This window comes from Leptonychotes weddellii, chromosome 4, assembly GCF_054177405.1.
Source record: "Leptonychotes weddellii isolate Sample4059 chromosome 4, ASM5417740v2, whole genome shotgun sequence".
Lineage (NCBI taxonomy): Eukaryota > Metazoa > Chordata > Mammalia > Carnivora > Phocidae > Leptonychotes > Leptonychotes weddellii.
The window spans coordinates 120,042,042-120,148,866 of record NC_138372.1 but is presented as its reverse complement, the minus strand read 5'-3'; the positions used below and the strand labels follow the sequence as shown (position 1 = coordinate 120,148,866).

At 34.9% G+C, this 106,825-nt stretch overlaps 1 long non-coding RNA gene and 1 pseudogene across 1 annotated transcript; one reads left to right on the top strand and one right to left on the bottom strand.

Moving 5' to 3' along the window:
• Positions 1-6,387: 6,387 nt before the first annotated feature.
• LOC102735820 (centromere protein K pseudogene) lies at positions 6,388-7,274 on the top strand (annotated as a pseudogene).
• Positions 7,275-17,983: 10,709 nt separating this feature from the next.
• LOC145721136 (uncharacterized) lies at positions 17,984-99,504 on the bottom strand. The gene is made up of 3 exons (XR_014144598.1): positions 99,315-99,504; positions 85,400-85,539; positions 17,984-18,312 (listed from the first exon to the last, which is right to left on the bottom strand). It is a non-coding gene; the product is annotated as an uncharacterized LOC145721136 (long non-coding RNA).
• Between the last annotated feature and the right edge of the window lie 7,321 nt (positions 99,505-106,825).

Genomic DNA, 106,825 nt, shown 5'->3' with positions numbered 1-106,825 from the left:
ACTGAGGGTTGCTGGAGTGGTGGGGGGTGGGAGGGATGGGGTGGCTGCGTGATAGACATTGGGGAGGGTATGTGCTATGGTGAGCACTGTGAATTGTGTAAGACTGTTGAATCACAGACCTGTACCTCTGAAACAAATAATACATTATATGTTAAAAAAAAAAAAAAAGAAGAAGATAGCAGGAAGGGAAAATTGAAGGGGGGGAATTGGAGAAGGAGATGAACCATGAGAGACTATGGACTCTTGAGAAACAAACTGAGGGTTCTAGAGGGGAGGAGGTGGAGGGATGGGTTAGCCTGTGATGGGTATTAAAGAGGGCATGTATTGAATAAAAAAAAAAAAAGAGAGAGAGAGTAACATATAGAACTCAAGAGTTGATTGGATTAGCTTTCAATGTTATTTTAATTGACAATAGAATATAGTACTGAGAGGAGGAATTCAACCTTTTTGCTAAGTTCTTCACAGTACTTTCTATTTACTTATAAAAGTATTATTTTCTATAAACTGTACATTAACATGTCCCACAAAAACTAAGATTATTTACTTTCAAAAAGTTTAAACACTGCTTTAAATGCATAGAGTTCTCCACAAAAATGAGATTAGCAGCTTCAGTATTGCAGTGTAGCCATATTATAAAAATTATTACAATAATCAATATTGCTTTCATTTCCAGAACTAATCTGATGGTAAGATCTTGTTTATATAGATATTAAACAAATGCATTATTCACATTTTGTAATGATTTTCTAGAGAAAAAAAAGACTTTTTTAATTATCATATGGAAGTGGTGTAATAAATGAGTATAATCTTTATTAACAGGTTAATTTACATAAAACAAATGCTCATTGAATTATTGAATATGATAATATCTACATGCCTACTCCTGTTTGTCATATTTTGTGCCTTTTGGCGACATCAGAATTATAACAATCTGATTTATGCATTAAATTTAATGCATAATACGACAACGTACAGATATGTATGCCTTATAATGTATAATTTAAACATGATTGCTATATATTTCACCCATTCTTTCATGGCTTTACCGATTTTCTCATGCAGCCAGAAATCGCGATTAAAATGCAGGTTGCCAGATATGAATGTCTGTTTGAATTAATGAATATTTTCATAAAAATACTCCAACTATGAATGTTTTAAAAACCTTGTCATAACATTCACCAAACTTACACATGACAGCAAGCATGTGTTACTGCATTTTCATCTTAAATATTTGATGATTGCCTCTTTAAATCCAAGATTCATAACCCAAAGGCTTTCATTTTCTTACACCATGTGTAATTCAAAAGACATTTATTAGTACAGTCCTCGTTTTATGCATCAACAAAACATACATGAAAAAAAGCAATATATGAACTTCCCAGAATTTTGGACATATTTTAAGGTATTAATTATACATAACAATATTCTATAATTTGTATACACTATTTATACTTTTTCTCTCCCTCCCAGTAGAATAAAGATAGGATTTACAATAAAGATGATTCTGGCTAAACATTAAAAACTACAATACCACTGGAATCTTTTTCAACCTACATTAAAAACATGTAAACATTTCCTAATCTACCCACATTTTCAGGAAATGATTGCAGTGCACAGCTGCAATTTATGAGATTCTGAAAAACACCAGTGTTCTCCTAACAATTTCTTAACAATAATGTCAGTTTTTAAATTGCAGATTTAAATTTAGCATAGGTAAATAACCGTAACAGGTCTGTTACAGTCATCCTAATTACTTAAGAAGGAAACCAACTAACAATTGTAAGAGCAATTCCATACCAGGTTTCAACTGAAGGTTGCCCATTGATGGGTCACTCTCACTTGACCTTGAGTCTGCAGAAAGGTAGTTCACCATGGTAACCTTAGTCTTGATGCTTTCCATACAGTAAATCATTTCAGTCTCTTCATGTAATTCTTTTATTGGCTGTGCAACTGAAATGTCATGCTTCATGAACAAAGAAGCTAGTAATTTCTTATGGGTGATTAAACCACCTTTCTAATGTCTGAGCATGGATAAAGTTGTATGCAACATTTTAAGACACACTTAGTTCATGTTAATGTTTTCTCTGTTTTTTAAAAAAATATTCTGGTAGACATATTTTACCCTAATATATTTTCTTAATCTTTAAATGCATGCAGTCTATCAGTATACTATCAAATATCTGGTATCATCTGATAAGTTATATGGTGGTGTTTCTACCTACAGAAAGAATGTGTATGTGTGTGTGTGTGTGTGTGTATTTATGTTTATAAATAAAACAAAGCTCTTTAAATAATACTGAAGTTTCCAAAAGCAGACAAGTTTCAAAAGGACATTTTAGGCCCTATGCCAAAACTGACATTCCACCTTAAATTATGTGAAAATTTAAAAAAAAAAGTATTTTAATGACAAATTAGGAGAAAATCATGAAAACCATGATTTCTTTAAAAAGTTACAAAATTGCTTTTTCCTTTATGAACTGTTCATATTCATATCTCTAGACAATCATTCCCTTATGCTTTTATAATAAAACTCTGCTTTTTTGAAGCTCATTCCAATCTACTATATTGCTCTCATAATCACATCTGTCAAGATCCCAGCCCCACCCCCATCCCCACCCAGTCCTCCCATTTGTTGAAATCTTGGCATTTAACTCAGTTTCTCTACTCATGACAATTTCTGCTATTACCCTGGGAGATTTTAAAAGTCACATGGGCAACTTATTCCAAAACCTGGCCTCTTAGTTCCTTCAAATCCTCATCACCAATGACTCTCTTTGGTCACCCACTTTCCTGGACAGACATTAAAACTGGTCATCCCTAAAACTCTCCTAATTTTAATATTGGCATTTTAAGAATTCTCTCCTACACTACCAGTTTTTGTTTTATTTTTTAAAAATTATTATTTAACTACACTAACTGCAACCCTAAAAACTCATTACGACTGAAAACTTCAATTTGTCAGTCCCTCTAATATCTCCCTATCAATAGTCCCTTTATGACATCACCTACCTCCATACTAAGCTAAAATCTTGTGGAACATGATTCTAACCATTACATTTATAATACCTAATTCCTCTATTCCTCTGTCTCTGCATTTTACTTATTTGAAAGACCTCAAATTTTGGTGACCCCAATAGTGTTCTTTCTTCGGTCTAACCTCAGGCATGTGAGCCCTGCTAGAGAAAACCAAACAACAGGGAATGTTGACTCCTTTCCATAAATTAATAAATCACCAATCTTAACTGAACACTCAAGACTTCCTGGTAACTGTACCACATTCATTGATCAAGCCACTTTCCTGTTCTCCACACAAAGATTTCAGACCTTCTGCATTATCCTCAAACTACCAGTACTCTCACAAAAACCTCATTCTCAGCAGAGAGCGTCACCTTCTACCACACAGAGTAAATAGATGCAATGAGAAGAAAACTCCCTGCCATGAAACCTATGAACTTGCCTGCATTTGTCCCAGTTTCTTATTATTTTCTTGTTTATTTATTTTTATTTTTTATTTTTTAAGATTTTATTTATTTATTTGACACAGCAAGAGAGGGAACACAAGCTGGGGGAATCAGAGAGGGAGAAGCAGGCTTCCTGCCGAGCAGGGAGCCCGAAGTGGGGCTCAATCCCTGGACCCTGGGACCATGACCTGAGCCGAAGGCAGACACATAAGGACTGAGCCACCCAGGCGCCCTATTTTCTTGCTTAAATAGGTGCTTTTCTTCTGCTGCTATTAGACTCACTTCCCTTCCATTCTCATACTTTAGTATCAATGATCCCTTCTCTAATTTTGTCAAGTTTTTTTCTAGAACACTCTTCCCACTCCTAAATCAATGAACTCTCATAATCCTTTAGATCTCCATTCAAATGTTTCTTCTTCACTGAAGACTTACATTCCCTCCAAAATAAATCAGATTCCCTTGTTTTTCGGTCTTATTTTCCACCAACTATATTTCCTACTTTCCTGCATTTTAATTGACATTTTTATCACAATTTGAAATTCTATTTAAGTGATCATTGAATTAATATTTGCCCTTCAATATTTTTTAGCATTACAAGATCACCATTAAGGCACATAGTAAGAGCTCAAGAAATCTTTCATAATGAATGAATAACAATAGAAGAAAACACTGTCATAGCATGTACTATGTGCCAAGCCCTAAATTTATAAACTCATTTAATATGGCAACCCTATCTTCATGTTATAAATGAGAAATCTCAGGTACAGGCAGGACTTGACAGACACAGAAGAGTTTGGCTCCAGAGTTTATGACTTAAAACGTACTCAACTGCTCATGAATGAATGAAATAAAATTATTACAGTATGCCTACACAAAAAGGCAAAAATAATATAACTGTGATGAGATTTAGTCCATATTTTTATGATATGCAGTGTAACTATGAAGTGGCAAAGTTGAAGTGTAAGTTAGGATTTTTCCAATCCTTTGACATTTTGAATTGAAGAGTATGGAAAAAGTATTCATGTTTTCATATACATCTTTGGTGCTTTAATTACATCCTATTTTTTCTTAGTAAATTAACAACATTCTAAGGTCAAGTTAATAGTAATAGTGACTAAAAAAATGGAAGAAAAAATAAAAATCTACAATATAGGACATTGGTCTGTTTGGGAATAACAGCAAACTACCTTTGGTCACATGAATCCTCTGGATTGGAGCAAATGGGTCTACTCAAAATGTATATACTAAGGGCTGTCTATGGCTGTTGAGATACAAAGAAAATGCTAGACATGAAGAGTATCATAATGGTGGAGCAGGGATGTGAGGGGAGCGGTTACAGAGAAAGAGAAAAGTCAGTTAAATAATATCCCTCTTCCAATACAGGCTTCACCCCACTAAATTCTTTAGAGCTGAATCTACATAGCCTTCAAAATATAGGGAAGAATCACACTCATTATATTTCATTTTTCACCAACATTCTATAAAGTATTGGAGAACTGAATATAATATCTGATTCAATAATCAAGAGAAGAGGGAGCAATTTTCAACAAAGCCATCCTCCATGAGAAAAGAAACACACTTGAGAGAATATAAGAAGGCTTTCAACTCAGTGGGAAGGGAATGTGAAAGCACTTCATTGAAGCTCATTGTAGCTTGTGCACAGTTTGCCTGCCAAGAAATGCTCATTCGATATGGGGAAATACATTCCCATTCACTAATAAACACAGTCAAATGCAAAGTTGCTTTACAAAGTCAAAGTCTATAAATATCTCATAACTGGTTTATGCCTTAACATAGTTCCCTCAAATTATATTTTATCACCAGGCTTTTTTTTAGTTATTCTATTCTTTGCTTTGACTTCAATTGTTCATGGCACAATCATATGTTCCTTAAAATTATTCATATTTCCATGGGAGAAGATCATAATTCTCCAAATACTGGAATCATGCAGTGTGGGGATATTTAATTTTTCAGGCTTGTACATATGAATAAACAGGAAGCAAGAAGATCAATGACTAGTAGTGTTAACCATCAGCACCCAAACCCCCTGTCAGCCAAGGCTCAAGTGTTATCTCTTGATGTGAACATTGACCCAGGAGTCAGGAAAATAGCCCAGGGGTTGTATTTTCCAATAATGTACTGGAGACCTATGACAAGCTCACAGCCAAGTAGTAAAGCACTTCTTAACTCACAAGACCATCAAACTGGATTAAGTGCTTTGAAATCCATGGATAACAGGTGCTCTAAGGACTGAAGAGCTCACCAGGTCACCTCTTTCCCTCTGGGTCATTCACCTCCTTGTGCCTCATGTTAGGAGAATATTGATGAGAAGAGTGACAGAAGATGCCCATGGCAGCAGAAAGTAATGTAAGGGAAACCCATTAATTTCTCATATACAGATTTTATGCTGCAGTGCTAAAAATTCTATAATGATCTTTAAAAACATTGATGCAATTTCCAGAATCCTTAGAAAAGTCTCATCAAATGATTAAAACTTGGTTTTACAGACAGTTACAGATTTGCTTTCATATTAAAATTGTTCCTAATAACATATTATTAGCCAATTTTAGGAAGATTTTTTGAAAAAAAGTTTAATGAAGCATAATCATCCAACAAGATAGCAGTACATCCAAATAAGGATTTAAAAATACTGAAGATGATCTAAAAATAGTATCTCAATGAGGAAATCAATTTATAACTCAGAAAATGGTTTAACATTAGTCAGTAAAAGTTCACCGATTTACAAAACTTAATTACTTGAAAAGCCATAAAAAGTTTTTATGAAAAAATCTATTCTTTAATTTTAAGAAAAAGACTATCAAAGACTTCCTTGAAACGAAATATGGAAGGAAAATATAATTCAATTTGAAAAAATTACTTCACTAATTTTAGAAATTCATACATATTTGGTTTACGCCCAGCCGAGATGACCTGAAGTCCATGGCACTGTGGTGATAAGGAAACTGTGGCACAGACAGTTTAAGTGACTTGCCCAAGGTCACACAGCTTTTTTTCTTATAAGGCTAATTATGACAAGGCACATGTCAGTGAATCAGCAAGATCTAGATCCAGACAGTACTACAGATATGGAAGATGTTACAAATGCTGAAGAAGAACTTATTAAAGAATGTGAAGAAATGTGGAAAGATATGGAAGAACTGTCATTATTAATTATGCAAGTGAAATGTTTGACTGCTGAACTCAATCAGTGGCAGAAAGAACGTCCTGGAATAATTCCACTGAATGAAGAAGTTCTAGTAACATTAGGAAAAGAAGAGTTCCAAAAATTGAGACATGATCGTGAATTGGTACTCTCTACTATTCAGTCAAAGAATGAAAAGCTAAAGGAAGACTTGGAAAGGGAGCAACAGTGGTTGGATGAACAGCAACAGCTACTGGAATCTCTTAATGTACTACACAATGATTGAAGCATCAGGTTGTGACATTTTCTGAATCAAGAATCTTTGATGAGCTGAAAACTAAAATGCATGATGTAAAAGAATATAAGGAGAAACTCTTGATTACCTTGGGTGAGTTTCCGGAAGATCATTTTCCTCTGCCTGGTAGAAATGTTAAAAAGAAAAGGAAAAAAAAAAAAAAAAAAAACATTCAAGAATCAACTGCACAGCTGATAACACTGCATGAAATGTTAGAGATTCTTTTAAATAGATTATTTGATGTTCCACATGATCCATATGTCAAAATTAGTGATTCTTTTTGGCCACCTTATACTGAGCTGCTCCTTTGTAATGGAATTGCCTTGAGACATCCAGAAGATCCAACGGAATAAGATTAGAAGCCTTCCATCAGTAAAAGGATGGTCTCTTTTTTCACGCAGTACTTAATGGATCTTGTCATTCAAAGATAATAGAAATACTGAGGATTTACTTGGATAAAGAACGTTATTTGCAAATCAAAGTACATAGTCCCTCTTCCTTTTATCCATAAAATGACCTGTGCCATCTTCTATTCATTTATAAAAGGTTTCTTTCAGTTCATTCAGTGCTTTGGTGTGTTCAACTGGATGGAAAAGAATGCAAGTAAAAATATTCTAGACTTAATCATTATAAAAGTTTTGATATACCTTCTGCAGTATTCTTTGGAAAATTCTTTGTTAATTTATAATATCGCTTATGTAATTTTTTCCTTTTGAAATTTATGACAGTTTATTTTATGCATTTTGAGTTCCATTTGGTGCTTATGTCTTTACATTTAGGAATTATAATGGAAAGGCCATTTAATTTGCAGGTGGTCTTTAAATTAACAGTATCTGATGTAGATGGAATACACAATTTGAAATTTAAAATCTGTTCCATGTATACTGCCTTATTTCTAGATTTGTTAAAAATTGGAACAGAAACTAATGGATAAGGGTAGCATGAAAACTATATTTTAGTATGTATTATATACCAAGTGATATTATATATTAATTCTTGATTGTTAGTTATTGTTAACAAAATTGTGTTCATAAAATTTTGTTAATTCTCCATGACCTTTCGGTAAATAAAATTCTCTTATCTAAAAAAAAAGAAAGAAAGAAAGAAAGAAATTCACACGTATTTGGCATTGTAAAACAAGGTATCCCTGCACTGTAGTCTATTCATCCCCTAGGTATACAGTCTACTAAATCAATGACCTCCAAATTGTATATTTAATCTTTTAAAATTTTAAAAGAATTGTAGAATTCTTTTGCAATGGATTTAGACTCCTCTCTTTCTCCATGAAAATCTGAAGAGGTCTCTAAAGCTCGATTTCAGACTCTGTTGGACTATCCAGCACTCCAACTGACTTGGATTTTGGTGAAATAATGGTTCATTGGATATTCATTTTCCTCATCGCTATTATAAGAAAAAAGGAAAAAAATGAAAAGATTGTGATATAGTAAAATAGTTTTTGTACTGTTAGCTCATTTTTCCTTAAAACAAAATATAAAAATAATGTGGTATAGTAAAATAGTTTGCACATTGTTGGATTTTTTTTTTTTGAGCACTTCAAAAGGCATAACAAGCCTTTGCAAAAAAAGACATATGACCTTTCCATCTCATTATAAAATTAATATGTATTGTTTATAGGAAGGGAAAATACAGGGCAGAAATCACCTAAGAAAAATATCTAAATGTAGGAAAATAAATGTCTTTTAATGTTAGCCCAACTAATTTACATATTTTTCTCTAAATTTAGCTGAAAGGAAAGTATATAATTCCAACTTGGCCTTGAAGCACAAATATAACGTGCGATAGATGGCAAAAACAACTGAGAAATTCTGACCTAAAAGGAATGGAAAGGCTATACCACCCAGCCAGAGTGATGGAGAATGCTGTGGGAACTGCCTGGTCCTGACAGCACAAATCTGTATGTTGCTGGCATTCCTTCTCTCCGGATACCACCTGGATTCTAGGCAGCATCCAGGGCGGGTCAAACATTGTCATCAATCTCCACTCCTCAAGTTGTAGAAGAGAAAGATGAAAGCTCAGGTTTATTTCGCATCTCCATCAAATCTCTGTTTACGGTATGATAATTGAAGACTTTTGGAGATACAGTTTATAAAACAAACAATATTTTTATTGCAATCAATGAGTGTTTGAAAAAATGTAAAGTACATTGATAAGCTAATATTTAACTGTGGAAATCAATTTTTTTAATGTTTGCCAAACTGATTTACATATTTTTCTCAGAATGTATCTTAAAAAAATGTGTATTCATTCATCTTGGCTATAAAACTCAGATATTGTACAATGGGTAGAAAGAATAAATTGAGAATCTGGCGGCAAGTAATCAAAAGGAAAAAAAGGTCTATGAAATGTTCAGATATTTGCTAACAGGTAAGAAAAATAAAGATATCTTTGCTTTACTTTGACCAGAATTATTTACTTTATACTCAGATTTTGTTATCCTGATAAACAAAACTCTTGAATTTTTTTGTAGCTATCTTCTGTTTGTTTACTATATATTTAAATAACTTATATTGCTTTATTATATTTTAATAGATCTTGTACATGACTAGGAGAATGAACTCATCTTTACCAAACATTTATTAAGAATGCCCTCAGTGGTACCCATTACAGTACACCCCACAGGTATATTTTGTTTTGTGCAATGAAGCCTTCCTGGAAAGCACCGTGTCAGGTCATAAATTTCTTCCTCCAATCCTTTCCCACCTACTGCCAGCCAAAAACATTGCAGCCAAATGTATCCATCTAAGGTATACTTCTGGTCCTGTTCTTCCCTGCCTCAATGTCATTTACTGACTCCTCATTGCCTGTTTACCAAATGCTAGGTATTATGCTTATTACTTTGAATATATGTTTCTTTAATCTTTATAACAACTGCAGCTGGTTATACTAATATTATCTCCACTTTATAGGAGAATATAAATAATTTGCCTAAAGTCATAGAGCCAGTAAGAGGCAGATAGATTCCTAGACAAGACTAGCAGACTCCAATGACCATGTATTTAATTATCATTACAACACTTTTTCAACATGCCAGAAAGTACTCTAAATTTATCTCCCAAGATGCCTTTACATAAGTCCTATGATCCAGCAAGAATGATTTGTCTGTTGTATAACTCATAGCCCAGGACTACACTAGATGCCCCTCAATTAATGTTGCTAGCATTCATAGAATAACATTTGTGACTAGAAAATGCCATCATGCTAAAGCTTTAAAAACTTGTCATTCATGCGTGAAACTTGAACCAAGAAACAAAATGAACCAAGGCAAGAGACAAACAAACAAACAAAAAACAGACTTAAATACAGAGAACAAACTGGTGGTTGCCAGAGGGGAGGTGGGGAGGGGCGGAGGGGTGAAATGGAGAGAGGATTAAGAGTATGCTTATCATGATGAGAACTGAGTACCGTATAGAAATGTTGAATCACTATATTGTACACCTGATATTACTATAACACTGTATGTTAATTATACTTCAATTAAAAAAGATTTTTTAAAAACTCCAAAATTTCTTATTACAATGTGCCAGTTAAACGAGAAAAGAAAATTTTCTTCTTGGTAATACTTTCATTGCTTCTTGTAACATTCTTAAAGATTATCTTAAAATCATAGACCTCCCTAAAAATGGAAAAGCTATTCTTTTGCTCAATATTATAGAGCTCCCTCAAGAAATAGTTATTTTTTGGAATACTTATTTAGCATTTTTCTGTTCCCTACAATGTTATGTTATACATTCAACAGAATAAGAGGATATTAATCAGAAAATTAAATATTTTAGAGATTTTCCTTAAAAGCTAGCCCATCACTGGGGTACCTGGGTGGCTCAGTCGTTAAGCGTCTACCTTCGGCTCAGATCATGATCCCAGTATCCTGAGATCGAGCCCCACATCAGGCTCCTTGCTTAGCAGGGAGCCTGCTTCTCCCTCTCCTTCTGCGTGCAGCTCCCCCTGCTCGTGCTCTCTCTCTCTGTCAAATAAATAAATAAAATCTTTAAAACAAAAAAAGTTAGCCCATCATAGGTTTTGATCTGAATTTATCTCTAGATAAGAAAACATGGCATTTTTATATCAAAATGGTTCAAGTTAAACATTATAAATTTAGACAAATTGTGACCTGATATCATCTTTGTAAGTGTTATCATTATCTTTTGTTGAAGAATTCAAGGAATTCTTTAGGAAAAAGTGACTCCAAACACCATAGTACAAAATATTTAAATACTGAGTGATATTCCTTTTAACAAGCAATTAACAAACTGAATGCAAATGAAGGCATATGGTTGAGGGAGTGCAATCTGAGAAAACAATGTTCAGCCTCTACATGTTGGGACTCTATACTGATATTAGCTAACGTTTACCATGCACTTACAATGCACTCAGTTTATATGGATTATTTCAACTCTAATCCTCGTAACACCTTCTACAAGAGATGTTATTGCAACTATTACTGTATTGCATGGGTGTACCTGTTATTATCTCCATTTTATATATGAATACAGTAAGATAGAAGGAGTTAAATAGCCTACCCTAAGTGACAAAACTCCTAGATATCCTGAACACAGAGCCATTGCCCTTAACAACCATGCTCAGTTGACTGCCCTATCCTGCATGTGCTTTTAATTATATGGCTGCATTCAAAGATATTAGGCATGAAATGAAGACAATCTCTATTTGCTATCTAAATTTGAAGAAAGGCAGTCAGGTTAACTCCCTGCATTAGTCTTTTGTGGCTGCTGGAAAAAATTACCACAGATTTGGTGGCTGAAAAGAAGACATTTATTATCTCATGGTTCTGGAGGCTTGGAAATCCAAAACCGGTATCACTGGTCTGAAATCAAGGTGTCACCAAGGCCATGGAGGTTCTAGGGGAAGAGTCTATTCTCGCCTCCTCAGCTTCTGGTGGTTACCAGCATTTCTTGGCTTGCGGCTGCATCACTTCAATCTTCAAGGCCAGCATCCTCACATCTCTCTCCGCTCCATCTTCACAACAGCTTCTCCTCTGTCTCTGTCAAATCTCCCTCTGCTTCTCTCTTATCAAGGTACTTGTGATTGAATTCAGGACCCAGCCAGTAATTCAGGATAACCTTCTCATCTCAAGGTCTTTTCCAAATAGGATAGCATTTACAGGTTTCAGGGGTTAGGACCTGATGTCTTTGGGACCATTATTCAGCCTACTATACTACGCATCTATAAATGTCATGCCACCTGTATGAGAGAAATATGTGGCTGAAAGCAAAATATCAAGACATTTTTTCAAGTAAGAAAGTTTGAAGAATTTTTGTAAGGTCAGTGCTCCTTGAGCAGTTTTTCCCATGCCTTCTACATCTGCATTCTTATCTCCTATAAGTAGACCTGAAGCTCATTACAATAACATGCCCATTTGGGTGGCCAAATCGAACAGTAATCACTTTTTCCATGATACTATGTAAGTAAAGAGTAATACTTCTAGGTAAAATTGTGCCATAAAAAAACAGGTCACTTATTGCCTTTTTCAACAATATGGGTGGACCTGAGGCCATCATACTTAGTGAAATAAATCAGAAAGAGAAAGACAAACAGTATATGATCTCACTTCTATGTAGAATCTAAAAAGCAAAGCAAAGCAAAACAAAACAAAAATGCAAGTTCATAGATACAGAGAATAGATTGGTGGTTGCCAGGGGTGGGAACTGGAGGGTTGGGCAAAACAGGTGAAAGGAGTCACAATGTATAAACTTTCAGTTATAAAATAAAATGTCATGGGAATATAATATATAGCACAGTGACCATAGTTAATAATACTGCACTACGTATTTGAAAATTGCTAAAAGAATAGATCTTAAAAGTTCTCATCACAATAAAAATTTTTTTTTGCTTACTACGGTGGCAGATATTAACTAGACTTAATTTTAATTAATTAATATAATGTATGTCAATTATACTTCAATTTTTAAAATTATCCAAAAAAAAAGACATTCAAAAGATGAACAATAAGCATGCCAACACATTTGGCTGGAAAAAAAACAGGTCACTTAGTACATGACTTCCTACTCAATCTATGCCAGGTTACTGGGGCAGAGGCCTTGTCAATATAATAAGTTTGGCATTTAGATAGAGTGGCCACATGGTGAAAAGGAAGAAAACTTAGGATCCTGACAAATATGGAGTTGGGATATATTAAGCTTGGACTCTGAGCATACCACATCGTCACTGAAGAAGTAATCTAGAAAAAAATTACCTAATAACACAAGAATATAACAAAGAAAATTAATCTTAATAATTCTAATCATAAGCTTGCAACTTAAATGACTTTGGGATTTAAATTCACGTGAATGGCATGGCATGGGAATTCCCACTCAGGCTACTGTTACTTCTGGGATGTATGACAGAAACAAAACCAGCCATACCACAGAAATACATGCTCAGGATAACTACACACACACACACACACACACACACACACACACTCACAGTCTCGCTGAAGATAAGGAAGCTAAAATAACAAAACACAATAGGAAATAATAACAAAAAATAGTTAGATGCAATCAACAGTAGGATTAGACTCTAAGAATTGCAGAAAATAAACCAGTATGATAGAGATTGAATAAAATGAAAAACTTTAAAGTGATTAAAATATAAAGAGTAAACATTGTATGACATGTAAAGAACAAGTGTATTTTAAAAGGAATGAAACACAATTGTACTGTTTTTCAAACACTGAAACATGCAGTTGTTTGAATTTAAAAAATTATGGTCAATTAGAAGCAATTAGAAGCAGCTGAAGTGAAAGTTAGTTACCTGGAAAATAAATCTGTGAAAATTACCTGGAATGAACAAAGATAGCAAAAGAAATTTTAAAAAAGAGAACAGTGAAGTTAAAAGGCCTAGAGAATAGAATTATTAGTTCTAACATATCTTTAATATTAGAGTTTCAGTATAAAAGAATAAGGAAAATGGAAAGAAGCATATTAAAGTAATAAAGAATAAAGCCTTGAATTTTTGCATCTAACTCCAAAAGCAAAGGGAACAAAAGCAAAAATAAACAAGTGTGACTACATCAAACTAAAAAGCATCTGCACAGCAGAGGAAACCATCAACAAACTAAAAAGGCAACCTACTGAATGGAAGAAAATATTTACATATCATATATCTGATAAGGGTTTAATATCCAAAATACATAAAGAACTCAACTCAACAGCAATCATCAACATCATCATCATCTGATTAAAAATGGGCAGAGGATCTAAATAGACATTTTTCCAAAGAAGACATACAGATGGCCAAAAGGTACATGAAAGAAGGCTCAACATCACTAATTATTAGGGAAATGCAAATCAAAACCACAATGATACATCATCTCACACCTGTTAGGTTAGTCATTATCAAAAAGACAAAAATTAGCAAGTCTGGAGAGGGTATGGAGAAAAGGGAATATTCACTCACAGTTAATGGGAATGTTAATTGATACAGTCACTATGGAAAATAGTATGGAGGCTCCTCAAATGCTACTCAGTCATAAAAAAGAAAATCTTGCTATTTGTGGCATGAATGACCTTGAGGGCACTATGCTAAGTCAGACAGAGAAAGACAAATGCTGTATGATTTTGCTTATATTTGGAATCTAAAAAATATCCACAAACAAACAAAGCAAAACACATAGATACAGAGAACAGATTAGTGACTATTAGAGGGGAAGGGAGTTAGGGTGGACAAAATGTGTGAAGTGGGTCAATTATATGGTGACAGATGGTAACGAGACTTACTGTGGCATTTGTTTTGCAGTGTATACAAATATAAAATTATTATGTTTTTCACCTTTAACTATTATAATGTTATATACAATTTCACCCCAAATTAAAAAAAGATAAGTCAAAGAAAGTGAAAGAAATAAAAACATAAGACATAAACACTGATGAAATGAAAAGAGAAAAAATAGAGAAGTTAAAATCTATGGGCAGTTCTTTAAGGAAAAACCCCATATTTAACTGGAAGAAGGTATTTGCAATTCATATCAATGACAACAAATCAGAATCTGAGTATGTTCTAAATATACTGCAAATCAATAAGAAAATGAACAAAACATATGTACAGACAAATCACAAAGGAGAAATCTAGACCAACTAACAAAATACACACATGGCTAAAAAAAAAAGAAGAAGAAGAAGAAAAATTTGTTCACACCTCATTTATAATTTAAAAAGAAATTCTAAAAATAAGAGAATCAAAATGCCACATTTAGCAAAGAGATCCAGGAAGACCGGGCTAAAAAAGATTAACCATTGGATCTGAGAATCTAGAAGTCAAGGATGATCTTTATCAGAGTATCAACAAGAGTGAAATCAGTTTGCAATACCTTGAGAAACAAATGTAAAGAAAGGAAATGGAAACAGAATAATAACTTTCTTTAAAAAGTTAGATGATCCAGGAGCACCTGGGTGGCTCAGTCACTTAAGCATCTGCCTTTGGCTCAGGTCGTGATCCTGGTGTCCTGGGGTCCTGGGGTCCTGGAGTGGAGCCGTGCTCGGTGGGGAGTCTGCTTCTTCCTCTCCCTCTGCCCCTCTCCCTCTGTGCTCAGTGGGGAGTCTGCTCCATGCTCAGTTGGGAGTCTGCTTCTCCCTTTCCCTCTGCCCCTCTTCCTCCGTCCCACTCCCTATCCCTACCCCCACTCGTGCTCACTTTCTCTCTCTCTCAAATTAATGAATAAAATCCTTAAAAAGAAATTTAGATGATCCAGGAAGAGGAGAGATGTAGTAATAGATGAAGCTAAGACACCTGCTCAAAGTAGTCAGATATATTAATTTTTTCACTTGATTGTTTCATTATGGCTGCACCACAAGCTTATTATTAAGCTCAAAAGTAGCCACAAGAGAGGGAAAAGTCCTTAAAGTAAGAGAGAAAATAAATGATAGAGCAATGTTCTGGAGAAAACAATCAATTGCACCAATGCAAAGTTTAGCCTTGAGCAAAAGAGTAAAAAGAATGCCTTAATTTTTAAATTGATGTGTATAGGAGATGGACCTGCATGAGGTTGAGGATATTCAGTAATATAAGAGAGCAAAGTAAGAGGAAGTGAGTCTAACATTAGGTGAAGTAGAAATTATTTAGATATGACATTGTAGAGATCTAAGCAGATGTCAGCCCACAGCCATATTTTATTCATGAAAAAAATATATTATACAAAGCTAAATTAAACATGGGCCATCATGCCCTTAAGGAACTCAGTCTACCAGGAAAAGTGAGACCTGTTCAAACAAAACCAAGATAACTAAAATGCCATTCATTCCTCCTTTCTCACTGTATACATATTATTTTGTTCTTTTCTCTTTCATTTTATAAGATCACATAGCATTCTGTGTTCCTTTTTCTTCCCAATTCTCTAAAGGGATATATGAAAGGGGAAATGTTTACTATAGTGCCAACATTAAGCTCAAGCTCCCTTCCACAGCTTAGCACTGTGGTCTCTATATTAACTCATCCAGAGCACTGGAATGATTTGTGCTAAATGCATGAAAGAGATGAGGAGTAAGAGAAGTCATTAAAATTATTCTATTTCTTCTCCTCCCATACCCAAATAGACTTCACCTTAGGAAAAGCATTACCCGCACTTCCTAATATGAAACTGACTTTTGTCACACAGTCAAAATATTTTAAAGATAGACAAAATCAATCTTATTGACCATTTCTCAAAATTCTGTCCTCGAATATTAAAAGTTATGTTTCAGGAAAGTAAAAGTTTCAAATTTATGTTCTTGAACTTCATTGAGGATCACTTTGATACGGATTAAAATTTTCATCTTTTAGGTTTATTTGAAAATATTGTACCAAACAAGAAAAGACTATCAACATTCATTTTATTTTTTTCAACATTCATTTTAATGAAATTTATACTAGCCTTTGGTTTTCAGCAATAAATGTAAAGACAAATGAAATTATTACCATTATGAGAATACTATGTGTTTTTTAAGACAGCAATGTTTTTCCATGCACGTTACTAAAGAAAGCAAATTTATCATGTCTTTTAATTTCTCAGAATTAAAATCATTTACTCAAACTCCAAAGAAATTGTAATATATCTAAAGTTAATTACAACTTTCTTTTCTATATTCAATTATGTTTTCTTCTAAAGAATAAGCACCATTCATCAATTAACTTCATTTTATGGTTGGCATATTACATGGAAGCACTGAAGCAGAAGAAAATGTATAGAGAGGAGAAAAAAAAAAAAACTCAGAGCATGCAGTCCTCAGACATGCCAACTCATTTGCTCCTTTTTACTTTTAAAAATCTCTTCAACATTTCATTAGTATTCTTCTTTTTAAGCACTGTAGAAAATACAAAGTGATTATCTGATACACTATTTCTGTACTATACAGTAACAAAGTGTATAAATTCACTTGGCTACTCAGAGTGACAACTTGAATTTCCTTAATATATAGTTACTTTCTCTGAAATTAAACAATTAATAAGCCAGCAGCTATGTGAATCATAAATTATTCATACTTAGTCTACCAATGAACATTAATCAATTATAAAGAGACACAGAAATTAAGACCAAGAGAAAGAGTCAACCATAGCCTTTTAATATTGAGACTCTGTTAACCCAGTCTCTTTAAACATATTTGATTTGTATAATAGCATCAATATGCACAGCTATGCTTGCTGCTCAAGTTTCCAACAAAATAACCAATTTATGAGTATACATATGCTGTCAACCAGGAACAAGAAATACTCATCACAATTCTGTAGTCTTTGACTAAAAGGGCTTATTAGAGTTCTTTCGAATTATTGTACCTCATCAAATATTTAGTTTTAACTCTCCTGGCTTCCCAAAGAATTTGAAGCATACTGAGAAACATCTTTAGAATTCTTTCATAGTTTGAATACCAATAACTTTATACCAATACATATAAAATTATAATGATCACAAAAGCAAAACATCCACCTGGACAATGGCCCAAGTCAGTCAGTTGTGAAGCATTACATCATTAATGGACATGGGTTCAGCAGCAAACTTATGACTTATGATCATCTAATGAGAAGTTTCAACATGCTTATCCCCAACACATATGATTTCTAGATTATGCAAGTACCCATTCTAATTAATTTATTTAAAATCAGTCAAGGAAAGAGTTATAGTTCCTAATGTTCATTTTACCAAGAGTAAAGCATTAAAATAATGAGAGTATATAGATGGTGAATAGGGATTTAAATGGAGAAACAGAATTAATCAGGATAAAAAAATTGGAATAGCCATTTAGTTAGAACTATCAATCAAATGTTAATGCCAAATATTACCTAGAAACAGGCTTGAAACTACTCTTTGGTTGATGCTCTGTAGACAAAATGTGTTTGCTTCTCACCAAAAACAGGAATGGGCCATTGACAGGTATCGCTGGATGTATTGTTTCACTGTTCTTTGGAAGCTAGAGGAAATAGAGAAGCTAGGTTTACAATATGGGAAATTAAGAACATCTGAGTCTTTAGTTGCATTTTTTTTAAATTTTCTGTGCCCTTGAGCATTTGTAAAGACATGGCAACTTTTTTCCTGATCTGATGTGATGGTCAGCTTGGGGTGGGGAGGAGCAGAATTAGGATAGCTTTACAGGTCCTCAGAAAAAGTCATTGCCAGTAGTCCTCATTCAGCAGGCGTAACATTACAAAACCCTGAACACTCACGTGCTCAGCTTGAAAAATCATTAACTACCTGTTAGTCCTTTCTTTCAAAATCAATCAACAGATATATAGAGTCCTTAATAAACACTAGCACTATGCTAAGTGCTGTGAGAAATACATATGTATCAGATGCAATTGCTATGACATAAATTAACTTATACTAATGCAAAATAAAAACACTCTAAAAAAAAAGGATAAGTTATATGCAATAAAAGATGCTATAGATAAAAGTACTACTAAAGTACAGACAAGGTAGATTTCTTCAGTGACTACCAGCATGGTTACTTTGTCAGAAATGCAGACCCAGACTCTACTCCAGACCTACTGAATCAGAATCTGCATTTAGCAGATGCCCAGAGCTTGTGATTTTTAAGTGCATTCAAGTTTGAGAAGCCTATCTTAGGTGTCTTCATAAGCAAAATGGTACTTAAATCAATTGTTAAACTAATGAGTTGGCCAAAAAAGGTGAAGAAAAGCAGTCCAGGAAATTTCAGGCAAGTGGTCAGAAGAGAACAAAAGCATAGCAGGAGAGGGTGTGAGACATGCTCCAGGAAGATTTTAGCTTGCCAATTTTGCTAGGGCAAAAGATTTTATTCAGAGAGCACCAAAAGATAAGTCTTGAAACGTGGAATGGGTCTGTGTAAGAGATGATCTGAAAGTTAGATTAAGGGAAACATTTAGTATTTTTAAACTGGTCTGTGTTTTTGGAATAAATGTGATTCACTATTCAGAATTCACCCTTCAAAATGAAGAATTCACTCTGATAGCTGCCTTGAGTATTGGCTGCTGGAGTCGCAAAGTTGAGACCTCCCTTGAGAGTTGTCCTTAGCCAAAGGGGGTTGCTTTACCCATGTTTACACCCTCTTCCTAGAGGCAGCTCACCATCCAGTACTGGCTGATGGAGGGGAACTAAGGCTTGTCCCGGCCTCAGTTGGGGACATCATTGAAGGACTGTCTTAACATCAGAGTTCCCTGTGGAGTGAGATGAGTTATCTGGTACGAATGAATCTCATTATGATAACTCCCTCTGCTCAGTCCTGCTTTTCTCATTCCCTCACAGATATTGTTCCCAAGAGAGCTTCTCAATAAATCTCCTGAACACAATTCTCCATATCAAAAAAACCTGATCACTTTTCTCAAAAATTTATATCATCACTAAAAAATGTACAATTAGGTCCATATAATTTTATCTCAGTATTATCCTTTTTGTTATTTTATTAATATGCTTTAACAATCCATCTAAAATGTACATTTCTTAAAGGCAGGAAATGTTTTATATCCCCTTAAAAAATAATTTCACTAAGATAAATACAGATTTGGGTACACAATAAACATTTAACTGTCATTTTATTAATTTTTAAAAAAATTTCTTCGGGTTATTTTATGTTAAAATTTCTGTGTTATGCCTAAAATAAACAAATAAATAATTTTAGAAAAGTATTTATGAACTGAGAAGAATCTACTTCCAAGACTGATTTCAACCCTGCACATCATCCACGTCAGCTCTTTTGCGTATCCCTATTACCACACTTGGAACATAATAGGTACTCAGTGAATATTGGTTAACTTAATGAATAAATGAGTAACATTTATACAGTGCATTGCAGTCTACCTAAGTGTCTTTATTTAACCCTCTGGGTAACTTTTAGGTAATGGGCTCAGTTACAGCAGGGAGCTAAACAGACATAGAAACATTCAACTTTAAAAAAAAAAAAATTCCCAGACTCAACTCAGACTTTCTGTATTAGACTCTCTATGGGTTTCCATTACTTCTCAAACTTAAATGTGTATGAATTCCTAGCAAGTTCCCAAGTGATGCTGATGGTCAGTGCCTCAAAACTAGGATTAAGTTCAAGTTAAACCAGGGATGGTATAGGCTGAGCTGTAGTTATTCAGACTTTTTTTTCAAGTCATGCTCAAGCTCTTCTCCTGGAGATTCTGTTTTAATTGGTCCAGGATGGAGTCTGGGTACTGACATTTTCTCCTAATATGCAGCCAAAGTTGAGAACCACAGCTGTAGCTTTTGCTCAAGAATACTTATTTTCTAGGATGTGGTAGAAGCAGGACTACAGCTGGGTCTCAATCTACACTACCTCCTTGGACACTAAATAAAATTTCTGAATTGCCCCATTCACTATCCAAATTAGGTCTGACTCTGAAATATATTTCAGAAATATAATTATATATCTGAAATGTAAAATAACCACTATTACGTAAGTTTCTAAAAATCACAAAGGACAAATACATGATCAGAAAACTAAAGTGGGGGGCGCCTGGGTGGCTCAGTTGGTTAAGCAACTGCCTTCGGCTCAGGTCATGATCCTGGAGTCCCAGGATCGAGTTCCGCATTGGACTCCCTGCCCAGCAGGGAGTCTGCTTCTCTCTCTGACCCTCCGCCTTCTCATGTGCTCTCTCTCATTCTCTCTCTCAAATAAATAAATAAAATCTTTAAAAAAAAAAAAAAAGAAAACTAAAGTGGGTAAACATGATTTAATTACTCTCAGAATTCATTAATAAACTCTTTGAATCTTTAACATATCTAAGGGTCTCAGAGAGTAGTCCTATACATTCTCTGAGCAGTCATTTCATGATCTCAGGACACTGTACCTTTCCAACTTCCTTCTATATTTGGATTCAGAATGCACAATGCCTCTACATTCCCCAATTCCCCCACAAAATTCTTTACAATAGGAGTATCAGTAAAAATAATTTCCTTTTGCTTACATTTTCAACCTTCTTTGTAGGCAACCCACAAATGTTTCTCTGAAAAATTCTAGTCACCCATCATGATGAATGAAAAGTAAAAGCATGGTCAGCCACATGCCATCAGGTTTTCAGTGTGACATAGCAAGCGCAAGCATTTCAGCTGAGGTCTCAGCCACTAGATGCCGCTGATGTGTCTGGAGGTCTAGGAAGTGAATTCTACAGAACTATAAAGGCTTACATCTTGGAAAATAAAATGCTGTTACTATGGTGACCAGCTGAGATTATGGATAATGAGAGTACCATGTTTTCCACTCTCTAAGGAGCTATTGTTCTCCGCATACTGCTCTATGCTGAACATTACTGACCTTCAAAATGTATCAAAATCATTGGTACTTTCCTTTCTTAAAAAAAGAGGTATTTCATTCAGTACTTTTGTGTGAGTGAGAGCTATACACATCAGTTATTCACACACACACACACACGCTCACACACACACACACACGGAAAGGAACCATTATTCATTATTTTCTTATTTACGTACAGAAGAGAGATCAATGGTCTTATAGTACGTGATGTCATAGTTTCTACAACTTACGTATTTCCAAATTCTTTAAAATTCTCTATCTACAAAGATAGAGGAATTGAAGAAACTAGCTCAATATTTATCATCTCTGTAACAGCATCAAATATCAAGCTAGAGATAATTGTAGGCAAGAACATGTTTTCAGAAGAACAAGGATATACAAAATTTCCAGTTTTGTCTGAGAAAACCTTGAAATACAGTTATTTTTCTTCTAAAACTAGCAATGGACAGGAAGAGAGAGTCATGGAGGAAACAGAAATCTTTTATATGAAACAGTTTGAAACAGATATTAAAAGATGTTAAAGGGATAAATGACATTTATTATTTACTAACTCATTGTTGATTGATGAGTCTTTAATAATACTCTCCAATAGGAAATTTGTGAAATTAAGGTTCATGTCCATATATTTCTAGAAAAATAAAATGTAAGGGGAATGTTCAGTGGATATTGGGATTGGCTATAAGAATATCATACAAAAAAAAATTTCCCCAAAATAATTATTTAACGTGCATAGCCCAAGGAAATCAAAATTAATTAATATATCTCAAAATTCAAGAAAGGGAAGTATTAATGACCAAATTTTTCATGTCAAAAGATTTTACATAATAACTAATGAGTATGAAAAGTAATAAATATGTCATTTTTCATAATATATGATGGATTCTCATTATCGCAGAAAACTCCACCCAATCATTCCTTTCAAAAACTATTGCCAAGCTGCTTAAACCTAAAATGAATTTGATATGCCATCTCCTTAGGCCTAGTCTCCAATGGCATTAAATGATTCATAGGAAATAACTTGGTACGTAGTTCTTAACAGCAGCTGCACCTTTCAAAAACAAATAGAAGACAGAGTTGACAAGAAATATCTGGAAATAAATGTCAAGGGACATTGTTAGAATACTAACCTGGTATTTGGGTCATAGTTTCCCAAAATACAGGAAATTCTGAAAGTACAAGTTTGTGGCCACCCATATGCAGCTGTCACTTCCATGAAAACGTAATATAGACATTCAAGTCACTAAAAACAATGACGTGATATACCCCACAATGTCTTTTACTCTTTATATTAGTTTCCTGGGGCTTCCATAACAAAGCACCATAAACCAGGTACCTTAAAACACAGACTTGTATTGTCTTCCAGTTCTGGAGGCTAGAAGTCCAAGATCAAGGTGTGAGCAAAGCCACACTCTCTCGGAAACCTGCAAGGGAAACTTTTCTTGCCACATACGAGCTTCTGCTGGTTTGCCAGCAATCTTTGGCATTCCTTGGCTTTCAGCTGCACATCCCCAATCTCTGCTTTTATCATCACATGACATTCTTCTTGTGTGCCTCTGTCTTCATACAGCTTTCTTCTTATAAGGACACCAGTCCTACTGGATTAGGAGTCCTCCCTATTCCAGTGTCTCCTCATTTTAACTAATTACATCTGCAGTGACCTTACTTCCCAATAAGGCCACATTCTGACATACTGGGGGTTAGGAATTCAGCATAACCTTTTATGTGGGAGGAGGGAGGACACAATTCAACCCATAATACTCTCACAATTCTAGATAGTATTTTGGTACAGCATCAGACCTTATAAATTACTACCATTTCTGTCTCTTGACTTGCAACTGCTTTGTAGGAGATCATGAGATTTACTATCAGCTCTATGATGCCATACTCAAGCATTAAAAATGGACTCCAATGACTGCAAAGCAGGATGGACTGGAGACCCAAAAAATATAAAGGACTCACTACAGTCTCTTCTGACTTCTTCCCGAAATCAGGCAGAAATGTATATAAATCATACACTCTTAAAAAACATATTGACTTTTTTTTCCAGTTGTCATTGGTAACTAAATAATTACCTACATAAATGACATTGGCAATTATTCTGGGGAAATGTTTAATTCTAAAATAATTATGGCTTCATATTTTATTAAAGAATATATAACTTATACTCTTCATTCCCTTTATATTTTATATAGTTATGTAAATAAAGAAATGAAAAAACACTGCAGCTTCATAAATCTGTGGATCAACCTTAAATGCCTTCTGTGCTTCAATCTGCCTAACCAAGGGTATTCTAGTTATATTTAAGCAATGTAAATTTTTTTCAAACTTTCATCATTTATTCCCATCAGATTCTCTTCTAACACTACACCAAAAGAGGAAACACAAACGACTTCCAAAGATCTAAAAAATCAAAAATGTGCTCATTGACCCATTGATCCTTTCATCCTTACCCATGAGGACCTACCATATTCCAGGCATTGTGGTTGGTCCTGGATTTAAGTAGTCCCCCGGCCTGGCAATGGAACTAAGTTGTGGTGGTATATATGCTGGATCCCAACTAACCCCTCGAGCTTACCCGAATGCTTATTGAATATACAGTGAGTCCCTTATATTAGAATTTCATGAAGAATGCAAGGTGTACTGTAAAATGCATATTTTGTAAATGACATTTTGATTGGGTTTCCCAACAGTGATGCTAAGATAATTTACTCTTAGATTTTAAGAGAAGCTTTGGATTGCTTTTGCAAGTGTTCACTTGAAGAAACAAATATGCAGTCACATTTTCAACAGCTTAATGGCAATTACCTGTACATCCTGCCAATATCACAAATTAAACTTGTTTAACGCTGAGCCCATCATCTTCATTCTCTAACTATACTTATTTGTGTGCTACTGATTTCTCTTGTTGACACCATCACCTTCCCATTACCCCGGCTCAAAAATCAATCTTTTTCCTTTTTAAATATTCTCTTTATGAAGCCTCTCATTCACGTTCTCATTTTAACACCACAATATTTTTCTATCTATCCTCTCTTCTTTATTTCCACAAACACCCCTCTCTTTACCTCTCATAGAACGCTGGTTTTCTAAATGGTCTCTTAACTTCCTTTTCCAACATATTTATCTCATTGAATAACAAATTTGATCATGATATCCTCTTAAACAAAAAACCTTTTATTCTCCCCTTCGTCCATGGAATAAAGGCCAAAGCCCCTTGTCTAACATTCAAGGTCTTCCATAATCAGTCTCCTATCTCTGATTCTTATCTTCCTATTGCTCATCATATCAAGAACACTATTTTCAAACTAAAATAACTGCTGTTAACTTGAGCATTCCAAATTCAGGACATTAATCACACTATTTCCTATAAGAACAACTTCATATCATATCCAAATTCTGTTAGTCAATCCTAATAATTACTATTTTTATTTAACTGTATGAAATGAAGGACTGAGCCAGCTTATTGCAACCAAATGATATACTTCCAAATCCTTCAAAACCTATAGCTCCAATATGTATCAGAAATATAATATTTTTAAAAATCCACAAACTGAATGATTATTTGAAAATTCTGTTTCCACTATTAATAGGAGAAAAGCACGAATGTGGGTTTTACTATTAAAAACTAGTATGTTCCTCTTTGTATAACATAATTATTCAAATTCATAATCACTTTACTCTTAAGTATTCCATAACAAAATTCTTCAAGTATAGCAAAGGGTAAAGCACAATTTGTTAACCATTAGATTTCTCACTATTATTTTGTTCAGGTGATTCTATGTTCATTAGTCCACATACTTTCATATTTAATATGCTTAATATGATCATAGAAGAAATGCATGCTTATGTGAAGTAAGAGAAGTTAAATTTCTAATTATATGCTGGTAAGAAAATTTATAATTTAGCTTTGCAACAATCAGAATTATTGTTATTCCAAAAAAATTTTTTTACAATGCAAACTAAATATATGAATGAAAATGGTCAAAGTGAAATTTATTTCCATTTTAGTATAATTCTTTCAAATTAATAATGTTTTTCTAAAAATTTTATTTCATTTTTTAAAGACATTAGAACCTCTAAGTAATTTTTGTTAATTAAAGGTGATTTGGTAAGTAATTTGGTGATGAACTTATATTAATTTATAAAAGAGATGTTTTATTCTTTGGCATTTTTGATATTACAGAATGTAAAAAAAATAAGGATTTTTGCTGAAAAAGAATCTCTAAGAGTTCTACTCAAGATGGCAAATAAATGTACTTTGACACTTGCACTATGCCCCAAATACATAACAGTGATTGATAAAATATAAAAAGAGAAAATCAAAAATTCACCTGGGATCAAAACCAAGATAGACATGTCCATAAAACCAGAGTCCCAACAGGAACCAGGACAGAAGCTCCTGGACTGAACACACACAGTATCAGCTTGTTTGGGCCATCAGCTCAGGCAACAGTCCGGAAGGGAATGTGAAGATCAGAAACAAAGCCATGCATATAGAGGAACTCAATATATGATGTGTTGATCAGACATGCCAGTTTGGTCAGGAATTAAAGTCCCAGCTTACACTTATTATCCTGGTGCTTGTCTGCTTTAGGAAGTATCTTTTTTGTTTCAGGTTTTTCAATGATTTCCAATAGTTGCATTAAATTAAATACAATATCTCTCATACTTCCAGAAACTTCCATGGTCTGTCCAGTGTTATGTGAGATGCATATGCAATGAATTTAGTTATATTAGCTTTGCCTGACCCTTCCCAGATTCAATGTAACTAATAATACACATTCTAGGAAAACATGCAGGGTATTTACTGATAAACATGCTCTGAGGGGAGTAGCTGAAGGCTCTTTCAAGGGTCCATGGGTGAAGAGAGAAGTATTTGATGCTGGGTTCTTTTGCACACCATTTACATACCAGCCCAGTTTTGCTTTGTCTCATGTTTTGGCCTACAAGATATACCACATTGCCAGGCCACCAGTTGGCGGACCATGCCTGGCCTGAAATTTGTGCAAAGCTGCCAGTTGACGTGGTCTTTGGATACTGAAGGAAATCATGGGATGTGTTTGTAAGATATAGAGGCAGAGTACTATAGTACATATATTATACATACATATATATATACTATGTGTATACACACTATATATTATACTACAGACTCTATAGACATTGGTTGGAATGCACCTACTTCAATAATTCTGTCATTTATTGTATGGTAGAAATGCATAACTTTTATTTTTTGCAAATAAACCCTTTTGACAATGAAATAAAAAACATGAATGCTTATGCTTAATGAAGAGTTAAATACAGAATTTATGTGTCTCAAAAGGTTGATGATGGGCATATAACTTTCACGAAATGTTTATGGATACATGCTATTCACTATAGCGTCCTAAGGTTATCATGACTACATGAAAACCAAAACACACAAATTTACCAAACAACCATTAGCATCTTGTTCCAAGTTGAAAGAAAATCTACAGCAATGGAATATAAAAAAATGCTGAAAACCATAACTCAAGAAAAATTCCCAGAAATGAAAGACCTAAAACTACTTACCTGGAAATTGACCTAAAAAGCCCAACACCAAGATATATTCTCATAAAACTATTACACTTCAAAGATCTTTTTTGTTTCCCAGCAAAAAGATCATCTCTTAAAAGGAAAGGAAATCAGACTGCTATTAGACTTTTCAAAAGCAATACTTTATGCTAGAAGTCAATGGAGTAACACATTTTAAATACTAAAGAAAATAAAATAGGATCCACAAATTTTATATTCAAGCCAAACCCATCTTTAAACATGAAAACCTCAGATGACCTGTTTTGAAATGCAAGGATTTGTGGGATATTGTTCCCATGAGTCCTTCCAGGGAATACAAAGAGAATGAGCTTCAGATAACCAGAAAGTCTGGAGATCATGATGAAGATTATTGGAGCATTGGGGCTTCGTCCTACCATTAACATGGTCAGCATCTGGGAGAGGTTCAAACTTCATCATCAAACTTATGACCTCAAACCAGACCAAACTGAGCACTCACTTGTTCCTAGTTTTGAGCTTTAAAATCTTGAGCGGCTGGAAACCAATCCTTGTGGAGGTTCTGATCAAACTTACTCATTCAGTGCCTACTATCCTTTATATTCAGTGGCTCTCATGGAAAAGTTCTGGAAGCTGTGTGGTGGATCTTAATTTTGTCCCCTGGCCCTTTGCAGAAAGTAACTGTGTTATAAACATTTATGCCACCGTACTTACATCTCAAAAAATATCAAATCGCTTTCTGTCTTTTTCAATACATTTATTTTTTATAGTTGACATGACTTCCTGATTGTATCCTTTCTCTTTCCCTCATTAAGACCAGTTTTCAAAAAGAGAAATGAAAGTGAGGAGAAGGAAGAGAAGAATAAAGAAATTGGGGGGTGGGGGGGTAGGGAGGTGGGGGGAGGTGGAGGAAGTAGGAAGGGTAGGGAGGGAGATTAAGAGGGAGTGAAGGAGGGGGAGGCAGAGGAGGAGAAAAAGAAAATGGGTAGGAGGGAGGACAGCAGGAAAGAGGGAGGATGTGAGGGAAAGGAAGGAGAAGGAGGAGGAAGTAGAAGAGAAAAAAAGAGGAGGAGGAAGGGTAAGAGGAAGAGAAAGGAAGACAAGAAGGAGAAGGAGGAAGAAGAGGAGAAGGAGGGGCAGAAGAGCTAATTGCAGGAGGAACTATGAATTCAAAGGGAGTAACTTGGACAGTGACAGCGAGGTCAGCCCCAAGGGCAACGCTGCAGTCAGACACCCGCAGTGTAAGTGACAGGGACAACAAGATTGCAGATTAGAGTGACCAGGTTACAAAGCAAAGATCAACATCAAGGTAATTTTTGCATCCACCAGGAGGCTTTGTGAATCTACTGGGATTCTGTCAGGGGAACAACAGAGACTTGGAAGGCCCGGAATCTCAATGTTTCAGCCTGTTGGGGCTCAAAAATGATTATTTTTGCAATTATGTCTGTCTCTTCCATGTTCCTTCAGGTTGATTGGGCTTTGAGAACTAGGGATTACCTTAGATTGAAAACCACAGCAACAAAAATGTTGTTTATACTATACCATGAAAAAGTTAACTGAAGATATTAATAATGTGCTAAATAAATAGCTTCATGCATGGGGTCACTAAATTTAATCCTATTTTTGGAATTGTAAGGAATATCTTTGTGAATTAACATTTAATTGGTACAGACAGAACTTACTCTGGTAATCTCTTTGCTTGTTTGTAGAGTACAGGGTACTTAAAATTAACAAATAGCATTTTAGTGATGTCATGAGTCTTGTGAAACGCATTTCCTTCCATACTTCCACACCATAGGCACAATTCCCATCTGCTTAAATTTGCCTTTCCATGTACCAAACATGAATTAAGGCACTGTTTGATAGAAAGAATTCTGTCTTTTTAGAATGTCATTAGATAGTCAAAATCTTTTGAAAGCTCAAGTGAAGCCACAAAAAAAAAGCATGCAATTACTCTAAAACTGAAAATAACTAAGTAAAATATGCACTCACAATAAGACTCACCTGTATGTATGTTTATTACCAACTGAAAGTATCATTATAAACATAACTAACATATACATAAAAGTAATCATAAATTCTTGATAACACTTCCTTTTTCCTGGAACTAAAATACTTACAATAAGAAACACATTTAGTGAGCATTAGATATTATCTGTTAAATTAACTTGGCAGAAAAAAAAATTTGCTAAATTCAGAAAATACTTGAGAACTGAGAGGTATATGCTCTAATTTTTCATTTTAAATACATATAAATGTCTTCTACAAGGAGAACATGTCTCCTTGTAGAATTAGATAGGCTTAAATTTCCATATATAGAAACTAGAAATTTAAGCATAGTTTCTCAAAGACAACAGAAATGTTTGACTAATATACAAATAAGAATGATTGTATGCGTATATGTATCTGTATATATAATATACTTTGTTCAAAGATATTTTCTAAACTCTTGAAATTTTAGAATGAAAGGAAATAATCACACAATGATGCCCTTTCTGAAGGCCAGATATCACTCCAAACTGACACATGTAAGTGCCATTTATTGAATGCCTTATTTATATTTGTGAGTGCTTTTTTACCCAGCTTACCTCAAATCCAAATAGGACTTCTCATTCCAATTTTTTAGATAGAGCAATTAAGGTCATATCTTTAAATAACATGTCCATGTTCACATAGAACTGGAATTCCAGTGAAAATCTATCAAAGAATAACCCACTCTTGGGATGCCTGGGTGGCTCAGTTGGTTAAGCGTCTGCCTTCAGCTCAGGTCATGATCTCAGTCTGCTGGGATCAAGCTCAGCATCAGGCTCCCTGCTCAGCAGGGAGTCTGCTTCTCCCTCTCCCTCTGCCCCACTCTCTCTCATGCTCTCTCTTTAATAAATAAATAAATCTTAAGAAAAAAAAAAGAATAACTCACTCTTCTGTTACACATCTGTCATGATGTACTTCTTAATAAAATTTGATTTTTAAAATTAAAAAAAAGAAAAATCAATCAATCAATAAAAATTCCAGTTACTTTTGCCTATCAGAGGCTGTCCTATCAATTTTTTAGATAGAACTTATAGAGTTAATCCCAGATAAATTTAGCTGGAAAATTGTTGAAGACAAAGACAATACTTGTTATGGAAATGAAGCAGTCAAGACAATGATGATAGAATGACGTTTGGTTTCCCAGAAAGAGATTTCTGTATAAGAGCACTATCATTATCAATGGCCCTTATCAATGAACATATCAGCTATTTTGTCAGTTATTTACCTTTCACTGTAAAAGAGCATTTCTACCTTGGGTTGGATAGTAATCATATTATTAATCATTGATTTAAGCTGTTTTACTTGTCTGTTATATAGTGTCCTGATCTTAGCAATGAGGGTTGTAGAATCAGACTTAGATTCGACCCTGGTTCCTTTCCTTACCAGGTGGAACACAGGACATCAGAGCTATTATTGATTCATTCCCTTCTTCACCTCATCATTTAAAATGGGGAAATTGATAGTTACCACATAGAGTTATGGTGAGGATTAAAATGGCTAATATATGAAAAGGGTTTAGCCAATTCTGGACTCATAACAGGCACTCAGTAAAATTTAGTCACCTCAATTTCTGTCTTTCTGTTTGTTAACCTCATAATGCTTACCAAAGTATATGTATATGCATATGTGTATATATAATATGTATATATAGAGGCTACATATACAATAATGTGTGTGTGTGTGTGTCTGTGTGTGTATATATGTGAAGGCAAGAATACTGAAATGAATTTGCTAATGGATACAAAACTTGTTAATATAAAATGAAAAAAATGTGATGTTTCTAATGTTTGACAATAAAATGTAACACTTGGAGTTATATTTTGTGGGGCAAAAAACAATTGTCTCTCTACTGGAAAAAATATGCGTTGCTATGGACAAAAATCATGTGCATCCCTATTGGCTTTCTACAGCTCACCAAATGTGCACACCCTTTTACAATAAAATAATCCCCATAGGTACCGTTAGGCAATGCTTACTCCTCCACTGAAAGCACACCCAGTTATCTCTTTTGTGAAATTCCCAAATCTGGACATGCTACAAAGTATAAAGCTTTGGTTTATGTCCTCTGAACAATTTCTGAATTTCCATTCTCTCTACAATAAACCTGCTTTTAACATTTTAAGTAAACTATATACGTTTCTGAAAGTGTTCCTCATGTATTTATACTTTCCTCTTTCTATGCCTTACCTACCTGTTTAGATAGTGTATCTATTGCAGTGATTCAGAAAACTTGTTCCAAAGGTAGTTGTGACTCCTCACTAACTACCTGTCTGATTCTGGGCAAGTCATTACTGCTCTCCAAGTTTGCTTTCTTCTCTGAAAAGTGGCAAAAGCAAAAGTACCTATGTTATTGTGTTGTTGTCAGGCTTAAATGGAAAAACACAAAATTTTAGAATCACTTCTGGCACATGGTAGTCATTCAGTAAATGTTGCTTTTATTCCATTGTTATTTCCTAGAGAGAAGGGGGGAACATTCATTGAGACTTCAGTTATACAGTAGCCACCAGAAGAAAATGAGAACAGAAACAAGTAATAAAAACTTCTGGACATTGATAATAATGATAAATGTGACAATGAGGTAAACTTTAGGAACTGGATCAAGATTGTGGTTCAAAAAGCAAAATAAGGCACATTTATTGGTTTTAGGGTGACCGTTTTCTTTATTCTGTTAAATGGCTCCATGCATTTGCACTCAGAAAATTTAATTTTAAAACAGAGGTAAAGAGGGCGCCTGAGTGGCTCAGTCAGTCAAGCATCTGCCTTTGGCTCAGGTCATGATCTCAGGGTCCTGGGATTGAGCCCCACGTCGGGCTCTCTGCCGCTTCAGGGTCCTGGGATTGAGCCCCACGTCGGGCTCTCTGCCCAGCAGCGAGTCTGCTTGTCCCTCTCATTATCCCTCTATGCTCTCCCTTCTTCCTCCCTCTCTCTCGCTCTCTCTCTCAAATAAATAAATAAAATCTTTTAAAAAAGCAGAGATAAAAATACACAAAGTGAAGACTTTGCTTCACAAATAATACTCCTCAAATATTATTGGCTATGTTATATTGTTGATTTGAAAATTTAACTATATAGGTTATGTTTGAAGTTTACTAATTTATGGAATGAAAAATAATTCTAATTCAAGTACCTTCCTTTTACTTTTAGAGTAAAACATATTAAATATCTCATTCCCTTATAGTTAAGGATGTCCAAACATGAAATAGTCTAATAGTCTAATTTGGAAGGTATGAGCCTCCAGTCCCTTAGGTGAGAATGGTGCAGAAAAAATATGCTAAAATACTACAAGGTTACTTCTATTTCTGTGATCATGAAACATCATCTGCTGTAGTATAGAACCCCTGCTTCATACAAGTCAAACTCTGGGGGTGGGGGTTGGGGGGAGTTGTTTTTATTTTTATTTTTGTTTTATTTGATAATGTTCTGCTTTTCATCCTTCAAAAGTTAGGTAGAAAAAAAAAAACAGTCTGATGCAACATGATGTCTTTGGGGCAACAGTTAGACTTATATTCTATGAAATCTTATTAGGCTTAGATTTCAACTGAAATGTTCTATAATTGCCCAAATTTAGATGATATATTAGAATAAGATTCTAAAATGATACATTAGCTTTCACTTTTTTAAAAAGTATTTATAAAACTGACAAAAACACACTGAGGGTAAAGAGTATATTCTTGGCTGAGAGATGACTCATGTATTTAGAAAAGTTTCTATTTACCCTCGAACTCAGAAATGTACAAATATAGAACACATCTTATGTGGGGGACTAAATTTCTATGTCCAAAGCCATAAAAGCACCAACCAATAGCCAAAATTTAGGGCCTCATAGATTAACTAAGCCATATCATATACTGTTTGAATTACAGTCCTCTAATATTTTACTACATAATTAAGCTGCAAATATGTAGTATTTATAAAATTCCATGGTTTGAAATTTAAATACAAGTTAGGACAGATTTTATACTATATATTATCTAACTAACCACATATATTCTGGAAAATAGTTGTGTTTTCAGTAAACACATACACACACACAGCAAACTAACAAGTGGCAAAGTTTTGACTTACTTTGAACACTCCATACAATACAAGTTTAGAATAAATTATGAACTAATTATGTTAGAAGTTGAAAAAGTAGAAATTATAAGAAAAGAATTTAAACCTTTTCGTGTACTATAATTTAGCCAGAAAAGCTACTGAAACTTTTTTCTCAATTCATTAACTTGATCTAAAACTTTTTTGGACTCTTAGAGCGGGCAATACAAATGACAGCTGGCTTATCATTTGAAATGAATGGATATTCGAATATCAGATTGGGGCAACTTGGGGATACAAGTATGGTCTTACAAATCTAAAAGAATTAAAATTAGAATGAAGATAGATCTTACCAGTTTTTAAATGTAGATTTCTAAAGCTACATTTTCCAATTCTTTGTCTTCTCTGAGTTTCCATAAAAAGATTTCAAAAGGCATTGTGGGCTAACATAAAAAATGTACTACTGTGCTTGAGATTTCTTAAGAATATCTGCTTAGAAGACAGAATCAGATACTAAGTTCAGTGAATCTGTACATAGTCACTTTTCTAAAACAGCAGACTTTTGGCTGGCTCTGTACCACCTGACAATTTCTTTGTCCAAGCCACACTAAAAATAGGTCTTTATAAAATGGAAATGTTGAGACATTAACTATAGCAATGTGAATGAGCACCACTATAATAAGGATTTCTCATCAACTCTTGGTTTATGTTGTATTAACATATGAAAAAGCTATTTAAACATTAAAATTAATACATCATAAAACAATGGTAATGCTTCATACAAAATATAGTTTTATTTGAATCACAACTACTCACAATAGCTATGAATATCCCCATTCAAATTGCTATCATGAATATTGTATAAAATGAGAAGAATAAACTAAAAGTAAAATTAGAATACCACTTTATAAATTATAATATGTCAAGCTAACAAATGGTAGACTTGTCATATTGAGCAACTAAATGTCTAAATGATCATTCAGCACTCATAGTGTAGGAAGAAAAAAACATTGGCTTTGTTGCCTCTAAAGCAGTTGCTCGATTTTTCATACTGTCATTCTGCTCTATTAGCAAAGCCTAACACAATTAGGTATGAATATGCAGTAATAACATGCAAATTGTTCCCTCACAATTGCCCTAAGGCAGCAGCCTCAGCCTTTCTAAGCTTGATTCCTTCTACATCATTACAGGCTTGGCATAATTCATCAGAATAAAAAACACCTCCACCTTATTGCATGTGGCCAGCTAGTAAAATCATCGGTAGCTGCTAACCACTCTCCCTCGACGGGTTTGTTCGCGATGCCGTCCCCAGCTCCCTGCCACTCCCGCGCTTGTACCTGTTTCCCTTGGGTGATGTTAGACACTGCATTTGAGCCTGCCAGAACAATTAACCCTACTGTTAATTAGAATGAAATGTCAGGCGCGCAGATGGTACGAGCTGGCACCCTGCCATCTCGCCAACTGCTGCTCAAAGCGGATGCCCCACTGCTGACAGCTGCTCGGCCGTGTCCCCAACCAGCAGATGTCAAAACTTCCCAGCTGAGGAAGGTTAAAAAAAGCAAAGAGGAGGGGTTTCTCATCCCAGCAGCGATGATGACTGTTTTACTGCCGTTGTGTCTATTACCTGTTGTCACACTGTACCAGTCAAGAGGAAGTCTGCAAGCAGTGAGGCACAAATTTAAAGTAATGATACTAGTAATCATAACATAAATAAACACAATATGGCTATAATTCGAGAGAAGTATGGGGATGGCACAGGCAACAAACGAAGTCACTGAACTTTCCACGAAGTTCTCCTTAAGGTGAGAGGCCTATTTTAACCCGTGCTTTCAAAAAGGGGAAAAAAAAAAAAAATCTTTTAGCATTCCCAAATCAGGTAATTTAAAAGGCCACCAGATCTGGCCTAATTTTCAGGCAAAAGTACACGTCGTTTTCAGAATTCATACCTAGTGACGAAATGGTTCCTTTTTTTCCCCTGGTATCTTTTCTGTTCACAATTCATTAGCATAATTTGTGAGACGATAATTTTTGTTTCCCTTTATCCTCATATACACACAGAATAGAATACAAATAGAATAGAACGTTATCCATGAAAAATATCAAAAACTAAAATACACTCTAACTAGACAATGAAATCCCAACTGGATACCATTTTGATCAGAAAACAGCTTCAGAATTCTGACCTAAATACTGTGTTAATTTTGTGGCCTAAAAAAAGTTAAAAAATAGTGATGTTACTTCTTGGAAATTTAAGTTATTTCTGAACTCAAGAGGACTGGATCGTAAACCTCTAATACTTATTTTGACTTTAGGAAACCATAATTTTGTGTCTGATTGTTATTAAACATGGAAAGTGTGGAAGTGTGAAAGTAATTTCCTCTCAATTATGCTACTTTGAGTCATTCTCTTTAACAGCGTGAATGCAGGTGGATATTATAATTTAAATGCCACAGGAAATATGCCATAAAACTTAAAGTTCATGTTCCTGCTATTTCTACTTCAATCAGTCATCATTTATTGATAAATTATGCATTCAGCATTACATAAGTACACATATATACAAAAGAAAACACAATGGGAAAGCATTTTGAGTATTCAAAAGGAGTTAAAAATTACACTCCTGCCAACCATTCCCTCTAATTAGGGAAAAATAATCATAATACTAACAGATACACGGACCTAGTATCAGTTAGGGATTTCGCTCATTTATAACAAAAATTAACATATCAAGAGGAGGTTTATCAGAAAAGGTATGGAGTGGTTCCCAGTACGTTAAAAAGATTTTTAAAAAGCTACAGAACTGAATTAGAAAGCACACAGTTTAGGGAACTAGGTGGCAGGAACAATGGCCAATCTAAGACACTAAGGTGAATCAGCTCAAATCATTTCTTCTAAGAAGAAATGGCCTACTTTGGTTCACATGCCCAAGCGAGGTATGTGCAGTGCAACTTAGCAATTCCTACAACACTGAAACAAACGTTTAGGTTGTTACTATCAGAAAAAGGGCAAACATGGATTCTATGGGTCAAACACAATAGTGACAAAGATGACCCATACCCTGTGAAGTCAGTGCTAACAAATTCCATAAAGGGATTTTAGGCAAACTTCATTAAAACTACAAAGATCAGTATAAGCAAGGGAATGAGTGGGTATTCCAGATATGAAACTGAGAATAAATATGATTTTGCACTTGATGATAAGAAGCCTGGCTGATTTGAGCACTGAGCATCTCACTAGAATAAACCAATAATAATAACGACAGTGATAACTCACTGATATTACTTCTACTAATTTCTTCTATTATGTACTACATGTCTATAGCATTTTACAGATTATAAAATTCTTTCTCAGCTAAATTTTTCTTCAATTCTTACAATAACCCTGGGAAATATATGTTACACATATTCAGTGACTTTTATATATAAAAAGTCAGGTGGCATGTTATATTATAGAGTCAATACATGAAAAGACTTCGTTGCTAGCACACATGAAGAATTTGGTATTTGTTAGACACAGGCTTTTACACATAGCATTTTATGTCATCCCTACAATGCTACAGCATAGAAGATGCTATCATCCTTACTTTTCAATGAACTTCTCTGGATCACACAACTAATCATTAGCAGAGCCAAGACCAACCCAAGGTCACGACCTAAGTGCAATGGTCTATCCAGTTTAACATCTACACGCAGCCTGCCTCTGGCCTGCCACAGGACAAGGAATGGATGCAAAAGTCAATCAGCATACAGTGACAGTATTACTGCTGTTTTGTTAATTAAGCCTATTTTCATTTATTGGAATCAAATAACAGAGACTGGCCCTGAAGCAAAATACCCAGCCACTCTATTTTTCTCAGCAACCACAATTAAAGTCAAAGACCTCTGGGATAGCCTGGAAAAACAAACCAGGGACATTTAGTAAACAACTGTGAAAAAATCCTATCACAGATATTAAGTAGTTAAACACACAAAAAAATGTAGCTTCTGTTCCTTGAAGACTTAATAGTGCAAATAAGTGATAAATTCTCTATCAGAATAAATACATTTAGATTGAAAGGTATGCCTATTTAGAAACACTTTTTTAAAGTATTGTCAGATGAAGTAAAGCATCTTGCTTACACAATCTTTCCTCTCCAGCCAAGGGATCTGTTGAGAGGCAGGAGAAGGGCAAGAGACAAACAGATACAGAGAAACAGATATATAGACACACAGGAACAGGAGGAGAGGCAATTTAGGGAACTGGTGCAGGTTATTAATTAACATTAAAAAACCAAGAATGCAGTAAGAACATTAGTTCTGACTGTAAGAAGAAAGATTCTAGGCAGACCTTGTCTATGTAGCAGTCTCCCTACCCAAAACATTATTACCCCAAAATATCCAAATTTCATTTATATTTTATCTTACGAATACATTGTTTTAATATATCACATTCTTTTAATTCAACTAGAGGATTATTCTCTAAAAAAATGGTGTTTTTAAAAAATTCGATTATCTCCATAAGAATTAAAATACTATGATCACTAGTGGAATCGTAGAACAATATAAATGGGAAGAAAAATCTCTCAGCTATTGCTTAGCTCAAAACCTCCATTTTAAACATGTTGCTGAGACTTTGAAAGTTGAAGCTATTTGCTTAAATCACAAAAGCCAACAATGTCACAACTGAGTATTCAAAGTCTTCTCCTAGGCCCCCATGTAAAGATAACAGCAACAACAATCATCATAAACATTTTTGAGTGGTCACCTGGAGCTGCCAGTGCTCTGCGCTAATTCCACGTATCATAACATTAAACAGTACAACCTGTACACGTTTTTTCCTCCTGTGTTGAGCAGAAGAGTAAGTAGCCTTTAGAATCTGTTTCTGGAAATGAGAAGCAAGACAAGAGAATGGATTGGTTCTAGTTTCAATGAGAGGAGATCCATGCTTGCCTATGTTAGATATTGAAGATTTGCCTAAGATTTAAGAGCATCCCTTACAAGTCTCCTTTTAATGTATTGCCGATACCATTTATCCCTAACTTCCACCACCAAGGAAATCTAGTGAACTGCACTTTTCTTATGTGATAAAATATTATCAGAATCCATGGCTTGAAATCAGTGTTCCATAAGATTCTCATTATATTTTAGAACTTCTCAACAACCTATAATATTACTTACACTTACACTTCATTTTTAAAAAAATTACTTAGAATCTCAATTGGATATCAATTTATGAAATTCACAATTATTCAAATATTCAAAAGCAATAGAAAGGAATAATCTATAATTCATATTTGTGCTAATTTAAACTACTGCCTCCATCTATCTAGGTAGTCTGGATTCTAACAGTTCACCTCATTTTGGAATAGGCAGATTGTTATGCTTTTCATTCTCTCTAGCACAGTCACTTCCTATCCCAACCTGACAAAATTCTTTCCAGTCATCAAAGTTCAGTTTGAATGCTACCTCCATTACAAAGCCTTCCCAAATAACCTGCTAGAAGTCATTGGCCCCTCTTTGAGTTTTACTTGCAATTTATTTGAGACTCTCAAAGATTTATTATGTATCATTTTAGATTAGAACTATGTATGTACATATCTTTCTTCCTAGATGAGAAATAGTTTTGGACCGGTAGCCCCATATTCTTTATCAGAGAACCAAGATAGTACCTTGGATGAAGTCTCAATAAATATGTGGGGGTTTTTTTTGAATGAATGAATGAATGAATGAATGAATAAATAAATGATTAGTGAAAGCCATTGGAAATGTGTAGAAAAAAGAAATAGGAGAAGCAGGTTCTGAATGGGCTGGAGAAAATGCCTTGAGATTCTCTTTTATGTTGCCTCACAGTCAAATCACTAAAGATTATTCCCAACGTGAAACTTCACGTGAAGTGCCTACATAATTTAGATCATCAGAGGCACAGGTAAAACAAACCTAGCAAGAAAGGCTTTAAAGAAAATATCCAAAGATATTACATACTGATTCCACTTACTGGTGATAGCTATAAACCCTTATGTCAAGTAAAAGGGAAAAAGTGAGTAACTATTGATCTGGCATAGAATGAATAAGCCCAAAGTTTCACATTCCAATTCAGCGTCCTTTTGTATTTTCAACTTCTACCGGCCATCAAAGGAAACAAACATGGAAGGCATGTGCCAGGCTCTGGGGAGAAAGTGTGGCTATCTGATCTAAAAAAAAGAAAAAAAAATTGCAAGTACCTATTGAATAATGGGGTATGATATTTAGCTTCCATTAAAATAATCTAAAATTTACTCGAATTTAGAAGTAGCAAATAAATTTATGGATTTTTAAAAGAAAATTAAAGAAACAGATTTTGCTTTTCATGAGTAAGGCACAGTGTTAGACCTACTTAGAGAAGATTCAGAAATATGGTCCCATCCTTATGAAGTTTACAGTCCAGAAGTTTAACTATTATTAATCAATCAATCATAAAGTTAAAAATTTGGTAAATAAAGAAAAAAGAAGAAGAAACATTCTGGTTAGCATTTAAGTGAGGGACATATTATAATGTTGAGAATCAGGAAAGAATTCCTCAAAGAAATGACATAGGAGCTTAATTTTGAAGAATTTATCTATAGGTTCTCTAAAGTTATCATTTACAATTTCTATAGATTTCTGAATGAATAATAGATGATTTAAGGTTGTAGAGTTACACATTGATTTTTATTTAACCTCTGCTTTAGAATGCACATCTTTCACTCTGACAGAAAATAAATCAATTGTTGAAAAACATATTTCAAACTAAATATGTATATTTTCATTAGGTATTTTACTAATTACCTAATCGGGATGCTTGTATTTTTGCAATGTTATTTATGAACAAGTGCAGAGTAATCGTACTGGCATTTAAACTAAATAATTTTGCTGAAATGTTCTGATATATTAAGATGAGGTTTAAGGTGCCATATAACTACATGTGTAAGTACACCCTTATTGCTGACCTTACAATGCACTTAGTATCTTATACTTCACTAATGTTGTCTCTACTACCACAAGCAATTTATTCTGCCTCATGTTCCTCAAGTGCTCATAAATCAGCATTAGATCCTTTTTACTGAGTTGCTGATTTTAAGCCAGCACAGTAAGAAAGAGCACTTGGATTCAAAGTATAATATTGGCACACATATTGATTTTAATTAGTCTAATTAGTTCATTACACTAAAAATCACACAGATCATTTATTACATCAAACCTAATGGCATATGATCAAGGATTTAATATGATAATGAAGTAGATCAATTATCACTCATAAAGGAAGTCATTAACAAGTGTAAACATTGTCAAGCTGAATACCATTACAAGTTCTGAAGTCATAGCTAAGAGAATTTGCATATACACATTAATATTATTTTATAGTCAATCTTCCTCTCTAAAAATGAATACATCTTTGCTTTTAAATTCACTTTCACATATCTATTATTACTGTTTTAAACTACGCACAAACTGGTTAACATAGGTTGGAGATTTAAATACTTCAGACTCTGGAGAGTTCCAAAGGCAAAAATGTTGCAAAAAATTACTATCATTGGCTGAAAGTCAAGTTCATTTGAATTTCTCTTCTCTCGTCGACTTGAAAACTAAAAATTTGTTCACTTTGGCAGTTGAATGGTCCTGGCTTGTATAACAATAAACAGACAACCAATGATAGTTCTTGAGATATTTGTGATACTTTAGATATCATGTAGGTTAATTGATGTAATTTTTTATCTTTAATTAAATAATAATAGCAATATATAATTACATTGAGCAAGAACCAAGATATCTGCAAAAAAATTTCAGATTGCAGTGCTACATACTCATTTATTAATGCTTTTTGCAGCTTTAACATTACCAAGACATCTTAAATAAAAGCAGCCAACTGTGCACCCTGATCCTAACCCAATGCATTGCCATCTATCATTATTATTGCTATCATTACCCTTTGCTTAGGGTCCCTTCACTGTTTTAAATCCACTTGACAGTAGTGCACATTCAAGCCATTCAGAATTTATTTTTCTGGTGAGAACTCGTAAGGTAGTGTATAAGATATTTCCTTGATATCCAGATACAATATGATCTAATTGTCATTCTTCAAATGTTAAACTTCTCCCTAAAAATGCAGTTTACAGAATTCTATACCTCTTCAGAGAGTTCCCAGACAAAATATGACATCTTGTTGACAATGAGAGATATACAATCTAAATTCGCATTATATTACTGGGTAGTAAACTAAAGTAGTTAATGAATAAAATGAAATAAAGTAAAAGATCTATCTGAAATACTACCTTATTCTGTTGTCAAAACAGCAAATCTGGAAGCCCTCTATGAAGTCATCACGTGTACTCCCACTTCCTTTTGTCTACCTCACAGGCTTCCTGTGAAGACTAAGTGAACAAACACCTATAAAGAACTTGCGTCTGGCATGCACTAGTCACTCCGATGCTAGCTATTATTATCATTATGAGGCAATAATAATATTGTAGGTCCAGATGTCTGACATTTTCTTGGTCGAGCAGCTTCCCAGAGCAGATCCTAGTGTGATGAGTGTACATTGCTCACCTTGTGCTTTGCTTTCTGCACCCAGTAAGGAGTATACCTCAATGGTACAACTTCTGAATGGTATTCTCTTACCAGACACTCTCACTTTAATGCATCCTCCTTATTGCCATTATCTTCTAAAAACTAAACTGATTGTGTCTTTCCACCAGTTCCTCTTTGTAAGGAGAATAAAGTCAAGTTCACACTCCTTATCATGCCATGTCTCAATACTCCCACATCCCACCTCCCTACTCAAGATACGTGTGCTGCAGCTGCAAGGTTTTATTGTTTCCTAACAGCCATTGTTCCTGTAAGGCTCTGGGTTGGCCACATCCCTGGTTTGTTTCCTCATGGCTTCTCCTTCTCCTCTAATAAATCCCTAATGTGTCTTCAATATTTATTTTCTCTAAATGAATTACATTCTTCATTGCGAGCTACATAACTTCGGGCAAGTTATTTACTCCCTCTAAACTTTAACTTCTATGAATTGGATTAATAAAGAGATTATGAGATTATGTACATAATGTATTTAAAATCCTGCACATAATAGGTGCTCAATTAATTGTAATTATTATTGTAGTTGTTGTTAACATTGGTATTATTCCATTAAAAAAAATAAATGGAAGCCTGAAATTTTCATCCAAAATACAATGGAGTATACTCTAGGATCAAAGCATTTGAGTCCCTGGGGAATAGGTCCCCAAGTCCTGAACAATGTGTTAACAGATAGGACACTACTAGAGAGCAACATGGGGGCAGTAGCTTAAGACTCTGTAGCTGAAAGATACACAGATAACCTTGAGAGAAGGAGCTTAACCAATAATAAAGAGGCAACTCTTGTGGGGAGGAGGGGGACAGTTCTAGAGGCCCCAACAGTGTTATCAACGAAGTCATCCTGCAAAAACACATGCCCCCAAAAATGTTTATAGGAAACCTTTAAATACTTCAAAATCCTATTATCTTATGAGCTAAGAATATCATAACAGGTCACTGGGTTATGAAGCATAAGCAATGCACCTATAGCTTAGTCTACTCCGCAAAAGTAAGGAGGAAAAGAACACCTCCACCTCCTTTTGTGATCTGTCAAATCAGTGCTGTTCTTTCTCTGTCAAGATCACGAGCTTTGATGAATTAGTCATGGGGCTCTTTGTTTTTAATTCAAATAAGCTGATTGTTTGCTTTTGACGTGGAGTGTACAGACCTGTTGGCAAGGAGAGAGGAAGCCCCCAAGGAATACACTGAAGACTACCATAGAACCCCAGCCAAAAGCAGTGCACGAACTGCTCACCAGATTCCATTGCATGCACACACACACCGCCTTAATTAATCCATCATTAACATCATAGCACAGCGCTGAGCCTACCACACCTGGTTTGACAGCTGGATTGAAAGCACCGTTGACAGCTGGTGCTTATGCACTTGCTTGAAGTGCGGGGGCTGATAATGGGCATGCCTAGGGAGCTAGAGCCCTGCCGAGAGGTTACATGTTTGATGAAGGTAATAGCAGTTAATGAGAATATTTTTTGCTAGAGTTTGGGGACTGGTGTAACAACATTACAATAAAATCTACGTATTTGGCAATTCAAAACCTAACTCTGCTGAACATTGTAAAGTCATGTAAACATTTGAAAAAAAAATTCCCATGTGTTAAGAAATAAGCTCCCACAGAGCAGTATTTTTAACATTATTAAATGGCAAAATAGAACTAATGCAGGTCCTCATGACCTGGTGAGGGGTGGGTGGGCGGGTGGATGGATGGGTAAAATTTCCCATACATCAAAGCAGTTCTCTTCTTTTTTTTTTTATCTTTTAAATCCCCAAATTTATTGTTTCTTTCTGACTATGTAAGCAATATATGTTCATTGCTAAAAATGTGAAAAAGAAGTAAAGAAGAAATTACAAGTCACCTATATTCCTACCACTGGCAATGACTACAATTTGCATTTTTTGAAAAGATGTTATTTATTTATTTATTTATTTATTTATTTATTTATTTGAGAGAAAGAGAGAGTGAGCAGGAGGGAGAGGGAGAGAGAATCTGAAACAGACTCCATGCTGAGTGCAGAGCCTGGTGCGGGGCTCAATCCTACAACCATGAGATCATGACCTGAGCTGAAACCAAGAATTAGATGCTTAACCAACTGAGCTACTCAGATGACCCTACAATTTGCATTTTGATCTCTGAGACTGATGACCAGAGACTGGAAAAGACATCAAAAGCAGTTCTCTTCTAATCCTTGGCCACACCCTCTATGCTCACCACTGAGCTCCTGAAGGATAGCGTATGAGTTTAACCCCCAGTACTTGTCTTTTCCCAACTCAATGGTCAGCATTTATGTTTGAGAGCTTATTCAGGTACTTAAAGCCCATGACTACTGAAGATGATGATGGGGCTTGGTGTGAGCTAGTGCTTATTAAGTTCAGAGCACTTCCTTTTACTTGCTAATATAATACAATACAAAATGGTTGGGTTGGTTTTGTCTCCAGGATCATCAGGCTGAGAATGTGACTTTTCTCTAAGTATCCTGTTCTTGCCCTAGTTTTGCTCTGCAGCAGGAACAGGAAGATCATTAATAGCTTCACAAGGCCTGTGGAATTAAGGCTAACCCTTCAATGCAGTCAGATCCTTCACCACATGGCTTCCACGGAATCAATCCAACCTGTCCCGCAGACTCTAAGTGGGCCACACTGAACTTTTTAAGTGTTCTCTCAGAACACACTGCATTTGTTTTGTTTTGTTTTGTTTTGTTTGTCTCTGTACCTTTGTTCACATTGTCCTGATTCCTCTTCCATGGCTCAGGTCAAATGTGACCTCCTGATCACCTTTGCTTCCTCCAGGATACATAAAAGAAAACAAGTGGCTTGAGCCACTATTGTGAGTTTTTTAAAAACAAGGCACTCTGTCATATTTATTGCCAAACACTGTCAGTCAATATATTTTGTGAATAAGTTAATTAATAACAGGTCTCAACTTCTATAATGTTGCTTTCTCTCCTCCCCACCCCCACCCTGCACCTGCTGCATTATTCTACCAGCTGTGAATCAGAAGAAATTTAAAGGGTAGAAAGAAAAAAGCCAGATCTATCCCTTGAATTATATGTAGTAATATCCCTTTATTAATAGCAGCTACCAGGTTTAAGTCTTCATTAAGCATATTCATATATTTTTAATTTATGACTCAAGAGTCCACTAATTAGATATTATCACTCCTGTTTTATAAGTGAGAAAAATATGACTCAGAAAGCAAGTTAAGTAATTTTTTTAGGATTACAATGATAAAAAATGATAGAAGTTAGATTTTACAGAGCTAACATATTTTGAACTGACAGCATGTTTTAGAAACTGTTCTGGCTCTTCCCCATAGTAAGTCATTTAATCTCCCCAACTACCCTATGAGGTAGGTACTAATATAAATTTTACCAATGAAGAAACTGAAGAGAAGGGTGGGTAAATACTGCATGCAAGAGGGTAATGGTGGGACTTAAGTTTAAACTCAAGCAGTTCAGCCTCAAACCTTACCTACTATGCTATAGTGATTCCAGCATCTCTGACATCAAGCTCCAACTTTTTAAGTTCTATTGTGAATTGCCCCAGACGGAGCACTTACACGACAACAGAAAGCCATCGAGAGAAAATTCACCATGAGTATTTCATGTTTCTGCACTTCTTTAAGAAACACTGACTAGTACTTATTACAGACACTCTTTTTGTATGTGTTTGTGTAGCAAAAAGCCTTGAAAGACAAAGATAGTATCTTTCTCTGGAGTAAAGTGGCAGTGTGCTTTCAGTCCTAGAGGTTAGAGGTAGTGTCTCCTCCAGAGCAAAGAACAGGTCTGTGTACTGCCCATTATAAAACCAGGTTCCCTCTCCTGTAATACAACCCATTGCTTATGCAAACATCCATCTGGGCCCTTTGTGGGTCCTGGGGATAAGAACTCATACAAATAGTCTCATGCTACTTGCTAGCCATAAGTAATAAAGTTTTTTGTCTCTAATGGAGGAATCTGGGGTCTTCTGCCAGCATCCTAGCAACTGTGTCAGGTGACTTATTTTGCTTGCAAGTAGGGTAAGATCTCAGACTTTTCACAGTTCTTGACAAAAACAGCCAAGGTCATGAAAACAACTTTCCATTGGTCTCCATGAGTAATCAACAAGTTATTTCTAAAGTGGAAATTCAAAATTTTGAAAAAATGAAATTGTTGATTCACATGTATTTATCCCTAGTGAAGAAATATACTCCCCAAAAAGTCTGTATAATGTTTATCTTAAAAGACCTTATGAACTTCTAGGATATCATTGATAAATCATAATTTAGTAAAACTGGGAAAACAGAAGTTCAATTATAATTGATTAGTCACTATAGCTAATGTTTTAGCCATATCATGATATATCTCGAAGGCTATGATTCAGTTGATAAATGTTTGTCTGAATTCCCTGTTTTGTTTCTTCAAACAGAGAAAACTCTGGCTTTCTTCTTTCTTGCTCATAGGAACAGTGACATAATATCAAAAGACTTAGGTTAATAACAAATCAGTAGTAGAACCATGCCTCTTCATTTATTTGTTCATTCATTTAACAAATAGAGTGCCAGGTACTGTACCAGGCTCTAGGACTCTGAAAATGAGTAAGACTTCATTTAGGAGAGAAGTCATTATGCATGTCTTCAGCCAAGACTTCTAAATTTTATGAAAGTTAAATTCCTTATCTATAAAAGTATTTAGTTATGTTTTATAGTCTTCCCACCTTTAAAATCATACAACTTTTTTAAAAAAGAAGATAGAAGTTTACTGAATATACTACAAGGGAGCAGCAGGTAGGACAGCAGAAGAGAGACTTTCTGCCTAAATCATACAATTTGGGGGGGGGAGGGGTAAAGGGAGGGGGAGAGAGAGAATCTTAAGCAGGCTTTATGCCCAGAGTAGGCCCAAGTGGGCTCGATCTCACAACCCTGAGATCATGGCCTGAGACGAAATCAAGAGTCAAACACTTAACTGACTGAGCCACCCAAGCACCCCAATCATGCAATTTTTTAATAAAAATGTGAAAGATAACATTTGAACAATGGACCCAAAACCATGTAGCACAACTGTAGATACCCCCAAATTAGGAGTGTTTAAATATACCGACAGTTTTCAAATAAAAATCCATTATACGTTACTTCAAGAACATGCAGACGGTGAATGGATATCCTGTGTGATGGTGTTAGAAGGAATTATTTTTCCCCTCTTCCTCAAGTTTTTTCAGAAGATAGAGCTATTTTACTTCCTTTCTAACAGAGCAGGGGCTACTTCACTAATTAGTGGATTTAGAAGGAACAGAGTTGGGGCACCTGGGTGGCTCAGTTGGTTAAGCGACTGCCTTCGGCTCAGGTCATGATCCTGGAGTCCCGGGATCGAGTCCCGCATCGGGCTCCCTGCTCGGCAGGGAGTCTGCTTCTCCCTCTGACCCTCCCCCCTCTCATGTGCTCTCTCATTCTCTCTCTGTCAAATAAATAAATAAAATCTTAAAAAAAAAAAAAAGAAGAAGGAACAGAGTTGCCTGATTCTGTCCCTTCTACATTTTTCCCCTTCTGAGAACCTGTCCTCAGGAAGCTCTCATATCTGTTTCTTCATTGTAGTAGGTCTACAATGGCACAATTTACCCCTAGGGGACTTGTAATGGAACCAGAGGGGCCAAAGGTTCTGGGTGACTACGTGCAAATGGGGAAATGTTAGGAAACATAATTGACTGCAGATTTAAGCCATATTCTTTTTTTTTTAAGATTTTATTTATTTATTTGACAGAAAGAGACACAGCGAGAGAGGGAACACAAGCAGGGGGAGTGGGAGAGGGAGAAGCAGGCTTCTTGCCGAGCAGGGAGCTTGATGTGGGGCTTGATCCCAGGACCCTGGGATCATGACCTGAGCCAAAGGCAGATGCTTAATGACTGAGCCACCCAGGCACCCCAGATTTAAGCCATATTCGCCCAACAACTTTTGAATAATAAAGTTGATATACTGATCTTCATCTATATGATTCTTATGTCTTATTTTTCAATTGCATGACAACTCATTCAAAAGTAAAGGGTGAGTTTTATCAGTCTCAAACCGCAACAGAAATGTTTTTGAAAAGTGTACATAATTTTGTCTTATACTGTGAAAAAAAAAAAATGAGAGTTCAGAAACAATTGTTACCAATTGTCTAAGTGGAATGTCTCTACTGCAAATTTACCAGAAAGGCATTTATTGCATTTTATCTTAATGCTCGTATTTCCATAACTATTGTTTTATAATTGCTTACCTGTAGTAAAAAGCATATTTTAGACAAAAGTACTGAACTTAAGCCCTCAAGGGCATGACAGACAAATGCTGAATGAGAAAAGGTGACTGGTGAATTAATGATTCAAACAACTAACGAATGATGAGTAATTTATGGGATTGCACATTTCCGGAAGATGAGAACCCACCTGTTTAAGAAGATCTCATATTCTACACATCACTCAGTACAGAATACTTTATGCAAAATGATAAGTGTTCAATAAATGTTTGCTGAATATGCATTGAAGTAGGTAAAATACTGCGTAAACTCATTCTGTCATTGTTTTCCCCAATGAGTCACTTTTTTTTAATTATGTTATGTTAATCACCATACATTACATCATTAGTTTTTGATGTAGTGTTCCATGATTCATTGTTTGCGTATAATGAGTCACTTTTTAATGGAACTTACTGTAAGTTTTGGACTACATGTCCTCAAGTCTATAAATTCTCAATTTAATTTTTAAAAATATATGTTAGAAGAACACAAATGTGTACCTATGAATTCATTAGGAATAACAAGCTACAATTTGGTAATACTACTGTAATGGGCACAATAAAAATAAAAAAGATTAAATTGCATAGTATTTCACTGTTAAAAACATCGTATTTAAATAAGCTGTGAAATGTCTATTTCACAGATGAAAAAACTGAGGTTCAGATAGATTAAATGTGCACTAGAATCTGGCAAGTTGATTCTTAAGTCTAGTTCATTTGATGTCAAATTCTCATTATTCAACACTGTGACTGCCTAGAAATAGGTTTGTAATTAAGAAACTTCTATAACTGCAAATTATCTATCACTTGCCTGTCATCTCTTAGATTTTGCATTTGTTGAACTTTTATGCTAGAGTGGGAGAACAAGGGTCACTGAAGGTGACGTCTGCTGTGCAGTGCAAATTAAAAGGACCAGGAAGAATCCTGCTGACAAAAAGTCAGTAAGAATAAAATGGGACCAATTCAGAAAAATAAAAGAATCATTTTCAACAATGTTTTAAAAAAATAATAAACCACCCTTCAGGATGTTGTTTGATCTTTAGAACTAAAGTTCTCAATTGTGGAAACTATTTTTAGAATGCAATTAACATGTCGTCAGGATGTTTAGATTATGCACATGAGTTCATTGTATACAGAGAACAGACAAGAGAAATTTGGATCTTTCTTTTTTCCTTCAACAAAAAACATAGATCATCTATTTGATTAAAAGTTTTAAGAAAGAAAAAAACATTAGCAAATAAATAGAACACATCCTGAATCATTTAAAACAATGCCTCACCTAGTTTACCATCTGAGTGGTTTCCATCAGTACAATAACATCTCATTCCCTGGACACTTAAGTATATGATAAATTAATTAAGAATGTTCATTGCAAACTATGCCCAAATTACATACTATTCTCAATATTTGGATACATTTATTCTATATTTTTTAATGTTGAAATTTTAATGAAAATTTTCATACACAGAAACAAATTAATGTAATTCTATCCAATAAGAAAAGAAAAAAGTTACACAAGGTTGGGCAAGATGAATTGATCTTTTCTTTGCAGGGAGGAATTTACCATCTATCACAAATGTATTTACTTACAATTGGATAGTCTTTTTGCAATTTACATTTCTTTCCACTTTCCTTTATTTACTCATATCAAACCGGCACTTACTGAAGATCTACTAGTGAATAGTAATGAATAAAAGGGAAGAGGCAATGTAGAAAAAGAAGAGATAGTTTGAGACCCTCAAAAATGTAACATGCTAGAGGAGGGAAAAAGACCTAAGTAAATAATGGAGATTAGAAAAGCGGCCTTACTAATATTATTTTAAAACTTGAGAAAGTACCTGACTACTCAGGACATTTGAACTACGTCTTTATGACTAGGCATGACTTAACCAGACAGGGAATAGGGATAGATAAACCACAGTCAGAGAAAGACCACATATAAGGCACCACGCAAGTTTAGGGAAGGAGAAGTAAATCAATGTTGCCACGGGTATATATTGTGTGAAGTCCAAGTTAGGGAGCGTGAAAGTAGGTAAAGATGGAAAAGGACATCTATACATAGAGCCTCATATTGATTGCATACTCTATCAAGCTGAAAATCACTGGAAGTTTTTGGAGTAAAGAAACCATAGAATGAAACTGGGTGGGTGGAGATTATAGCAGAGACCAGTTGGGAAGTTATCTGTTCCTATAAAATGAGAGAGGATGTTGACCCAAATTAAGATACTGGCCTAGAGGTGGAGACAGACTTTGAGATAAATTTAAAAGGAGAATAGAGTTGGGGTGTGATGGATAAGGTAATGGAGGAATAGAGAGGGATCTGAGATAATGCCAAGCTTCTGAATTTACATGATTATGTGGTACCATTATCAACATTAGGAAATATAGAATGCCAAAGAACAGTGTTAAACTGGTAATGAGTTTCATTTGAAGTATGTTAAGTTTAACATGCCCATGGAATATGCAGAAAGATATATGAAGAAGGCAGGTAGGAATATGGGAGAGTTGAGCTAGAACTATGTACCTCCAGGGCATCTTATATGAGTGGAATTGATGGTAGTCTCTGAGATCACAGAGAGCAAGTATCCAGAAAGATGATTACTTAATCCAGCAGCACCTCAATTTTTAAGGCATGTATGGAAGAAGAGCCGGTGAGAGAAACAGAAGGAACCTCAGAAGGAAGCAGAATCCAAGGAAGGAGAGAAGTTCAAACAAGTAATGATCAAGAGTGTCCAATGATGGGCGCCTGGGTGGCTCAGTCGTTAAGCGTCTGCCTTCGGCTCAGGTCATGATCCCAGGGTCTTGGGATCGAGTCCCACATCGGGTTCCCTCCTCGGCGGGAAGCCTGCTCTCCCTCTCCCTCTCCCACTCCCACTGCTTGTGTTCCTGCTCTCGCTATCTCTGTCTCTGTCAAATAAATAAATAAAATCTTTAAAAAAAAAAAAAAGAGTGTCCAATGTTGCAAAACAGTGAAGAAGAAAAGAACTGAAGAACATCCATTTAATTTCCATTCCAAAAAAATGCCATTGATGGAAATTTGGGAGTAGGAGGAAAAAAAAAAACTTGCTTAAAATTAAAATAGGCCACAGATAATGAAACAGAATAGGTAATTAACATATATTTTTACTCTATTAAAATATTCAGAACTGCCAAAAGAAGTATTTTCTCTTAATGTATTCTTAAGCAGAGCAAGGTTTTATGAGTCATAAAAGATTCTACTGTAAGTGAAATCTTCTGTCATCATTTAAGCATATAGATCCCAAAGTGGCCCTGAAAATATAGACAGGCCATAGAACATCTTTTGAAATACAAATAGAAACTCTTCCAACATTTTAGTTTCTTTTACATTCATTGACTTTTAAGCACAGTTCCTGATGAGGGAAATAAATAAGAACCACATTTTTATTTTCCACGTTTGTGTTGACACCCCGAGCTGTTTTCTCCCAAGTCCCAACATGATATTTTTATGTCATTTCCTAATAAAAGTGATATTGCTTATCCTAAAATCAATTTTAAAAACTTTTTTTCTAAGGGCGCCTAGGTGGCTCAGATGGCTAAGCGTCTGCCTTCGGCTCAGGTCATGATCCCAGGGTCCTGGGATTGAGCCCCGTATTGGGCTCCCTGCTTGGCGGGGAGCCTGCTTCTCCCTCACCCTCTACTGTTCCCCCAGCTTGTGCTCTCTTGCTCTCTCTGTCAAATAAATAAATAGAATCTTAAAAAAAAGAAAAGGACTTTCTTTCTAAAAAAAAAAAAAAAAACTTTTTTACAAATCAACAGGAATATGTAATTTTTTTCTAATGGCATAAAAAATATTAGTAATAATACAAACTTACATTTTATATGGTATCACAATTTATAAAATTTTCATGAGCCATCTCATCTGATATCCTCAATAACTTATGAAAGTCAATACAGCAGATACATTTATCTTGCAGGTAAAAAGTCTGACTTCAATGTTTACGTTACTTGTCAAAAATCACATAGCTGAGAAGAACCTGGACTTTTTCTCTATAACACTGCCTCATAGTTATCTTTAGCCCAGAAAATAAAACTCTACAGCAAATGATAACTTTTGGATTTTTATTAAAAAATACTCTTAATTTTATGTTTTCAAAGAGCAAACACACTGGCTGTTCTTCTTTTTAATTGTTAATATGTTAAACTATGCTAATAGATGTTAGGTATATGAAAAGTGTAAAACTTCTTTACATAAGCAAATTTATTTTATTGTGAAAAACACATGGCAGTGAATTAAGACTTTGGACTCAGAGCCACACTAGGCTTAGATCCTAGCTGTGCTCTTTATTAACTGTATAATTTTGGTCATGTCCCTTAATCCCTATATGCCTCAGTGTTCTCATTTGTAAAATACATATGATAACAATAAGAACAGTACCTACTTCATAAGTTTGTTGCATGAGTTATTACATCTAAAACACTATGTAGATGTTAGCTATTGCTGTTACGTTCTATAACGTAGTCACACCTTTCTTAATGAAGCAAAAGGAATTAACAAAAAGAATATTTTTTTTGCCTTGTGGCAATTTTAGGCTCTAACATGTCTCTACACATCTATTGAGCAGACCTAAGGAAATGGAACTATTAGAACAAGTTTCTACTATCATAATCACCATATTCAAAAGGATTTGAAAGTAATGGTGGTGGATGACTAGGAGATATAAACCTAAATCCCCAATTTTTGTTTGCTTCTGTTCTTACAAATTATATGCATGTTTAAAGGCAAACATAATTTTACATGAGCAAAGAATATGAATAAACATTGTGCAGAAGAATAAAAAGAAAAGAATATAAACAACTATCGAAATAATGTTGAACCATGCTTTGGTGACCATGGGAACCCAGGCAGGCCTTGGGGTCTTGTTGGAAGGATCCCAAGGACCTTTCTATTTAGTGTTGCTTTTTTTTTTTTCTTAAGATTTTATTTATTTATTTGAGAGAGAGAGAATGAGAGACAGAAGGGTCAGAGGGAGAAGCAGACTCCCTGCCGAGCAGGGAGCCCGATGCGGGACTCGATCCAGGGACTCCAGGATCATGACCTGAGCCGAAGGCAGTCGCTTAACCAACTGAGCCACCCAGGCGCCCCTATTTAGTGTTGCTTTTAATACAATTCTGCTGCCAACCGTGCCAGCTACCACTCCTTTCAATAGTGCAAATCCTTGGGAAATCTCTGAGCCAGTGTTCACTAGATGTCCACCTTGGGCAACTAAGCTACATAGTAGAGGCAAGGTGGTGTAGACATTTTCAGGATGCTAAAAACTCCCCTATGGGCAGTTGATGAATGCTCACTACTAAATGAAGAGAGGCAGAATGGACAGGGCTAGACAGACAACTCTCCCAAAAAATTCACTATAATTTGTTATACAGAAATATTTGAGTCCATCTATCTCCTTCCATAGAGTAGACAAATAACACAAAATTACTTGGTCAAAGAATGTTATTGTTGAAATCTTTTCCAAGTATTGCCAATTTGCTTTACAGAAAACCTGTTTTATTAGCACCCCTCCCCCACCCCAACACTGGCTGAGGTTGTCTCTTTCATCACACCCTTGCCAACATTAAATATTATAATTTAGGAGAAGAAGCGATTTCAACTAGACAGGTTAAAAAATGATAGCCATTATTTTAACTTTAATTTTGTGAATGTGAGATACCACACAATCTTCCAATAAATTCTTCTACTACCATTCTCCCTCCCTCTTTGTCCTGAGGCAAACTCAAGTTGGTTTCTCAGACTTGCAGACAAAATTTCAAAAAGGAAGCTAAAAATGTAAAGACATCAATCTCAGTGTTATTTTAAACAGTGAAAATTTGGAAACAATAAGTATGCATCAATAGGAAAATGGCTAAACATGTTTTGTTAAATGCATACAAAGAAATAATCTATTTAAAAAATACATTTTCAGGGGTGCCTGAGTGGCTCAGTCGGTTAAGCATCCGACTCTTGATTTTAGCTCAGGTCATGATGTCAGAGTCCTGGGGTGGAGGCCCACATCAGGCTCTACACTCAGTGGGGAGTCTGCTTGTCCCTTTTCCTCTCCCTCTGCCCATCCCCCTGCTCATACTCTCTCTCTCTCTCAAATAAATAAAATCTTTTTTAAAATGCATTTTCAAATAGTATTTAATGATATGAAATATGCTCATAGTGCAATACTAGTTGTGAATAATTTATTTCAAAAGACTTTCTATGCATCACCATATAAAATGTATGAAACAAATAGAAAAAACTGAGAAGGTAATTGATTAAAATGCTAACAATATTCCTTTCTACATAGTGGGATAAGTGACTTTGTTTATTTTCTTCTTTTTACTTGTCTTTCATATTTTCTAAGCATGTATTATGGATATATTACACCAAGAACCCAAAGCTTGCCTGATTCCCAGGTCCGCAGAGCTTAACTGAGGTTCAACATCGTTTCATTAGCGTTTACATTCTTTTCTTTTTATTCTTCTGCCCAATGTTTATGCATGACCTTTGCTCATTTAAAAACAATGTATCTTCCTTCAGGGGTGCCTGGGTGGCTCAGTCAGTTAAGCCTTGGACTCTTGATTTCAGCTCAGGTCATGATCTCAGGGTCATGAGATTGAGCCCCAGGTTGGGCTCTACTCAGCCTGGAGTCCGCTTGGTATTCTCTCTCTTCCTCTCCTTCTGCCCCGCCACCCCCACCCTGCCCCCTGCTCACTCACTCTCTCTTGCTCTCTCTCTCTCTCTAAAATAAATAAATCTTTAAAAAGCATGTATCTGCCTTCAAAACACATGTATTTAATTTGTTAGAACAGAAGCAAACAAATAATTTGAGGTTTAGGTTTATATCTCCAAGCCATCTGCAGCCATGTACTTTCAAATCCTTTTGAATATGGTCATTATAATGGTTGACACTTGTTATCCTGACTCTTTCATTTCCTTACATCTGCTCCATAGATGTGTAGAGTTCTGTTGGAATAAAAAACTGTCACAAGCTAAAAAAAAAAAAAGTGTTCTTTTTATTAATTCTTTTTGCTTCATTAAGAAAGGTGTGACTACATTATAGAAAATAACAGCAACAGCTAATGCCTACATAGTGCTTTACATGTAGTAACTCAGACAACAAACTTTTGAAGAATGTACTATTCTTACAATTATCACATCCATTCACAAATGAGAACACTGAGGCACAGAGGGATTAAGGGATATGACTAAAGTCACACAGTTAATAAGTAGCACAGCTAGGATTTGAGCCTAGTCAGTGTGGCTCCAGAGTCCAAATATAGCACCCTAATATGTAACTGTCTCTCCACTCACTACTCTAACCTGTTGCCTCCCTCAGCCAAAGCCAAAGGGCTGCTAGAATCCTTATGGTCACTGATGGAGCACATGGAGAGTTCCAGATGCAGTTCTCTGTGCAGAGATCTGGACAAGTGCAGGACAGGCAGTGCTAAAATTTGGAAGGCAATTCTGGGAGTAACAGATCCTGGAGACAGTTTGGCTCTTGGAGATCTGTGGATGCCTGGAACAAGGTGACAGAGGCCCCATGCTAAGTAACCCAGAACACAAAAGTTGATTGAGAACTGAATGGATGTACTGACATTTCCTTTCCTCTGAGACTCGGAGACAAACGGGTGCCTTGGCAGGAGACAGACGGACAAGCTAATGTTACCAACAACACAGACATATCTACCACATGTGGTATACTGTAACAGCTAGATCTATTTTAAAATATCATGTATCAATAGCAAATTTGAGGTATAGTAAGGCCAACAGAGCAAGAAATTATTGCTACTTCCCAAAAGGAAAAGGCATACCCTGAGGAGTTCCCAAGAGGAGGAGATCACACAAGGAAGCACTGGGGTCAGGAGGCAGAAAGAGAGGGGGTACAGTGGGCAAGCACCTTTATTATAGTTTCCTTGGGAAGGAATGGATGAGGCAGGGTGAGCAGGCTTAAGATTGGATAGTTTGAATGATTTCAGTGGGCTCTGGGGCATAGGGCTCTCCCTAGTTGTCAGGTACCAGGGTTTGGGGTGGTTAAGACATGTGTATAGAGGTACAAGTATGAGACCCTAATAAAGAAGTAGAACGCTGGACTGGGTGGTTTGTATGGGAAAAGCATGCCTGGGAGTGGGACTCCTCCCAAGTGGGAGGGGTGACAAAGCAGGCAGGAAGCCAAGGAACAGTGACTCAGGCATATTACTGGGTTGTCCAGAGCAGGCATGTCTGGCACATGCACTTAGGGCAGATGTTAAAACATCAAGTTCACAGAAGCTAGAAGCATGGTTAATACAACCTGAGCATTGGTAAGCCAAAAAATAAAAATAGCAATTCATCTAAGGGGCACCAACAACTGAAGAGAGGGAAAACAATCAGAACAAACATCCAGTGAAACAGATGATGGAGGATTTAATGAAAATATGAATAAAAGTAATGAAATCATTTAAATTAACTCAACAAATGACTTGAAAAAAATGATCATTTATGAGTTCTCCTCCATGTGATAAACCTCCCAATGCTCAGAGAAAAATTATAAAAGGATAAAAATCATGAGAGAAAAGGTAAGAGATTTGAAAGATCCCGGAAGCCTGTAATATAAGTGACTGACATTAAGCTTTTTGACTGTAGAGGCATCCATTTCAAAGACATCCATGTTGGATAAACATATCACCAACTGTATGACAGAGCTACTAGCTACATAATTATATAAGAAGCCAGGCCTGGGTGCCTAGGTGGCTCACTCAGCTGGTTAAGTGACTGACTTCAGCTCAGGTCATGATCCTGGGGTCCTGGGATCGAGTCTGCTCCTACTTTGCGGAGAGCCTTCTTCTCCCTCTCCTCCACTCCCCCATCCCACCTGTGTTCTCTCTCTCTCTCAAATAAATAAATAAATAAATAAATAAATAAATAAATAAAATCTTAAAAAAAAAAAAAAAAAGGAAGCCAGGCCTCCCTCTTCCATGAAGTTCCTCCCTTAGGAAGCCCTGGGTGACCCAGATAACTGACTCCTTGGGTGAGCCCCCCTTCCCTTGCCCTAATTCCCATTATTATATTTTAAATTCATCAGTATAGAGTGAGACTTTAAATCCCTAGGCACCCACCCATCCAATAAAGGCACAGCCCCAGTGTCCACACCCTCTTTCTACCTGAAACCCCCCTGTGTAGCCCTTGAGTGTGCTGTATTATCCTCCAGAACCTGTGACTAATAAGTCTTTTTTTCTCTCTCTTTTTTTTTTTTTTTCAAACTTCCCTTGTGTTTGTTGCTGAGGTGCATCCCGCAATCATAGTAAGAAGCACAAGGGCAGCCCAGCCACATTGACTCAGGGCTCGCCACAAGTTGTAGGGGCCCAGATGAGTGCCCTAGGCAATCCTAGACCTACACAAAAGAAGACCATACACTAGAACAACAGGAATTCAGAGAGAAAAAAGAAGAAAAGATAATGAAAAAAAAAGAGAGAGAGAGAGAGATAATGAAAAACTTAGAATAGTTTCTGAAGACAGTTTTCCTCAGATGAAGAATGTCCTTGAGTCTTCAGATTGATGGGCTCACTAACTTCTAGATTGTATTAAGGAGAACAGGTAATCTCACAGGCATATAGTAGACAATAGTCCCAAACTCTAAGGATAGAGAGAGAATCATACAAGCTGCCAAGAAGAAAATCTAGATGCATACGACATATATATATATAATTATTTCTATATTATTATATATTATTTATATATTATTTATATATTATATATTTATTATTTGTAATAATAAATAATTATTTATATATTATTTATATAAGTATACAGGGAGAAGGCTATGTGAAGAGGAAGGCAGACACTGGAGTGATGCATCTACAAGTCAAGGAATGCCAAAGACTGCCGGCAACCTGCAGAAGGTAGCCCTAAGGAATGGAATAGATTCTCCCTCACAACCACAACTCTGCTGACATCTTGATTTCAGGATTTTAGCCTCCAAAACTGTGGGTTAATAAATTTCTGTTGTTTAAGTAATCCAGTTTGTGACACTTTGTTACAGCAGCTCTGGCAAACTAATACAGCAGGACCAACTCTGTGGACAAACAAGTTGGTATCTTTTTCCAGATATCAGCAGAAAAACATGTTTCTGATTATATATAAAAACAGAGAAAGGAAAAAAAGATTTATGAAATGTGAAGAAACAAAAGAAAGGAAAAAGGAACAAAAGTAAGTAAAAAAAAAAGGCAACTTGATCAAGAAGAAATAAGGAAAATGGAACACAAATGTATATAAAATCAAGCATATCATTCACTTTACTAAGTGTGAAGAAAATGAACTTTCATGAAAGATATTCTATTCAACTTTTTTTTTTAAAAATAGCTGTATTTTATCTGTAAGAAACACATTGTGATAGACATTAAAAGTATTCAGCATTATTAGATTCTTCTCTTTTTGGGGGGGTGTCTGGAAGACTACATTTCCAGGTCTCTTGCTGTTCAGTGGGTCACATAACTAGTTTCAGCCAATGGGCTGTGGGCCAAATGATTTAAGAGGAAAGCACGGGCACTAACTTTTTCTCCTCCTGCCACAGTGAATACTGACTCCTCAAGTTGAGAGGTAGAACCACAGGATTGAAACAGCCTGGATTATTGAGTTGACAGATGGAAAGCAACTGAGTGGGAAAGTAAAATAAATAAATAAATAAAAATCTTTATTGAGTGTAGTGAAAGCCAAAAATATACTTTCCTTTTTTTTAGTCTCTGAAATGTCAGGATTAATTTGTTACTGAAACACAGTTTATTTGTTTTTTTCTATCTAGACTGATACACATAAATAAAATTCAGCAATTAAAAAAAGATTACAAATAAAAGGATGGAAAAAGTGATATCAGACAAATGCAAGTAAAAGAAAACAAGAATGGATATATAATAAGGCAGATTATAAGTTTAAAAGCACCAAAAAGGATAAACAGTGACATTATATATTGATAAAAATCACAATCCATGAAGAAGGTGTATAAGCAGCCTTCGATACCCACACACACATCAATAGGCTGATATCATATATCAAAAATATGATAGGTTAAAGATATTAAAAACTATTGGAAGTACAATAAAGTGTAGAATAGAGTATGAAACTTTAGTATATTTCTTTCAGAATTTGACAGATCTAATAAACAAAATGTAAGTGAAGTCCTAGAAGAACAGAATAATAATTGATTTTAATAGATACATCCCTTGAACAAAGAATATACATCCCCTTCATATGTTTAATTTGGCCACAACATAAAGCTTAACATATTTAAAAGATTACTTTTTCTTATAATAACTCAATAAAAGTAGAAACTAATAAAATGATAACTAAAATCATATTAAGGACTTATTAAAATGAATTCTGGGGAAAAAAAACACTTTGAGCTCTTCAGAAACTCTTACCAATATCAAGAAAGCACTAGTATATGGAGTGAAAATAATGACAAATACTGTAATACATTTCATCTTCAAGTTATCCTCTGCATCTAAACAGCATCTAAGATAGATGATAGCTCATGCTTCTTTCAAAATGGGAGAAAGAAGAGTTTGTTTCCCTACAAAGCCTTGTTACAGCCTAGCTATGAGGAAACACAACTACACAGACAACACAAAATACTTTAGCTCAGAAAAAAGTCCTAAACCAAGTTACATTCTAGGTTTGAAAGATCCTGTCCATACATCATTGTACTGTCTCCATGTAATAGGATGACCATACATCCTGGTTTGCCCAGGACAGTTGTGGTTTATGCCTGTTGTCCAGGTGTAATTATTAATAGCATTCCCTTTCACTTTCAAAAGTGTCTCCGTTTGGACAATAAATTTTATAGTCATCCTACCATGTAGTGATACAGCCCATTGCATAAGAGGATAGGGGTCTCCGGGCCTTTTCTATACAAAGATTTGTGAGGACACTCAGGCCATCTATGGGCCCCTTTTAACTATTCTGAACGAAAGTACTGGACGCAGTATTTATGACCCTGACCCAATTAAATAAGTAATGTTTATCAAGAAGACAGTAAATGCTATGTTCTACTACATAGGTTTGTACCAGACCCAATTATAATAATGTATTAGGAAAAAAAATATATATATAAAGCATATTTTTCTGAACAAAACAAAAAAAACTCATCTACACAAAATCAACTATGTATAAACTGTAATATAGTTCATGTCACTGTGATAAAAAGGATCAATATCAATTTGGTCACCTTATGTGACCAAAAATTATAAGGTGAAGGTGCACATTTGTAAGTGGTACAAACTTCCAGTTATAAAATAAGTCACAGGGATTAAAAAATAGCATAGGGAATACAGTCAATAATACTGTAATAACATTGTATGATGACAGATGGTAACTACACATATCATGGTGAGTGTTGTGTAATGTATAGAATTGTCAAATCACTATGTTGTACTCCTGAAACTAATATGACATTGTTCATTAACTATTCTCAAATAATAAAAATTAAGATATATGTATATATATATAAATTGTAAACACTCTTGATAATATCTCAGATAACACGGTAACTTCTTGATTCTATTTTATCACCCCCTGCCCCCCACTGGCCATCATTTTTTGGTACACATACTGACTTCTACATTTACTTCTATGAGTAAACCCCAACTGATGGATTTGTATTATAATCATCCCTATGCTGTCAAAGTTCACTTGCTAATGTAAAATAAATACATTCATTATTCTCAATACATATTCAATACAGCACAAGGTTGGGATACAACCCATATTCTTCTGTCTACATCTTTGATATAAGAAATTCTGACTTCAGCTGATTCCTGGGCTACTCTTGAACATCTAATGCTCCCATTGCTTAACATCTACTACTTCCTGCCTTCCATTTCATTTTTGCAATGATCACTACTAGGGATGTCTTAACTTGCCTATTCATTTTCAACCCCAATGCAAATATCTCTATTTATAATAAAATGAATGCAATTCTCATCCTTTTTGGTCACTTGACAGTCAATATTGTTGGCACAGTAGCTGATAACCATCAGTCATTTCCACATTCTCCTTTATCAGCATTGTATTGATTGCATTGCTTTAGATACTTGTCAATTTGTATAGATAGATGATAGCTTGTCTTGATTCTCTGTCAAATCAATGCTTAGCCACATAATCTCACTTTGTTCATTTGTCACAGAAATCTATATAACACTTTCCCTCAGAAATTTAGTTAATTAGCTGGCATGGGAATTATTATTAAATATTGAATTTGAAGTCTATCATTGTTCCTTGTCTCCTACTGGTGGTCCAACTGACCATCAAAGTTATCATAATGGCAATCAAAATGATAAATACAGATTTTTCTCAGAGGAGTAGTGGAGCTTTCCAGGAATATAAGAAATTTTATTTATATTTTCAAATGTGAAGAATCTAGAATTCAAAAGTAGGACTTAAAATTGGTCCATGAAAATTTGAAAAAAACAGAATAAATTTAATTTTAGAAAAATCAAGTAGTTTTTTTAATGATTAAAAAGGTACATGCAAGATTGAATGTAGTTTCAAAATGTAGAATTTCAAATTTTAAGAGGTCAGTATAGTAGCAATTGATAAAATGACCAAATGCAAAGTACACCTGAACAAACAAATACCTTCAATGTTTTGTAAATTGGCTAAAAATTTTTGCTCTAAATAAAAGATTAATTAATTCTTGTAATATGGGTGTGTTTGGAAAGAGCTTATATTACTTAACAAAAATAGAAGAGGAAAATATTTTCTTTTAAAATTTTTGTTATGTATAGTTTTATTGAGGAAAAGAGTTTCAACTTCCTCTGTTTTTGAAATCAAAGTGAATAAGGTTGGATACATTAAAAAACTAAAGCACATGGTAATATATATATGTAAATGTATATATAATTATATACATTTGTTTCTCATAAAAATTACAACCATCGGTGTTGCTCATAAAATGCTCTACAAGCATGACATAAAACCGTCACTTCTGGGGCGCCTGGGTGGCTCAGTTGGTTGAGCGACTGCCTTCAGCTCGGGTCATGATCCCGGAGTCCCGGGATCGAGTCCCACATGCTTCTCCTGACCCTCTCCGCTCTCATGCTGTTTCTCTCTCTCTCTCTCTCAAGTAAATAAATAAATAAAATCTTTAAAAAAAAAAAAAAAAAAACCGTCGCTTCTATAATGACTAGGAGAAGCAGTGAAATTTGGCTTTAGTCTGTTGTTCTGCCAAAACTGAGTCCACAGCTTCATCTTAAGCTAAATGTATACTTCAGAATCATTTCTGTTAACCCAGAAATTGTGCTTGATCAGTGACAATGTGATTACAGTAGGTTACCATTTTACACAATCAGCAATTAAACCATGAAGAGTACAAAGAATGTTTTTCAGATTTTTGTTAATATCTGAATACTTAGTTTCTATATATATAGGAAAATATTTAAGATATCCTTTATGGTGAAAAATCTATGCTTTAAGGGCACCTGGGTGGTTCAGTCAGTTAAGCGTCTGCCTTCAGCTTGGGTCCTGATCCCAGGGTGCTGGGATCAAGCCCCAGGGTCCTGGGATCAAGGCCAGCATCACATCTGGCTACTTGCTCAGCGGGGAGCCTGCTTCTCCCTCTGCCTGCAGCTACCCCTGCTTGCGCTTGCTCGCTCTCTCTCTGTCAAATGAATAAATAAAATCTTTTTAAAAAAAATCTATGCTTCATATATAGAAATTCTATCAATCAGTTGAGATATAATTGTGTAGCTTTTGTTGCTAGAACATGATAATTGATGAGCTCTTTAAAAAGTCTTCATCTTGGGGTGCCTGGGTGGCTCAGTCATTAAGCGTCTGCCTCGGGCTCAGGTCATGATCCCAGGATCCTGGGATCGAGCCCCGCATCGGGCTCCCTGCTCCATGGGAAGCCTGCTTCTCCCTCTGCCACTGCCTTGTGTTCCCTCTCTCGCTGTGTCTCTCTCTGTCAAATAAATAAATAAAATCTTTAAAAAATAAAAAATAAATAAAAAGTCTTCATCTTAAGTGAAACCATTTTTTTAATTTCAAAAAGTTGAAAGAGTAGTTAAGAAGACACTAAGGATATTAAGAGAATGATCTGGATAACCCTGAGAAGAATATTATGTACTTTTTGCATCAACAGTGTTTATGAAAATTTAAATAATATAAAGCAGAATTGCAAAGCATAGATAAGATTATGATTCTAATTTTTTAGAATTATTTCTGCATTAGCATTCATATCATTAAAGCAGATAACATTAAAAATTCTATTAATATTTTTAGATATTTAATTTGCTTAAGTCATAAGTTTTTTAATATTCATATCTGTTTCTCCAGTGGCATCAGTAGAAGAAAGCATCTGTTTACTATACTAACATGTAGCAGAGTACCTGAAGGAGCAATCTAGAAGCTGGCAGTACTAAAAAAACATTGTTCCTGAATTATGTCAAATCACAGAAATTTGAACTTTGAAATGTAAATAATTAATATTAGTATATATTTTATAAATGTTGGTAAAATTTCAAATTTAATATTGTGTCCCAGACATTCTATAATGATGACATTTGGCCTCAACCTTGACTTCAGCCAAATATTGATTTTAACAACCAGCCATTCAACATGGTCCAAATTCAGCCCCCATATGAGGAAAAGATCCCTCTAACTTCCCAGTGAGCTCTCCAAAGAACAGCTGAGTAAAATCTAAGAGGGGCTTCTCAAACTTGAATGTGTGTGAGCATCTCCTGGAGATCTTGTGAAATGCAGAGCCTAATTCAGCAGGTCTAGGTTGGAAGCTAAGAGTCTGCATTTCTGACAAGTTTCTAGGGGATGTCAATGCTACTGTTTAGGCCCCATGTTTAGAGGAGCAAGTTCTTCTCAAAATCACTGCAGACAGGTAATACATATGTGTAGGTGAACACCTGCACGTTCTGAACGAGAAATCCTGGAAACTAATTCTGTCCACTCGACGAAAGTTTGTGCTGAGTTCTGTCTAGAAAAAGGGAAATCGAGGGAATTAGGTGTTAAAAAATAAGCTGAGGCATATTAAAAATTTTAAGAATTTATTTGAGCAAAAATTGTTCAAATCATGCATGTCCAATCTAGGAGATAGAAAGGAGCTCTGAGGACCTGTATGAAATGAATGACTTTTATAGGCGGAAGGTAGAAGGACAAAGGAAGTTGTATTATGCAAAAAAGTGGGTTGATTATTGCAAAGTTATTTTCCTTTAGGGAATGGAGAGATCTATCAGGCAGACTATCTAACTAATGCTGATCAGGCTATTTCCTGATTGACTAGTTTAAGATTTCTGGGATACCTGAAACTGTAAAGAAGTCTCAGTTTTACATGGCACCTAGCATAAGCAGCTCCATTTGGGGCCTATTGCTGTTGTTGTTGTTGTTGTTTTAATACAGGTCACCTCTTGAAAAACTTAAGAATGTTCTACTATGTAGATATAAAGGAGAAGCATCAGGGAATCAGGCAATCCAGAGCCAGGTTATAGTAAAGACAAAAGTTTGGAAAACGACTGACGTATCCTGAATTATATGATAGGTGTAAAACTTTAAGAAACACTGTATACAGTTTCTTTTTCGAGGTAATAAGAGCAGTTGATAGAAGTTCAAAAAAAGTAAATGAAAAACTGATTTTAAGGTCCTAAAAATAAAGTTAAAAGTAAGAATACACAGCATTAATTTAAATTTAAAGAAAAAAGATAAAGCGGGATAAAGTGCTAGCTACAAGAATAAAGCCACAAGATGGAACTTTATAAATACTCTATATTGAAGAAAAGATAATTGAGAAAAAACAAATCTAATATGCCAAGAGAGGCATACAATTTATTGTAACTAGAAAAGGCTAAGATATTGAAAAGCATTTCATATCAATCTTTAGGTAGAAAAACTGAAATTAAATCTCTAGGATTAGAAAGTACTGAAAAACTAGCAAAAAAAAAAGCTATAAAGTCAGACAGTGAAATATTTTAAAATTTTGAGAACACATAAATCACCCAGCTATCACATATTACCAGGAGGATGACATGTAATCTAAAAGAGAGGAAAATTTAATAATGTTTCCATGGGACTAAATTTTTTATTGTTATAATCATTATTTAATATATCTGAGCATCAACAATATATTAGGACTGTACTTAGGTAGAAATAGCTGCTTCTGTATGAATTTATGATTCAAGCTGAAAGACAAAACACAAGAGGAAAATACATTCAGGGGAAGATTCAGAAATCATTTTTCCCAAAAAATATTAGAATATACTACATAAGGATAATATTGTTTTATTAGTCCTTAGAAAAGATTATAACAAACAAAGGCTATCTTTGCAGAAAAGTTGAATTGAAAATATGCTAATGAAACAATAATTTCTTTCCTACTTAGGCTAGACCTGAAATATTTTCTTACTATTGAGTAACCCATGATAACATAACAGGGGGAAACCATCCATTATTAACACAGAGGAGTAAGTGAAGCACTTTGGAAGCTAGCTACCTTTCAGATCACCAACGCTCTATTGGCTTAATTGCACCCCATTGTACTAAGTGGTACTTTAAAGGGAGGGAGGATGTAATGCAACTACAAGGCACTTGACACAACAGGGAATATTTACTCATCTGAGAGGACACTTACAGATACTGCACTGATAACAATTGTCTAGTACCACTTCACACTAACACCTCTACTTTTCTATGTATAAATTCACTTTTAAATTTGTCATTGGAAGAAAGGGTGATTTTTGCACACTTCAAAATGTTCAGAAAGCAAAAGGGTATTTTAAAATAAAATTAAACTTTAAAAGAGTTCTTCAAACTGCTTGAAAGTAACAACAGCATCATCTGTAGGCACTGTAGTGTCCAATATGAAACACTGTGCATGTGTATATGAGTGTGTGCATTTTGACATGGGGTGGGAGAAGCAATATATGTCTCTATGGGAATTTATATACATTGTGAGTAGTAGGCCTGCATGAAAAAATGCCTTGTCCCTGTCCCTAGGTCATCAAAATCAGGATTCACTTTGAAGTTCTAACCTCTTTTGACCACAATAAATAACTCTTGACTCAGATTCACTCTGCCAGGGACCCACTGGAGCCCTGTTCTGCTTAGAGGACATGGCCCCATTAAACATAAGGTGGGTTATCTCTGGCTGGGCTGCCTGAAAAGTCTTTAGCATCACTACTCAAGGCAGTAACAAATATCCTTTGATGTAGCTCTCTCCCTTCTAGGAATTTATCTTTAAAAATCACTGTGGATATATGTAGAGCAAAGGTATACACTTGAGAATGCGTTTCAAAGTATTGTTTATATTAGCAAAAATGTAGAAACAAACATGCATGTGCTGTAGTAGAGGACCAATGCAATATGCTATCTTCTTACAGTTAAATACTAAATAGTCATTATAAATAATGATGTAGAAAAACATTTATTGACATTGATAAGCATCTGCTGGATTAAGTGGGTAAAACAAATTATCAATTAATTTACTAAGTATTATTCCATTTTGGTTATCTGCATATATAAATGTGCAAAATAAATTACAAAAAAAAGAATGAAACATGCAGACTGGTTAAAATGTCATAATCAATCTGGAAATGGTAAAATCAGAGATGATCTTTATTCATTGTGTTTTCCCTCGTTTTTCATATTATATAGAAGAAACACATGTAATTCACCAAAATATTATATGTATCTTAACAGTTGGCATCATAATTCTTCCTAGGCAGGGAATGTTTTTGAGAAAATAATTTCATGAGCCAACTGAAGCAGAGGGTGGAAGCTGGAAGCACAGGAAACAATGTCTGCAGTATGCAACACAAGAAAGGCAAATGTAGGTCACAAGGAGATGGCTTTGGTTTGTTCTTGAAAGGAAGCGGGGGAGAACAGAGAAGATAAAGGATCAACCAGTGGGATGATATGTGGAGGTGGGGACAGTGCCAGAAATCAGCCAATGGAAACCCGCCTCAGAATGGCTAAAGAATACTTTAAGAATAGAATGACTAGTGTTCAATTTAATGTCTTAACATTTCTTGCATGTGTTCCTTAAAATACTTCCCAAAATCTTCAGTAAAGTTCAACATGCCTATGAATGTTATGTGCAAGAGCCAGTTTCTTATAGTCTGATAGTTTCACAGTCAGAAACTGTGAGAACCTAAGCCTGAGAAATTCACAAACATCTTGGAGAGGGCTGTACAATTCCACAGGATATGGAAATGGGGGTGAATTAATTTTACTGGTTGCTATTGGCCTCCACCCCAGTAGATCCAGAAGGAAGAGCATCAAAACAAAGAGAATTATTCTCAAGCCTTAAGATCTAATGGAATTCACCTTGCTAGGTTTTGGACTTGCTCGGCAGGCACCTGTCATCCTTTCCTTCTTTCTTATTTCTCCCTTTTGGAATGGGAATGTTTATCCTATGCCTCTCTCACTATTGTATTTTAAGTGTATAACTTGTCTGGTTTTACAGATTCACAGCTGGAGAAGAATTTGGGCTCAAGATGAATCATATACCTCAAGTTTCATTCATATCTAATTTAGGTGATATTGGATGTGACTCTGGATTTTAGATTTCTGGAGTTGATGCTGGAATGAGTTAAGATTCAGGGGGATGTTGGGATGAAATGAATATTTTTTTGCATGTGATAAGGACATGAATTTTGGAGGACCAGAGGTAGAATGCTGTGAATTGAACTGTGCCCCCCTTCCCACCAAATTCATATGTTGAAGCCCTAACCCTCATTGTTATATTTGGAGATGGGGCCTTTGGGAGGTAATTAAGTTTAGATGAGGTCATGGGGGGGTCCTCATATTGTGATTAATGCCCTATAAAAAGAGATACCAGGGCGCCTGGGTGGTTCAGTTGGTTAAGCGACTGCCTTCGGCTCAGGTCATGATCTTGGAGTCCCTGGATCGAGTCCCACATTGGGCTCCCTGCTCGGCAGGGAGTCTGCTTCTCCCTCTGACCCTCCACCCTCTCATGCTCTCTCTATCTCATTCTCTCTCTCAAATAAATAAATAAAACCTTTAAAAAAGAGAGAGAGATACCAGAGAGTTTGCATCTCTCTCTCTCTCTCAGTCATATGAGGATATAGAAGATGGCAGCGACCTGCATGCCAAGAAGAGAGCCCTCATGGAGGAACTGAATGGGCCCACACCTTGATCTTGGACTTCCCAGCCTCCAAAACTATCAGAAATAAATGTTTGTTGTTTAAACACCCAGTCTATGATATTAAGGGGCCAGAGTATAATAACTGAAGCTGACAACTGGGTCACAATTTTAAACCAAATAAAACTCTAAAAACGCAAGTTCAATTTTTAGCCTGATTTATGCTACTTGCCCTTCAGAGATAAATTCCAATTGTTGCTACTGAACTCAGCCTAACATTTTGCCATCTTTTTACATTTCTTAGTTTCTCCACATCCTGTTGACTTGTTATTTCAACCCAGCCCCCCACTTTTGTTTAAATGCCTGGCTACTGGTTTGTTGCCAGCCAATATTCAAAAGTGATGTAACCCTGGTTCAGATTTCTGTGTTTCCATCTTCAATGTACTTTAAAAAACTTTTTTTAGTCCTTAAGACTATTTTTCTTTTATTTATTTATTTTTTTAAAAAGATTTTATCTATTTATTTTACAGAGAGAGACACAGCAAGAGAGGGAACACAAGTGGGGGGGAGGGGGGAGAAGCAGGCTTCCTGCAGAGCAGGAAGCCCGATGTGGGGCTCGATCCCAGGACCCTGGGATCATGACCTGAGCCGAAGGCAGATGCTTAAAGACTGAGCCACCCAGGCGCCTCAAGACTATTTTTCTTTTAAAGATTAATCCTTAATCTGTAGGCCATTAGTCCATCTGTAGGCACAGAGAGAACACTTGGCTTCTTGCTCTGATTTTCTAACCTACATTTTCTCATCTAGAAAACTGGATTCTGTTGACATACTCATTAGAATGTCAAAGTGTGAGGGGTTTTTTTGTTTTTGTTTTTGTTTTCTTTCAGCAGGAAATTTTCGCCTTGTGCCTCCTGGCCCAGTAGTTGGTATGGTGTTCCTCACATCTAAATCAATAAGATTTGGAAGAAAGTACTGATATTCCTACAGGTTCAAACTAAAGTAGATGCATAGGAGTAAAGGCAGACTGGAGGGAGGGGATGCATGCTAAAAAGAGTTTTAGTGGATGGGAATTTCAAACAGTGCAGAGAAAATAAGAAATCAACCCTGATCTCACGGGAGGAGCTCCATAAGGTCAGTGGTCATAAATGTCACATTACTGATAACTCTCCTAGTATTACTACAGTATTTGACATCAAATAGGAAGCCAGTAAATATTTGTAGAATTAACAAATAATGAAGTGATGGATACATCTCTACACCTGACTACTGAGGCCACTCTCCAAGAAGTTACATTAAAGAACATAATGTCTTTATTAGTAGTGGATATTATAATCCGATTTAATAATCCAACTTGATTCAGATAATTTATCTTTAATTTTGAAAACTCTAACTTAGTCTCCAAGGGCCCTATATTCCCAAATTATCAGTGAGCCAGTCCTAGGTACAGCTGTAAAAGACAAGGCATAATTCTTTGGCTTCAAGTTTTCTCATGTCTTTTCCATTCAAGACCCACTCCAGGTTCCTTAAATCCAGACACTTACCTCTCATCTCAGGCCAGATCCCCTTATGCTGATGGTACTCCAGCAAACACACCTTACAATTCTTTCTGTTTTCTTTTCCTCTTACCTGGGCTAGATTCTCAGAAACTTTCCCAGTGACACTTAACATTATCTTACTTGTAAAATATAAGTAACCAACCATGCTCATGTAAGAAGTAAGGAAGGATTCTCCCCACTACCTCACTAATCCCTTCTAGTTTAACAATGTGCTTTTTGGAGACCATAGGCTTCTTTTCCCCTCTCCCTGCTATACAGTGCCACTGAGTACCGCAAATGATGGAATCAAGTATGGCGAGAGAGGAGGGTGATAACAAGATTGTCTTAAAGGAGAGTTTTATCTCCCCTCAAATTTTATAATAAATCATTGAGATATATCCTCAAAAATGTCAATTTCAATATTCGTATTATTTTTTTTACCAATTAGATTTTTGTAGCATATTCTTTAATGGGTGGGGGAAGAAGGGAGTTATAGTTTTTTTGTTGTTTTTTTTTAAAGATTTTATTTATTTATTTGAGAGAGAGAGAGAGCACAGAGGGAGAGTGAGAGGGAGAAGCAGACTCCCCGCCGAGCAGAGAGCCCGATGTGGGACTCGATCCCGGGACTCCAGGATCATGACCCGAGCCGAAGGCAGTCGCCCAACCAACTGAGCCACCCAGGCGTCCTGGGGAGTTATAGTTTTTAATCAAAAGACAATTCGTTTTGGGGCGCCTGGGTGGCTCAGTAGGTTAAGTGGCTGCCTTCAGCTCAGGTCATGATCCCAGGGTCCTGGGATGCGCCCTGCAGTAGGCTGCCTGCTCAGCAGGGAGTCTGCTTCTCCCTCTCCTTCTGCCTCTGCCTCTACCTGCCCCCTACCCTGCTCGTGCTCTCTGTCTCTCTCAAAATAAATAAATAAATAAAATCTTTAAAAGAGAGAGAGAGAAGTCACTTTAATCTTGACTGTTCTACTCACTCAATTACTATTTCTGAATTTAAATTTCTTAACTATAAAATGAAGATATTACAGATGACTGCTAGATCAACAGATAGAACCTATAAGCATTTAGTTCAGGCCATGTTCCTAAAGTAACTCAATGTAGATATGAATACAGCTATAGCTATAATGATAGAGATTTATCCAAAACCTATCTCTGTGGAATATGTGAAGCTTGATGAAGACCACTTTTAATCCTGAATCTTGGCTGCTGACAAAAAGTGAAGAGTTCTTGTGAGTAACTAAACAATGTTTGGCTGTTCCACTCTATTGCTGTGTTTGCTTAATAGATTAAAATTTCAGACACTTTTTATTTTCAGAATAAAACTCTGATTTAAAACATACTCCTGTGGATAATTACACCCTCTAACACAAGTATACAACAACAAAAACACAACTAAACAAGACTTGTAACAGATGGAGACATTGGGCAAAATTGAGGGATGCTGTGCTCCATGAGCTTCCATTATAATTGGGTTACCAATAAGTAGTCAATCCCAGTAAGACAGTTGTTCTGGTCAAGATTTATAAGGAAAAAATAAAACATTTTTGGAAATACGGAATTAAGGATAAAAATAATGTAATAAGAATTTCAGCCGAAGTACCATATGTGGTTGCAAGATGATACTTTGCTAAGTTCCTCTGAGTGAAAATGGTTTCTCCACAGCCTATTCCAATAAGGAGCCATGCTCAAGTAATAGATGGTAGCCACGAATTTCCTTACAAATCTGACTTGTTGACTGAGTTGGGGACACAAGTCAGCTAGAGCTGATTTGCTAGAGAAGAAGTGTGAAATAGTGCTGTAAGTGATCTTCTTTCTAGATTTCTCCCTGTGGGATGCATTTCTTTAGCATCTTCTTCAGCATTTCTTACAAACAAATGTTGAACAATTATTTAAATAAGATTGGTTTGACTAAGTCCTCTGGGTGCCCATTTGTCTCAGTTCAGCCTTTCCCTACCATTACATGTTGACCCATGCATGAAAGAAGTCTGGTGGCCAGAACTAGTTATGAAGCAACAAATTACTTGATGCATTTAGTGATGATTGGATCTTCTTTATCTATGTGTGACATCTGTCATATTAAAAAAAAAAAAAAAAAGCCTTGGTCTCTGCTCTAAATTAGTCCCTTTAAAACTAAAAAGAAAGCTCCCCCCACCATTCCCCCTTAAAACATGTTTCTGAAATGCAGTTTTCTGCCCACTATGATATCTAGAATTTTTGTTTCACAAAAATAAGGCTGTATTGAATGATTATTCTATATATAGGCAACTAGCCACCAGATCTACAAGTCTAATTTATGAGTACTGCATTTTGTATCTCTTCCAACTTCCGGTTTTCTAAAAATCTTATCAAAGTGGCTATTAACTTAGTATTGTTTTCTTTGTGTTTCCTAAAACATAACCAGAACATACCATTTGCTTTTGCCTTTTAAATAAATACATAATACCATACTTTCTTCCACTGCATTCCTAAATAGTAAGAAAACCCAGCTTCTTATGAGAAATGACTCTAACACAATTGCTACTCTACTTTTATCCAGTCTAATCTTATCTCTCTATTTGATTTCTACTTAAGAGGTCTTGCCAGGCAGAGTGGCCATTCAGAAAGTGTTTGTGTAACTACTCCTGGATGAATTGTTCTTGCCAAATGTCTAGGAAATGTTCCTCAAATGCTCTTCTCCAACATATGTAAATAATATATATATTTATCCAATACCTTTAGATACAAGTATGTTTTTGTTAAGAACTGTCTAGCGAGAGATTATAATTTGTTGGCTGGATAAAAACCTGGGTAATTAGGAGTTAACTAGTTAAGAGGTCCTCAAAAATTCAAATGTCCCATCTGAGACAGAGATGTAGAGCCTGGTTTTTATTATAGCTTCAACCAAGAAGAAAAGTCAAAGATAAAAACTGATTTTGATGAATGCTACCCACAGCATTACAAAAGTGGATAGCAGAAGCCATGAGCTTTTATTACTGAATCAGCTAGGAAGTCAGATATTATAGGTAAAGAGTCACCATTTATTGAATAATCAATTTATTTATTCAACAAACGATCAAGTGGCAGTCCTTATGATAGGTTTTAGAATGACAAGAATAATTACCAAACTATCTCATCCTCAAGGGCTTATAACTAGTAGTGAAACAATGACATAAAAATAATGTGTTAAAAATGTGTTTTAAGTGTGACAATTGAAGTATCTATGCAGGATTCATTGGGAGCATCCTTTCATTCTATCAGTGGTAGAGGTGACAGTTTGTCAGTTAAGGCTTAATGGGGGAAGTGGGGCTTGAGTTAGAGATTGCCATTCTGACAAGGGAAGAGCATGAGTGAAAGCATAGGAAGAAGGGAAGGATGGCAAATGAATTGCTTGGATTGGAAGAATATATGGTATGAGACTGGCACCAGCAGAGGTGATATTGGAAAGCAGTATTTACTTTTTCATTCAATAACAGTTGAATACCTACCGTATGTCCTAGGGAAATATTTGTACTTGCCCTCACTGACTTGTAGTTTAGGAGCAGGATTTATATATATATATATATATAATTTATAAATATAAATATTATTTGTAGAATATATTTTATAATTATATATTATAATACTTTAAATTGGGCTAATCACAATATAAAGATATACATGATACATCATGGGTGTATATGTACACATATACAGGGTGCATCCCTTATAGTCAGAGAAAACTTCCTGGAGATCAATTCAGAAAACTTCGGAATACAGAGTCTTCAAAGAAGAGGAAAAATAAGTAAGGGAAACATAACAGGAAAAGGCATCTCATAAAGATGGAGAAACATGAATACAGGGGAGACTCTGACCAGAAACAGTGTGGCAAAGGCAACAGCACCACAAATGATGAGTGATATGAGGATAGAAAGAGAAGTAGAGATGGATGATAGGTTGACTTCTATGGCTAAGGTGTCTGGGCTTTATCCTGTAGGAAATGGGGAGCCTTTGAAGAATTCTTATAGATATTATACAGATATTCTACAAATATTCTTACAGATATATAACTTCATTGGATAGTTAATCTGTTAATTAGTTAATCTCAGTTGCTTTCCTCACAGTGATTATCATTTAAAATCCTCCAATAGAAAAGCATCTCTGTGTTTTCCAAAGTAGTTAGGAAGAGAAGAGTGAGGGAGATTGCTTTAGTCTGCAATTAGGCTTGAGAAGGAGGGAAGGAAGGAAGGAAGGAAGGAAGGAAGGAAGGAAGGAAGGAAAGGAAGGCGGGAGGGAGGAAAGGCAGGAGGGCAGGAGGGAGGGAGAGAGGGAGAGAGGGAGGAAAAAAAAGCCAAGAGGATGGAATGGATAAGCACACAGGTATCAAGAAGGGAAGAAAGCAAGCTAAGTCCCTAGAGCATTCCTTCAAGGAAGAAATGAGCTTAAGCAAATGCATCGAAGGAGGGCCTGGAGCAGAGTGACCAACAGACCCTTTGGGCTCCCACAACTTCCCCAAGTGAGAAATTGGAAGCTTTTGAAAAGCTTGATTACTCAGTTTGAGTGTCAGCAACCTAAATTTATGTATAAAAACTTGATGATCCACAGAGTCTTGATTTCGGTAATACTGGAGTAAGAAATGCCTTCACTTTATTAATTTCTTTTTTTGGAGGAAATTTACAGAACATTTTGAATTCTTCATGTCATTACTGATGTGTAATTAAGTGACACACCAATGTAAAATTAGTCTTTCAATACTGTTTTCCAAGGGTAATTATATGTAATTGAAGAGAAATAAGAGTTTTCTCTGACTTTAAGGTGGTGATCATATCATACCATCATTTATGATTCATATGATAATCATACCCACAGCATAATAAGATCAAAATGTGTGTTTCTAAGCAAGGATGCTGACTAAGTGGCATAGTATACTGAGCAATTAAAATGGGAAAAGCTCCCAACAAAATGTCCAATGTTTGCAAAGGTAGATGAATTTTTAGAGCCTGTTGGAAGATAATTCTCAATGAGTTTCACATATTTCTGCAAGACCTGTAAAGTGAGGCATTAATCGCCTTTTGTTTTGAGTCACTAACTACCCTTTGCTCTAGACGATCTTTTCAAAGATGTTTGTATAACACACAGCCTTGGAAGATACAGTGTCCCCTCTTCAGAGCAAAAGACAGGGTTGCTTACAGCCTAGAAAGATAGAGATGTGTCTCCCTCCAGAACAAAGAGCCCATTTGACTGTCCATTACAAAGATTGAGTTTCCCTAAACTCAGTGATCATCTGTGAGTCTCCTGTCACATATACTGCACATGCAAGCATCTGTCTTGGGCCCACTGCACCCATGGAACAAGGAGACAAAGAAAACTGATACAAATATGCCAGCGCTCCTGCTGCTCAGTGTGCCATGAGTAATAAAGGTCTTTGTCTCTGACCTAGGAGTCTCATGTCTTCTTCCAGCTTCTACAAAACTGCTACTGGCTGAATTATTAGCTTCCGAGTAGAATACAATCTCAGACACTTCACACTTTTGGCAGAGACAAATGTTAAGAGAATCTATAACAGTTTTTGGATAATGTTTTAATTGGAGTGGGTCTCTTAACAGGACAACTTGACAAAAATCACATTAAAATGTATACCACATGTCCTAAGGAAAGTGGTTCTGTGGGATTCAAGGAGAATAGCGCACTGACTCAGACTCTTCTAACTCTGTGAGAATGAACTCTAAAACTGATACGAAAGATATTCTCTAGAATGACAGTAGTTTTCTCTGAGTCAGGCACCAATCAAAAAAGACACTTTGATCCTTTAGCATGTTTCATAGGAGTTATGGGAATAGAATCTATAAGAAAGATCAAGGCTTTTGTCCATTACTGCTCTGCCACTTTCGGGCTCTGTGGCTTTAAACAAGTTACACACTCTCTTGAAACCTCAGTTTTATATCCTCTAAAAAAATGAAAATAATGGCTGCCTTACACAGTTATTATGAGAAATAGAGAGAGAGAGGGAGATGACATATACATAGATATATATAGATAGAGAACATATATAATACATTTTCATAGGGGTAATACTCAAGAGCAAGCATTAAGTTTCAACTGATGATAGTTACTCAGAGTCAGTTTTCAGGACACCAGTAATCCCCTCAAATGTATGCCAACTTTGGTAAGTACATGTGATATGTATTTTTTGAAAGTGAAAAGATTTCATTAGATAATCAGAGACTGTGACACACACATACACACACACTTAAGAAGGAGTGTATTCTGGTGTATATTTAGTTTCTCCCTCCCTTGTGGCCCTTTCTCATCAGCACATTTTATAAGAGCACTTCACAACCCTCTTCTATCTATCATTCTCTTTCCCTCCTTACCTTACTGCAAAGCTTCTTGCAAAAGGAGTAAGTGCTTACCACATTTATTGATTATGTACGGATCATGCTTCAGCCCACTACTTTCTGGCTTCTAGCACAATAGCTACTCTCTTAGATTGCTCTTGCTAAAGATACACACCATTTAAGTGACCAAAAGAAAAAAATATTTATTCAGTCTTATCTTACTTGATAACTAAATGTGTTTACCATCCCCTTCTCCCTAACACACTCTGCTGTTTTGACTCTTGGACATCACCTATCTCGTTACCCTCTTACCTTCGTGAGTGCCTTCCTTCAAGACGTTTTTGTTACACATGGATCCATCCTTGGCTCCAAACAATAATTCTCATTTTTATAGTCTTCCTGGACAAACTCCTACAAACCCACTCTTTGCTTCAATTACTTGTAATTCAATTACTTGTAAGTGAGCTTTAAACCTTTAGCACAAAGGGAGTCCAAAGCCTTACATGCAGTTTCTGTGAATTCTCAGGGGATTAGGTTTTCATGGGAACTCCTGGCTCTGAGTTCCTAGGCCTGCTAGACTTAATCTCACCTGTATTTCATGTTCTTCAGTTGTTCTGATCTCACTGTTTTAGATGTGAAACTTCTTGTTTGGGTTTTTTTTTTTTTTTCTTGATTTCCCCCAAAGTAATTTGCAAGGGCATGCATGAACAGCAGTCTTAGCTGAATGTACCAGGTAAGTGGGGTGTGTGTGTCTATGCATGTGTGTGTGCGTGTGTGTGTATGTATGTGTGTGTGTGAGTGAGAGAGAGAGAGAGAGAGAGACAGTGAGGGGAAGGGTGTATGATTATATCACAACATTTTTCACTGGTCCTTTTTCTGTACAGGTCCTTCACCATATTCCTCAGAGCACCTTCTGGCTTTCGGGTTGCTCTCCATATCTCTCTACCAGTCTGTTTCTAGGCCATCTCACTGTATTAGGCAGAGCAATTTAACTTTCTACCCCATAGTCAATTCTGAGTTTAATTTTGCATATTCAAAACCTCATTACAAAATCCATTAAAATAAAGAACTAGTATCTATAAAAAAATCAAGTGGAAATTCTACAAAAGTAAAATATTGAAACTGAAATTATGAACTCAGGCAATAAGTTAACAATAGGCTAGATAGAGCATAAGAGAAGATTACTAAACTGGAATTTAGGTTAATAGAAAATACCTACACTGAAGCATGGAGAGAAAACTGGAAGGAAAATACAAAAATGAGCATAAGAGACATAAAAAACATTAAAATAAATCACGTATCAAGTGGCAAGATCCTAGATAATAAAAACATATTCAAGGAGCTCCAAAATAGTTTCTCATCAAACAACATCAGATTGAGAAATCTCAACCAGAATCACCCAATAATTCCTAAAGAAAATAATTTTTAAGCTTTTATATCATATAGAATAATACTAAACTTAAAGTATATAGCTAGCAAATATAATAACTATGGGAAATAACCAGTCTTATTGGTAAAAATTATTAGAAGTATTTGCAATTAAAGATGTAATTTTAATATATATTAAGTGCCTTATAAACTTATACAGTTACTTCTTGTTATTTGCAGTAGTTATGTTCTATAAAGTCACTGCAAAGTCTGAGTTAGCAAATACTAAGTTACTGTCCCTAGGGAAAACACAGGACTAGGTTTCTGCCAACCTCTGGTCACAACATTTTCATCAACCTATCAATACATAACCTTGTTTAATATGTGATGCTTAAATACACTTTATTTGGGGCATCTAAGTGGCTCAGTCAGTTAAGCATCTGCCTTTGGCTCAGGTCAGGATCCCATGGTCCTGGGATAGAGCCCCTCATCAGGGCAGGTTCCCTGCTCAGGGAGGAGTCTGCTTCTCCCTCTCTCTCTCTGCTCCTCCCGTCCCCTAATAATGCTCTCTTTCAAGCTCTCTGTCTCTCTTTCAAATAAATACATAAATTCTTTAAAAAAATAAAAGAAATACACTTTATTTCATATATATTGTTGTTTTATTAACATTGAACTCACAGCCAACAGCACTAGAACTCATCCCTGAATGAAGCTAATCTAACACACTTATTTTCTCCACAAAGCATATCACAGCGTCTTGTGTTTAGGGATAACAAATAAAACTTCATCAGTATGTTTGGGGGGTATTTTAAGCAGAAAAATCATCAACAAAAAACAACAAAGTTGTGAAAAATGTGGCACTAAAGATACCTTGGAAAGGACACTGTGTGCAGTATGAGAACTGAAATAAGAAGGCAATGTTGCTTTGCAACCTCAACTAAGAACATGTATACCAGGTGACTCAATTTTTTTGCTTCTCTGCGTATGTGCATGTCTGTAAGTGACCAAAAAAGTGACATGAATATTGACTTGAAATTACAAATAAATTTTAGCAAGTTGGTGAATTCACAAATATAGAATCTCTGAATAATAAAGATCAATCTGTGTGTATACACAACCATATGTGCATACACATATAATTTATATTTATGTAATTTATCTTTAAGTTGTTGTTATATTTATTATGTATATTAAAATGAGGCATTAGAGATCAACACACTTTTCTAAAAAAAGTAGAAAGAAACTCCAATAAGGGTAATCTCTTCCTACTCTTCCACCCCAGCACTCCTAATCCCCCATGTCTTAATTTTCTTTGTTTTGTAGAACTTAATATCATCTAACAAACTCTATTTATTTATTTATTTACTCACTTATTCGTTATTCACTCTTCCATTTATTCATTTATTATGTTTATTATTCATTTTCTGTCTTCCTCTACTATAATATAAATTTCACAAAAACAGGGACCTTTGTTTTGTTCACTAATGTATCTCAAACAGAGAATTAGAAAGAAGAAAGTTAACTTTAATGTGTTTCTCCTATGCATTTCCTACTGAACTTTGAAGTCCATGGTGCTTACACAGATCACAGTAGGTTACAAGCTGTAAAGTAATAAAAGAGGACTGAAGAAGTAGACCCAGGTTCTAAAATGGTCTTGAGCACTTATCCGGGCAATGTCATTACTCTGAGCTTTGATTAACTCTTTTATAGAAGTAATATTTACGCAAACAATGAATCATGGAACACTACATCAAAAATTAATGATGTACTGTATGGTGACTAACATAACATAATAAAAAAATAAAAAATAAAAAAAAAGAAGTAATATTTACCCCTATGCACATTCCAGGATTACCAATTATCAAGTTTTAACAAACAAGACCATGTAGGCTAGAAACACTCTAAGAAAACATGAAGTCATTATTTCAGTAGGTACTCAAAAACAACGGTATGATAAAGGTATTAGAAATTCTTGGATATTCTTTTTTAGGCTCAACAAAAGACCTTTTCTCATATGTGCTTCCCTACTTTTACCTTACTTTTAGTTTTCAAGTAATATATGATTTATCTGTTGTGATTCTACACAATTTTTACTCAAGATTCTAAGAATTTCAAATATTATGCTAAAAATAATCAAAATCAAGAAAATAAGTTAATAAATATACTGATTGGGAAAAAAAGGATAACTCAGATAAAAACAAGATATAGAGGAATGTATTGATTAGACAAATTAATTGCTTACAATAATTGCACTAGAAGAATTTAAAACATACATTTTACATATAATCCTCTATAATACACATGTTGGTGCATAGGGGAAAAAAGTGAAATCCTTTTCTGGAATCAGGGACAGTACCCTTAATTTCTCTCTTTTTATGATGGGATTGTTTTTCTCATGAGATTTTGGCAGGCCCTTAAGATTGGTGTCAAAAAAAAAAAAAAGTAGAAAAAAAAAAGATTGGTGTCATTTTTGATTAATTCTTTTTGTACTCTGATGACAGCTAATGGAATGATTTGAAAGCTATTTGCTTTACAAAAAAGATCCAATATAGCTGCCTTTTGTGCCCATTCTTGAAGCTTTTACTTCTTTTTCTTGAAATAATTAGTAAAAGAGAAGAAAGATTGCTGTAATTACTAAGCATTATAAACTATATCGGGGTGCCTGACATTAACAGTAGCTGTCATTAAAATTAGATCACTTGTCTCACTTTAAGGAAATGTTACTTTTTACTATTTTGATGATATAATCTGAAAAATACCTTGACAGGATACTAATTCTGAAAACAGAATACAGGCCCTTCAATATATGCTTATTTTTTCCTTATTCAGAAATCTATAAGGTGATTAAAGTATGCCTTCAAGTATATCAAGTCCTTAGATTGGCATTATAAAAATGGATCATAGCCATCAATTATTTCATAAGAACCAGTAGAATTCAAGCATTATAATTATAAGTCAATTTTAAAGACAGAGCAAAAAGTAAAAGGTAGGAATATCCTTTCAATCTTATTCAGGTATTCAACTGATTTGCTTTAGGGGCAGGACTTCGAGTAAAAGGGTTTTAATATGCACAATGACTTTAGTTTCTTTTTTCCTCTTAAAGTTAACATTTTTTTCATCAGTCCCTTGCTCATTGGTATTATACAAAATATTATCATGTACAATTTTCATTACATAGCAATTTTCTTCCAATAAATGCCTAAATATTTGTTAACAAATATGATTAGAATACTGTCATATGCAATGAGCAGAAATACTTAAGAGACAAAGGAAAAAATAAGTAGCCTAAGTAATAAAGACTTAAATCAAAACATTATCAGTGAGAATCCAGACTATTTCTCCATATACAGAAATATCTAACTACCTAAATGATATCATGAAAGAACCAAAGATCTTAAATTACCTTAATTAAACATTCTTACAGTGGCAAGAAAATTCATAAGCTATACAAACATAAATGCTTTTAATTTGTTGAATAATTAAATGCTCTTTAGGAGCAAAATTTTATGCTATGCTTCTTATATTTCCATGCTAACGTAAGGTATGTAATTATGGGAACTATGAAAACCAACAATAAAAACATTTGAAATTAATGGTACCTAAAGTGTGCTTGGAAATTAATGCTTTTTCCCACCCTGAAACAACAAAGTTGATTCTATTAAATGTGATAAATGAAATGTAAATTAAAATTTTAATAAGGTGCTTGTTAATCCATTTGTTCACAGCTAACTTGAACTCAGTTAAATTAGCTCCATATTATGAGCACTGGAGATATGATTTCTTCTAAATCTCAAGGGCAAATAAGTGTTAGAGGACTGCTTGTCCCACGATAGCTCCATAAATTGTTATTAAAATTATTCACTAGACACTTTTTCTGTGATGCATTTCATTTAGAAAATCAATTCTGTGTGTTGTTAAAGATAGTAAAAGTCCTCTACCAGCAATCACACCACCAGATACAAAGGCGAAATAAATCCACATATGAGCTATCCTGGGATATTTATCATTGCCTTGGTCATTCTATCTCCATGAATTGCAGAAAATGGTTTTTAAGTACTTGTAAAATGCCACATGATTTCTGAGGCACAGGATTTCTCATGGCCAGTTTGAAAATTTTTTAGTATTTGTTAAATGTTCTCTTTAACCTCCAGGATAGTGTTTCTCAAATTTGGGACCTGCAGAGAGATTAGCTAGGTAATACAGTGTATCTAGTGTATGTCTAATGTGTCTAGTGTAAATCTGAACATCAATTTTATGTAAAATTTTAAATATAATACATTATAACTTAAAAATTGAAACAATAATTAAAATTCATAACAAATTAATTTTCCATGCCAAGGAGAGAGAGATGTTATTTTTTACAGTGTTCTACCAAGAAGTCTGTGGCTTGACCATTAATAAACCATCACTAAGTAGAGTCCAAACAGTTGGTTTAACTTCTTACCCTTTATTTCTACCACATGGAAAAGCCTATGTCATAATTACGAATGATCTAAAATAACTACCTATGCTTGGTGGCTCTCTCAGGCAATTCTCAAAATGCAAATCAAGCATGGAGTTCTTCAACAATATAAAGCCAATATTGTGCCTTATGAGATACCAGGTTAACAATCATTTTGCCCACATATGTGGAAAGGTTATGAGTTTCTAGAACTCTTAGAAATAAGGTGATAATAACTGCAGAAAATGCAAATTTAAAAAACATAAGCCACAACTTAGAATATAGCAACTGAATGCTTCTTAAGAACTAATGGTCCTTAAACATATTTACCACCTCTGAAAACAATTACCAGACCTGGACTAGCCAAAACAATCTTGAAAAATAAAAACAAATTTGGAAGAATTGTACTTAATTTTAAAACTTATTCCAAAGCTACTGTAATCAAGGCAATTTTGATTGGCCTAAGAATGGATTTATAGATCAGTTGAGTAAGATTGAGTCCAGAAATAAACCTATGCATCTATGGTCAATTGATTTTGAACAAGAGTGTCAAGATAATTCAGTGGGTATAAAAGAGTCTTTTCCACAAATGGCCCTGGGACACTAGAAATCCACATGTAAAAAAAAAAAAAGAACAAATTTGGACCTTTATTTCATACCATATACAAAAATTAACTCAAAATGGATCACAGAAGTAAATATAAGAGCTAAACCTATAAAATTCTTAGAAGAAATCATAGGTGTAAATCTTTGTAAACTCAGCTTAGACAATGGGTTCTTAGAAATAATACTAAAAGCACAACAGACAAAAGAAAATATGAATAATCTGAAGCCCATCAATATTTTTAAAACTTTGTGCTTTAAAGGACACCATAAGAAAATGAAAGGGCAACCTTTAGAATGGGAGAAAATATTTACAATCATTGTATCTGACAAGCAACTTCTATCTAGAATGTATAAGGAACTCTTAACAACTTACAAATAAAAAAGAACCAATTTAAAAATTGGGCACAGGATCTGAACGGACATTTCTCCAAAGGAGATATACAAATGTCCAATATGTATGAAAAATTTTCAACATCGTTAGTCATTAGGGAAATACAAATCTAAACCACAACAAGATATCACTTCCAGGATGCCTAAAATTAAAAAGGCAGAAAATAACAAGCAGTGGTGAGGATGAGGAGCAATTGGGACCCTCATTCATTGTTAGTTGAATTATAAAATGTTGCAGCCATTTTGAAGACAGTTTGTCAGTTTCTCAAAATGTTAAATGTAGAGTTATCATATGACTCAATAATTCTATTCCTACGTATACACCCAAGAGAAATAAAAATATATATCCACACAAAAATTTCTACACAAATGTTCAGATCAGCATTATTCATAATAGCCAAAAAAGTGAAAACAACCTTAATATCTAATCATAAGTGAATGGACAAGCAAAATGTTGTATGCTCATACAATAGAGTATTATTCAACCATTGAAAGGAATGAAATATGGATAGACGCTACACAAGCATGAACTTTGAAAACATGACCTAAAGGAATTAAGACAATTACAAAAGACCACATATTGCAAGATTAATGTATATGAAATGTCCAGAATAAGCAAATCAATAGAAATAGAATATTCATGGTTCTGAGAAGGTGTGAGGGAAAACAGAGAATAATTGATAATGGGAATGGAGGTTATTTTTGGAGTAATGCAATGTTCTAAAATTAGTGATGGGGTCAATCAACTTGGTGAATATACTAAAAATGATTGAACTGTATGGTTTACAAAGGTAAATTTTGTGGTATGTAAATTACATCTCAATGAAGCTATTATTAAAAAACAATTGGTAAATACATGATGGAAACGTGCATATATCACGTCAAATCTCAGATAAGGCTCCTTTGTATGTTGTCCAAAAGTACTTTTAGTGGTAGGAACCATTTTATTCAAATCCTTACTTCATACATAAAGAAAGCAAGGTGCAGTGCTATAAATTACTTACTCAGGGGCTATTAGTCTGTATTTATTAGGATTACAGAGGAAATGAAAAATGCTTTTAAGTAACACAATATACCTTAAGGTTAAACTAAATTTGGGGAGAAGAATTCAAAGCAAATTTAGTGGCAAGCTAGAAGAAATCTGTTTCATGACTGTAAAAAGTGATACAATGGAAAGCAGTCAGTAGCTTCAAAATCTACATGAAATGGAATGAAAAAGTCAAATGGTTTTGTCAAGATTCTGGAATCATAGAATTATAATTGCCACATACGTATAAGAACAATGACACAAAAACAATGGGGCCCTGCTCAGGATGGAGTCATATCAAAAGTACATTTCTTTAGAACTTAGCTGATATGATGAAAATAGCCTCCAAATAATTATGGAGAAAGAGAGAGGCCTTGATGGACAACTAATAAAAGTAGAAAAGAATAAATGCATTAGAAAGTATTCAATGATTCATACAAAAGAAAAAGATAAGGAATTCAAAAATAATCATAATTAAATATACTGAGAGTTTAAATTATCTAGTATTATATTGTCTTAGTAAAGAAAAAGTAATGGACATTTTTCATAGATTTTCTTAATATGTAGAGATGTAAGATTTAAAATTGCAAGTTATTAATGGAATGATATGGCCTGAAAAAATAAAACTAAGCAAGATAAAACAAAATAAGCCAAGTGACGTGGGGGAGGAGAGTACCATAATATTTTGAGGATGGTATTATTTTGAATGTTTATTAATAATCTTGTGGTAGAAACAGATTGGAGAATTAGAAGAAGAGAGAAGAAAAAGAAAGATACCACTGTAGCATCATTTCCTGTGGCCAACTAGAGGCAATGGACTGGTGCATTCCTGATAATGTCACAAAATTTATAGAGACAAGATGACAAAATACAGTAATGTGGATTTAAATAGAGTAATATGGAAACAGAGTAATATGGAAAGATTTCAACTTCTTAGTCATCAGCTGGAATTTCTATCAGTGACCATAAAACAACTGAAAACTTTCTGTGCCTTGCTAACAATTTCATCAGCCCAAAGATAAAGTAGGTATGACAGGTGAGATGGAAGGTACTCTTTGAGAAATATTTCTCATCCAAAGGGGGGAACCGGGTGGCAAAGTGGAAGTGACAGAAACCTGGGAGAAAGTTACCATGTCATCTCAGAAAAAAGTTTAAGCAGAGTCAGATATGAAGCTATTTCTAGTGTCGTTGAAGACGAAGCTGTTGCTGCTGCTTTATGTGTCATTTCCTTTGTTCTTTTGGTCTCTTTTTCAAGAATGGGCCTTGGAAAAGAATACTTCTAATAGAAGTCCCGTACATGGCGGTAGGGGAAGGAGGAAGGAAGGGAAGAAAGAAAGCTAGAATAATTATGTTTAAGAAAATAATTTAAAATCAATAAGAAATTTTTTAATGAGAAGAAAACCAAAGATTTTTATCTAAAAATAACAGATATAAAATGCTCAATTGATAGCTAATTAATTTGTTTTCAGTAAGCTGACATAAAACTTTCTAGCAGATAAAAAATCTTAATCTATATTAGATTAAGATTTAGGAAGTTGATTGATTAAAATAGACAAAGACACCTTAAAATAGTAGGTAGCCATGCCCCATATGAATATTTGAAAAGTTCATGTGATTCTGAAATAGCATGTCTTACCTGAATCCTCCATGCTCAGACTATCTGAGCAAGTAATTGTTTTTGGTCCAATCTACTGTAAGCTCTACATTTTCAAATTCTCATTCTCATCCTCTTCGCTTTCATGACAAGCCTATTGTTTTCCTTGCCTTTTTCATGCCCTGGAACAAAAGGGCCAATTATAAGGAATTGTACCAAAATACTTCATGATATTTAAAAATTATTCAGGTGTTTGCCATCCAAACCACAGTCTGGTAAGATTAATGAATAATGAAATGTTAATATTATATGCCTGTTATTAAATTGAAAATTTCTCACAAATAGTACACATTTAAATACTAGTAAGAAAGACAGTTTTTCTCCAGTTTCATTAGGGTTTGGGATAGGGAATAAAAGAAATAAGAATTATTTAGGAATATTCATTTTTCATGAGTAGGTTGTCCATTTGAGAAACAGATAAACACAGGGTCTGGGTCTAGATTAGAACTTGAGTTCTTTCTGTTCAAACCACTGGGATGTGCTATTGTAATATATTCACTTCCAGGAGATACATTACTGAGCAAATGATGGAATCTATCATATAGAGAAAAACTGACTTCCCATCAACTGCATAATATGAAAAGAAAAACTGTAATGAGAAGCCGTGTCAAAATGTGAAATAGTATGAAATATATTCATCATTCACATATGAAAAAGAAAGAGTATCACCTGCCCATTGCAGACCCTTAAAGGTAAATGAACAATGAGTACAGGGTGGTAGTGCCTCCAGTTTGGATGACAACATTCACATTTACCTTGTGCTATATTTATTGGCTATTTTTTAACTTTAATGAGACCTGAAAAAAGGTTTCAATGAGGCCACGAGATGTAGAGAAGTGTTGGCCAAAAAGCAATAATTACAATACAGCATAGGTCAAAAAGCCACAGGCTATTATAGTTCAAATTACTATTCATCCAATCCTGGTTAAATCTAGTATTACAACTAAAAAGAAGAATATAAGCATTTATAAATATTTATGTATTTTGTATTGACAGTTCAGATATTTTTTGAAGACCCAAAACTGAAAATCTTTAAAATACCTCTACAGAAATAGAGGCATATAGTTACCCTTTATCCATCTTATCACCCTAGAATATAAACTTGGTATTATTAATTATTAACAAACCATATACCAAAGCCAATAAAATTACAAAAATTTAAACCAATGAACACTTTAAGTAAGCTCATTCATATCCCTAAGTTATAAGAAATACTTTCAAGAAATAAATAGAATTTTGAAGAAATACTGCTTTAATCTGGTTTTTTTTTGCATATCCATTTAAAAATATAAACAGATAACAAATTTAAGATTTTATCACATAATTTGCAAGTCCACATACAAGTTCAAAGTATTTGTACCAGAAAACACCTTCACTTTGTGCTCTTGCTACTCATAGTCCTAACCAGATGGGGAAAACTTCGGACCTAAATTGCAGATAGTCAGATCACCCCCAAAAGTTTTAATAGTTAATCTTTTAATGTTTTGCTTCTTTAAAACCCTGCCTTGGGCGCCTGGGTGGCTCAGTTGGTTAAGCGACTGCCTTCGGCTCAGGTCATGATCCTGGAGTCCTGGGATCGAGTCCCGCATCAGGCTCCCTGCTCAGCGGGGAGTCTGCTTCTCCCTCTGACCCTCCCCCCTCTCATGCTCTCTCTCTCTATCTCATTCTCTCTCTCAAATAAATAAATAAAATCTTAAAAAAAAAAAAAATTTAAAACCCTGCCTTATTTTATTTAAATGTATCCAGGTTATATATAGAAACTATCCAAATTCTGAAACCTACCAGCAACACATAGCCAAAGTAATAAAATAGAGTTTGGGATAATTTACCAAACTGCAGTCCACAAAAACTGAATCTCTTAAGTTTAAAATTATGCCAGAAAACTTTGAGAAATAGGTAACATGACAAATGTCTTTTCATATATAAGGGCCTCTAATGTGAAAGCTGTGGGTTAAAAAAAAAAAAAAAAGAGGTTCCTGCATTGCCTCAGAAACAAATCCAATCTGTCTGGTAGAAACTTCAAAAGGATAGGTTTTCACTCAAGACAAGAAAAAATATTTTAATAATTTAAAATATCTAATTATTTGCCTGAGGGTAATCATGTTTTCTTTCAATTGAGGTAATCACTTAAAGAGATGATAGCTATCTGTCAGAGCTCCTGTAGAAACAGTTCCTCATTAACAGCTGAAGTGGAAGAAAAAAACCTTAATGTTCCTTAAAATTCTGAATTCTGTAGTTTAAAGATAACACCTTTAGTTTTATGGAAATCATCACCTATCTGGTTTTTCCTTTTCTTTCTTCTTTGAATTATGGAGAATGGAGTAGGTGGGCATCTTTGATAACTCAGAAGAGATTGTAAATGAGTAAGATACATTTGATACATTTGATACATTTTCTACATTTCTACATTTAAAAATGAAGAAAAAAACAGTATTAGCTAGGGTTTGGGGAAATTTAAATTTTCATGTGAAATTGATGGGAGAGTAAATTATTATAAACATTCTATAGGATCTTGGATGGTGGGTAAGTATATCTTGAGCCCAGCAATCACATTCCTGGGAATTCCCTCCTAGAGACACTATGCAAGGTTATCTCAAAGTTATGCACTGGAGAATGCTCATATGAGTCTCATTTATAATGGCTATAAATTTTAAAGAACTTAATTTTAGCTAATAATTAAATAAATTATACTATATTAAATAAATTATAGTATATAGACTATCACGTGGTCATTAAAATTGGTGTAAAATTATTTTTATTTACACAAAAAGAGGAGAATGTCCATCTAGTAAAATATAATCTCTTTCTGTGATTAAATACATATCAATACACATATGCCCACAGACACACATTTAGACTCACGGTTAAATATGAGTGCTGATTTTTTTATGTTTTCCCTTATACTTCTTTGCATTGGTAACTCTGTTAAGAGGGAATGTATTATTTTTAATAAATAATTATTGAATTATTTTTTATGAATTAAAAATTTTCTCATGACAGTTGTATCTTTATCTGAGAAAAGCTTTTAAGTGAATAGTAAAAATCAGCATATAAGATCAACATACAAAAATCAATTATATTTCTATACATAAGCAATGAATAACCTGAACATGAAATTGAGAGAATAATTCTACTTATAATAGCATCAAAAAGAATAAAATGCTTAGGAATATATTTAACATATTAAAAAATATTTAGTGAGCTCCTACTGTATGTTAGGTCCTGCTTAGGAACTGACAGAGAAGGCAGATCAAGCAGAATCCCTGCCCTCATGAATCTTCTAGGCAGGTGGTTTACATTTTTTAGATATTCCAGATAATAGTACAATGAATTTCCTTTACAAGTAATTTTGTATAATTAAGTGTTCCATTAGATGGTTTTCTATAATTGCTATATTACAGAGCATACAAGTTTTAAAATTGTCATCAATGGCTAATTGCTCTGTGAAAATGTGGTACTGAAAACTTTCCTGCTCACAGTCTTTGAGAGAGCAGTAATATTTTAAAGTACTGAAAACTGAGCATATGACTCTACTTATATCTAATAATTCTTAAATAGTTCAAACTTTGAGGTAAAACTGATATCAAAAGGAATATGTCTTCTCAATTTAGAAAAAGAAATTAAAAAAAAAACCTGAACTACAACTACCATTCAAATAAAATAGTCCAAAAAGTAAAGATCTTCCTTGTTGAAAGCTAGAAATAATTGCATTTGCTACTGAATTTTCCAGTCATCATTCCTCATGTATAAAATGAAAAGAGTTGAGTCATATTTCTTTTCAAAACTGAATCAAGTTAAAAAACTAAATCAGATCTTTAAAAGAAAACCGCCCACCAAAAAGGAAATTGCCTTCCCTCACTTGAAAATATAGCAGTATGTTACCTCATTAAAATGCCAACATGTAAGGTATATGTGGTTGGTAAAGAAGAAATAAAAACTCTGTCAACCCTGAGGTTAGCAGGCTTTGTAAAGTGACGTAGTCTAGAAGTAGAGGATTATTTAGTGCACTAAGAGGTAAAAGGAAGGCCATCAAAAATAAAACCTCCCTGTTAAGCATGAATCAAATTCTCAACTTAACATACACATTCACAATCAAGCAAGCTTCAGTATGTGCAAGAAGAAAAATCAAAGTCCACTACAGGAAAATCTGTAAACACTTATTCCAACATGGAGTATACGATACATAATATTACTTAAATCCCCAAAGATTTGGTTTAATATATTTTCCTATATGAGTGCTTGTAAATATAGGGGAAAGTAATGTATTTTTATATTGCTTTTGGAAATATTCCCAATTACTACACAGTGTTTTTTTGTGTTCTAAAAACTATCTTTAAAATATATGTACTCTGGAATTATTATTCCAACAATTATTCTTACAAGATTTCCTTAAACTACCCCCCCCCAAAAAAAAATCAAAAGGATTTTGGATAGATAGTCCACAAAAATTAACTGACATTACTTTAACAACTATTTAAAACAACAACAAAAACCAAGAGGCAGACATCTTCCCTAACACTTATTCCAACTGGTATCTACACATAAGTAAAAAATAACCCAAGGATACTACCATTTTCTTACCAAAAAATTAACATGACTTGTCCAAGAAGTCACATGTTGCCACTGTCTATATATACTCTATATTTGGGTTACTAATAAGAGTTAGTCCTTCTCGGGCGCCTGGGTGGCTCAGTCGTTAAGTGTCTGCCTTCGGCTCAGGTCATGATCTCAGGGTCCTGGGATCAAGTCCCACATCGGGCTCCCTGCTCAACAGGAAGCCTGCTTCTCGCTCTCCCACTCCCCCTGCTTGTGTTCCTGCTCTCGCTATCTCTCTGTCAAATAAATAAATAAAATCTTTAAAAAAAAAAAAAAAGTTAGTCCTTCTATGCTTCTACTTGTTGACTCTATTACTATGATAACCATCTCCTATTATGTTACTCCATTTGCTGATCCCCATTTCTAAATACTCTGCTGTGTTATCTTTTAAAATCAAAAAGTATTCCCCTCTTCATCAATGGGCATCAATCTCCTAAAGTACAAAAAGCACTGAAATTGGGGTAAAACCTTCAATTTTAACTTCCTTCCCCTTCCACAAACCTATGAACAAGGTATAAATCTTCATTGTGCACTGGTTTCCTCATCAGTACAATATGGTCTCTACCTGAAATAACTTATCTCTCTGGAAAGATTGTGAAGGCAATTTGATACATTTTATACAAATAAATGTTCTTTGAAACAAAAATACAACTATGTATATTTTAAAAACCATACATATAGCTACAAATATAGAACTAACACACACACACACCTGTATTCACCTACCCAGATGCTCCCAGAAAATTGATAAAATTCATGGTGACACTGAATTCCACATATCACTCAAAATATAGTGGACAAGAGGCCTACAGGGCATCTGTTTCCAGCTATGATGGAATAATTGATAGTGGACTATGCATCTCATCCATACCTAAAAATTCACAAAAAATATATACCTAAATATAAAGGCTTAATCTATAAAATTTCTAGAAGAAAATATAAGGAAAATTATTTGCAACCTTGGAGTAGACAAGGACAGTCAAGGTACAAAGACATAGCCCAAATATATGTCATTTCTACAACTCAAAAATAAGAAAGCAAACGCCCAGTTTAAAAGAAAAAAAAATGGATAAATGATCTTAACAGACACTTCATCAAAGATGACATTTAAATGACCAATAAGCACATGAAAAGATACTCAGTATCTTAACTGTGAAGAAAATGACTTAAAATCAAAATGAGGTGTAAATACATTCCCACTAGAATGGTGAAAATTAAAATACCAACAATGCAAACTATTGATAGGAATGTGGAGCACTGGAACTCTCATATATTGCTGTTGGGAATCACAAATGTATATATCATTTGGAGAACTATTTGGCAGTTTCTTATAAGGTTGTATGTATGTTTACCATAAAACCTAGAACTTCCACTCCTAGGCATTACACAAAATAAATGACTCTAAATATCAACAAAATATTTGTACATGAATGTTTTTAGTACTCTTATTCATAATTGCCAAAAATTAATGCAACCCAGAAGTTCGTAAACAGGCAAATGAATAAAAAACTGTGGTATATTCATACAATGGAATACTACTCAGCAATTAAAAGACTACTGATAAAAAGAACAACATAGGTGAATCTCAAAAATACTATGCTGAGCAAAAAAGCTAGAGACAAAAGAGTACATACTTTATGGTTCTATTTATATGAAAGTTCTAGGGCAGAAAAACTCATCTCCAGTGACAAAAATCAATGGTCGCCTGAGGGTAGAAACAGGGGCTGGAAATTAACTGCAAAGTGTTACAAGGGAGCATTTTAGGGAGATAGAAATGTTCAGTATCTTGACTATGATGTTTGCTTCACTGGTATAGATATGCTATCTATACATTCGTTAAAAATACATCGAAATATACACTTAAATTGGGTGTATTTTTGGTATGTAAATTATTCCTAAATAAAGTTGATTTTAAAAATCAACAAAGGAGTAGAAAGTAGGAAAGGAATAAGGAAAGGAATAGGAGTAGATATTCAGAGATGACAAAGAGTTGCCATTCTGAGTCATATTAGACACTTGATAAATACGTACTGAATGGATTTATTGCACACAACTATCTGGAAAGTAAGCAAGGCAACCACTATTTCTCACATTTTATAGATTGAGATTAAGATACTATGATTCAGAAAGCCACAAAATTAGTCAAAATGAACATTTTTCATAGATTGCAAAGCTAATAAATTATATTCCCATCTGAATTTAAGTAATTCCTAATATGATGTTTCCCTATAAATTATCTGCACCATTCAAATTTGGTTATAAATAATTAACTTCGTGGAGTTGCCAAAATACTATGGTATTAAATAGCATGTGTTAGTGTGTTAATTACATTGATAGTGTGTTAAAAAAGAGTATTGCTTGAAATAAGTCAATTCTGGGCCTTGGAAACCTTTCATTATAAAAAAAAAAGCACATTTGAAAGAATGGTATTTGTTAAATTGCAATTTTTAACTATAGGCTCCAAATGTGAATATTTAAACACTGAATATGTTAAATATTTAATAGAATTGCCCATTATAAAGGTTGGAAAGAACTTACTCTAATCCCCATGCAATACCTGAAACTTTTCCATATTCAATTTAATGTGACAGAAACTGAGAACATATAAAATGAAGATGTGGCTGCTACCATCACAGAGCTTACAGTCTACAAGCGGATAAAAGGCACATAAACAAATACATATTGTGAATGGCTTAGGGAACATTCTGGACTTAGAAGGGCACACATGGAAAGCAACTTTATTCTTTCCCACCTGTGTATTCGTATCAGCTTTCCTGGCCTATTGACTTTCCTGGCTTACAGTTGGATGAAATTCTGGTCTATTCATTCATGTTCAGATAAATAAAAGTCAGTTTAGTCTAATTATTAAATGAGCTTTGAAATAACCCATAAAAGCCAATTGTGAAATGAAATGCCCATGAATCAGAGATTTTACATTGTCTCAAGTTTTAGTAGTAATTCCAAGGAGATTCAACAACCACAAGACACAAAGCAGAGACAGGCCTGCAGAGTGAAGGTGTCTCCTCATGTCCTTTCCTGCATCAAACATACACCTCTGGCCTGGAATAATGGAAGAGATCTCAAATATACAGCAAGGAGCACTTAAGTTATGAGATATTGTCATTTTTTATCCCAGAGGGTTGCATAGCTTACATGACATTCTTCATGGAGACATGCCTCACAAATTCATAGATGCCAGGTTTATTTATTATAAATACACCATTCTGTGGGCTAATTCTTTTCTTGCCACTGATGACACCTAAAGCAAGTCTTATACCTTTTGGTCTTATACAATTAATAGTCCTCTCATCATTTTTTCATATTGTCTCATGTTGGTAATTAAAATGTCCAATCCAGTTAATAATCAAAATTCTGAACTGTCAACAATTAACTTTTTTCCCTCACCTAACTTAGTGCTACCACAGGTCAGAAAGTTTGCAAAGGGAGAGGTCTTTACTTAGCCATATGCTTTACTGACCCCACTCACAAGTCACAGTATCCAGTTCCTACAAGATGAGATGTAGGGAGAGAAGGACAAGGGGAAATCACCCCCTCTCCCTAGGCTTCTTAGGCTGGTCGGAACTGTCATTATATAGGACTGATGTACTCTGGGCTTTGTGTGCTCGACTCTGACTCTTTCTTCTGGAATGTTTAATGGGTTTCTCAGAACTCACCCCATCAGGTATCTCCAATTGCAATATCCATGATGTAGACAATGACTGTCCTCCCTCCAGCAATTTAAACTTGGAATCTCAGTCCCCGGGGCTTCCGGTAGTCTGTTCCTCCACCTGGTGACTTCACCCCTTTCCTGCCCACCCCCCACCATGGCCTTCATGGATGAAATCCTTTCCAAGGTTTACCCAGAATGTCTCTCCCATGGGTCTACCTGACCCACAGGAAAAACTTACATAAACTCTCCACAACTGTGAAGGTGCAGTTTGCTTACACAACCGTGTTCTTTCTCTGTCTTTGCTGTCAATCAGATGCTTTACCTACAGTCTCCTGCCTTTAAAACTCTCTTGTGGACAATCAGACACCACCAGTTCCCTCAACTTCAGGGATGCAAATAAGCCTTGAAGTTGTACCTACTGGCTTCATGTAGGACTAAAACATCCTACTCCCCTTCCCTACTGAAGAACAATTCTCTCTGAAGGTAACATCTGTCAATCCTTCAACTCCATCCCATAAATTAGAAATGGCTGATTAACATTAGCATGACTGCTTTCCCAAATTCTTAGTTTGTCCAGATTTTGTATGGATGTAAGACCAGTTGGCAAGGATTACATAGTTCTTAATCTCTGGAACCCCAGCTAATTCTAAGAAAGAATGAGTTCCAAGACAACACATGCACACACACCCACACACTCACATACACACAACTTTTAGTATTTGGTTACACTATTAAGCAAGGTAGAAACTGATAATTGCCATCAAAGAAGTACAATTTGTATGCAAAGGGAACATGAATAAAGATAAAGAAATAATCATTTCTTTTTAAATATTTCTACAATATGGAAGTACCTATATACTATTATATTATTTCATTTTTCAGACCCTTTAATGGAATGTGATTTTTGATACTGGGATAAAATATGCCTCTATACCTCACTGTTTCTGGTTCTACTTTGGAAATCACAGGAAATAAGCTGACATTTCATCCATAAGATTACCTTTCAAAATATGTGTCATATTTCTATGAGTATTTCTCTTTTTGAGCTAAATAACACCTCAATATTTTCAGTCATTTCTCAAAGTTATGGTTTTGACTCCCCTCACAATACTGTGTACAAACCTCTAAATCTCTTACGTTCTGCCAATGTTCTTAAAAATAACATATCTGAATCTGATAAAGCATTTAACGTGACAAAATTGTTCTAAATACTCTACTTCTAAAAACGCAATAAAAATTACACCATCATTTTTTTTGTTACATACACAATACAGCTGACTTCCTTGAACTCTCAATTAACAAAGTCCCCTCAAGTTATTTAATAAAATGTTGTATATTAAGTAAAACATTCTAAAAATACCAATTCTGTTTAATAAAGATAATGTTAAAATAAGCAGTATTGAATATCCATGTGACTTTGAGTTTCACGTTTCTAATACAGAGTTTTGCACTGGTAAAACCATATAATAAAACCTCCTGATACAGACTTTTAAAAATAAGAAATTGAGGAAGGGCAGGTATTTCACCAGTTGACACTTCCCTACCTGGAAACTCCAGCACCCAATTCTGAACCATTGTGTAGTATTTCAGAAAAGAGAAATTAAAATTTTGAAAAATAATGGTTTTTAGGATAAAATCTAGATCTAAAATAAGATATGAAACTGATATGAAACTAAAATACAACAGCAAGGTCATCTACTACATCAACCTAAATTATATGCAAATTTATATAGACAATGGACATACAAAACTCCTAAGACATTTCCCTCAAGAAACTTACATTATATTTGAAAAGAAAGACTATATGCATCTAAGCCATGTATATTAATATTTTGCATTGATAATTTTGCCAAATGAGTAAAAGGTCTTTAGATGTTCAAAAAAGAAAGAGGTGGAACTTTAGTTGAACTAAAGAATGACTAAAGAATGACTAAAATTCAGATCAATGGTGATGATGAAGGTTATCATTCTAGGTGAAACAAATCCTGGGTGTAAAAGTTAAGAAAATATGTAAGGCATATTGGGACATTACAAATAAATTATTGTGTTTGGAAAGAGGGAGTAGTGTGTGGTATGTGGGAAAAGATGGGGTGGGGCCAGAATATATGAGATTTTAAATGATGAATAGGACTGTGGTCTCCAATCCATTAGGCAGAGATAGTCAGTGATGGTTTTGATCCATACAGTGATAAGTAAACAGCAATGTTTTAGGAAGAATAATCTAGCTGCAGGTCAGGCATACCTCAGAGATATTACAGGTTCGGTTCCAAACATTAAAGTGAATAACACAATAAAGTAAGTCAGGTGAGTTGTTTGGTTTCCCAGTGCATATAAAAGTTATGTTTACACTATACTGTAATCTATTAAGTGTGCCATAGCATTATGTCTTTAAAAAATGTGCATACCTTAGTTAAAACTTTCTTCATTGAAAAAAAATGCTAACCATCATCTGAGCCTTCAGTGAATCATAATCACTGACCAAGGACCACTATTACAAATAATAATAATGAAAAAGTTTGAAATATTGTGAGAATTACCAAAAGATAACACAGAGACACAAAGCAGGCAAGTGCCATAGGAAAAATGGTCCTGAAAGATGCGCTTGACACAGGGTCGCTGCAAACCTTCAATTTAAAAAAAAGAAAAGACGCAGTATCTGCAAAGCACAATAAACCAAAGTTTAACAAAACAAAGTATGTCTGTGGCCCCTCTTTATCTGCAGGAATACAGTTCAAGACCCCCACAGATAGTACCGAACCACATATGTACTATGCTTTTCTTATACATCTGTACCTATGATAAAGTTTAATTTATAAATTAGGCACGTAAGATTTTACTAATGATAATAGAAATAAAGTGGAACAATTATAAAAAATACTATAATAAAAGTTATGTGAATGTGGGCTCTCTCAAAATATCTTATTCTACTGTACTCACCCTCTTCTTGTGATGATGTGAATGATAAAATGCTTCCAGAGAGGTGAAGGGAGGGCAATGACGTAGACATTATGAGGTAGATTTAGGGTACTATTGACTTCTGATGATTCGTCAGAAAAAGGTAGATAGTCGGCTTTGGGTTGTGGTTGGCGGAGGGTAATCAAAAGTGCACAAAGCAAAAAGCGGAAGCAATTAGAAAAGAGAGACTCGAGTTGGCATGTTTGCTGGTGAATTAGAATTAACAGTCAGTGGCTGAGGTGAAATAAGCAAGGACTGAGAACTAAGAGAAACAATAAAAGTAGCAATCTACTAACAGCTTTAATGTGGAACAAGAGGACATTTTAGAGAGATTACAAAGAAAATCCTGTTGTCATTAGCAATGAGGAATGGGAAATAGGTGAAACCTGTTCATTTAAGGTGAGAATGGAACACCCCCCACAAAAAGTCAGGCAGGTGGTTTTAAATGTGGCTTGAAAACTCAGCAGAGACCAAAGCTGATAGGGATTCAGCTGTAAAGAAGCAACCGAAACTGTGAGCCACAGTGATACGATGAAAAAGGAAAATAAATAAGAAGTGCATCAGTCAAGGTTATGGAACCAGAAGTAGAGCCAATGGAGGAGCAGAGCACCCCAAAGAAGGAATACAACAAAAAGAAATATATTATCTTGGCCCCTTTCAAGCCACAGTGTAGAAAGGGCCCAGGCTGCCAGATAGCATCTGGGGCAGTTCATAACAAAGCTTTTGAGATCAATTTAGAAGTCAACTACTACGTGATCAAAGTGCAAAAATCATAATCAAAGAAGTGAAATGGTGGAGGTGAGACACAGTAAGACAGTCTCACATGGTTGTGCATATTCCTGTTGAGAGGTGAGGGTGGAGTTTTAATGTTGCCACAGGGAATGAGGTGCCATGGACTCCACACAGGTGAGTGTTTAAGAAATAGAGTGTTCTCTGAGAAACAAACTGAGGGTTCTAGAGGGGAGGGGGGTGGGTGGATGGGTTAGCCTGGTGATGGGTATTAAAGAGGGCACATACTGCATGGAGCACTGGGTGTTATAAGCAAACAATGAATCATGGAACACTACATCAAAAACTAATGATGTAATGTATGGTGATTAACATAATAAAAGAAAAGAAAAAGAAATAGAGAGTGTTCAGCAGTGCTAACGGCTTAAGGAAATGAAGGAAGATAGCCTATTGGTGACCGTTCTAAGCAAAATTACATATAGAAAAGTGCTTCTAAATTATTTTAAGTTTGTTCCATTAATTAGCTTCATGTTTCTATCAGGATGTGATTTTTGTGATTCACAAAACTGTTGTGAACTTCATCAAAGTCCTAGTCAAAGAAACAAAAATGCTGAATTGGTGAAGTAGAAATTAATGATAATTTGCTCAAATAGAAAGATAGGATAGCTTCAGTGGAGTTTTAACTGAGTAAAACTTTAAATATTTAGACAGTTACTAAAATTGATATTTTAAAGATAGAAATGCATCTATTAATGTGCTGCCTTTCAATGTTTTGGAAAATTTTACATACACCTTAATAAATCAGTGTCAGACTATATCAACTATGGGATGGAATATGCTAACAAATACCATCAATGTACAATTGAATGACATATTTTCTAAATTTTTTTTTAAGATTTTATTTATTTATTTGTCAGAGAGAGACAGAGAGTAAGCACAAGCAGGGGGAGTGCCAGGCAGAGGGGAAAGCTGGCTCCCTGTGTAGCAAGTAGCCCAATATGGGGCTCAATCCCAGGACCCTGAAATCATGACCTGAGTCAAAGGCAGACGCTTAACTGACTGAGCCATCCAGGCATCCCTCTAATTGTTTTTATAATTTTATAAATTTCATACAATTTCATCAATTGCAGAGTGGAGAAAGAAAAGTACTGCTCTGCCAAGGGACAGTATGATAATCTTAAGGAGTTGGATAATGCAAACAAATAATCTGATTAATTCACACTTTCCTGTTTTGTTATGTATGAATGACCACAGAAAATCTTTGGCATTATTTTATTTCTTAAAATTGTCATGGTATTATTTTTCTTCTGGACTCAAAATAAACCCATATGGGTTACTTGATTTCTTTACTTCAGAATATTTGGTGTATACCAAGAAGATTTAAGGGAAACTCAAGACTTAAGGGAAAGATATTTAAAATTAGGTGAATTATTATCAAATACCATGAGCTAATATCACAATAAAAATGATTCTATACATAATAAAATAATGGCCACCCTCTGACCAAGTTACTAGAAAAGTTACTTAAGCAATTACCATAAAACAAAAAGATTCAGAAAATGATATATAAGTGCTATATTATGGGGGAAAACAACACATTAGACTATGTAGAGAACTTAATTTAGGCTTATGAAAAACTAAACTTTAGGGGTGCCTGGGTGGCTCAGTTGTTAAGTGTCTTCCTTCAGTGCATGGTCTTGGGATCAAGCCCTGCATTGGGCTCCCTGCTCAGTGGGAAGCCTGTTTCTCCCTCTCCCACTCGCGCGTGTGTGTGGTCTCTCTCTCTGTCAAATAAATAAAATCTTTAAAAAAAAAGAAAAGAAAAACTAAACTTTCATATATAAAGGAAAATGTGCATTTATTGAGAATGAGTGAATATTGTTATTTGAGAATATATGCACATCTCAGAAATGTATACTTGGAATCAGTGATAAAAATATATTTTACCTAGGGGGTCCTGGGTGGTTCAGGACATCCAGCTCTTGGTTTCTGCTCAGGTCATGATCTCAGGGTCGTGGGATCTAGCTGCGCTTGGAGCTCCAAGCTTAGCGTAGAGTCTGCTTAAGATTCAGCTCCCTCTCTCTCTCTCCCTCTCTGCCCCCCTCTGCTTCCACACATGGCCTCGAGCTCTCTCTCTGTAAAATAAATAAAATCTTTAAAAAAAATATATATATATATATATCACACTAGGTAAAAAAATATATATAATATCATACTAGGTAAAAATATATATATATAATATATATATTATATAACTTTGAATATATATTTTACCTACTTTGATGATTAATTTTATGTGTCACCTTCATTGGGCCATGGGGTGTCCAGATATTAAACATTATTCTGTGTGTACCTATAAGGGTGTTTCTGGATGAGATTAACATTTAAGCCAGGAGACTGTATAAAGAATATTACCCTCCCCCATGTGGGTGGGCTTCATTCAATCCACTGAAGTCCTAAATAAATAAAATGCTGAGCAAAAGCATATTTACTCTCTCTACCTGGTGGCCTTCAAACTAGCCCTCAGTCTTATTCTGCCTTCAGGCTCAAACTCCAACTGAAACTTACACATAGGCTCTCTTCGTTCTTAGAACGCCAGACTTGGTCTGGAGCTATACCGTCAGCTCCCCTGACATTCCAGCTTGCTGACTGTGGATTTCGAGACTTCTTAGCCTTCATAAGAACATGAGCCAATTCCTTATAACAAATGTAAATGGTAGATAGATAGAGTGAGCTATACATCTCCAAATGGTTCTGTTTCTCTGAAGAACCCAGACTAAGACACCTAGTAATGCTATTTTCCCCTCATTACTTTTTTAGTAATTCTTTAAAAGAAATTTTAGAGAAACTTCTTCCTGATTAGTGCATAGTTCAAGAAAAAATTGCCAATGTTGTCTCAGTTCCTGAAGTCATTTAACAAAAGTGAAAACTAAAGTGCAACTGGGAAAGAAAGAGTGGAAATATGTGGAAATGCGGTGTAACGTGGAGCTGGGGTTCTGCTGACCTGCAGTCCAGTCCTCTCACTACTTTGTTATTAACTTTCCTGAGCTTCAATTACTGCATCTGTAAATTAATGATGTTGGACCAAGTGGATGTTTTTCAACCTTCTCTTAGCAACACAACTCTTTCTCAAAACGAAAATTCATGTGGAAAAGCAATGTATTTTACATGCCCATAAACAAATAAAGCAGAGAGAGTGTCCATCCAATAATCAAGCACCATGGGAGGCAAATTGAAAAGTGCTGAACCAGCTGGTGCCACCCAATCCTACCACTGGGGAATCCTCAAACTGATGATGTTTTATTAATCATAAAAGCAACATTTATTGACATCTGGGCTGCACACTTTATATATTTTACTTCATTTATTCATCTAACACTAGATGGAAAATGAGGTCCAGTTCTTTAATTTGCCGAATGGTCATACAGCTAGTAAATGATAGAGTCAGAATTCAAACCCAGGACAATTTGACCACAAAGCCCATACTGGTTCTCACAGGTGTTACCATTTGTTAAATATTTACTAAGTACTAGACACTGTGCTTGATTAATACTCATAATTATCATATAAGTTGAATATTATTAATCTCATTTTGCAGCTATGAAAACTAAGTCTTGGATAGGTTATGTCTCCTTTTTCTTTGACATCAGTAAACTATTCCCCAGCAATTTTGAGTATTTCAAGCCCACCTACATTCTATCATTGTTAATAATAAATATTTACTGTTCCCGGAGGTTGGATATGCATTATAAAAATTTGGTCATGTGTGTGTATGTGTGGTGTATGTGTGTGTGTATGTATTTCAAAGCTAGGAACTGTGGTGCCATGCAGGGCTATAAAATTAAAAAAAAAATAAAACACAATTCTTCTCTTTCAGGAACACTAAGTCTCATTCCTTTGTAATAGTATTTATAGACTGCTCAAGAGTTTAAAGATAATCATTATTATTACTCTGAGTCTGTAAATAAATTAACTGGACTAAGAATACAAAAATGATCACCCAATGAATGGAAATATTTAATATGAATTAGCATTTTTAAAATTAGTAGATATTTAAGCTTTATTCCACATTTTCTATAAGTATATGGAAATAATATATAATAATCCCCATCTTCAATATTCTAAACATTGAATATTAACATTCTAAGCCCACAATTAACAGCCTGAGTAAAGAACATTTAAACTTCCGAGAATAAACAAACATAATATATAATAATTCCCATCTTCAATATTCTAAACATTGAATATTAACATTCTAAGCCCACAATTAACAGCCTGAGTAAAGAACATTTAAACTTCCAAGAATAAACAAACATAATATATAATAATCCCCATCTTCAATATTCTAAACATTGAATATTAACATTCTAAGCCCACAATTAACAGCCTGAGTAAAGAACATTTAAACTTCCAAGAATAAACAAACATGTCAGACAATCAGAGAAATTTTTAGAATTCATAAATCAAAGAACACTTCATTTTATATTTTTCCTAACTTAGAGCCTCTTCAGTTTCTTACAAGTAGAACATAAAGAGAAAGTGATTTTAAAGAGATATTGAGCCTCATATATTAAAAATAAAGTGCTGGATTTCATCCAGAAGCAAACTGGTAATTGTGTTAAAATGTAGATGCTGAAATCTCTCCCTGAGCTGCCTCTTGAAGTTGACCAGGTCATGCTAGCAACTGCCAAAAATCCAAAACTGGCACTTCTGAAGTCAGTGTATAGGGGTTTGCCAGCTGGAAAATTGCCTGAGGAGTTCCAATAATTTGAAAATCATCAACATAAATTTTCTCCTTTAAAAGAATGCTTCTTCTGGGGAAACTGAACCACTATTCCAGAGGGCTATTGACATACAGGTACTTCACAGACAGCACATCCAGGAATTGGCCTGAATTTACGCTCACAGGTCCAAAATTAACACCCACTTGGAAAGAATGGAAATGAGTACAGTCTCATTTTTTAGGAAAGAAGAAGTCCCTAGTTTAAAAAAAAAAAAAAAAGTCCATATTCATGTTTGACATGCACCTTAATTTTGGCTAAGAATTCCCTATCTGTGGTAGAATCTTTCAGCAACGGTTCTTAAAAATAGCTTTTGGTGGAAAAGCACAGTGATTTCTGGTATAATTGAGAATGGAGTGGGGGAGGTCCCTAGTTTTGCCTAACAAAGTTGCCATTAGCTCTGCCAAAAAGACTTTACCCAAAGTAACTTCATGTTACCTGATTGAAACGCGCTGTACAGTGTATTAAACACTAAGCCAAAAACATCTTTTACAAAGCCTTTTGAGGGTAGCCAAGATTCTTATCATGCAACTTGTGGAATGCTTTATCTCTAAAATCAAGTTATGTAAGCTGCATATGGAACAACATTTCAGGGCACTCTTTGATCAGCTTATTCCCTCCTATCAGAGAATTTGTATTACAAAAACAAGCTTCTTTTTTGGGGAGTGGGAGTTGTTTGTTTTTATTTGCTCTGTGATCTTTTCAACCCCAATAATTCATATTCATGAAGTGGATGATAATCATCAAAAATTTCTAAAACTCTTCCATGGAAGATGCAGCCAGCCAAAGTGATGAGAAGAAAAAATCTGAGAATTATTACTTGTACTCACTCACAAACTACATTTTAAAGGAATGCTAGCAAATAGTTTTTACTTAATGTTAGGTATTCACTGAATTAACCAGCAGTACCATTTTTTCCTATGAAGGAAACAGTGAAGAATGCCAACATACCCATTTAATAAATTATGGCACCCTGCATTAAAATCTTCTATAAACCTAGAGAAAGATAAAATAATGCCTTATGATAATATACTATTTTCACATAAATTATGAAAAATGCTTATATTGGTGCTCTGAGCACCTAGGAAGGAGTTATTAGTCCAAATTTAAAGATAAGGAAAAGGTATAGTTGTTTGCTTGTTAGTACGGAGGGCTGAGTTACATGGATGAGGTCAGCGAGAATGATAACACAAATAGTGTTGGAAAGGAAGAGAACAGGGAGGGGGCTGAAGCAATCAGACTGGGGGAGAGTGGCCAGAAGTAGAAGCCACAGCGCTTACATCTGTGGCTAATTTTAAGTGCTCTATTTATGATGAAATTCTACTTTTTAAAAAATGCCTAGTTCATTTAAAAAGCTGACAGATTGAGCTCTCATTCTGCCTGATGTCCAAACATATAACTTGATTTGATCATGAAAATCCTTTGTATATAGATTTAGAGTGATTTAAGCTGTTGAAAATATTTTACTTTTGACTTTATGGCATAAAATGAATTTACAGATGAACCAAAAAATAAGTGAGCAAATGCATTCATTCAGCAAACATGTATTGAGTGTTCTTTGCATAACATGTCCCTCTCATCATAGTGTCATGTCAAGTGTTGCTTTTCAAATATACCATGCCTGTCTAGCTAATATCATCAGCCCTACCCCCCTTGCAATCTCTAGCTCATCAGCCTGTTTAATGTCATTCATAGCACTTATAACTGTCTGAAATTATCTTATCTAGTTGTTTATATGTTTATTTTCTGTCCCCTGTCTGCCATCCACCTCCAACCAGAAGCTCTTTGAAAGTAGCGAGTGTGTCCATATTCAGCAATGCACTATATACCCAGAGCCTTGAACAGTGTCTGGTGCTGTAGGTACTCAATTTACATTTAAGGAAAAAATAAAGATCTACCAATTTTACATAATATTTTATACAAAGAAGTAATTTTGCATATATCATTGCAATTGATTCTCAGAAAAATACTATGAAGTGACTACAGTTAATATACATGTTTAAGAAACATCCTCCCATGCTTTTTCCAGTTCATAGTTCATACAATATAAAATCAGTGTTCACAGACTGTAATTGCTGAAAGATACCCATGCTCTCAAGATGTCTTCAGTACCATACACTTACCAGATTGAGTTCCATGTGCCTTGTTCATTCTAAGTTCCAGATGTAGGAGCAAGCACCAAGCTCACATAAACTTTCAGTGAAGTTTTGTTTCCTATACAGGATAAAGCAGTTACAACTACTAGAAAATCCTCCTTCAATTAGCCCAGCTGTGTGCAAATGCTAAGGCATGTTTCCACACATTAGGCTAAAAACAATTAGATCTACCAGGGGAAGACCTATCTATGTCTTTAAAAGCATTGATACACCTTGGTTAATTTTATTGTTAATTTTTCTTTAAGATAGTGATGCACGAATAAAAAATAAAAAATAAAAAAAAAAAGATAGTGATGCACGATATGTATTTAGAATCTGCTTTTTTGTTTCTAATTATAACATCGTTGTTAGATTGCTCTATTCATGTTCTTCCAGTGTACACAGCTAGATTTCATTTCCTAGCTCCACAAACAGTTAAGTGAGATCATGTGTCTGAGATCTGGCCTGAGGATGATGCATGTTTATGGGCAAAGACATTAGGAAGCAACACTAATGGATTGAGCTCGGAGGACTGGATGTGGAGCCTGGATCCCTGAATGCTCACAAAGAGGCACATCTAGCAAGGTTCACCCACTGGACTGTGACTTAAATTAGATACAAAATTTCTATTATATTAAGCCAGTGCGATCTTAGGGATATTTTGTTACTCAGCTAACATTATTTTCCATCATATTGCTTATGGTAGAAATTTGAAAAATACAAAAATATTTTCCTGTTCTCTCATGGGTTATTATTCTAGGCAATTTTCAGAATCATTCTGTTAGGATTTTAATTAGAATTACAATTAATATATATGTTAATTAGAATAATTTTCTCATAGCTATAATACTATATAATTGTGGTCCAGAATGAGATACCCATATCCATTTATTCAAATCACATTCTTCATTTAGAAATTGCATATTTCTTATTACATTTATTCTGTGATATTTGGTTTATTGTTACTTTTTTATTACTTGCAATTATAATTGGAAACCTTATATCACATTTTTGCTTATGGTTTTATCAAAGCTGTTTTATATATTTCATGACCAGTCACACTACTGGATTCTTTATTCTTTCTAGTAGTATTTTTTCCTATTGATTCTCTTGGGTTTTTCAATTATGCAATCATATCATCTACAAATAATGATAATATTGTTCCTTCTTTTCCAATGTATATAATCATTATTTCACTCCTTTGTCTAATTTAATTGTCTATAGCATTTCCAGAAAAATATTAAATAATAATGGGGAAAGTAGGCTTACGTGTCTTATTCCCAACTTTAATGGGGATGCTTGAAGTGTTTCATTGCTAATATGGGTGCTAGCAACTGGTTTAAGAAATATGTACAATTTTCCTTACAGAAGTATCATTCTCTTCCTATTTTATAACATTAATATGTTTTATAACATATTTTTTTCTTCTTTGAATCTTACTCAGTTGTACTACGAGATTTCATATCTTTAAACAGTTTTGCATTCCTGAAATAAACCCCACTTGGTCATGGCATGTTATTTTCTTAGTGTAGTGTGGATTTTATTTTATGGATTTTATTTACCGTTTTACATTAATATTCATAAGTGAGATGATTTATCATTTTCTCTTTTGTGGTGTCTTTGTCAGACTTTGGAGTTAATGTCGTATTAGTTTGGGTTTATTTTTTAAGAATTGGAATGCTTTCTTTATTTTCTATGCCTGAAACAAGTTAAATTGCATAGGAATTACCTGTTCTTTGAAGGTTTGAAAACATTCATCCATGAAATTCTTTGATATTTTTGCAGGCAAGGCCCTAATTTAACAACATAATGAATTCCTTCCAGGATCATTGTTTTATTTAGTATATCTATGTCTTTTTAGTTGATTTTGGTTATTCTTTAGAAATTTAGAAATGTGTTCTTGAATTTTTAAGTTGGCTTTTAAGTTGGCTACATATTGTATAATATTGGTCTGAAAAGGGAAATTCAATATTTTTTTCAAAAAGGTTTTGTAAAGGAGGTATTTTCAAAAGTACGTTTCAAGGATGTTAATAGACCCCGAATAGCCAGAGGAATGTTGAAAAAGAAAAGCAAAAGAATGTCCAATGGAAAAAAGACAGTCTCTTCAACAAATGGTGTTGGGAAAATGGGACAGCCCCATGCAGAAGAATGAAACTGGACCATTTCTTTACACCACACACAAAAATAAACTCAAAATGGATGAAAGACCTAAATGTGAGACAGGAGTCCATCAAAATCCTAAGGGAGAACACAGGCAGCAACCTTTTTGACCTCAGCCGCAGCAACTTCTTCCTAGAAACATCGCCAAAGGCAAGGGAAGCAAGGACAAAAATGAACTATTGGGACTTCATCAAGATAAAAAGCTTTTGCACAGCAAAAGAAACAGTCAACAAAACCAAAAGACAACCGACAGAATGGGAGAAGATATTTGCAAATGACATGTCAGATAAAGGGCTAGTATCCAAAATCTATAAGAACTTATCAAACTCAACACCCAAAGAACAAATGATCCAATCAGAAAATGGGCAGAAGACATGAACAG